This window comes from Nelumbo lutea, chromosome 1, assembly GCF_056320005.1.
Source record: "Nelumbo lutea isolate HS-2025 chromosome 1, American lotus-T2T, whole genome shotgun sequence".
Taxonomy (NCBI): domain Eukaryota; kingdom Viridiplantae; phylum Streptophyta; class Magnoliopsida; order Proteales; family Nelumbonaceae; genus Nelumbo; species Nelumbo lutea.
The window spans coordinates 204,790,343-204,902,338 of NC_142684.1; the positions used below are offsets into that span (position 1 = coordinate 204,790,343).

General features: G+C 39.0%; 4 protein-coding genes and 1 long non-coding RNA gene across 7 annotated transcripts; 4 read left to right on the forward strand and 1 right to left on the reverse strand.

The window, feature by feature from the left end:
* The first annotated feature begins 25,739 nt into the window (after positions 1–25,739).
* On the forward strand, positions 25,740–60,462 carry SBI1 (Leucine carboxyl methyltransferase). Of its 2 annotated transcripts, none has more exons than XM_088962451.1 (13): positions 25,740–25,965; positions 37,799–37,887; positions 37,995–38,137; positions 38,432–38,479; positions 38,782–38,863; positions 40,515–40,617; positions 49,845–49,965; positions 50,069–50,116; positions 51,831–51,914; positions 52,820–52,884; positions 58,958–59,009; positions 59,727–59,765; positions 59,860–60,462. In XM_088962451.1, exons 1-13 carry the CDS (start codon positions 25,886–25,888, stop codon positions 59,944–59,946), a joined length of 1,041 nt encoding a protein of 346 aa, XP_088818577.1. In that variant the 5' UTR covers positions 25,740–25,885; the 3' UTR covers positions 59,947–60,462. The 2 variants fall into 2 exon arrangements, with proteins under 2 accessions (XP_088818577.1, XP_088818578.1); XM_088962452.1 differs by having other exon boundaries at positions 25,743–25,965; positions 59,727–59,770.
* Positions 60,463–62,460: 1,998 nt separating this feature from the next.
* LOC148880528 (nitrate regulatory gene2 protein-like) lies at positions 62,461–67,886 on the forward strand. The gene is made up of 4 exons (XM_088962450.1): positions 62,461–63,724; positions 63,865–64,049; positions 64,673–64,893; positions 66,872–67,886. The coding sequence occupies exons 1-4, from the start codon at positions 62,665–62,667 to the stop codon at positions 67,674–67,676; spliced, it is 2,271 nt and encodes a 756-aa protein (XP_088818576.1). The 5' UTR covers positions 62,461–62,664; the 3' UTR covers positions 67,677–67,886.
* A 7,130-nt stretch (positions 67,887–75,016) lies between these two features.
* Positions 75,017–75,397, forward strand: LOC148880529 (oleosin L-like). The gene has a single exon (XM_088976579.1). It carries the CDS (start codon positions 75,017–75,019, stop codon positions 75,395–75,397), a length of 381 nt encoding a protein of 126 aa, XP_088832705.1.
* Positions 75,398–76,943: 1,546 nt separating this feature from the next.
* Positions 76,944–89,029, reverse strand: UCH3 (ubiquitin C-terminal hydrolase 3). Of its 2 annotated transcripts, none has more exons than XM_088962453.1 (10): positions 88,723–89,029; positions 88,480–88,611; positions 88,133–88,264; positions 87,930–87,971; positions 86,871–86,976; positions 78,737–78,795; positions 78,562–78,636; positions 78,281–78,338; positions 78,063–78,139; positions 76,944–77,191 (listed from the first exon to the last, which is right to left on the reverse strand). In XM_088962453.1, the coding sequence occupies exons 2-10, from the start codon at positions 88,552–88,554 to the stop codon at positions 77,093–77,095; spliced, it is 723 nt and encodes a 240-aa protein (XP_088818579.1). In that variant the 5' UTR covers positions 88,555–88,611; positions 88,723–89,029; the 3' UTR covers positions 76,944–77,092. The 2 variants fall into 2 exon arrangements, with proteins under 2 accessions (XP_088818579.1, XP_088818580.1); XM_088962454.1 differs by having other exon boundaries at positions 88,480–88,573; positions 88,723–88,864.
* Positions 89,030–89,889: 860 nt separating this feature from the next.
* Positions 89,890–91,830, forward strand: LOC148880531 (uncharacterized). The gene is made up of 2 exons (XR_016104586.1): positions 89,890–90,604; positions 90,792–91,830. It is a non-coding gene; the product is annotated as an uncharacterized LOC148880531 (long non-coding RNA).
* The last annotated feature ends 20,166 nt before the right edge of the window (positions 91,831–111,996 follow it).

The window sequence follows — 111,996 nt, forward strand, 5'->3', positions numbered from 1 at the left end:
TGGCCCTTTGTAAACCGACCCAATAATAGATATATACTAATATTTTATATTCTAAATATATTTTTTAACACATGGAAGTGGAAAAATTCTCATATTTCTTAGTCTAAAATATTTTATATCGTAAATTTATTTTTTTTAATAATGCCACTATAGTTTTTTAAGTTTAAATCTTTTGAACCAACCAATAGGGTTGTACACGGGTCGGGTTGGGTTGGTTTAGTGGGGTTTTCCCAACTGACCCGACCTGGTCAGGTTACTTGAGGTGGAAACCGAAACCGACCCACTGATAGGCAAACCGAAACCGACCCGACCTGGTTTAGTGGGGTTTTGCTCCTGTACTCAAACCTTATTTTTGAAACTTGTCTCACCTTTGGTCCAATGTCAACCTTAGTAACCCCTGTTATACTCAAAAAAAAAAACTTTTGTATTCAAAAAGACAAAAGACAAAATTGTTTTATAGAAGACAAAAGTTATCAATATTCAATAAAACAATAAAATAGAAAGTCAAACTATTTTATAGAAAGAATGCTGAAACATTTATATTTAAAGAAACCTTCTAAATTTTAATCTATGTAAAAGATGACACCTAATTCTAATTGTAATTGACTAATGAGTTGCCTATTTGGTGTAAAAGACTATAGAAACTAGGATAAATTCAATTTAGTTAAATAAGAACTAGAAGATAGAGTTGTTATAGTTATAGTAGAAGACTGGTTAAGTAGGAAGACTAGTTCGATTCGGTTTCGGGTCAGTTTCGATTTTTACACAAGAAAACCAAAATCGACCCAATATTTCGGTTTATAAATTTGCCCAACCCAAAACCAACCGGTGCTGATGAAAACCCGATCGATTCGGGTTTGGTCGGGTTGGGCCTTCTTATGAACAGCCCTACCAACCAATCAAACCAAAAATCAACCCAAATCGATACAACCCAAGTTGGTTGAATTTTCACTAATGGTCAATTGATTTTGGGTGACCAACCCTAACCTGTCCAAGCTGATTTGGTTAGTGAAACAACCAACAACTGAACTTAACTAGCCCATGAACATTCCTAATTTCAGCTAAATTAACAGTCTATTCTCCAATAAACAGCAATAATTTAATCTCTAGTAATTATTAAAAATTTATAGAAAAAATGCATAGTTATTTTAAACAAATTTATAGTGAAAATACAATAAATACTAAAAATATATTAAATTAGTCAATAAATAGTATAATCTCAAACAATAGTTCAATCTCTAATAAATATTAATCAATAAATAATAAAAAACACATAAATGCTAAAAATAAATTTATGACAAAAATACATTAAATTAAATTTGAAAAGTTAAATAGCAATAGTTTAATCTCCAAAAATTATTGACAATTTTTTTAAATGAAAAAACAAAAATAGATTTATACATAATTATTAAAAATATATTTATCAAAATGTAATAAATTATTACTAAAAATACATTAAATATTGGTATTTGGTAATAAGCGTTTTGAGAAATAATTACTAAATATAATAAATAATTACCAATAAATAACCCCAAACACAAATAAGTGGTTTGAGAAATAAAATAAATGTAAATAGTTTGGGAAAAAACCCCCCAAACACCAATAAGTACTTGTTCAAATAAGTACTTAAGAATTATTTCTCATGCCATATTTGATGATTAAGTGGTTGTTAAAAGAAGTACTTGTTGCACATTATTTATTTTAACAACCACTTAAGACTATTTGGAAACCCACTTTCCAAATCACTTATTATGTTTTTAATCACTTATTGGGGTGGGGAAGTTTGGTAAGCTATTATCCTCATAAGTGCTTATATTGACACAAATGACAAATTTAATCATCACTTCACTCATATATACAATGCTTTTCACATATTATGCTATACATTTTAACTGAGAGTCCACTTAGACCCACACGTGAATCACCATGTGGACCCAATTAATAATAATAATAATAATAGTAATAAATCATAACAAATAATAATAATAATAAAACACAATTCATATTCTTCACCTTTTTGAGCTGAGAAACCAGAGTGGCAGCAACAATTTTAGCTTTTCCCCTCGGTAATCTCTTATATGATTCTCTCATCCACACTTCGACTATCCTAATACTCCATACCCTGTGTTGTCGTCGATCTACCTCCAGTTCGGCAATCTCAGGAATTTGTTCATCCCCTATTTTTCGTCAAACAAAGCAAGCGGCGACAATCAATAAATCATATCTATACAATCAGTTCCCCCTTTATCCTCGTCATTCTCTCACCCCTGTCATTTTTCTCCTCTCCTTCCTATCGTTCCCTCCCCCCACATAGTTCTGTTATTTCCGACTTTGCGAAAGAAGGTAAACACCCAACGGTGGAACTATGCACCTTTGACCGTCTTTGGCATATACAATGCCATCTCTCTTCTCTTTTTCTTTTGGGGATTTCTTTGAGCATCCCATTGTTCTAGCACCAGCTAAAGCTTCCCCTATTTCTACAAACTCTCTCGAACTAGTCAAAGAAGTCTTCATCGTGTCTCTGCGCACGGAAGGTGGAAATCAGTTCAATCATCCACCATGACTCATCATAGTCTCTGACTCATATGCGTTGAATATCTCAAGCCCATCTAAATTTTCTGTTCACGACATCAGACAACAAGCCAAAACATCACTCAGCTATTTCCTCAACACCATTGAATGATAGTAGCCGCAGTAGTTCAAGATTCCACTATAAACCAGTCTTCAGAACTGGTATTTGGCCATTGACTTTTACTTCTAACCCATTGCAAATTGTGGAAATCTCCCCTGTTCTGGTTGTTGGCCTCTTGAAGTTCAAGATCACAGTAGGCTACAACTTCCTTTGTCATATATCGTTTTCAGGCCACATTGTCACCAGGTAATGCTCTCTCCCACCTCCAGTGTGATTGCTTTTGCTTCGAAATTTCACCAGCATCTAGAGCTAGGAATAGAATGAACGGGTTCACTAAGCTCATGTATTTCCCAATGGACCTGTAACTTGGTGCACCACTACCTAGTAAAGATGTTTGAATGAGAAGAGATTGAGGTATAACCCTCTTGTGAGGGTATTTTAGGTATTACAATAAAATATTAGGGACTGGTTCGTCCCTTTTTTAGTGGCAAAGTACTTATTCAAGAAGTGCTGAAAATAAAAACCAACTTAAAGTCACTTTTTTAAATAAATACTTAAAAAAAAAAAAACTTCTTCCCCACTTCTTTACCAAACACACTAAACCACTTAATGTGTGGTCCCAGCTCTTAAATGAAGTACTTCTTATAAGTGTTCTCAAACTACTAATTCGCTAAACCACCAATAAATGTAAATATAGTTTGAGAAATAGTTATTTAAATACTTATTTGAACAATAAATTATTGGTGTTTGGGGGTTCTTTCTCAAACTATTTACATTTATTTAAGTACTTATTTGAGATATACTATTTGGTGAGCCACTTAACCAATATGTACTTTTTGTGGAAATAATAATTTTAGCCCCAACTTAACAATTGCATATAAATGCCATTTTATAAATATTATATTAAATAATTTCAATGGAGATGACAACTCTACCCCTCATGACACACATGGGCCCACATGTCACACGTGTGGCACTACACGTGGACCCATATGTCACACATGTGGCACTATTAAATAATCTATATTATATAAGAATATAATAACAATAATAATAATAATAATTAATGTAGTACTTTCAAAAAGTAACTTTACAAAATTACATTCAACAAGTACTTTCACTTAATTACTTTCAGATGGTAACTTTACATAATTACTTTAAAAGGTACTTTTACAAAATTACTTTCAAAAAGTACTTTTATAAAATTATTTCAAATAATATTTTAGAGGTAATTTCAACAAAACACTTTTATAAAATTATTTCCAGAATTCCACATCTTCCCTACAAAATCCAACGCTTTTATCATACAAACCTGCTTCATAGTTTGTACTTTATAGCAACCACAATACCACAAGTATAAATATCTCTAGTAACACCCAAGTACTTCATCTCTTTAGTAGCTCACCACGTTAATACCAAAGTCAGTCATTGAACCCAAACTGAGCAACCTCAAAACCACGTTAATTAAAAACATCGTTGGCACAATACTATGTTCCCTCAATAGTGGAAATATTTGTTCTTGGAATCCTAATCCATGAATTCTTCACAAATTCGAAGAAAACCCAACAAATATCACTGGAATGCTTACCCAAAAACCTATTGAAATTTGACACTACAGGTTGATAAATCTTCAAAAAGGACAAGCATATGTACAATAGTAGCTATAATAAAAATGGGTTTTCAATGATTAGTAGAACCATAAAAACCAAGGCTCAGTTTGGAAAGAGTACAAATATAAATATGTAGAGTGCAAAACCTTATATTTTATATGTATTTGCGTTATGCATATTTGTATTTATACTCCGTCCAAATTGAACATAAGGCTCAGCTTGGAAGGAGTACAATTGCAAATATGTAGAGCGTAAAACCTTATGTTTTGTATTTGCATTTGTACTCTTTCCAAATTAGGAGTACAAATACGAATATATAGAGTGCAAATGCATACAAAACAATACAAAATACAAGGTTTTGCACTATATAAATTTGTATTTGTCTCCTTTCAAAATGAAGTGTTGTTTTTTGATCTAGATAAGAGAAAAGGGTTTTACGATATCAACATGATTGCTAAAAATTGTTTGTAAGTCCTAATCTTGAAAATGGTTTTTATGTGAGCACTATAGGGTGTTTTTCGGAAATAGTGGAAAATTTGTTTATTTTAGCTGTAGAAGAGAGATGATTTGCCTAAAACTGCTTTCTACTTGGATTTTGTCAAAGAACCTGAGAAATGAAAATGCCAAAAGTCAGCTACAAGTGTAATGAACCATCAACCTAAAACGATAAACAATGTCCTATTGGCTCTGATGTTGTGCATAACGAAAATGGCAAGCCGATGATAACTCATTGTAGTAGTTAGGTAGAGGTATTTACCTTCCCTAAGCTCTATCTTCTTCCGAGCGAAGAGATTGTTGTAGTGCAGTGGCTCTAAAGAGAGGGGCATATATAATGGAATTGTTAAAAAGTTTTGGGAATAATTTTGTCATGTGAAAAAAATAAGCACTTATTTTATAAGTACTTAAAATAATGAGCCTTAGACTAGCTTCTTTTTTAAGCCCTTATTTTTTAAATAAGCACTTATTCTAGGCATGTTTTTGCCTCTGCTTGAGAACACTTATAAGAAGTACTACTTTTAAGAGTTGGGACCACACAATAAGTGGTATTGTGTGTTTGGTAAAAAAAGTGGGGAAAAGGTACTTTTTTTAAAAAGTACATATTTAAAAAAGTGACTTCTCAGGTTGTTTTTTTTTCCAGCACTTATTGAAGAAGTACTTCTCCAAAAAAATGGGATGAACAAGTCCTTAATATCTTCTTGTAATACCTAAAATACCCTCACGCAAGGGTTATACCTCCATCTCCTATCATTCGAACATCTCTACCAAGTAGCGGCACACCCAGTTACATGTCCACCGGGAAGTACATGAGCTGAGTCAACCCGTTTCTTCTCCTCCTAGCTCTAGATGCCGGTTAAATTTTGAAGCAAAAGCAATCACACAGAGCTAAGCACATAGGAGATGGGAGAGAGCATTACCTGATGAGAATGTGGACTGAAAATGACCTATGACAAAGAAAGTTGCAGTCTAATGGGATCTCAAACTTCTAGCGGCTAACAACCGGAACAGGGGAGATTTCCACAATTTGCAATGGTTTAGAAGTAAAAGTCAGTTGGCCAAATACTAATTCCGATAGCTAGCTTACAGTGGAATCTCGAACTGTTGTGGCTGTTATCGTTCAATGGTGCCGAGAAAATAGCTAAGTGATGTTCTGGCCGGTTGTTTGATGCTGTGAGCAAAAAAATTAGATGGGCTCGAGATGTTCAACGCATATGAATCAAAGACTGTGATGAGTCGTGGTGAAGGATTGAACTAATTTCCACCTTCCGTGCACGAAAACATGGTGAAGACTTCTTCGAATGGTTTGAGAGAGTTTGTAGAAATAGGGGAAGCTTCAGCCGGTGCTAGAACAAAGGTGTAGAGTCCCACCATTGGGCAATTACCTTATCTTGCAAAGCTGGAAACAACAGAGCTATGTGGGGGAGGGGACGGTAGGAAGGAGAAGAGAAAAATGCCAGGGTGAGAACGATGAGGATAAAGGGGGGAACCGATTTTGGAGATCTGATTTGTCCTCGCCGCTTGCTCCATTTGATGGAAAGAGGGGATGAACGGGTTCCTGAGATTGCCAAACTAGAGCTAGATTGACGAAAACACAAGGTATGGAGTATTAGGATAGCCAGTGTGGATAAGAGAATCAGAGAAGAGATTACTGGGAGGAGAAGCTAAAACTATTGTCGCCGCTCTGGTTTCTCAGCTCAAAAGGTGAAGAAGATGATTTGTGTGGGTCTACGTGGACTCTTAGTTAAAATGTATAGTATAACATGTGAAAAACATTGCATATATGTATGAGTGAAGTGAGGGCTAAAATTGTCATTTATGTCAATATAAACACTTATGGGGAAAGTAGCTTACCAAACAGTGTTTGGATCTCCTGCCCATGAGAACTCTACTCATGTTTATCGCATCCACACGTGGAGAACATCTCATCCTCTACATAGTATAATGAAGGGGGAGATGTTCCCAATTCACGGGAGGAAGTGTATTGTGGGTAGGAGATCCGGAGTCTACCAAACATCCCCACCCCAATTAATGCTTAGAAACATAATAAGTGATTTCGAATGTGGGTTACCAACACAACCTGAATTGGTTGTTAAAATAAGTACTCAACAAGTACTTCTTTTAACAACCACTTAATCATCAAATAGGGCCTTTGTTTTTTTATGCAAAACATGATTAAATGCTTACTTTCCAGTTATTTTGTGGTCCTACCACCTATTTTAAGTACTTATTTGAACAATGACTTAAAATAAGTGATACCAAATAGGGGCTACCCTTTCCAAGCAAATAGTGAATGCTCGAATTTTGTAAGAACAATTACCGGAGAAGACGCCATTTCGATGTTTCTTATAGTTGAAGGAAATAACACCTTCACCTTTTTACATATGTGATGCCTTGTTATGTCTACTTAGTACCAAAACATATAACCCTAAAATGGTTCAATTTCTCTTCAAAGAGGAATCAAAGGCCATTTTCAAAATGGTCATCTTGCTAACCCACAATTTTGTTGACACTATTGCCTAGGGGTGAGCAAGAAAAAACTGAATAGAATCAATGAGACTGAACCAACCAGTTATATATATATATATAGATATAGAGAGAGAGAGAGATTTTATATTATCTATATATATTTTTTACATGTATCTTATATAAGTAGTTATGTTTTGTTATTTATAATATATAATATATTATTTATTATTTATAGTAGAAAATTTTATATGTATCTCTAATTGTTATTATATATTTACATATTTATTTATAATATATTTTACAAAAAAAAGTAAAAAATCGATGAATTGAATTGATGGTTAATCGATTATCGATTTTCCAAAAATCAAGACTAATGGTTCGGTTTGGAATTTAGACCTATGCACCCCTATTATTCATCAGTGCTATTTGAATATTTGGAACTGTCTCTAGGTGAAGTAGGCCACGGATAACCCTTGGAAGAGATGATGTAGAGAACCCCGTGAGTATAACAACAATCTATGTCGTCAACCCCTTCAAAGTCTCATGAACAAATGGCTAATCCGTCATCCAAGCATGTGAAAAGAGATGGGCTCCGCATGTGGGTGCAAGACAAAGGTGGAATGAGCAACGATTACACCCTTGGTAGCCTAACAACAATGTGTACTATGCACCACTTAGGGTCACATTTTACTGGATACTTCCCCAATAAAACACCTCCACCGTGAACACTCCCATCAACCATAGGCGCCAAGGATGATCTTCTTACCAATGAGTAGGGGTGTAAATGGATCGAATTCGAATCAAATAAGGTAATATCTGAATTCAAATATGATTAGAAGATCCGATATTCGAATTTGATTTGGTATCCAACGAATATTGAAAATTAATATTTGATTCTATTTGTTTCAAATTCGACCAATTAATTATTTTAAATAATTAATAAAAAATTTATTTATATAAAATATATAAATTATTTATATGATTTTATTATTATATATATTATAAAATATTTAAATATTTTATATATTCTAAAAGTTAAATTATCGGTTTAACTTGGATATTTATCGAATCAAATTAGGTCATATCTAAATTCAAATCTAATTAGATATTTGAATTACCAGATTTTGATTCAATTATTGTTGAATCTCGATTTCAATATCGAATTTTCGAATGCCATCAACACCCCTACGAATGAGCCTAGCATTGGGGTAATAATGACAAAACAACCTAGTAGGCTAGTTAGTATATCTTTTGCTGGTTGTACCGAAAACTTGGGATCAAATCTTGCTTACATCAGGATTGTGGGTAATGGATTTGGGGATGAGCTACTACCCCTGTGGTGTAGCCTCGTGGAGCCAAACAAATAATCCTTTGCAATTGGTTTCATCAACACATTATGTACCTTAGGTTGTGTTTGGTTGTAATGCAAATGAATTGGAACTGATACAAAACCATGGTAATGCAAATTCTGACCTATTTTTGTCTCAAAGTTTAGATTATTTTGTTCGATTGCAATACAAATGAAGTAAATTAAGACATCGACAAAGTAAAATCCAAAGCAAAATTAAACAAGAATTTACATTTTTTACATTTGTACTAGTACAAATAAGTTAGCATTGTAACCAAACACAACCTTAGGGACCATGGCACCACTACATATCTTTATTCCATGGTTACTTGAGTTTTACCATCAAGTCCCATAGATGGATAAGTTCAACCATAAGGCTCTGTTTGGTTTTGTAAGACGGGGATGAGAAAAAGGGAATATTCTAAAAATATTCCATTTTCTCTCATTTGTTTCAAGGGAAATAGGGGGATGGAATGAGAAAAAAGTGGAATTCGAGATCCCAAAAATGTGCAATCAAGGTCACACCAAAACAGTGTGACTCCGATGGAAAAACTTGAGAAAACTCGAGTTTCTTCATCATCATCCTTTGCCTCACCGTTGCTAGTAATCACCGCCACCACCGTTGTTGGGTTTGCCCTTCTACCTTCTATTGCCACCACCTTCACTTTCTCCTTCCCTTATGGTAACCACCGCCACCACCGCTACTGGTAATCTCCTTTGCCCTTTTACATTCTGTCGCCACCACCATTGAAGATGTTTCTGCCATGGTAGAACCCAGATCAATGCAAAGACAAATCAAAAGTTTTCTACCATCCCATCCCACTCCATATAAAGCCAAATAATGGGAAGTTAAATTTGTATACTTTCCAATCCTATCCCATCCCACCCAAATCTTCCCACAAACTAAACGAGGCCTTATGTGATTTTGGTAAACATGACATGGAGAGATAGAGATAGCACAAGATGGGGTTTGTGTTAAGCAAATACAAACTTTTTTTTTCCTGATTGAAGAGTTAACAATGCTATAGTTCTACTATCAAACTTGAATTTGAATTGGCATGAATCTTTTAGGCTATGTTTGGTTTGAAGGAAAATGCAAAGAAAGGAAGGGACCTTATATACGTTTCCTTGTCTTTCCCTTCCTTTCCCTACATTTTCCTTCAAACCAAGCATTTCCTTTGGGTCCACTTGATTTCGTGGAATAGGTTTTTGGAATCGGAATCAAAATGATCCGTTCTAGTTCCAACTCTTTGTTTGGAAGGAATGGGATTCAATGACCATTCTAAGCTCTCCCTTGCGAATAGGATTCCCATTTCAAAGCCCATCAATAAGTAAAGAACTCATGACAAAAACCCAAACACTAATATTAATAAAATAATAAAACATTATTACAATATAATTAAACTAAGGGTGATCATTCTTGGCTTGGCCCAGAAACCCAATCTTGCTCAACCCACAAATTTTTGGGCCTAGGTTTTTGTGTGCAAGCCTAGCCCGGCTCGAGCTCGTATCAAGCCTGAAAAATTTTGGGCCAGGCTTGGGCCCAACACTTTAAGCCTAGTTTGCAATATAATATATATTATAGCAGTATATTTTATATGTTATAGATATATACATATATTTTATATTATACTAAATGTTTATTATTTTATATAAAATATAAAAATTTAAGTTTTAACATATAAATAAATATTAATTAATTGAGACATGTCAATACGTGTGTAAACACCTGAACCAATTAAAGTATGTAAATTGCCTTCCTAGGCAAGGCCTTTCGTTCTCATTGCCTAAGCAATGTGGGGCTTGAAAAAACACTCAATAGTAGTACTTGTTATTTGGTGTCTTTCAAAGTCTCACATTGTTTAATAATGGGAATGAAGGCATTGCCTTTATCTATAAAATGATAGATAAGCCAAGCCAAACTAACTTTAAGAATTAAATGAGGCCCATGCTTTTTTTTTTTTTATGTGTGTGTACGCCCATAGCTTAGCCAAGCCCACTTTACCTTGGGCTTGTGCCTTTTTTATGTATTATATTTAATTAAATTTTTATTATTGGATTTCATAGGCCCAAAAAGCCTATAAGCCAAGCCCGGGCCCATGTAGGGCCAGGCTTTGCAAACTAGGCCTACGGTGCAGGCCGAGCTCGGGCCTAGGTTAAAGCACTATATAATTAGTGTTAAACCCGACCCAGCTCCACTCATGAAATGACAATAAAACATCAATAATTAAACAATAAAATATTGTGTAAGTGATGTTGTCCACGTTATAAGGTGGACGAACAACAGATAAATTTCATGTTGAAACAGACAAGTTGAGTTGGAATCAATACGAAGGAGTGATATCACATGAGTTGCGCCGGACAAACAGGGCATAATGAAGTGATGTGTACTCGATGACTTGCGACGAAACAATGTCATAAACCCCGAAGGCAGTTCTATAGGGAAAGGCACTCCAAAGCTTAAGTCAATTAAGGCAGTGAGGAGGTCAGTTAGGCCAAGTTGGTCTTAGCTGGTGCTTGAGAGCAAGATAGCAATAGAGCTCTAGAGTGTTTATTTATATCATTTATTTATCAAATTAAATTAATTATTATTTAACTATTTACAATTATTCAACTATATAAAACAAAAATACAATGACAAAAGTCATCTCTCCCTCTTTCACTTTATTGTCTAATAACTGTGATTATTTATTTATTTTATTAAATTAAATATATTATTATCCCTATTTTTTATTTATTTTAAATATATATTTTTTCCAATAAACTGTTAATTAAAAATTTTACCTTTCCCAATTTCCTATATAATAATTTACCTTTGACAAACCACTTACCATCATGTTTTACAGGGCCCCTCCGCTAGTTTACAATAAATTACAAGCAAAATCCATGGTGCATCCACTACACCATGCAATAAGATGCGATGATTAAGCACACATGGTTAAACATCAAGATACACTTAATGAAAAGCGAAGCAATTAAAAGTAAGCAAACTAATATTAGTGATTGCATTTAGTTGAACTCCATATTATGCTTTTTAAATTGGACCATGAAGCCCAATAAAAAGATGGCCATCCAAAAATGCATGCATAATTTATTTTTGTCATAAGCCCGAGGCCAATTTTAATTAGGTTGAGTTAAGCTCTGGCTGATAAACTTGGGTCTCACCTCAAATTAGGACAGACCTAATTAGGGGTGTCAATTTTACTAGATTCGGTCCAATCTGATCCAGTCCAATATGAGTCCATTACAAATGGACCAAGTCCAATCCAATCCAATTAATATTTTGGACAAATTTTGATTGGTCCAATTCAATGTTTGTACTGTCCAATATGTTCAAAATTGTCTTAATTTAGATAGTTCTAATCTAAACTTTGCTCATTGACACCTATATTCTTATTGCCTATCAATTAACCAAATATTTGTTCAATCCAACCCAATAAATACATTGGACCATTAAGTTTAGATGGTCCAACTCAATGTCTTATTGGTCTGTAAATTTTGTCCAATTTGATTTTAGTTTGGTTGGTGTCTAACCCAAAATAGGTCCATTGACACTCGTAGACCCAAGCTCAAATTTTGCACATTTGGGTTTGGGACTGGGTGGGCTTTTACCGTTTCAAATCCATCAATGCACTTGATATGTTCAAACTTCAAATGTATTCGAATTTGGAGATACATGAGATATTTGAAAAGTTTTTTTTTTCTATTTGGAGATTTGCAACAAACAACTCCTAGTTACCATTGTGCTAGGTAAAGAAGCTCAATTTTCTTTTAAATATCGATGATAATTTTTCTTATAAATCTAGGAGCTTCCCCCATATGCCTGAATGGGGTGGGCTTTCCTTAATATTAAACAAGGGCGGGAAAATATTTTTGCCCTGAATCAGGAATGGGGTAGGGTCGAGGTTTACATATAATTCCTTGAACCCGATGATAAACCAGTCAAATATTTATAGATTTAATTTAATGTTAATTTTCTAAAATGCCTTTAAGTTTTCCCCAAATTATTTGAACCGTAAGATCTTGTAATTCCATTTTTGTAATGCCCCAAATTACCAATATTCAATTCTTAAAATACCCACAATTCACATAATCCTACTTACAAAATACAACTAAATTAGATACATTTTAGATGATTGCATTGGAACGGAGAAAATTTGAGGATTCCAACTTCCAGATGGGGAGTGAGTGACATGCCCTGAACCATCCCTACCAACGGGGGACACGATAGGGGAGCCCCACCCTGAACCTGCTTCGTTGCCATTCATACTTTTAATTTAGGGCCCATTTGGCAAGTCTTTTTTAAAAGATCTTCTTGTAGCTCTGATAGTCAATAGACGCATTGAGCTTTTAACATAAGATCTAGGCAGCTCGAAGACTGTTTGGCAAGTGCAAATATTCATTAATCTGTTGGAAGATACTATCAGCCCAAAGACCGTTTGGTAACTGTAGGTTATTGCACATTACTGATATGGGCTACTTGTGCATATTTGACACCTGACCCATCATGATTGGGTCATAGTGGCCCAAGACCATGGTGGACATGGGTCTTGTGGGACCCATCTACAATAACAATGTGTGGGGCTCATATATATTGTGTACTCTCTTGTACGACTTTAGCATTGGTGGGGTCCTCATGTCCTTAATGTGGGGTCCACAAACCATTTATGGGGCCCACTTCGATTAATTTAGCTGGTCTATCTAACAATATAATAGTTAACCCATCATGGTTGGGTCAAAGGGCAGTGGATTGGGGTATTATGGGTCCCAATTACCTTGAATTGATTTGGGTATATGTGTGGGCCCCACATAATACTTAGTATTATCTTGCATTGATTATAAACACCATATATTGCTTTAGCATTAGTGGGGTCCTCATGTCCTTAATGTGGGGTTCACAAACCATTTGTGGGGCCCAAAAAATCAAATTTAATTTTAACTGGGGTCCTCATGTCTTTAATGTGAGTCTACACACCATTTGTGGGGTCCACTCAAATTTAATTTTAATTGGTTCAGCTAAATATGTATAGCAAACATAAACATGTTAATAAGAGTTTGCTAAGGGTGTTCTTATAATTCATTTCCATACTAACAAAACGATAATTAATAGCATCAAGAAAATGATGAAACACATCACTCCACAACAGCATGCACATACTCTAAGAGCAACAACATGCTTCTTCTTATAGTTTGTATTGTCATGACCATTGTTGTGTTGTTCAATGATCTGCACTTGAGGTTCGTTCGGTGTATAATTATCTGCCCGCATGAAGTCATATTCATGCGGCTGAAATATAATAACAACAAAAACCAATTACACATTACTCATTTTTCATATTAAGTAGTATGACTCACAAATAATGATTTATTGGTTTCATACCTCACCACTGGGGCACTTACAAAACCATATTCCATAAATTGTTTTTTTTGTTTTTGCCATGAATAACCTCATACGTCCTTGTTCGCATACACACATTGGTTCCTTATGAATAGTGGCCATAACTACCATTCAACAAGTACAATTAACTCATAACATCTGAACATTAGGAAATGCAAACAACTAATAACCAACAGTACACATATAAGTTCAAATTATAACAAACAATGTGAAATATACATATAACAAGTACAATTAACTCATAACATCTAAACATTAGGAAATGCAAACAACTAATAACCAACAGTACACATATATGTTCAAACTATAACAAACAGTGTGAAATACACATACAAGTCCAAAGTAAAAATAAACAGTCTAAGTATCAAATCACAACCCACACAAGCTAAGTAGATTGTCTCCTATGTCTTGGTCAATTACGATTAACACGTAAATTGTAGTGATCAGCCATCTTGAACATAATTTCATTTCCAACTTGTTCCATCCGTCTAGTGGTTTATGACCCAATGTCAATAGGAGTGTGTGCTACAATATGAAACATCCCTCACTCTCCTTCAATGGTAACATCCTCTTATAGGAACCCATTCCGATATATATCCTCTATTTGTGACATTCAGATGAAATTGTGTAGCAAATAACAAGCAAACACAATCATAATTTGCTTGTAAAGTGGGTAGGGAGGCATCAACTACAAAATTGGGAAACGTGCCTTCAGAACTCCAAAACACCACTATATGACATTCCTAAGTGAATAATGCATATAATTAAAGTACTCTTCACCATTACCTTGACGACCACTTCTCCCTTGAAAGTCTCTCAGATGGTATCTCTCAGATTAGTATGGAGATAAAAATCTCGGCATATTTGTGTTACCCAAATCAACAACATAATACTTTCCTATACAAAAAATGCAACTAAATTTATCAGTGTATCGATGACTTTCATACAATCATATAATTATTTATGGTTGTTTTGCTGACCTTTTGGTGGTAGAGGAAACATGTTATCTAGGTTTTGGATTGTTTCAAAAAATACCATTGAATCGTGAGCAACACCCTCGCATCTTGCTACAAAAGTGAATAGTATGTCAAATGAACATGCACACATCACATTCTGGATGGTGATTGACTTGAGTCCCCTAAATGGCACATGTTCATTAGCGAGAACACATGCATGGACACGTATACCATTTATAGCACCAACACAGTTTTGCAAAAAAAAGAGGGAGAAATGCACCAATTTTGTATGTAATGGTTCAAAGAGAAATAAAACATCTAACAAATATAATAATTTACCTCAAACCATGGAAAATACGTTCAATTATTTTGAATATGGGGTGGCACAACTGTCATATCACCAGGTCGCACAATTTCTTTCCCAAACTCACAGATGGCCTTCAAAGCTGTGTTAAAGTGTTGTGAAACTGTTTCACTAGAATGCTAAAAATGGTATGTAGTATATTGGTTTGATTTGTTGTGTCCTATCACTTGCAATAGAATCCAAATTTGCTCATCAGCTGATACATACCGACTGTCTTTCACTAACCCTCTTTGTCTCATCGATGTTACTAATCTAAGAAACACTATTGGTGTGAGTCTGAACATATATAGGCATCTAATGCCACCACTATAGATGACATTCTTTAAATATTCTGACCCGGTCAGTATGTCATCATGGTATAGTGTCATAGAGATTGGCATCCATTTTTTCTCCATTTCTCACACAATGATGATATTTGTCAACATCCGTTGCTCTTCGTTCTCAACTGCAGCAAGTGCAACTGTTGAAAACACTACAATCCTAGTAGGGTTGTCAACAATTTTGATCTGGCATATGAATAATGAACGAGTATAAGATGCATATCAAAATTGGATCACGATGTCAGATGACAAATACTTATGGTGGTGACCCATAAGCATACATTGACACTTACACTATGACAATCATCCACCTACTATTCATTAATCACCCACCTGCCTCAAACCCAACTCATACATACATCATACAAATAATAGCAGATAAATTTGCATTCATCATACGTATATCCCCAAATCCATCAATTCACCATGTACCTATATACCATTAACAGCAAATGGAAGTAACTAAAACCTGTATTCACTAGCATCTACATCCATCCAACATGTAATTATAACCATAAAATGTAGCAAGAATATATAAACTTGTCCTCACAAATCACAATAAGTATCTATCAAACCATTCACTCACCATTAAAAAAATAAAAAAGCAATCCATCAAGTCATATGTGTTTCAAGGTTAATCATCTCACAAAGAAAAAAAAGCCCAAAAAGGCAAAATACTAGACAACTTTTTAATCAAAGTTAGACAACCACCATGTTCAGCGACCTATGCGACCCATCAGCCAATTCTTCCTAATAGTTGGGGGTAGGTTCAAATAAAACTCTCTTGCTATTGGGTCATGGAAAACGCCGTATATCCTATCATAGTCAGAAAGGTAAAGTCTTTCAATGGTGTTCACCTATTCCAGCACAGAAGACATGGATGCTGGACTATTTGTCCTTGTTTGCAACCCATCTATTGCCTCAACCAGCCTATTAAACATCTTTTCAGTTAATGTAGATTGATCAACCATTGCATCACAAAATTCGGTTGGTCTCTTCCTATGTGGAGTTTTGGTGCTTGTAGTTGAGACCTTGTCAGTATCACTATTCATTGGTTCATCAACTCCTACTGATGGATGTTGGGTCTCATCAACAGGTGGGCTAGTTGAGATGTTTCCTTCATCTAAGGGTGGGGACTCTATGCCTTATACCAATGATGCTGAAAACCTTATAGTGGGTATTGTTCCCCAAAATCTGACCTCTAGGTTGTTATATTCTGGGCAACCCACTGTACGAAACTTTTTATCTTTGGGATTAGCCTATAAAAAAAAGACATTGGGACACCAATCAATTTGTATGTAATGTATTGAATTCAAATAAACAATCATATATATTATAGCAAATACCGTCAAATAGTTGTCCCATGTCTGTTGTGAGGCTACAACCATTTTCTTCTCTTTACCCCAACCAAATCCGGTTTGCCCATATCTCAGCTTTGTAAACTCCTTATATCTACTCTTTAAGTCTTGTATTTTGTTACTAAATGATTTCGTATTGAACTTCAGGGCAAATTTTACGAAAAAAACTTTGTCTCACCTCTTTCCAAATTCCCCCACTCTAGACTTATTGTACAAGTAAATCTATGAAAAAAGTTTATTGTGTACGTGTCTAGTTTGCATTTGTGATGGGGTATTCTCAAAAGATGTGTTAGATACACTAGTCACCATCTAATCATCATGAAACTTTAATTTACTGACACAATATTGTCGAAATTTTATAGAATAATCATATTTTTTCTAATCAATTAAAAAAATAGAAAAAGGTTTGATGGTTGTATGAATCACCTGAAGTAGCTATTCCCTTTGAATGTTCGTAAGTGAACAGAATCCTGCAATCAATAACAAGGGTATGATAGCTTCAACAAATTGCCGGTACAACCTACATCATACAATATGTACAACCAATGCACTGAATAACAAAACAAAGAAACTTGTGTGAATGCTCACTTCCAAGTAATAACAAAGCAGTAAACTTTGTACCATCTTAAGAGCAGCTTTGGTTCGTTTGATATGCCTCAAGTGGATTCCACTCATTTGTGCTTTCTTAAAAGCTATTTGTTTATACAACCATAGTGTACCAAAAATCCATTTTGTTAAATGTAAAGCATCTAAAAACACAAACAATATCATATTCAAATATAAGTTTTTCTTTTCTAAATTTAATGATGAAAAGTTCATAAACAAAACCTATGACACCAACAATCAAAAGGAATGAAAAACAACCATTGATGATCCAGGTTAGCATAAAATGGGGTAACCCAAATTGAACCTGTCATAATTAATCTCCTTTGTTCTTATAAAGGTTTGAAATGCTATTGATCTTGAAGGTCCAGCATTACCAAGAGAAAGTTCCCTCATATCATGAAACTTGTCAAAGTATGAATTTTCCATGCTACCATCTAGCATTAACAATAATTTCTAGAAAGTTGTAACAAAAGGGTTGGATGTGGGTGGAATGTCAATGAAAGAATCAAAGATATCATTGAACTCTGTTGTGCTATCAATATCAACCATATTAGCTAAACCATAAGGGTAGTTTAAGAAACTTACCTTTTTTTCTATTTTACATACGTTCTTCAACTCATCCAATTTATTTTCATTATGTTTTCCTCCTCCCCAAAGAAGTTTCCTCTAAATTCTAACCAATTGATCTCAAAGCCATTTAAGAAATAAAAAGCATGACATTGCATATGTGGAAATGGCAGTGAACACTGCCTTAATCATAACTTCCTTTCTTATAGTAAACAAAATAGCCTCCTTCCAACCTATTTCAATTCACTCATATAGACTTTTATTTTTTTTAAGGAACTCTCATAGACGTATTTTCTTGGCCCTTAGATCATATGAACAATACACCCACATACCCAAATAGCCTCGATCTTCCTAGCCACGAATGCTCTAGTTACATAGTAGTTAGATGAATAGACAATTCCTATGTAATTGTTTTATTGTTGGACTATGAGCTAGATTAATGATTTTTGCTCATATTTATGGCTTTGATGATTATCTAAATCTTCCAATTAAGGGTGATTTCTTTTAATTGCCTTGTATGTTGAATTATATGTATATTGTAGAAAAACAAAAGTGATGAATGAAAAGATGAGAGATCTATCATATGGATGGCCGAACCCTGTAGGAAGGTAGGATGAATTTTCAAAAAATTCTCTCTCTCTCTCCCATCTGGGAATCACATTCCCTATTTTAGAAAATCTGCATTTTCAATGATCAATCTTGAACCCTAAACCGAACCATATCTGAAACCAAGAGTAGGTGAGGGATATACTTGATACGAATAAATAGTATATCCCAATGAAGGTGTTCACGCCCAAAGAAAATCTCAAAAGACTGTTCTCACTAAAGATGACACAGTGTAGGGTGGAGCAGAATCAACAATGTTATTCAAAAAAACCAAATCGTTCACCAAGAATTCACTGGAGGGTAGGTGAGCACGACTCCCAATCAGTTTTTTCACCAAAAAAGGATATCAAGAACGCTTCTTGATCACTCCTACAACAGTGGAGATCAAATTGGCAATGGATGGAAACTGGAGGAGAACGCAAGGAGAAAATGGCACAATCACACTGTTGTTGTCTTCTCTCTGTATGATCTGAGATCTGATCTCTGGATTTGGTTCGCCTCCATCCCCCTTTTATAGCTTTAAAGAGAGCTCATAATCTCATTAGGAGTTTCCTAACCCAAATCTGTATTTGGATAAGGAGTTATCTTTAAGAGATAAGGATAAACCCTTATCTTATCTGCGGATTAGATCAGCTCTCTCCTGATCACATTAAGAGGTTTCCATATCCAAATTCAGATCTGAACTCTCTGAGTGGACCTATATGCTGATCCAATCCTAGATCTGCCCCTCTCTTTAATTAGTCTAACTAAACCAGTTCGAAAATGGGCTTTAGGCCCAATAAGTCTAACTGTTCACTAACTTTCCAAACTACTGCCTAGTTGGGCTTCTTTGTATACCGTGGGACCCAAACATTGATGTACACATCAGCCACATAGGTTTAGCCCAGCCTCTGTTACAAAGCCTCACCGAATTCATTGAAAAGACAGTAAAACCCCTGAAGCCAATCACATGGGCTTCTAATGGGCCCAATACTTACACTGAGTGGTCCCTGGGCCAAGCCACTTTATAAAAACTCAAGGACTATGGGCAGATGCAAGATTAGCCGATCATGCATTACCCTCAATGGTCTTACACTTAACCTCTCAGCCCATAATTATCAAACACTACCCGACAATAGAGGACCTCTCCCTCGGCTGCAATGAACAGTGTTGCACTCTCTACTCACATTGATCCCGAAAATTAAAACCTTTTGCAAACATTTTGAAACCATAATATGTATATGTATATGTATATCCGTATATAAATATATTATGCTAAAATAATTTTCAATGATTGAAATTGGTTGCCGGCATACTTGGTTTTCATTAGAGAGAGTGCATCCCCGATCATTACATTTGTCCGACAAAGGACCTGATCCTGTCACTATGATCACCCACTCATATGAATTCTCGGACTCTCCCAACATACCTAGGTTTTGACCCCCACTAAGGATCTCACTGATTGGCATTATCAATGACAAAACAATCAAACACCTAGTGCAGTATCATAATCGAGTCTAGGGGTCAGGTGTAATTTTTCAGTTTTGCCCACTAATCACCAAGGTCCAGGGCAATACTAGAAATCTGGTCCGGTTCGAGGTTTCAAGTAAACCTACACTGCATGTACCTTGGGTCTCACATTGGCAATTGATATGGGCCACCCCAACACTTGGTGACACATAAGTGTCAGCCTAAGCAGGATAAATCTCCCCAGACTTATCCAACGACTATGAACATTCTAAACTAACACGAGTCTTATAAGTGTCCAGTTGAAGGGTATTACATAGAAATACACTACTATAACATGAATCAAATATGTATTTTATTTATTTACAATAAATGTCATAAGTTACATCATTCTAATTGGAGCTAAGGGCATACATTGTCTAACAATGAGGGTGGATTTGGCCCTCCAATGATATTGTGACACATGGCACCTCGGAACAACTAAGTGACACCTGGAACCACTAAAGCAACAACTTGCCTTAGCCAAGTTGATGGTGTCCCACTTGGCGGCTTGACCCAGGCGTGACCTGGCGGCCTGGCACGGGCGCCGACCTGGTGGCCTACGAGACATGCTCGCCAACGAATTTGGCATGCATATCTTGACACTCCCACGATCCTTGGAATTTGGCCCATGTGTCGAACGATCCGGAGGGTGGTCAACATGAATGGCGGTTACCTCCAGGAATCTCGGACCACTTAGATGACATCGCGGAAATCTCAAGTGCGATGCGTGAAGCCCACGCCAAACAATTCCTATATAAAGGCACCAATCCCAATGGCATGGGGGGGGGGCAAGTAAACATATTCTAGCTCTCATACTTTGTGATTTTTACCTCGCAGTCTACTATGAGAGTACTGACTTAAGCATCGGAGCGACCTCGCTGGGTTAGCCACCCTATGTCCTTTGACATGGATTCCTTGCAGGTCTCTAAAGAACTACGAAGCTCAACAATCAATCCAGCTCGCCACCAGGCTGCTCGGCCCTCTGGTCAACTCAAAGACTATGCAGGAAGTTGATGGCCAACAGAATAATCGGCTCTACCAACTTTATTTCAACTCGGATAAAGCCTCATCTGTCCTCTTCGCGAGGTACCCTCTACAAAGATGAGCTCTTCATGGCTTCTAGGGGAGTAGGCGGCCAACAGGTTGCATAGACGCCCTTACCAGTCAAGCCTTCCAAGGCTCCCGTGCGAGCTGGTGACCTAAAGTCAGTAGTGTTGCCTCCGTAGGTCGAGCTCCTAGTAGCTTCTTGTAGGAGTGGGTAACCGATGTCATTAACGAGGCTGATGCAAACGCAGCCTTAGCTCTAAGGTGCTGAGCTGATAAAAGACCTCGGCACCAGATAAGATCCAATCGCCTCTTCGGCCTGGGCAAAATCAAAGATCAATGAGAGTGGACTACGAGTCGCTCCCAGAGCCTAAGGGCTAAAGTGCCGAACTGGCAAAGACTTCGACACCACATAAGACCCAGTTGCATATTCAGCATGGGCAAAATCAAGGGTAAGGAGAGTGGACTGCGAGTCGCTCCCAGAGCCTAAGGAATTGAATCGATGCTTATGAGCTCATCGAATTAGTCATTTCAGGCCAAAAGGAGCAATCTACTCCCTTCGCCGAGTTACTTTCAGCTCGGGAGTGGGGGCAAATGATGAGGGCGGATTCGGCCCTCCAATGATATTGTGGCACATGGCACCTCATAATTAATAGGTGACACCTAGAACCACTTAGGCAACAACTTACCTTAGCCAAGTTGATGGTGTCCCACCTGGCGGCCTGGCCTAAGCACAAGCTGGCGGCCTGACGGCCTGCGAGACATGCTCGCCAACGAATTTGGCATGCATATCTTGACACTCCCACGATCCTTGGAAGTTGGCCCATGTGTCGAACGATCCGGAGGGCGATCAACATGAATGACGGTTACCTCCAGGAATCTCGGACCACTTAGACGACCTCGCGGAAATCTCAGGTGCAATGCGTGAAGCCCAAGCCAAACAATTCCTATATAAAGGCACCAATCCCAATGGCATGGGGGGGCAAGTAAGCATATTCTAGCTCTCATACTTTGTGATTTTTAGCTCGCAGTCTACTATGAGAGTACTGACTTAAGCATCAGAGCGACTTTGCCGGGTTAGCCACCCCGGGACCTTTGACATGGATTCCTTGCAGGTCTCTAAAGAACTATGAAGCTCAACAATCAATCCAGCTCGGCCCTTTGGTCAACTCGACAACTAATAGGCAGCTCGACACTCTGGTCAGCTTGTCACCTAACTTGCCTAGCTCGGCCCAGTCAGTTCGACACCTAACATGCCCGGCTCATCCCAATTAACTCAGCACCTAATCTGCCCCCAGCTCGGCCTGGTCAGCTCGACATCCAGGTCCTCATCCAGCGAAAGTTCACTTCGACCTCTGAGTCATCGTTCACTTGGAAGCAAACCAAATGACGAGGTACTTAACACAAAAAATTGATTCATCATCTGTACTGGGGCAACATGACTTCTGGTACTGAAGTATACTGTAAACTATACATACCTAATTGCATAATATGAAATTATGTGTGGATCAGATTTTTCTATAGTTATAAGGAAAGCTTCTATAGTTCTATTAGCTACCTGCTACTACCCCACATTATTAATTATTTGTTGTGCCTTGTCATCAGAAATTTGATAAACGCAAGGTGAGCACAACCAATTGATCTGAAATTTTGGTAAATAGAAAAGAGCTCCATGTTTCATCAATTCAAACAATTGGGATACCAATTGCAGCCTTAAAGAAATACTGTTGTTATCCCATCTAACCCATGTACACAAAATTGCATTCATACAGATTATGGGATCAAATCACCAATGTAAATATTTTAATTGAATTAGGTTGTTAATTGTATTCATGACTAAAGAAAATTATTTACATCTCTCTTGATAAAAATAAAAGATTATTTATAGGCCTTTACACCCATAACTTGGGATTTTCACCACTTTTTTTTTGAAAAGTTTCTTTTGATTAAATTTGTTCCAAGCCTATCTTCAATCATCAATTATATAAGCTTGTTTGACACTCAACTTCAAGCTCCCTTTTGTTGCAGTACAATGAATAATTGCCTTGTTCTTTTTACACCAATAATATACAATTATTGAAAATTAAATGGATTTTTGAAATCTTACTTGGATTTCTCCCTACATAGTGATTGTACTCCCTACATAGTGATTGTACTAAGCTTATCTCCAAACTACAATAGTACAAGTTATTTGACATTCAATTTCAATTTTCAACCTCCACCTTATTATAGTGGCATAAATATTTGTTATATAGCAAACGTAATATAATGGATAATTTTCAATATAAATTTAAAGCTTAACTAACTAAAATTATCACCCCATAAGTAGCAAACAAAAACAATAACCTGTTTTGAGACAATTTGTGTTGTTAGATATATGTGTATTGGGTCTTGTTTACTATATACTTAAACTCTACGGATCATCATGTATCTAGCTTTTAGTTTGAGGACATATTTTGTCTCTTTTTTTTCTTTCTTTTTTCTTTTTTCTATTGGTGAGCACTTTTCCTTATATTTTAACTAGAAAGAGAATTCTAAAACAAAATCATCCATACAACCTCATAGTGGTCTTCTTACAATTAGCATTATTATTGTATAATAGACTTTATCTAGGTGGGACACTGCCAATCGTAGAGGTCTTTTAGAGGGAAACAATAGAAAGACAGGTAAGGGAAAAAATAGTGGAAATCAGGTCTGCCCATAATTCTTATTACATGGGTATCTATAGCATTACAAGAGAATCTTATGTTCTTAAACCTAACAATAATCGATGTTTCAAAACAAAAAAAACCTAATATGACATGCGCAAACCTAATGATGAGGGTGGATTTGGCTCTCCAATGATATTGTGACACATGGCACCTCAAAACAAATAGGTGATACCCAGAACCACTTAGGCAACAACTTGCCTTAGCCAAGTTGATGGTGTCCCACTTGGCGGCTTGGCACAGGTGCCGACTTGGTGACTTGTGAGACATGCTTGCCGATAAATTTGGCATGCATATCCTAACACTCCCACGATCATTGGAAGTTGGCCCATATGCCGAACGATTTGGAGAGTGGTCAATGTGCATGGCGGTTACCTTAGGGAATCTTGGACAACTTAGACGACCTCGCGGAAATCTTGGATGCGGTGCGTGAAGCCCATGCCAAACAATGCCTATATAAAGGCACCAACCCCAATGGCATGGGGGGGCAAGTAGGCATATTCTAGCTCTCATACTTTGTGATTTTTAGCTCGCTGTCTACTATGAGAGTACTTACTTAAGCATCGAAGCGACCTCGCCGAGTTAGCCACCTCGGGTCCTCTGACATTGATTCCTTGCAGGTCTCTAAAGAACGACGAAGCTCAACAATCAATTCAGCTCGCCACCAAGCAGCTCGGCCATCTGGTCAGCTCGACACCTAATAGGCAGCTCAGCCCTCTGGTCAGCTCGACACCTAATAGGCAGCTCGACCCTTTGGTCAACTCATCACCTAATAGGCAGATCGACCATTTGGTCAGCTTGGCACCTAATAGGCAGCTCAACACTCTGGTAAACTCATCACCTAACTTGCCTAGCTCGGCCTGGTCAGCTCGTCACTTAAATTGCCTAGCTCGGCCCAGTTAACTCGGCATCTAGGTCCTCACCCAGCAAAATTCTCCACTTCGGCCTCTAAGTCATCGGCCACTTGGAAGCGGACCAAATGACAAGGTACTTAACACAAAAAATTGATACATCACCGAAAATTGATTCATCACCTAACATTACAAGTTTAAAACCTAACAATTTTTAACTACATAAAAAAAGGAGTAAACACATAGAGGTTTAAAGACAATCGATGTTCCAAAAAAACCCTAACAGTACATATTGAGATGGGGGTTGTACCTGAGCAAACCACCACCGAATAACAAGCTACCACTGCCACAAGATTCACGAGCACCAAATGCTTTGTAATCTCCTACAAAAAGGGGAAAAATTAATGGAACCAGGGAAGAGAGATGAAGAGGAGGATGGTGACGGCGGAAGAAGGAAGAAGAAGAAGAAGATCGAAGAAGGAGGAGGAGGAAGAGGAGGATGAAGGGAATGGAGGAATCGAACCTGTGAGAAGTATGAGCAATGCAGTCTTGAGTGTGTGAATGAGAGGGGTTTAGCGTTGGGAGTTACTATTCATTTGTGTATGCGTGTGAGAAAACAATCCTAGTTTCCTAAAATCAGCCCAAATTGGGCTTCTTTGGGCTTTTCGACACAATGTCTTTTGGTGGCGAGATATGCAAACCAAATGGGAATAGACCGATTTTCGGTCTTATGGGCTTCTAAACAGACGTAAGCAGAAAGACTTGCCAAACGCGGCCTAATAAATACACACAAAAAAGAAAACAATTCCAACAGTCCACTACAGCCGCACATGTGGCAACATACGTGTGCTCATCTTATCATCTAGCGGTTGGAAGAAGTTTAAGATGCGAATATCCATCCAACGGTGAATATTGAATTTTTGAGGCTCGACGTAAACGCTGCGTGGTACTGTGTCATATTTCCGCGAAACTTGAACATCGAAGGTTGTATTTGTACAGAGGTCTCTGTAATCGAGGACCCTCTCTTTCCCTCTCTTCCGCGAACTCGAAAATTTTGCCAAAAAAATGTCGAAAGCGGCGGGAGATTCACGTAGCAACACAGCAGCCGTTCAGGCCACCAACGATGATGCCGCGGCAAGCAAGCTGTGCGTAAAAATTCATCATTTTTTTTTTCACGTTTATCAGTGATTTATGTATTTCGCTCTGTTGTTTCTATGTGGTTTCAGGTATAATTGAAGTTTGCCTTTGCCAGTTTGATTCTCTATATCGTTGATCGTAGATTTCCAATCAATAGCGGCTACTTTTTTATGTTTAGCCGATTTGAATATATCAATTAGTTTGGGATATAGGAGAATTGTTCCTGCAAGGAATCTTGCTCGATTAATCTCCCTGTTTTACTGTATACTGAAACCCTTCTTTGTTCGATGCTTGGGAATAGAACATTCCACATTTTTTCCTCTTTTGGATCAGTAATGATGATTATTCGAATAAGGTTTTTGCTGTTTTCCATATGGAGCAATACAAATAACAGATAGTTTAAGTGAAGGGTTACACGATTAAGAACTTCATACATTTTCTTGTGGGTGTTCATCAATGCAGTTATACAAATAGAAGGAAAAAAAAAGGAAATCGAACATTAAACTTTTAGGACCAATTGTATTAATCACATCCATGTATTAATCACTAGCTACATTAGGAAAAAACATGAACATGATAATTTCAATATTGTAAGAGCTGAATTCATTTCTGTCCATTGTTAACACTTATAAGTAGAAATGTTCCGTTTTAGATGAGGATGTTGTCAGTTAAATGCTATTAAAAACTAAGATAAAGTGATTTGGTTTCACATGGCATCCAAAGTTACAAACACCCTTTTGGTGGTTTCTGTTAATTAGATAAACTTAGATTTGATTCATGATAAGATTGATTCTGCAGTAATTTGATGTTGTGGTTGTCTGCAAATTTCACTATCCTTGAATTTTTGTTAGGTTCTATTCCTAGGTGTGAGTTGCATATTTAACGGTAGCAGCATTAACAATAGCAAGTACATAATTTCAGTTTCTCCAAAGTTTCTATGAGAAATATTAGCTCCATGCACATGATAACATGCTCCCATCTCATGTGGCCTTGATTGCGTTGGGAGTTGATTGAGGTTTGGGTTTTTACTGAAGTTTGTCTTGGCACATTTTGGGGACTCTCTTATAAAAAAGTGGTATATGAATGTTATAAGTAAATAAGAATGCTGTTCTCTGTAAGTACATATAAACATACATACATATGCCAGTTTTCAAAGAGGTATAGAGTCTAGACTAAAGACATACTTTTTCCCATCTTCTCTAATTCAGCTCCTTGGCATGTGTCATTTTGCAAATCTCGCATCTATAATTCTATATTCCTTGAATATTGAGAAAACAATTCTTAACATTCTCAGATAAAAATCTTTATTTTTTGTTATTTTGTTGTATATTGTTTTATATAAGGCTCGTTTGGAAAGGGCACAGATACAAATATGTACAGTGTAAATACATACAAAATAATGCAAAATACATGGTTTGCACCCTACATATTTGTATGTGTACTCTTTCCAAACTGAGCCTAAATAACAAAGAAGAATGTCGAATGACACAGTATACCACTGGACATAGTCGAATCTTTGCTTTTATATGTTTAGGTAATTCATTGGATTTAACCTTGCAATTGTTGAGCCCCATGCTTATAATCACCTGTTATTTTCTTTATGGAGTTTGCTATTTGTAGAAGGTCCACAGTCAGTAGTTTCCTATTTCATTTAGGTTATGTTTGGTTTGAAGGAAAAGGTAGGGAAGGGAAGGGAAACGTAGGGAAACCCATATAATGTTTGTAAAGGTTTCCCTACCTTTCCCTACCTTTCCCTACTTTTTCCTTCAAACCAAACACAACATTAGGAAATTATTAGTTTTAAGCCAACTACTATTTTTCTGAGTTTCTATTCTTACTTTCTTATGGGTTTTTAGGATTCTAATTAGGAGTCAGCTGCATCTTTAGTAATTGCCAAATTTCTACTTCAGCCAAAACTCTGAGGAATGAGGACTGAGGAGTTCTATAAAGTCATTTATTTCTGTTCAGAGCAGCAGAATTGAATGAGTTAGTTTTTGTTCTTCTCCATAGATGCTCTTTTTCTTCTTTAGGAACTAGTGGTGGGGAGCATGTGATTTCTTTTTTTTTTTTCAGTTATTTTCTAGTACCCTACTATTAGAAGAAAATCAACAATTATTCATTGGATTTTCTCCTAGATTCAAAGCATATTTTGCTGGATTTTGAAGGTAATCTCCGAAAGGTACTACCATCTTTGATTTCTCCGAACCAAGGGGCGTTTGTGTCAGGAAGACAAATTATTGATCAGATCCTTATTGCCAATGAATGTGTGGATTACAGAAAAAGACAAGGAGAAAAGGGTTTGATTTGCAAACTGGACTTGGAGAAGGCCTATGATTTGGTGGGCTGGGGTTTTTTACTGGAAGTATTGAGAATTAGAGGATTTGGAGAAAGGTGGTGCACGTGGGTTAAGGGTTATATCTCTTCACGCCACTACTCCATTCTAGTTAATGGGGTAGCCAAGGATTTCTTCCCAGCAAAGAAAGGTTTAAGACAAGGGGACCCTCTTTCTCCTTTCCTTTTCACCCTGATAGTTGATGTGTTGAGTATTTAGATTACTAGAGCTAGTGCTAGAAATTTGCTTAGAGGGTGGAGAGTGGGGAGGGAGGGAATAGTTGTAGCCCACCTTCAATTTGCTGATGACTTGATTCTTTTTTGTGAAGGAGATCCGGAGGAGTTGGAAAATTAAAGGTCTTGGTAGAGAATTTTGAAAAGGTCTCCAACTTGAGAGTAAATTGGAATAAAAGTTGTGTAGCTGGAATTAATAGGCAAGAAGTAGAGGTGGCATCTTTGGCTAGATCTTTAGGTTGTGAGGTCAGTGATTGGCCTCTTAAGTATTTAGGCTTACCATTGGGAGGAAACCCGAGGCCAGATAGTTTTTGGTATCCGGTTTTGGAAAGATTCTCAAAAAGGCTAGTGGGTTAGAAAAGGAACTACATCTCTTTAGGGGGTAGAATCACTCTAATTAAGTCAACACTAGCAAATTTGCTAGTGTATTTTTTGTCAACCTTCAAATTGCTTGTTAAGATTGCAAACCAGGTTGAAAAAATAATGAGAGATTTTTTGTGGGAACCTGGAGATACTAAAAAGGATCATAGGGTAAAATGGGAAGTGGTGTCTAGAAAGAAAGACAAAGGGGGCCTAGGAATTGGAAATATTAGAATAAGAAACACAACTTTGTTAGGCAAATGTTTATGGAGGTTTCCTAAGGAGTAAGAAAGTTTATGGCATAAGGTGATAAGAAGTATTCATGGAATGACAGTAAATGGATGGGATGCTGGACTTGACCCAAGGGCTTCGCGCTTTTCCCCGTGGAAAGATATTGTTGGTATCTTGCCTGTCTTCTCTCCTTTCATCAGGTATGATGCTTGCGTGGGTAATAAGATTCTTTTTTGGGAGGACTTGTGGATTGGGGAATCTCCCCTTAAGGATAGATTCCTGAACCTATATTTCCTTTCTTTGAAAAAAATCTCAATTTATCTCTTCTTTTCGTGTTTCTGGGGATTCTTGGGATCTAGGACTAAGGAGAGGTTTGAGGGACTCAGAAGTGGATTTGACAAATGATATTTTTTCTCTTTTAAGTTCAGTTTTTCTAACCACTCTTCTCCTGACAGTAGAATTTGGACTGAAACTTCTATAGATAGTTTTTCTTGTTCTTCGTTTTTCAATGTTTTGGTCCTTTTATTTTAACCCGGCTTCCTCCTTTCTTGTTAAAGAAGTATGGAGCGCTCCGGTACTCCCAAAAGTAAGGGCTTTTTGTTGGGAAGTGGTTCTCCAAAAAATCAATACCTTGGAAGTAGGGGTGGATTCGAGCCGAATAGTACCAGGCTTGAGACTATTCTACAAGGCTCGAGCTCGATTTTGAGAAAAAATATTTTATAAAAATAAGAAATTATATATAAGAATATTTTTTATTTGATATTTAAAAAAGTAAGAATTATAATAATTAATAATTATAATATTTTTATTATATATATTATTTTCAGTAATTTTATTATATATATGTTCGAGCCGGCTTGTGAGCCTCACGAGCCGAGCTCTAGTAGGCTTGAGCTCGGCTCATTTAATAATCAAGCCAGTGAATTAGGCTCGAGCTCGAGCAGCTCGTGAAAAGCTTGGCTCATTGCCACCCCTACTTGGAAGTGCTTCAAAGAAAGAGACCAAATTGGTGCTTGTCACCTCATGTCTATAGCCTTTGCTTGAGGAATGGTGAGACGGTGAATCACCTATTAATTTCTTGTCCTTTTAGTGCTCTAATTTGGGATTGGTTCTCCTCTCTCTTTGATTGTAGGTGGACTCCTCCCACAAGCGTAGTGGATTTTATTTGACCCTAGCTTTTTCCGACAACCAAAGAAGAAAGGAAGGGTGATGTGGAGAACAATGAGGGCAGCTATCTTGTGGGTAGTGTGGGAAGAGAGAAATAATAGGATTTTCCAAGGGAAAGAAAAATCAGCTCCTGAAGTTATTGAAGGGATCACCATCAAGGCAGTACATTGGCTGAAAACTCTTGACTTGTTCAAGGATGTCTCTATAGATGATTTGACTAGAGGCTGGAGTATTTTAGCAATGTCTTCTACTTCATCACCTACCATACAAGCAATTTGGTCCCCTCCTTTGTAGTGAAATGTCAAACTGAACTTTGATGGAAGCTCTCTTGGGAGCCCTGGACCTTCTGGAATAGGGGGTATGTTTAGAGATGCGGAAAGAAAAATCCTAGCTATGTATTCTGGTCCAATAGGTTTGGGGGACTCGCTTAGAGCTGAAGTATTGGCTCTCCTCCAGGGGCTCAGATGGGCCAAGCAATTGGGTTTTCAACAGTGGAAGTTGGGGGGGAGGGATTCAAAATTAGTAGTAAATTGGCTGCAATCAAATAGTTTGGGAACATGGTTCCTTAGACAACATGTAAGGGAATTATTGAGCCTCAGAAGGGAGCTGGGTGCACAAGTGCATTGGTCTAGGAAGTTAGCAAATGCTTTAGCTGACTACCTAGCAAAACAAGGGTTGAATCAGGAGGTTTTGTTTTGCGCAGTGTTGTAAGTTATTTGTTATTCAGGGGTCACCTTTTACTTTAGAAGGTGACAGTTGTTCTTCTGGTTTTATCTAATGAAAGTTACCGTTTCCTAAAACAAAAGGCTACCTTTCAGTTTTGCCTTCTATCTTCAAGTCCCTATGTTAGTGAGTCAAAGAAGATGGTAACTGTGCACATTGTGAGTTGTGAGGGTGGTGATTAATCAATTTTCTTTTGGTTTCTATAGTCAGTGATTGAAGAAGAATGCTATTTGTGACCTTTTGAAGCGTGCAGCTTTATTTGGACAGGTTAGTGAGTGATCTTTATATGCTGAAATAGTACATTCGGTGTTATTTATGGCCATTCAATGTTTATGAGGGTAAACTACCAGATTTTGGTTTTGATTATAGTGGTTCATTGAGTGAAATGTGGTTAATGGAAAATTGGAAATGGATTCTCAGTTGGTTGTTATTCTATCTTCTGATTTTCTTGAACACATTTAAATGACTTCTATTAAGTTTACGTGTAAAGCCTATTGAAGTTTTCCTTATAGTCAAAGGAAAATTTACTTGATTGGTAGGGACATTTACTTGATGTAATGGTATTTGAGTTTTGTGCCAAAAAAAGTTGCCATAGGATGGTTGAGACCAACTGGTGAGATACTGCTCACCTTGGAAGCTCTTTCGAGGGTGGCTTAACCTTCTGAAACAGAAAGTGGAGAGGAAGAAGAGAAGGGAAGGTAGGAAAAGAGGGATTCAGTGAGAGAGAAATAGGGGATATTCATTCCTGCCTTTCATTGTAAGAGTATGGCCTTATATAGCTGGCCTATAGGTGTAATCATAGAGGGAATATCCTCTGATTGGTAGGATAACTAACTCTGGGAAATATCATGGAGGGAATATCTTCTGTCGGCAGAATCACCCTCTCTGTGTGTAACTGATTCTGAGGCTCTGTCGCCTGTCCTTTTTGCCTCCTTGAGTACTGTTGATGGGTAGTGGACTGCTCCACTCCCTTTGTTGGGTCCAGGGAAGGTATTTGGGTCCCAACAATTCCTCCCTCCTTAGCATTGACCTTGCCTTCAAGGTCTAGGTTCGGGAACCTCTCATTCAGCCTTAGATAAGGTTCCCAGGTGGCGTTTTCTGGGGGCAGCCCGATCCATTCTACCTTGGCTTCTGGTACAACCTGCCCACCTCGTCGGACCCATCGGAAATCCACAATTTTGATGGGCTCTGTGTAAATGTCCCCTTCTTCAGTGAATTGGGGTAAGCTAGACGAGATAGGAGTATGACTTCCCACAACCTTCTTGAGAAGAGAGATGTGAAACACCGGATGAAGCTTCGAGGTAGCAGGGAGGTCCAATCTGTAAGCAACAAGGCCCACTCTTTCCAGCACCTTGTAGGGCCCATAATACCTGGGAGCTAGCTTGTGCCAAGCCCGTCTTACTACTGAGACCTGGCGGTAAGGTTGGAGCTTAAGGTAGACAAAATCACCCACCTGAAACTCTAATGGGCGATAGTGAGAGTCATAGCTGATCTTTATTCGTTGCTGGGCCTTTGACAAATTGGCCTTGAGCAGTCTAAGAATCTCGTCTCTTTCCAGTAGGTGAGTCTCTACTTCTACCGCCTTAGACGACCCATATTCATAGGGTAATATGGGAGGGGGTTCTCTGCTGTATAGGGCCTTGAAGGGTGTCATCCCTGCAGCTGACTGATAATTTGAGTTGTACCAATATTCTGCCCACGGAAGCCAATGGGCTCATTGTCTAGGCTTCTCCCCTATGAAGCATCTAAGGTAGGCTTCTAAGCATCGATTAATGATTTCAGTTTGTCCATCAGTTTGCGGGTGATAGCTAGTGGATGGGTGCAGTCGGGTTCCTTGCAATCTGAAGTACTCCTTCCAAAATGAACTTAGGAAGGCAGGGTCACGGTCCAAGACAATGGATCTTGGTGTTCCATGCAGTTTTGCCACGTCTCGTATGAAAATGTCAGCCATCATTGCTGCAGTGTAAGGGTGAGGCAAAGCAGAGAAATGGCTATACTTGGTGAGGCGGTCAACCACTACCATGATAACCTCTTTTCTTGCAGAACGAGGAAGTCCCGTGATGAAATCCATGGAGAGGTCTTCCCACACTTGCTTTGGAATCTTGGGTGGATGTAGAAGGCCCGTAGGTGACTATGAGGAGTATTTCTGCTGTTGGCAAGTTGGGCATTCTGATACATAGTACAACACATCCTTGGGCATTCCTACCCAATGGTAGTGGCTGGTGAGTCTTTTTAGGGTCCGTAGCACCCCTAAATGTCCTCCCAACGCGGAATCATGAAACAACCGTAGCAGTTCAGTTTTGTGGGTGGAATTTGGTGCAACCACAAACCTACCCTTGAAGAAAAGATCAGGTCCCACAATTTGGTAACCCGGAACCTGAGAAGGGTCACATTTTTACTTTTCCCTGATGTCTTGCAGCTGTGGATCAGATCTGGCTTCTTGCCGTATAGCTTCAAATAAGGGAAAACTGGGCTGAGAACAGGTTAGTTGGGCTAGTTCTTCTACCCGTGATAAGGCATCAGCTACTTTGTTGGCAGGCCTAGGTTTATACTCGATGTGGTAGTCGAATCCCATTAGTTTACTAAGCCATTTTTGTTGCTCCGGGGTGTGCACCCTTTGTTCTGCTATGTACTTCAAACTTCGTTGGTCTGTCCTTATGATAAATTGGCATCCCAATAGGTATGTACGCCATTTCTGTACCATCATTTCCTTGACATAGGTGGACTGATTTTGGTGAGCTGCTGAGAGAGCCTTGCTGAAATAAGCAATGGGTTGCCTCTTCTGCATCAGAATGGCCCCCACTCCGACACCCGATGCATCACACTCTATCTCAAAGGGCTGGGAGAAATCCGGAAGAGTGAGGACTGGAGGGCTAGAAACTGTTGCCTTCAAGTCTTCAAAGGCCCGTTGGGCATCATCGGCCCAACCAAAAGAATCCTTCTTTAACAGGCGTGTTAGAGGGGCGGCCATAAGCCCATACCCCTTAATGAAGCGCCTATAATAACCGATAAGCCTAAGAAAACCCCTAAGAGCCTTTACAGTAGTGGGCTTGGGCCATTTTTGGATGGCATCTATCTTTTATGGGTTTGCCATGACCCGCCCTGTAGCAACCACATGGCCTAAGTACCGAATCTGTCTTTGTTCAAAGGAGCACTTTGTCAAATTGGCATGCAACTGGTGCTCTCTCAGAATTGTGAGGGTAAGATTCAGATGTTTCTAATGGGTGCCCCAATCCTTGCTGTAAACCAAGATGTCATCGAAAAATACCAGAATAAATTGCCTTTGGAAAGGCCTGCAGATGTCATTCATGAGGGCTCGAAAGGTGTAGGGGGCGTTGGCAAGACCAAACGGCATAACCAGAAACTCATAATGGCCATCGTGGGTCCTAAAGGCTGTCTTGTGGATATCAGTCTGGTGAACCCGGATCTGATGATACCCGGACCGCAGGTCTAGTTTGGAGAACACTTGTGCTTCCCCTAACTCGTCCAACAGTTCATCAATGAGGGGTATTGGGAACTTGTCCTTCATTGTAATCTGATTCAGGGCCCGGTAATCTACGCAAAACCGCCAACTACCATCCTTCTTCACTAGGAGTACGGGGGATGAAAACGGGCTGGTGCTGGTTTGTATATGCCCCTTGTCCATTAGCTCTTTTATTGCCTTCTCAATTTCCAGCTTTTGGAAATAAGGGTATCTATATGGCCTCACATTGGCTGGTTTGGAATCTGGTAAGAGGGGTATCTGATGGTCATGGGCCCGGGGTGGAGGTAACTGGTTCGGTTCCTTGATAATGTCACCAAACTGATTGAGGATCGATCTTAGGGTCTGATGTTGGGCTTTAGTGGGTTGGTCACAATCCTGATTGTTTAAAATTGGAACCATGGGCCGAATGCCTAAGTGCATAAGCAAGGGCTGTGCAGTATCCTTGGAGGCCCGTATTATAGAGGCTAAAGTATCACCTCGGGGACTAGGGGGCTGCACCCCTTGCAAATGGCAGGTCTGTCCATTTTGGCAAAAATCCATTGTCATTGTGGCCCAATCACACAATGCAGGACCTAGGCAACGTAACCAATGGATTCCCAAAATAATATCAGCCTCTGAGAATTCCAATGGGTGGAGATCTACCACGAAATTATGGCCCTGTACGATGATGCTTTCCTTCTTACATACACCATCACATAACATTTGATTCCCATTAGCCACATGGATTGAAAAGAGAGGAGTGGGGTGTATAGTCATACCTAGTTGCTTTGCCAAACGGCAAGTGATGAAATTCAAAGTAGAGCCACTGTCAATCAAAACCATCACAGATCGACCAACCAATCTTCCTTCTATTCGCATGGACTGAAGAGGGTTGTGGCCCATGAGAGCGTGTAGGGAGATCTCGTCTCCAACAGGTTTTGGTTCGCCTGATATCAGCTCACAGTCTTCGATGTGCTCTGGTTCTGTCCCCTTTGGTTCTCCCTCTATTTGAAGGAGAAATACTCGTTGGACCCAACACTTTTGGCCCGACCCAAACTTATCATCACAGTTGTAACAGAGGCCCTTCTCGCGTCGGGCCTGCATCTCAGCCCACGAGAGGCGCTTGAGTGGGTCTAGGCAAGATGGGCTTCTGAGAATCCCCAACTTGTTTCTGGGGTTGCTGTTCGGCCCGCTGGAGAGCCCTCACATTCGGATAGGATGGCTTGCTGGTCTTGCGCATGCTATCAATCTTCTCTTCTTGCAAGTGAGCCATACCCACTGCCGCCATGACTGTCGCTGGTCGAAGAGCTCTCACTTCTAGGCGGATGTCTTCTCTGAGACCTCCCACAAAACACCCAACCAAGGCCTTCTCCGGCCATCCATGTACTCTGGTCGCCATTCTTTCGAACTCGAGCTGATAGTCTGCTACTGTCTCAGTTTGTTTTAGTCGAGTGAGGAGTTCGTCGTAATCCACGAACGCCGTCGACCCAAAATGGATGCACAGAGCTTCTGTGAACTCCGCCCAAGTTACCTGAGGATGGGTTTGTCGATACCACTGGAGCCAGAGAATAGCATCTCCTTCTAGGTGAATGGAGGCGATGGCGACGCGCTGGTGTGCAGGGGTTTCATGATACTCGAAGAATCTCTCTGCTTTGAAGATCCAAAGAATGGGATCTCCACCGGAATAGTTTGGAAAATTGATTTTAGTAACCTTTTTGGCGGGGTAACCCCCAGTTCCCTAGCTACCGGAAACAGAGGCGTCGGCCCCTGTTGGCTGACTGGTCTTGCCAGATTGTTGTTGGGAGGCAAGGTTAGAGATGACCACCTTGAGCTCCCTGAGTTCGTTCAGTACTTGGTGGAACCCAATCTCAAGTTGGTCGACTCTATCTTCCATGGTAGAGGATCTTGTCTGCGGCATAGCTGGTCTGCAACCTTGCTCTGATACCAACTTGGTGAGATACCGCTCACCTTGGAAGCCCCTTCAAGGGTGGCTTAACCTCCTGAAACAGAAAGTGGAGAGGAAGAAGAGAAGGGAAGGTAGGAAAAGAGGGATTCAGTGAGAGAGAAACAGGGGATATTCATTCCTGCCTTTCATTGTAAGAGTATGGCCTTATATAGCTGGCCTACAGGTGTAATCATAGAGGGAATATCCTCTGATTGGCAGGATAACTAACTCTGGGAAATATCATGGAGGGAATATCTTCTGTCGGCATAATCACCCTCTCTGTGTGTAACTAATTCTGAGGCTCTGTCGCCTGTCCTTTCTGCCTCCTTGAGTACTGCTGATGGGTAGTGGCCTGCTCCACTCCCTTTGTTGGGTTCGGGGAAGGTATTTGGGTCCCAACACCAACATTGGGTAATGGTCTTTTATAGGAAACAAGAATTTGGTAGTTCTATTATTCTAAGTGGGAACAAGAGGATGCCCAGCTTAAAACATGGCTATGGAATTCTATGGAACTAAAGATAACTTAGACTGATTTTCTTGGATACATCTAGCAGATATAGCAGTAGGTGGAAAAAATGTATTTAGGGATTAATTATATTGCTTGTATTTATCAGTTGTTTCAGTCCTTTTTTCACTCTATAGTGGGAGGATAAGACACTTGAGGACTATTATTCTGAAATGACGGGGTTGTCTGAAGAGTTTAATATCTATCAACCAATTACATATGATGTTATTATGTCATAGTTATGCAACATCCGAGGAATGATTTTTATGTGGTGAAGTTTTCATGATGACACACACACACACACAGTACCTTAGTTATCTAAGTCTGCTACACAGCCAGCCAGATGGTGAGATATTGACCATTACCAAGGAGGAATGATATCGACTTGTATCTGCTTCATAGGCATCTACTTCGATTGTTACTCTGCGCCCTTTTATCTCATTTCTTTTCTTTATCAACCACTACTGGACAAGGTTGCGTCCAAGTTCCATTTTAGGTTTGAGGGATGTCTACCCCCGGCTTGCATCACTGCAGTTAGTGGTGTGATGTTGCTAAAATTTTGCAATGTTACATCAGTTCCTAAGAGATGGTCTCTGATGTTGCTAAAATTTTGCAGTGTTACATCAGTTCCTAAGAGATATCACTCAGAACTTGTGAACTGTAATATCCAATACTAACATTACAAGAGGAAGTTTTGTAAGAACATGCAAATTTGTTTGTCAATTTCTTACAGAGGAATTAGAAATATAACTATTTTTGGTTCTAATATTACTTATGGAATTATAGCATTAGGAAGTAGCTATCTTTGTTTTTAACCTTATTAGGTTACTTCCTACTTCTAGGAACACTAATATACTAATGGTATCTCTTCTTACTGTATAGATCATGTGTTAAAAAGGGATATATGAAAGATGACTACATTCATTTGTTTGTCAGAAGGCCTGTTCGGAGGTCTCCAATAATCAACCGTGGTATGGGTTAATTTCCATCAGAAACTAGAATATCATATTAAGTTGTTTCAATTTCTATTTTTAGACTGAAGCTCCTTTTCTGTCATTCTGCAAATGATGTCCTGAAGGTTATTATTCTCGGTGGGCTGCTCTTCGGAAGCTTCTCACTCAGTTTCTCACTTGTGAAATCAATAATGGTGGTGAAGCTTTTATGAAAAAGCAGATATTATCTCTTGGAGCAGGCTTTGATACAACCTATTTTCAGTTGCAGGTTATTGAATTCCTTAGTGAAAAATTTGTATGTGAACTATATTGATATTGAATTGTTGCCACATTCCCTAATGCGTCTATCTGTGTTCTGCTATACTTATGAAGATTTTTTATGCTAAGATGGGGAAGCTGTAGTGGTTACTTATGCATTAGTTCTATGCCTTAATTACTTCCAGAAGTTGACCTGGTTATTTTAATCTGTGCTTGATATAGTCCTTTATGTTCTATATTATGTGCATTAAAGCAAGTATACATATTCATTGGTTTGACTATAAATATTCAATTTTTTTTACAGGATGAAGGGAATGCGCCATATTTATATGTGGAACTGGATTTTAAGGAGGTGCAAGATTTGAAACATTTGTAGTTATCTCATGGGTTTAGTGGGCAATAACTAGCTCATAATTTTTGGCATGGGGGATGACAGTAGCTAAGTTAGGTGAAGATCGTCTATCATGTTGAAGAAACTTATATCATGCTATGCTTAGCCACTCTATGTGCCAACTTTCTAGTTTGCCTGCAATAGAGTTTTAGTATCATATTAGGAAGCTGAAGCAATGCATTTTATTTACTCTATGGTTGATTTATATTTTTGCTGTTGGTTCATAATATGCAACAAAAAGTCCTTGGCTTTTTATTTATTAGGTGACTAGTAAGAAGGCGGCTCTTATAGACACTTGCAGCCAATTGAGGGATAAAATTGGACCAACAGCAACCATTTCACGAGGTAGGTGCCATTTAATAGGATTGATATTAAAACCCAAAGTTCTTTTTATCCAAGGCTGGAAGTTGTGAAATCTTACTCTAGGCATTCATGTCTCTGGATCTCATTACCATTTCTGAAATTTCTGACACATTGAGTTTTTAGTATCATATTTAAAAGTGAATATCTTCTATATTGTATGCACTAATGCAAGCACATTTCTGCCACTTGATGTGTTGACCTTCAAGTCTTCAACAACTCATGAGATCCCCAACCAAGTCATCTTTCTAGTTTGCCTGCACATTTTTCTATGGGGATCTATAGAGAGTGTTTAGGTGATTGTCAATTACTTTGAGCATTGAAGCAAGGAGATGGGTCTCTACCCTTGGTTGAGGTATAATGACATCCAACCAAACTAATGACAAGATAATTGGAGGAGGGATGGAGTGATAGGGGGAAGGGGGTTTCAGAAAATCCTTGAGGTTTAGTTACCCCCAGGTGGTGTTTGGATGAAATTGAACTTTGATGGCAGTAGCTTGGGCAATCCTGGATCTTCAAGAATTGAAGGGGTGATAAGGGGTGACTTGGATTGGGATGGAACCATTTGTGCGTGGTTTTTGATTCCAATGGAAGAAGGTGATTCAGTTAGGGCTGAACTTTTGGCAGCAGTTTTTTGGGTTCAAAAAGCTAAAGAAATCTGAATCATTGAAGGGGATTTGAAGATAGCAGTAGGGTGGCTGAAAAAAAGGTAAAGGGGTGGTTTGGCAGTTCAGACTGCAGAAGTGAAATTAGATGCTGCAAGTGGCTATCAAAAGATTTGAATATTCCAATAAGATGAGTAAGAAGATCTGCTACTTGTTTGGCAGGTGGTCTGGCAAAACAAGGAGTTTATAAGCAGAAAATGTATTGGGCACAATTGTAATAGAGCTGTGGGATGTCTCTGTGTAATGTATGGTTTATTTAAGTTGTATTCACAACCTCTTGTTGTAACCTTTTTTTTTTTATAATTTTAATCAATCGATGAGGTTTTTTTTTTCTCTTTTTATGTTATTGATCGAGTGGGGGGGTGATGTTATGACTAGGTTTAAGGTAGTATTGAGCAATGTTTCAGCAAGGTGGCAAGGATGCTAGCATGGTCATGGGAAGGGGTGGTGAGGTACAGATAGGCAAATATATCTATTTGGAACTGGAGTTCACAAGGGTGGTGTGGTGAGGAGTTGTGTAAATGCATTGTGCTGGACTGTGAAACTGTTCAATAGTGGGCTGTAGCTGAGTGGGACATTGAGGACCCTTACATCACTTCTGTAATATTTTCTTTTAATAGAATTATTTTGTTGTTGATTGATTTAATTCAAAGAAAACTTGACCAAGGTTTCTGCTGCAATTAGTTTATTTATGAGTACTAGTGGGTAGTTGAATGAAATTTCTGTGAAATGCATATTTGAATCTTCATTTTAGTTTTCTAAATATAGTATGAGGTATGCACAAACCTTTTACTTGCTGATATTCCTGCAGAAAACTATTATGTTGATCACTACTAGCCTTCTTCTATTAAGAACTATGGAACTGTTCACAAGTCAATGTCAATATTTTCCACTATCCTTTTATGTTATTTAACCAGTTAATTATTGACTTCTTCTCTTTTACACTAATTACAGACGGCCTGATTGTGCAGAGAAAGGGGAGGTACTAAGCGATCATTACAAACTACTTCCTGTTGATTTGCGTGACATTCCAAATCTAGATAGTATTATGGCTCAGGCTCAGTTGGATCCAAGGTGTGTGCATGTGGAGTTCCATTCGTCTAGATGCACTTCAATTTCTATTACAATACTTAGGAGTTATTCTGGAATTGTTTATCAATGCCTTCACTATTTCTAGTTGATTTTATATATATTTCAAATCTTTCATGACATCTTGGATGCAGTTTTATTCTTTTTAGTTTTAATTTTCAAATTGTTAAGAAACTTACAAAATTTGATTTATAATATAGTTATAAGAGTAGAACTCTGGAAGCAGATCAAATTAAAAGAAAAGGTTCAAAACAGTATGCTGTCTACACACTTGAACAGAACTAATTGGTGGGGGTGAGCTCTCCGATACACAGAGTCTGACAAACTCCTTTCTAGCAAGAGCATTGACTAGTCCATTTGCATGAAGGTCCTGGAACATATGAAGACACTTCTTAACTTGGAAGGACTGACCTGTGCCTATCTATAGTAGGGATGGGTGCTGATGAAGCATTGGATTTGGCCGCAGGTGTAGGTGACCTGGAAATGTTACCATAAACTTTGTGGAAGCTCAGAAGATCATGGTGCAAAAGACTGGAGGTGTGGAGAAAATATTAGAGCTGTTGGATTCCTACTTGGTGGCTCAGTTTCTAGATGTAATTGGATCAAACGGTGAGTTGCAGAATGGGCAGATAGAAAATGGCATAAGTTCTGTCCTGTGAGAGTGAGGATGGTGGGATGGGGCGTATTCCTGTTTATGTTTCATATCAAGAAGTATGCTTTATAAATTTTGAATGGGAGTCGGTGTAGTTTTGAAGACTAGAGTTGTAACTAGATTGCTGGTTTCCATTGGCTGGAGGCTTAATAAATGATTGTAACTCAAAGTTGTGGATTGTTGTTTCTGGGAATGTGGTTGCAAGTCCATTGCCGGGGTGACCAGGGTTCAAATCTTGGAGCCTCTCTGTGTATATGCAGGGGTAAAGTTGCTTACATCTGTCCCTCCCCAGACCCTGCTTTGGCGGGAGACTTGTGTACTGGGCTGTCCTTTTTAAGTTTATTGATAAGAAAAAAATTGTCACGGGTCGAAGTTTGTTTGGCAAGAATTCTAGTTACAGCAGACGACCTGGGTCAGATTCCAATTTCCAATAGATGCTGACCGGATGTTTGCTATCATGCTTTGTGAACTACAGATTATGATTGAAAAAAAATATCTAATCACATTTGCCTTCAATCATTTGATTGTGTTTGATAAGGAGAGGAAAGAGGAAGACGATGATGTGGTTGCATAGTTTTCAAGGTGCCAAGGCGAGGCTGGGCATCAGGGGGGCGCCTAGTCGCCTAGGCGATGGATTTTTTTTTATAGAAAACATAGATCCTAGGGTAGTTCCCTAGGTACCATAGCCATATTAGCCATATTTCCTTAATAATTATTCATATTTTTCATAAGAAAAGTATAGAGTTCATGTTAAAGTATAGAAAATCAACATATTCATGAGAAGAAAAAAAAGAAGGAAAAGAAAATTCAAAAAATATAGGGGCTGAACCCTTATTTTTGTTATAGGAAAAGAAGAAAAGAAAATAGTAGTAGTGAGTAGGAGTCGTAGTAGCAGTAGCGGTAGCAGTAGTAGTAGTAGTAGCGGTAGCGGTAGCGGTAGCAGTAGTAGTAATAGTAGCGGTAGCAGTAGTAGTAGTAGTACTACTACTACTTGGCGATTAGTACAAAACTGCTTGGCGATTAGGTGAGGCGAGCCTCAAAGGGTGTTAGAGGTGAGAATCTGAGATTTGGTTTTCTGGGTAGAAATTTGGTTTTAGGTGGGTTTTGAATCATTACTATGGGGAAATCGGAGACTTTTTTAATAAAGACAAGTATAAGTGGGTAAGTGGTGGGTTGAATAAAATGAGCAATTTGAGTGAGGAAGATTTTGTCAGCATTGATAATTTTGTGCTAACCAAAGTGAATTTTAAGGAGGAAGACAGTGAATTTTAAGGAGGCATGTGAGGAGGTTGGTCTCTATTCTAATTGATGGGATGTGGGGTTGGCCAGGAGTCATTGAAGGTGGGAACTTGACGGGGTCGAGCTTGTTTGAGGAGGCAACCCTATGGTTATATTGTCTCTGGATTGAAAAGAAATAGTTTTTGATTGTCGCAAGTTGCAACAATAGTTTGTTTCATATTTGCAAGGCAGTTGAAGTTTTGGAGGTCATGAAAATGTTTTAAAATGCGGAGGTGTGACATGAGGTGTTCGACTACCTGGAGGCTTGAGGTGTAGTTTAGAATGGAAGAGGTGTTAGCCTCCTGAACACAAGGAGGTGTAAGCCTCCTTAAGAGGGGGATGAGGAGGAATAAGAGGAAGGAGGATCTCACTTTTCTTTATTTTTAAAAATAATCTTTATATTAAGAAGAACGAAGATGCATAACACTAGCTTATAGGGGGGTGTCTTGTCAAAGATGGTGAGCTTAATGAAGGTTGGATGTTGGATTGGGTTTTGTACCTTTAAAGTCCATTGACAGCCCTAGTAGAAGATACTGAGCTTAATGAGAAGGTTGACATGTGTCACATGCTATGGTTAGAGAAACATGAGATACCTATTGAAAGGTTGGGGGTGGATTTGGGTGATACTATGAATGTGAACCAAGGCCTTTATCAGGATTTTGTCATTGTTCTTAGAGGATTCTTTGTCAAAGGGCAAGAGGATTATTATGATGATAAGAGTTAAGAGTAATAGGAATTTTCAATTATTCCTCATTACCAAATTATTCTCTTGACTAAAAAGCGGTCTATAGGGAGCTGGTTCGTTAAAAAGGGTCTGCAAGAAGGGTTTTTTTGGGGGGGTTGGTAGTTAAGGGCAACAGTTGTATCTCTGGTCACTCTAGATGGTTGTTTGATATAGCTGATGAATTTCTTTTCTGATTTGACATCTAATAGGAGATCGGGTGAAACTGTAGGAGATATAAATCTGCAATGGTGCTGCCCCAGATTAATGAAAGAGATGTTAGAAAGATGGAAACTCTTGGGCATGTCCAGAAAAGGAAAATTTTGTTGGTCAACAGTTCCAGCAACAAATTTTTGGGCCATCTGGTATGAAAGGAATAGCAGAACTGTTGAACAGAAGCCTAATTCAGAATTGGGGGTAGTCAATGTGGCAATAGAGGAACTAAAGAGTTGACTGTCTGTACACAAGGATGATGTGCTTTCTGCTTCTTTTTTGAGGGTGGGACTTTTTGGGGGTCCTAATTGTCAGAGTCAAGTCGAAAAGAGAGATGGAAGAGAGAAAAAAACAAACAGTTTGGTGGGTGTGTCACCTTATGACTGTTGACACCCTAAAAGAGATATTTATATTAAAGAAAGTAAAAGGACAAGTCTGCCCTTAGTGTACAAAAGAAAGAGTATAGAAAATAGATGTACAACAAAAGAAGTAAATGTACAAAAATAGCCTAGTGGCTAGATCTTCTCACTGTCTCTACACTCTCCCTCAAACTGATGCCTAGGAATAAGCATGAGTTTGTCCACGAGAAATAGATGCTGAGCTTGAGTCATTGCTTTTGTCAATAGGTCTGCCAGTTGGAGCCTGGAGGAGACAAGAGGAAGAGATATAGCACCCTCAAGAAGGAGATTGTAGATGAAGTGGCAATCAACTTCTATGTGTTTGGTGCACTCATGGAAGATAGGGTTGGAGGCAATTTTGATTGCATTGACATTGTTTGCATGGAGAGGAACAGATGGTGATGGTTCATTAAGTATTTCAAGTAGAATTGCTTGGAGCCATATGATTTCACTACACAAGGAAGACGTAGCTTTGTACTCAACTTCAATGGAAGATTTTGATACAATAGGTTGTTTCTTGCACTTCCACGAGATAAGGTAGTTGCCTAAGAATACACACCAGCTGGTAGTGGACCGTCGGGTGTCAGGGCATCCAGCCTAATCAGCATCCGCATAAGCCGTAAGGTTACTGGAAATGAAGAGGAGAAAAAAATCTCATCTAATAAAGTGCCCCGTACATATCTAATGATCCGATGAACTATAGATAAATGAGGTTGTCTTGGAGAAGACACGAACTGGCTCACCAGTTGAACTGCATATGTAATATCCGGTCGAGTCATGGTGAGATAGATTAAACTCCCCACTAGTTGACGATAAATAGTAGGATCTTCTAGAAGAGAACCATCACCTTTGCTGAGTTTCAAATTTAGTTCTAGTGGGATATCCACAATCTTGGACTCATTGAGATTTTCTGGTTTAACTAGATGAACCGCATACTTTTGTTGGTTAACAAAATAGCCTCGAGAGTTTCGACTCACTTCAAGCCCCAAGAAATATATCAGAGGCCCCAAGTCCTTCATCTTAAAGGATTTACTGAGTAACTGTTGCAACTCAGTAATTCCTTCTACAACATCCCCTATAATGAGTATTTCATCGACATAAAGAAGTAAGATCGTCACTCCCAGCTTCCGCCTTAAAATGAATAAAGAATAATCTGAAGAACTTTGGATAAAGCTTGCATCAATGATACCAGATCTGAATTTTTCAAACCAGGCTATAGGAGCTTGTTTGAAGCCATAGAGTGACTTCTTCAGACGACAAACAATTTGTGGGTCTGTACAATGTCCAGGAGGGGGCTTCATATAGATTGTCTCCTTTAACTCCCCATGGAGGAAAGCATTCTTTACAACCATTTGATGGATTGTCCACTGTTTGGCTGCAAATATAGCTATCAGAAGTCGTACAATGGTCATTTTTTCTACAAGAGCAAAGGTCTTCTCATAGTCTATCCCATATTCCTATTTATAGCCTTGTGCAACCAACATAGCCTTGTATCTATCAAGGCTCCCATCAGATTTCAGTTTCACGGAGTAGACCCATCGACTCCCTATGAGAGATGTCTTAGGTGGAGTTTTGACCAAGTCCCAGGTGTCGTTCTCAAAAAGGGCTTGGATCTCAGAATCCATGACATCTTTCCAGTTTGGTTCTACTACAGCTTGTTGGTAAGATCTGTGAATGTCGGTGGAAGATAAAACAATAGAGGAGGAACTTTTGTTCAGTGAAAAATCATAACGGTCAGGTGGGCGAGAAATTCTAGAAGAACGATGTAAAGTGGGTACAATGGGTTCAAGTGGAGGACTAGGTGCACTTATTGGGGCAGTTGGGGTGACTGGATCGGCAGCTGGTGGTGGAGCGGAGGGGGGATTTGAGATTGAAGAAGACCGTTGCTTCTTGAAGTAGGTCTGAAGTTGCTGTGGAGGTGATATTGGTATGCTTGAGGTACCTGTAGAGTCAAAACTGTGCAACAAGGAAGTGGAAGGAGCTGGAAATTTTACAATTTGTTAAAAAAAGACGCTCTCCATAGTTGTCAAGGTGACTAAGCAAATTTTCATGGGCGCCTCGCCAAACGCTCTGGATTTTGTGTACTAGGCGCCCGCTCAAAGACTTAAGCGGGCGCCTAGGTGACTAGGCGAGTGCCTACATACATCTAATAATTTTTTTAATTTGTTTTTTGATATTTCATTTGATGTGTTATTCTTTTAAAATAAAATCGGTTACATATTATCATTATTTTATTATTAAGACAACAATACAAAGCCTTTTTCTTCTTCTTCGTTTGCATACATAAGGGTTTTTTCGGTTCGATTGGAGAGGGAGGAGAACTGAAGACTTCATGCCCTACAATCATATATATTAATGATATATCATATATATAATCACTGAATCAAGTTTCAGTTCAGACATGTAGTTCAGCCATAAAAAAATATTTGAAGAAGGGAATTCAATTCAGCCATACAACCACTAAATCAAGTTTCAGACATGTATTTCATCCATATAAAAAAAATTCAGCCATATAATCATATATATTAATGATATAAAAAAGCATTTGAATGAGAAGAAGAAGAATTAAAGAAGGGATTTGAGAAGAAGAATTGAAGAAGAGAAGAAGAGTAGGTTCGGCAGCTTCGACTGTTAAAAACTGAGATGATTCAAGTGTGAACAATGCCTGAAATACTGATTGTGTGAAGGGAGGATAAGAGTAGGGCGGAGCCCCTGATTTTTTCAAAAAAAAGCAAAAAAAAAAAAGACTCATGGGGCGAACTGACGACTGAGAGAGTGAAGAAGAAGAAGAACTTATCAACTTACCTGCTCGAACTAAGGTGCGATGGAGCTGGGCTGGAGCTCGAGCTTGTAGTGTTCGGTTCTCCTCCCTCTCCAGTCGAACCAAAACCCTTGTGATAGAAAAGAAGTTAGAGATTACTAGATTAGTTTTAGTTGTATACGTCTCTTAATACTAAAATGATACAATGTAACAGATTTATTTTAAAAGAATATAACAACTAATAAAATATCAAAACAATAAATAAAAAAATAGTTTTTTAATGCATGTAGGTGCCTGCCTAGGCGTCGCCTTGATAACTATGATATGATCCATCTACAATAGTTTGATAGGCCTTGCTGATTTGATTCACCACTTTTCTGAGGTTGAGTAGGGAATTCAGTGATAATATGGCCAAATTGCTTGCAATAAGTGCATATATTCTTTTTCTTGCAATGGGAGACAACATGCCCAAACTCCTTATATTCATAGCATTGTACTTTAGAGAAGTCCTTCTTCCCTTTCGGTTTTGTTGCGAAGAAGACAACATCAATGTTGGAATCTTTTCTCCCATCAAGAGTGGTCTGTGTAGCAACTCTGGTTTTAGCTCTTAGAATTTCCTCAAGAATAGTATCTAAGTCAGGAAGTGTTCCTCGGCTCAGGATATTAGATTTGACAATTCAAACTCAAGCATGAGATGCATTAGAAAATTCATAATCTTCGTTCTATCAAAGTGTTCCTTCATATATTTCATGCAACAGTCCGATGGATCTTTTCCCATGTGTACTAACTCATACTCTGTTCAAAGGTTAATAAACCTTGCATAGTATTCCTGGACTTTCCTTTCTCTTTGATAATATGTGAAGATGCCAACCTCTATCTGGTACTGTCTAGAGGGGTTCGCTTGCTGATAAGCTTTCTCAAGGTACTCGTACATCTCATTGGCAGTCATATACCCTCTCATAGGGATTGCAATGTCGGTTTCGACTGATCATAGGATTCGTGATGCAATTTTTGCATTGTCGATCTTCCACTGATTAAGACCCATAATATCTGAATAATCAGGTTTAGCTACAGAACCATCCAGATATCCCCAAAGACCCTTGGCTTCGACATGGAGTCGAAAGTTAAACTTCCATAAAGTATAGTTTGTGCCATTGAATTTAATAGGGAAAACCTCCATCCTTTCTGATGCCATTGAAGGATAAAAGACAGCAATGCAAAAATTGCATCACGGATCTTATGATCAGTCGAAACCGACATTGCAATCTTTATGAGAGGGTATAGGACTGCCTATGAGTACCTTTCAGGAAATCAATAGAATTCGAACAATAGGGTAGAAAAGAGAGTACCTTTCAGCTGAGGTCCAAAAAAGGTAATTGTAGTATTCTGACGAACTGAAAAGTGGATTGAAACTCTTCAAAATCAAAACTGATGCAAACCAAATCAAAAGGATTCAGTAGATCTGCTCTGGGCGGCACCAGATCTAAGATTTCAAGCTGATTCGATGTCTCTACAAGGAGATCCAAGAAGAAGGAGAAATCTGATGGCACAACAGTCCATAGAAATGATCTCTAAAGTTAAGATCTGAAGCTTCTCTAGGGAGAAGATTCAAAGACATTCAAGAGCCTCCCAAATACTGTTACTTGAGACAACAACAGAGATGATTGAAGAGATACTATATGCAGATCAGATCGTGACCTGCTCTGATACCATGTCAAAGTCAAGTAAAAAAGACGGATAGAAAAGAACAAACAGTTTGGTGGGTGTGTCACCTTATAACTGTTGACACCTTAAGAGAGATTTATATTAAAGAAAGTAAAAGGACAAACCTACCCTTAGTGTACAAAAGAAAGAGTACAGAAAATAGATGTACAACAAAAGAAGTAAAAGTACAAAAATAGCCCTGCGGCTAGATCTTCTCACTGTCTCTACACTAATTGGCTCATACATGTACAATACAGCATCTCATTGTACAAAGGACCATACTTATATTTTAATGCAATACATTATACTTTACCTTTCTCAAAAATCAAAAGAACAATCACAGCAAGGACCAAACTTCAGGCCAGGTAGTTAGGTGGTAAAGCAATAGTATATGGTTGTGGGGAATCCATTGGGACTGGTGGAAGTGATAGAAGAACTAGAGGAAAAAAACTGCTAACCAGTTCCTATGTTGAAAGAACTAGAAGTAATAGAAAAAGAAAAGTTGATTTTCTTGCTAATTTTTATCACAACCAAATGGACATCATCCACAACAAATCCCAAGCATGCTCTCTGGTTTCTAATATCTGTTGTTACTTGGAAAAATTGCTTGATGTTACTTTCTGGAGCAGTACCTATAGTTGTATCCATGCCGGTGTTTTAAAAGTGCAAGGTGCAGAAAAAGCACAAGGGGTAACTTGTGCTTGAGGAGTAAGGCGAGGCACACACTTTTTTGAAGCAAGGCGCAAAAATAAAAAAAAGCTAAAAAAATAAAAAGGTCAGCAAATTAAAAAAAGCAAAAAATTTCAAAAAAATATTAAACATAATTAAAAAATATAAACTTAAATTTTAAAATAAATGTTTTTGAAAACCTATTATCTAAAATTAAAATACATAAACATAACATGTAAAAGCGTATTCAAATAAAAATTCAAAAATAAAATCAAACATATAAAGCGTTTTCAAGCATGTAAATCCCACAATCTCTTTTTTTCCTCAATTGCATTATTTCAAGTAGCTAATTGATGTAAAACATATTGCATTACTTATTATATGAGCCGCATTTGTACCATGCCCCTCAAGGTGCATTTTAAGACCCTAACATGGACTTGTTTGGGCTTGCCTTGAGGGATGTGATCAAGGGTCTGGGGGCTCCACCCCCGGCCCAGCCACTAAGTTCAAAAAAACAAAACTGCATAAAATTGTGAAAAGGCGCACCAGGTGTGTGCCTTTTGGAAGGGCTGCGCCTAGGACCTAGGTGAGGTGCATACCCTAAAATGTGCCTCACCTTTGCGCTTGAGGTGCACCTTTTAAATCACTGATCCATGCAGGGGAACAAGCGGTGATGTTTCATGACTCATTTATGTTTTCTGTTTGTTTCTTTTTGAGTGTTGGGAGATGTCTACCTATCAGTTCATGGCTGACTAGGGCAGTCATAATTCATGTTTGAGAAATGACTAAGCTGCTTCATCTTGATATTGTTGTCAGCTTGCCAACATTTATAATTGCAGAGTGTGTTCTAATATACTTGGATCCAGATTCAATCCATGCTATAGTTGGTTGGGCTTCAAAAACCTTTTCTACTGCAATATTTTTCTTATACGAGCAGGTTCAATCTTTTTCTTTGGTTTTCTCATGAATGTTTCCTTAAGTTTTGTCATTTAATGTTTTCCATAGGCCATAGTATAAAATCTTCTTCTTTTGCTCAACAGATCCTTCCAGATGATCCCTTTGGACAGCAGATGATCAGAAATTTGGAGGTAATAGGGATTTTTTTCTTGATTACCTAAACAATGCAGTAGCTTCCTTCCTACCTTATTTTCAGGGTCATTAACTTTTGTCAAAGAATAAGCTGTTCTTGTAAACTAGAGTTTTTTATTCATCATCTTTTATTTTCCTCTGGGTGTGAAGTTAGGGATAAGGCTTACAGCCAGGTGTTAAATAGACATTTTGGCCTGGCTAAGCGAGTAGATAACTAGACACCTAGGTGACAATAAATATATATAGCTACCTTTTCTCAATGTGTGTGCATTTGAGATGGAAGGTTGAAGATCTTTTCAACTTGAACCATAATATTATAGACATAATGTAGATCTGCTAGGAAAAAAAATCTTGGTTTGATACCTCCCAAGTACTAACCATCAAATGAACGAGTTATTTTTCAAAGAGTACAATCCTTGTTTTTTAATCATTTTTTTTTTTCGATCAGAAACGGTAACTTTTATTAGACAGATTAAGAGAATACACTGTCACCACCCAGTTTGAAAATAACAATCTTGTAGTTGGTTAATTCATCCAATTGGATTGGTTTTTTGGTGTAAAAAACTTCAATATATAGATCACAATTGGATTGATTTTTAGTTACTTATTTACCCCCATTAGTTATGCCACTAACCTGGTTTGTTGCCTAGGTGATATGCTTTAAAAGCACTTAGTTGGTTACCTAGTTGATACATACACTCATGGATCATGATATTAAATTCCTTATTCATATGTTTTGGACTATTCACATTCTAATTTCTATAGGTTCACAAAAGCACATGACACTACTAGTCTTGTTTGGCTCAAGCATTGCTAAATGAGATAACAGTGGTGTGTGGGCTGGCCTAAGGGAGTGATGGGTTGGGATTTGTCATTGTCATCATCCTAGAGTATAAAACGACTGAACAAATGTTAAAGAAATGATTGTGGTGGGAGCTAGAGGCTATATGGAGAAGTTTAGCATCTGGAAAGCATGGATTGCTTATCAAGTTCCAAAACAATATGTAATTTGTGTACAGAAGAGGTTAATATTGACATATGATTTTTGCATTTCTAGTTGCAAGTTTAAAGTCCAGATTTAGGAGAATTTTTATTTCTGGGAGGATCATTGCTTTGAGGCAGATAAACTCAAGCAGGTGTGCCCATGGTGTTATAGATGGGCCCTTCAATGGTCAAGATGTGCTTTCAAGTGAGAGAAGTGAGTTGGAGTTCTTTGTTTTGTTGTCTGTTGCTTCCAGAGAAATCAAGGAACCTTTGATGCTTAATAAGAACTTCAATGAGACTCTTGTGGATCCATTTTGTGAATATCAGCAATTGTAAATGGAAGTACCTAGAGGTATGTTCACAATTAGATCCAATAGGAAACTGATTCTGCACCATGCTTTGTTTCATGAAGGTGATGGAAGATTATGGAGTTCATTATCCCTTTTTTGGTCCCTGCTTTTGCTTCCTCTTATTTCCCTACTTAATCCATGAGAATGTTTTTTTTTTTTTTTTTGTAAATACAATGTGATATTTATTTATTTTAGAACTATATACCGGAAAGAATTTGCAAGTCTATCCACTGACATCTTATATGAACACATTTTTAGGGTCATACTATTGACACATTATATTTCTGAAGTTTTTGTTTATTTGTGAGTATTAAGTTGTGATCTGTTTCCTGTCAATGTTCAAATTTCTTAATATGTTTTATTCCAAATTGTTGTGCAGAGTCGAGGCTGCGCATTGTTGGGAATTCATGCCACACCAACTTTACTAGCCAAGGAAAAACTCTTTCTTGACCAGGGGTGGCAGGTATATCTTCTAGTAAATTAATTCCCTCACTTTGTATCAATGATTATCATTTAATTAGAAAGTAGTATCTATCTATACTCCAAAAAAGATTTTAAAGCACCCCTTGGAACAGTGAATGAGATGAATGAGAAATAACTGCACCAGGATGAGAAAATGGAGATATGTTCCCTCTTTATGTGGTACAGACTCGCATTAGGATACCAGGAGTCAGTTGGTTACTTGGTTTTGATGATCGGAATGGGTACAATTTTGGCACCTGGAATCTCCTAGATAGATCTAAGAATGCTGGATTCTATCCCCGGATGGGATTCTATATAACAAATTATTAGAATAGGTTTACTAACAATTTTATAAGCTGGTTTTAATGATTGGAACGGGGTCACATTTGGTGCCTGGAATGATAGGGCCTACGTAAAGCTGGCTTCTGCCCCACTGCCCCTTTGTTTATCCTAATGTATGAATTATGATAGAGGATTCTAAGATACGTTTTGTTTAACCTTTGCAATTAGTATAATGCTTATATGAGATCTCCATGGCTGATTTTTTTTTTTTGGGCAGCACTGTATTAGCCAACTGCTATGTGGAGTGCAGCACTCCTCTTTGGGGAGCTTGTTCTGTACTTCTTATTAATTAGTGAATGAAAGTTACTCTTTCCAATAAAAAATCTCAATGGTTGAATGTGCATTGGGCCTTTTATGACTTTTGAGTTTGAAGCTCAAGTTCTCCCTTTCTGTTTGTTTGTTCTTTTCTTTTTCCTTTTAGGGGAAGGGAGTGGTTCTCTTTACATTCGATTCTCTCTCTCTCTCTCTCTATCTCCCCCAGAATATTCTCTCTTTTTCATTGCATCTACTCCTATCAGCATAAAAGTTTTTGCTAATAATCTTTCTCTGGCTTTTGTGATTCAGAGGGCTGTTGCTTGGGACATGCTGAATGTTTACTCTAATTTTATTGAAGCTCAAGAAAGGCGAAGGTAAGATATCCTCTTATATACCGAGGATATCATGGTCATTGCATCTCATTTTGTAGAAAAGGTTTATGCATATGTGGAGGAAAATAATCTCCTAGTGAAAAATGTAGAAAGTAAGTGTTGTTACTGAAACAGGAATTCTAGACTGCATTTTTTTCTCTGTAAAATTCATTGAGACTGAAATATTGGCTAATTCTTTACAGCAAAAATTTTGTTTTCCACCCTTTCAAATTATTTTTATTATGTAAATGGCATGGAAAGCATAGTTTTCAACATAAAAGCAGTGATCATAAAGCTCAAATATTTCAGCCTGTTTTTTTTTTTTTTTTTGATCTGTAACGGTTAAGGTTTTATTGATTATGTATGAAGAATGGCATACAAATAGCAATACGCTAAGCAACCTTGATTTGCCCCTAATCCTGTCATTTCTTGTTACAAAGTTTCACCTTGGGGAATCAGCCCCAGCACAACTGAGTTCTGTTTACTTCTTGTCTTGCTAACCCATCTGCCATGCCATTGGCAGATCTTCGAATCCAGTTATTGTTTGTTCTCAATTCCAATGATTCTTCACTTCCCTTATTTTGTATCTATATTTCCAAATTTCAAGAACTCATGTAGTTCTTTGTTTTTTTTTTTTTTGAAGAATCAAGATGACACACCAACTTCAAGTACATACTTCAATTACATGTCCAAACATTAAACTGAGAATTCAACTACATTACAAGGCTGTAACTCAAGCAACTCCCAAAAATTTTCCATTAAATCAGCTTTGGAGACTTGATCAAAATCTGGGAGCCCAAGGACCCACTCTGATATCAGATTGGACACTAAAGCTACCAGGTATTCTATATTGTTGGCCCTATTCTCGAATACTCTTCTGTTTTTCTCCCTCCAAATAGACCAACATACTGCAAGAGGGATGCAGCTCCAAACAATACTTGCTTTATTACTTCCTCTGAAATTTGGCCACAGCAAAAATTTCTGCTGGAACTGAATGCTGGAAGCCTCACGGCTCAAATAAAGAGGAAAAGAACTTCCATATGAAGCTTGCTATGCTGCATGAGAAGAACAAGTGGAACACAGTTTCTTCCTCTTCCGTTCATAAATAGCACTTGCTTGCCATATGAAATCCCCTAAATTTCAGATGATCAGTAGTGAGAATGCTGTCATGTGCCGCCAACCATGCAAAGGCCTCTACCCTTGGGGGTCCAAACTCCTTTTATCTGGACCGATCCTCCCACTTCTTTGATTAATGCTTTGTAAAATGACTTGACTGTGAATCTGCCCTCCTTACATTCCTTCCACCAAAGACCATCTTGAAATGTTAGTTCCTTCTAACTTTTTCAACAATAGTACACATTCTTCCACTTCTTGGTCTAGCAATGTTCTGAACTTTGGATTCCAAATCAGTTGCTCCCCTCTCGACTCATAAAATTGAGCTATTGAGACTTGGTGTTCTGTTAGTTTGTATAATCTTGGGCACACCTCACTTAACTTCCCTATCTCCAGCCACTCGTTTTCCAAAACCTCACCCTCGAGCCTTCCCCTACTCTAAATTTGATGAAACTCCTGAATTCTTGGTTAAAGCTCATAATTCCTTTCTAGACACTCTTCCCATAGGATCTCCTCAGTTCCTTTGATTCTCATCCAAATCTTATCACACCATACTTCCCGACAACCACCCTTCTCGACAAAGTCTCCCTCTCTCTCCCTTGCCCAAACCTCCACAACCACTTCTCTATAAGTGCTTTGTTGATCAGCTTTCCTTTGGTTTGCATACCTTGTCCCACTTGACTAAGTGGAATTTTTTAACTCCCCCTACTCCTTCCCATAGGAAGTCTCTTTGAGCTTTTTCGATTTTCATGGCCACTTTTGTTGGAATCCTTAGCAAAGAAAGATAATATGACGGAAGACTAGCCAAAACACTCTTAATGAGAGTTATTCTTCCTCCCAATGACAAGTAAGCCCACAATTGTATGAGAGTAGGGTGCAAGTCGGGCGGGTTAAGCCGGGTTTATGGTCAACCCAGGCCCGACCCTAAAATTTGGGCTTAAGGTTCGAGCCAGAGGTCAAGCCCGATTTTCCCAGCCTCGAGGGGCGTGGCACAAAGGCGGCTCGTAGAATCAGGAATATAATATGTTTTACATTACATTAACTACGTGAAGTAATGCAATTGAGTGAAAAAAGAGATTAGAGGTTTTAAATGCTTGAAAATGTTTTATATGTTTGATTTTATTTTTAAATTCTCATTTGAATATGCTTTACATAATTACATCTTATGTTTATGCATTTTAATTTTAGATAATAGGTTTTTTAAAACATTATTTTAAAATTTAAGTTTATATTTTTTATTAATATTATGCTTAGTATTTTTTGATAATTTTTTGAAATTTTGGCATTTTTTGAAATTTCTGTCATTTTTTTTGATTTTTAGCATTTTTTTATAATATTGCGCCTTGCGCTTTTAAAACGCTGATTTCAGCCTGAAAATTTTCCCTCCATTTATGTTGAAACAGAGCCCTAAGGAATTTTCTATCAAGATCACTGGTCATACCTCTATAGTCACCATTTTGTCATTATTTTGTATCCTTTCTAATTCTTTGTGGGGTATATCAGAACAAGACCTCCATATAAAAGTTATTAGACCCAATCCAGCTTTCGATCTGTTTCAAACTTTAGGGATCACTAATCATGATATATATATGTAGAGAACAGTGATGTGGGCCCCACAGCTGTGGTCCCACTTTGTTCGCAGGGTAGAATGTAGCTAGTCACAACAGCTGTGGTTATTTTTCTGTTTTGTTATTTCTAGTTTCAGTTTTATATTGTTTGTTATTTGTTAGCAGTTATGATGTAAACACCAAGGGCAGATATGTCCTTTTGGTATAAAGGCCAGGTGTGACTTGCTGCAAGAGACAAGAGAACTCGAATGGTAGTCATCTTGGCTACCGGTGCAAATGTCTGCAAGTAATCTATGCCATAAGTCTGTGTAAACCCTCTTGCAACTAACCGAGCTTTGTACCTCTCAATAGATCCATCTGCATTATGCTTCACCGTAAATACCCATCTGCATCCAACTGGTTTCTTTCCTTTTGGCAAATCAACTACCTCCCAGGTGTTATTCTTCAACAGAGTATCCATCTCAACTTGCATTGCATCTTTCCATTCAGGGACGGATAGGGCTTCTTGCACTGTTCTTGGAATAGGGACATTGGAAATGGAGCTAAGGTAGGACCTGTAGGTAGGAGATAGACGATCATAGGATAAAAAGTGGGAGATACAGTGGGTTGTGGATGTGGTACAATGTCGTTTCCCTTTACGGACTGCAATTGGAAGGTCAAGATCATCTGTAGGGGAAGTCTCTGTGGGCTCTGGGACTGAAGTATCTGGACCTGGAGCTGCAGATGAGATTGGAGCTGGTCTGGACTGCTGATGATCAGGATCAACCTGCCTGTACCGCCTGTGATAAACCCTCAAGTCCTGATCCCGCTGACCACCCTCACCATTGCAGTTTTCCCTCAACTCCTGATCCCTCTGACCACCCTCACCATTGCGGTTCTCATCACCCAATGGAATAGGTAAAGGAACTGCCCCACTCTCACTGCTCTCCCCCTGAAGACAAGAACTCAAACCCCCACTCTCACTACTCTCCCCCTGAGGGGCAACCCGAGGATAATAGGGTGTCCCCTCAAAGAAAGTGACATCCATGGAGGTTGTCAAGACTGCTATTCAGTCTTGATCACTAAGAGATTTCAGGTTCGATGAGAAGAGAATGTGAAGAAGATGTAGAGGAAAGAGTGGTGGAAGAGCAATAGAACACAGAATTTTAGGAGAATGAACAAAATTTCTATATGCTGCCGCCACCACTTTTAAGTTAATATATATAGGTTATTCTAGTTACATGAAAGGACATATCTGCCCTTGGTGTTTACATCCTAACTACTAACAAATAACAAACAATATAAAACTGAAACTAGAAATAACAGAACAGAAAAATAACGACAGCTGCTGTGACTAGCTACATTCTACCCTACGAACAGAGTGGGACCACAGCTGTGGGGCCCACATCAATGTTTTCTACTTTCAGTCTTGATCACTAAGAGATTTCAGGTTCGATGAGAAGAGAATGTGAAGAAGATGTAGAGGAAAGAGTGATGGAAGAGCAATAGAACACGGAATTTTAGGAGAACAGAAAAATAACCACAGCTGCTGTGACTAGCTACATTCTACCCTACGAACAGAGTGGGACCACAGCTGTGGGGCCCACATCACTGTTCTCTACAATATATTTTATAGCCTTGTGATTGTGTATGACTCCAAATAAAAGCTTTATACATCCAATCTAGCTGCTCGTATGCATGTACACGTCCAACTATCCATACAACTAACTATTGGGAATTGCAGTTTAAACATGCATTTTGCTGAAAGTGTTTTGCTTACTCCTGTATAGGGATTTCATTTGTTGTGCCAGCTCATGTATTTGATATTATCCAAGAAATATAGTATATGACCATCAGTTATGTGGTACAAAAACCTACTTTTGGGAAAGCCAGGAAGACAGACCCAAAGGTAAAGTTTCGATGCCCAGGGTTGATCTATGTTTGGTTTTGAACATTTGTTTTCCCATCAATAAAACTTGTCTGGAACAATGGGCACGTGTCTGATGATAACAAAATTAAAATTTTACCTGTGTGCATCATCATAGGTCAACACTATCTCCTGGTCCTCGTTGATTTCCATTTTTCATTTAATCACTTTATAAAGTTGTCTCATGAGGTAAAACTCCTTGATTTCTTGCTTTAGTATTCCGTTTGCTTCTCTTTTTCTTGTGAGAATAATCCTTTTTTTTTTTCTTGGATAAACCTGTCTGGATATAGCATGTTCTTTCACATGACAAGATTCTGAAAACAACAAAGGAAACATATTATAACTCCTTGATATGTATGCATTACTCCAACATTTTTTTCTTCATTAGCCCCAGTTATTACCAGTATCTTCTTGGTATTCAAGACGAGTCCTGGTGCTAGTAATTATAGTGGAGTCGTACTTGTACAATTACCCAGAATGTGTAGATCACGGATCACCTGTAACCTGTTTAGTAGGACTCTGTGAGTGCCCATCATTTTCTGGTGGAAGCTCAAACCATGACATTCCCAAATCTGTGTCCTCACAAATAGCATTTCTCCCACTTCAGTCACCACCTCATCAAGATGGGACTGGGTTAAGATGGTAGTCTTCACATTCTGTCTGTTAGGTAAGTTTACATGCATTTTCACCAACTCATTACTCTGTCTATCTGACTTTCAGTGAACTACCAGCAGGTTCTCAATCACTCAGAGTCTCATCTTTGAGGTTCCAAGTTTGAATACCTGTGTCTAGATGTCCTCTTTTATGCTTAGCTCCTTGCAAAGCACATGGCCCTACAACTCTTGACATACTGTATCTAATTAAAATCCAACGGCTAAGTCAGATAAAATTTCGTTTGGATGGCCAAGGAAAACCGAATTTCTGATTACAATCTCTGCTTCTATCTTTCTTCTTATTTGGTCATGTCTTGGGAAAACTTGGTTACATGGCAGGAAGGCATCTGCTGAATTTTGTTCCTTGGGCTCATTTTGGAAGGAGTACAAAAATACATGGTTTACAGTACTATATGCTAGGTTTTGCATTTTACATATATTTGTATTTGTACTCCTTCCAAACCGAGCCTTATGGTTTCTGTTTGTCATCCCTCTGTCCAACTCCTGGTGGTTCCCCACCCTCCATTATTGTCTGACTTGTCTTCCACTATGGAATTGCCTTGGCAATCTTGTGAGAATCCTTGAAAGTTTCCTTCCATGCTTGTCTTTGAGAAGTTGATTAACGTTATTGTTGGACGTTGGTAAACTACTGCCTGCTTTTGATGTCCCAAAGTTGCTAGTTTCACATTTAAAAATCCTAATTCCTGTGTAATTTTTTATGGGTTTGCTTTTTTCTTTGTTCTTTGGATGTCATTCAATTGGAAAAGCAAAACGTTTAAGAAACCTTCAGTTGAAGATTCTCATCTGCTTTTTTCTTTTCTTTTTTCATGGATCAGGATAGAGCGGCTTGAATTGTTTGATGAATTTGAAGAGTGGCACATGATGCAGGCAAGCCCACAAATATTTTTTTTTTAATAAAAAAAAAAAGACAGGAGAAAAAGTGTGGTACCGTGATGCTGCTAAGCAGTCATACCTATTTTACAGTTCTTTCCATTCATAAACAACAGAAGAAATGGTAGTCCGCGGAAAAAAAACGATTGCTTCCTTCTATCAAGGAGTTGTAGTAAACAACGACTTTTATGCCAACTCCCAGTTTTCTTCGCGCTACAGACAATTGCTTGTGTGTGTAGGGGCGAAGTTTCGCAAGAGTTGCATAAAACAGGTTGTTTAATAGCACAGCAGCATTCCTCCTCAAGTCCTTACCGAAGTAAATATCATAGAAATATATGCCCATGAACTCCAAACTATGTAAGGAGATAACTGATCGAACGGTTCTGATTAAGGTTGCGTACTAGTGGGTGTGCGATCTTCACCATGATGGCTCTGTCTAACATGGGCCCCACACTGTGGGTCATGGATCTCTCACACAACTACAACTGGAGGTTGTCAGTTGGTTGGAGATGGTCATTCATTCCACATTTCCACTGCCGATGAGGTCTGGTAGTTAGACTTGGGTTTGGTGCCACGCCTCCGGTTAAAATGTTGTACAACTCTGGAAGGAAAACCCATTGAGTCCATGTTAAGCTTGTACGTCTGCAGAATTGCTTCAGCCTTCAGTTCTGAATCTGATAAGAACCTCTTTTTGTCCAAAATTGTTTGCCTCAGGAACACTACTGCGTGGTTTATGCAATCAACGACGCCATGGTTAGGTCCCACTCTCTCTCTCTGTCTGCCCGTGCCCGTGCCCGTCCGTCTGTGCTGTGTTTTGCAACTCTGATTTTCTTTTCTCTATGTGCAGGGGTTGTTTGGGGGTTTCGGGTTCCGTAGGACTGATGGCCGTGTAAGTAGCAACACTCCATCGCCTACCGCTCCTCCATCTCTATGAAAGCAAACGGAAGCTTTTATATAGGTTATGGTTGTGTGCTTCTTATGCCAATTTTTTGGTTGATGAAATGAAATCTGGGTATGAGAGCCACGTGCCAGCTCATGGGAAGGACAAGTAAGAAAGTACACTGGACAAGTAGTTTGGGTAGCTAGGTTCCAAAAGGAGGGTTTGGATGTATCCCGAGTCTCTATCTCTATCTATATTCTATAGTATATGAATGTGAGTTGTATTCTTTTCGTTGCTGCCGAGCCGATTATTCTTGCTAGCTGGTTAGCAAAACAGAGTGTGGGACCCACCCCCCGACTGACGTATGTTTTTTCGGTTTTTCCTTCTTTGTTTTGTCATTCGTCATCATTCGTTCGTGGGCGAAGAGGGGGGTATTAGACCATGTCTGGATTTCTTCCTTTTCTTTTTTCCTTTTTATGCCTTTACTTTCATGCATGGAATTAACAAAAATGCTATTTTGACTGTCTGATGTTGATGATCGAAACGGACGGTTATGCCCTTCTGGCTGAACTGCGCTCTGCACCTGTACGGTATAGCATACCATTTTTTTTAACTGCAACATACACAATTGGCTGTCTGGTTGTCTGCCATCTTCTCTTCTCGCTGCAGCCACAGCCACAGCCAATGCCACCCCATCTTTCATGTCCCTCTTGTTGGTTGGCGCTGGATCAGAGATGATGTCTCCTACAAGTGACTTTAATAAATAATAATCCTATTCTTCGGACTTCAGTTGCTGCCATGGCGGCAGTTGATCGAAGAGGTGGGGGAGAAACTCATCTTTATTATTTACGTTGTGAAGTCGCATTCTTCTTCTGGCGTAGAACCACGCCAGGCCCCTAAAATTTGATAAAACGAAATCTTTCTTTGAGTAATCTCTTTTATATATTGAGGTTTGATTATGATGATGATGATGATGATGATGGTGGTGATGATGTTGAACGAACTTGATGGAATACGCTGCGGCTAAAAAAACTTTTGCTTGCCTCTCAATTGCCATTGCCGTTGTGGCAAGAGAGTCTCAATCACAATCATTCAATGATTCAATCAATCGGTACGGGATGCACTATTCATTTCAACCTGCAACGTCTTTCAAACACTCCGCCATGTAATAATGATGGGCGTTTTCTTCTTCATCTTCTCCGATGTGAAAAAAGAAAAAGGCAAAAGAAGAGAAGCATGGTCATGGACCGGTAAAAACCCAAGGCTGAACTGCTGGACAATCAATCAAATCAATTCCAAAGGTAAATCCTAAAATGTTGAAGCATCATCTATGATGATGATGATAAGAGAAGAGAGGCTTGTTAACTTGTTAATGTGGATGATCAACGGCAACGGTTTCGGACTTTCGGGTGGCTGTGGAAAAAAAAAGGTGGACTATCTGTCTAATCCTGGACGAAGAAACCCGCCTTGCATCCGAAACAAATAAAACTAAGAATAAAGAAAAAGAGGGGGCGGTGCATGTGCATGTGCCACTGCCATGTGGTGGTGGTGGTAGTGATTGGCCCAGTGGCCCCCCTTCTCCACGGATGGATGAGAAAAAGATGAATCACTCACCCCTCTCCCCTCCCTGTTCCTCCAACACAACTTTCACCGTTTTCCAATCCAATTCCTACTGTTTTGTCTTTCTTTCTTTCACTTTCTTCCTTTCTATTTTGCTTTTACTAAAAGTTGACACTTATTATCCACCTAAGAATAATATTTCAATTATTATTTTTCACACCACAAAAGCTATTTTATATATCAAAAGAGTCCCTTTGCCAAACATATCTGGACTCCCGAGGACTTTAGCATAACCCGATTGGCATATTCTCCCCCTTAGTGTACTGCAAAGCTAGCTGCGGGAAGAACCCGGGTTATACTTCTTTGACCGGTATTGGGTCTAAAGAAAATTCCGGTTCAATTCCATGGAAATCTGGAAAGCGAAAACACGAAAGGTTACCACTTACCACTAATAAATAGATTAAGAAAAAAAAAGGGGGAAGAAAAGCAGAAAACATAGACAAAAGACAGCTTTCAACCTGCATTTTATTTATTTACTCAAAGAATGACTTTTGTTTTAAGCATATCCTCTTCGACTTCGGAGTTGAGGTTCTACCACCACGTGGGGTCTGTGGATACTGTTGCAAATCTGAATCGTCGATCTGTTTGATGATAAGTCTGTGTATTGGGTATTTTTGTATACTCCTCTGGTACGGTGGCTTTGATTGGTCATCTCAGTATCCATGTGTAAGTATGCTTAAATATGTATATAATTAAGGAAACAAACACATCCCAACTTCCAACGCCCACAGTACCGTACTAATTCTCTCTTCCTAATTGTTCATGTTCTGTTAATCTCACCCAATCACGTTGGTGGGGTCTTCTTATTTGCACGGCCGAGATCGGAAGGGGGTCAGTCCACGGTCCACCCAAACAAAAGGAAAATCTAAAATTATGGAAGTAAAAAAGTAAAAAGTAAAAATAAAAAAGCAACCTTTAGTGTTTGTAGTAGAATTGTTTTTGACCGATGAAGAGGTGAAGAGGGGAGAGAGAAAGAAAAGTGAAGTATCGATGAGGAGAGTGGGATATGAAGAGAGAGAATATAGGGTGTTTGGATTGGTTTGAGTCTTCTGATGCTCTCATCTCATTTCTCCCTGAAAGAACTGCAATAGTCGGAACGGGCGCAAGCAGTGAAAAAAAGGCGCCACCAACGTCCGAGAACCGCCCACCGCTATGGGGTGCACGGCGTCTAAGCTAGACAACGAGGACACTGTAAGGAGATGCAAGGAGCGGCGCCGCCTCATGAAGGAGGCTGTCTACGCCCGCCACCACCTCGCTTCCGCTCATTCCGACTATCTACGCTCTCTTCGCCTCACTGGCTCTGCCCTCGCCGACTTTGCCGCTGGAGAACCCCTCTCTGTATCCGAACAAACCCCCTCTATTCTCCTTCGCCATCCTTCAATCTCTTCTTACCGCCCACCGCCACCGCCACCTCCGCCATTACGAGCACCGCCACCTCAGTCTCCCCAGCCACCACCGCCACCCCCGCCTTTCTCTCCTTCTTCATCTCCCACTATTGCAAGCTCAAAGCTCCCTCACATCCTCTCTGAATCAAGCCCCTCCTCTACTCCCCGTCAAAAGCCCGCCGCAAAATATAATTACCCGTTTAATTTCCCGGCGAACTCCACCTACTGCAGCACTCCCTCTCAAGCCTCATCCGTCTGGAACTGGGAGAATTTTTACCCTCCCTCCCCTCCGGGTTCGGACTTCTTCCGGCGCCCCAAAGACGAGGACCAACATTCTGACCAAAACCACGATAACCAATCCGACCATGACCACAACCACCATCACCTCGACCACGCCGAAAACGACGACGACGACGAAAGAACCGACAGAGAGGAAGTACATTGCAGCGAATGGGGCGATCACTACAGTTCCTCCAGCTCCGACACGAAATCCGAAAACGACAACGAAGGAGACCGAGACACGAGATCTGAGATCGGTTCAAGATCGAATTTTGGATCTTCGGTTCACAAAGAAGCCACGGCGAAGTCGAATTACGCTCCAATGGGGAAATCAGAGAAATCCGATGATGCTGGATCTTCGGTTAGTTGGAATGCCGGCACTGGCGAGATCCAAGATATGAGACTTGTTGTTAAGCATCGGAATCTAGCAGAGATCGTAGCAGCGATCAAGGAGTACTTCGAGAAGGCTGCTACAGCTGGCGAACAAGTCTCGGAACTGCTAGAAACTGGTCGTGCTCAGCTTGACCGGAGTTTCAAGCAATTGAAGAGTAAGTTAGGGGTTTCGGATCAAATTGATCGAAATTTGCTTCTTAGGGTTTCAAATTTTATCTTGATTTCAAGAGTTTAATATAAATTACAGATGTTCTTGACTTATTTTTGGTTGATGTTTTTTTTTTTTTTTTCGCAGAAACTGTGTACCACTCGAGTAGTTTATTGAGTAACCTAAGCTCTACCTGGACTTCGAAGCCACCGTTGGCGATTAAGTACCGGCTGGACGCCGGTTCGCTCGATGAACCGGGCGGTCCAAAGAGCCACTGCTCGACGATGGAGCGGCTCTTGGCCTGGGAGAAGAAACTTTACGAAGAAGTGAAGGTACTCTCTCTCTCTCTCTCTCATGAGTTTTCTTTCTTCTTTCTCGCCTGCCTTCATCTTCCACTTTCAGTTCCAGTCTTCCACTACTTCCAATTCGGACCAAAATCCCCTTCACATTTGACGAAAATGACGATCATAACCACCAAGGCAGCAACATTATTTGCGTAAAAATGACGTCAAATAGGTTTGCTCCGTGTGGTATTTGGACCAAAATGCCCCTAGTAAACGGCTAGAATTTCTACATCGGCCTTTTCTAACTGTATAACTGCCTGGGTCTGGGTGATTGTACTGTGCTTTGCTCTTCCTTGTGATCTTGTTCTAAGTACTGGTGTTTGTGACTTTGTTCCACGGCCAAGTGATTGAAATACCCTTGTCCGCACACCAGTTGCAGGCTGCACCTTCTTGAATGCTTATTGATTTGTGAGAGGTTGTCTTTGTACTGTTGGTTTCTCTTTGAAGGGGTAAAAGGGGTTCTGATTAAGATGGGACACCTGATTTCAGTTGGATTTCCCTCTTCTGGGTTTTAGCCTTCTAGACTACCCAAAGATAAATACATCCTTGAATCATTTGACTTTGCTGAGTGCAGTTTGTTTATGTAACCTGGGTGGTGACTGTGTTAATAGGCTAGAGAAGGAGTGAAGCTCGAGCATGACAAGAAATTGTCATTGCTACAGAGTCAGGAGTACAGGGGGCAGGAAGCAAAGCTGGACAAGACCAAGGCATCAATAAACAGGCTTCAGTCACTTTTCATTGTCACCTCGCAAGCTGTGTCCACCACCTCTTCTGAAATTATTCAGCTCAGAGACAAAGAGCTTGCCCCGCAACTTGTCGAGCTCTGTCATGGGTACGACTCAAATCTCTTTGGTTTCTCTTCTATTGTCCGCATTGGATGCTTTTGTGGGTAGAGTACAAGCTGAACAATGTATTAAGTCAGCTCTGTGATTTGCATCTTGGCACATGTTTATTAATTTGGATTGACCACATGGATAAGTTGTATGAATGCCGGAGTTCTGCCATTTAGATAATTCTAGTAAGCCGGTAGGGCCGCAAACAGTATCTGTTTGTCTGAATTAGAATTTGGATCCAATCTGATAAGGTGATCTGAATTTGATCTGTTTATAATTGGATTGACAATGGATCTTCCCCAATCCTGTCTGATATGATCTGATAAAATTAATATGGTATCTATTAGTAAATCCAATAGATTTGGATGTTGCATATTCAACAAAAAGCCATAGGTTAAGGCTGCGTTTAGCATTTTTTAATTTAAGGACTTATGTTCTTTTTTGGTTAAGATAAGGAGAAAAGACTGATTCGAGGTCAGCACACTATTAACGTCTTTATTTGGACTGAAAAAGGAATGAAGTGCCATTGAGAATAAGGAGTTCAAAACTCTTCTATTTCAACTTATTAGATCTCTGTGTTTATAGCTTTTCATTTTCAAAAATAACCTCGTTTTTTGCTAAATGACATATTGTACCCCTTAAGAATCAACAACAAGCCTAAAAATTCTAGACAAAAAAGATATGTTGTTAGTTGTGCCTCTTCTTCATCATTGCAAGGGAGAGGAGATTGATCAATATTACCAAATGCTTGATGCTCCTTGTTCCTTCTGATCATCTTTTTTTTTTTTAATTTACAAATGGCATTCAATATTTGAATCTGACCTGGGTCCAATCTAAACCTTATGGATAAGATTCGATTCAAATCCAAATTTTAACAAACAAATTTGGATCTAGATATATTTGTTTCAATCCAATTCATTAAGGCAGTAGTGGTGAACTGGTTTCAGGTAGTTAATGAAAGCAGTAATGCTATGGCAGAATACACTGATCAGGTAATTAGATTCTTGGGAATTCTTTGGGGTTATTTGATAATGGCTGAAGTAGCTTAACTAACTAACTTTTTGCTTTGTCTTTTGGTGGATGAAATAATTAACAATAAAATATTTTAAGGTATGGTAATCAACCCAACTTCAGTTTCTGCCACCAAGGAGCTCACGAACTCCATAAAAAACTTAATCACTAAAAGGCAAAACAATAATTCAGCCCATTCAGCTGTTGTCAAATGGCTCCTTAGAGATGCTCCAGAAATTCAATGCTTACAATCAGTGGCTGCAACATGGAAGTGCACAGTTAGCATTACAGAGATTGAATATCCTTGATCTTTCATAATTTATCCCTTTTCCATATATTACTTGTTGCACATTGCAAATGAGATTGGAGTGATAGACTGTTTGGACATGCCACTGGATTTAGTCTGCTCTCGCCCCCTCCCCCCCCCAAAAAAAAAAAAAAAAAAAACTTGTATGTGGACCTGAATTTCTAACCCACATTAATTGGTATGCATGTTTGGATGTATACTTAGCACATGATTTTATATTCACATGTAAAGAACATGTGAATATAAAAGGGCCATATTGGCCCTTGACCCAAAAAAACTTGTATGTTGCTTGCAGGCTTGCAGCAGACTACTAAAACTTTCCTGTTTAGATATGTAGAATAATACAGATAAGCATTTTTGGATGGAGCATAGAACTGAACAAGATTTATTTTAGGATCTTAGCCTTTCGAATGGAAGTGGAATTTGGAAAATAATTGATGGTAGGATGTGTTAATATATGGATCTTAGATACATGTAACTAGCCTATCTTAGGCCTTTCTTATGTGCTTTTCTACATATAACCGATATAAGACATTGGTTGTAGACTCTACATAGATGGTTTTGCGTTGTGTACCATGTCTGGGCCACCTCTGGACATGCATTACATCTGGATCTATTATATATGCTATTTAATTATTTTTCTATTGTATGTATTGCAGGCTCATGTACATGTGGAGATACATGAACCAATTCCATGAGATCCAGTACCACATTGTCCAACAAGTAAGGGGCCTTGTGAACCAAGCCACCAAAGGGGAATCAACCTCTGAACTCCACCGGCAAGCAACTCGCCACCTTGAGTCAACTGTGTCTGCCTGGCACTCCAACTTCTGCCGTCTGGTAAAATATCAACGAGACTATATCCGATCTCTCCATGGTTGGCTTAAGCTCTCTTACATTCTTGTTGGTGATGACAACATCAGTGGTAGCAAAGATGCATCCCTTGCTATCCAGGCCAACTCTGATCTCTTTACCTTCTGCGATGAATGGAAATTGGCCCTTGACCGGCTTCCTGACACTGTAGCATCTGAAGCCATCAAGAGCTTTGTTAATGTAGTACATGCAATTGTTGTGAAGCAAACCGAGGAGATCAAGATCAAAAAGCGGACAGAGACAGCCTCAAAGGATCTTGAGAAAAAGTCTCTAGCACTCCGCAATATTGAGAAAAAGTTCTATCTTTCCTACTCAATGGTTGGCATTGCACCTCCAGAAGGTGGATCTGATGGGCATGTTTTGGATGCAAGAGATCCCCTTGCCGAAAAGAAGTTGGAGCTTGCATCCTGCCGAAGGCGGGTGGAGGATGAGATGATGAAACATGCAAAGGCAATTGAGGTGACAAGGGCGATGACACTAAATAACATACAAACAGGGTTGCCAGGGGTTTTCCAGGCAATGACTGGATTCTCAGGGTTATTTACCGAGGCTCTTGAGGTGGTATGTACACGCTCCTATAATATTAAATAAGTAAATAATGCAGTGTCCTTTTATTGAGGTAAATTAGATGAGCAAAGGCTGGATTTTTCCAGGCATTCTGTTATTTTTTTTTACTTGTGTAGATAAAGGAATTTTATCTTCTTTGAAGGAGAGGGGGTCTTTGTTGTACAGGAAATTGCTTGAGTTGTTAAGAGAGGTTGACTTTTTGAGCCGATTAATAAATATATGGCCTTTCCCCTATTTTTTCTTCCTAATCTTTATGATTCTTCATTTCACAAATAATGAAATAATAATAGAACTGAAGAAGGTTGAATTGTTGAAGTCTTTCTTTAAAGTGGTTTTGCTTTCTCTTCTTCTTCCAAGACCAATGGCTAATCCAACTTAATTCCAATGAAGTGGATATTGAGGAAATGCAGACTTGAAGGCAATAAAAAAAAAAAAAAAAAACAACTGGGTCAGGTTGGCGTGGGGCTACATTGTCTGATCTTTCTAGTTACTATGAAGTATGAACTTAGGGCATAGGGTTGCAGCTAGTCTGGAAGTTCAGCATGATTGGAAGTTGGAATGGACTGAAGCCAACTCATTCTACTGTGTCAGCCAAACCCGACACTAATAACAGGTTGTAATGGGTCAACCCATATTTATTATTAGTTCACTGCAGAGTGCAGACAATAAAAAAAAAAAAAGGCAACCATTTCTGTATTTTCAATTGAGGAACTGCTGGCTCGTGAAGCAGAGGAAGGGCCTGGGGGGGGGGCCAGAAACACGTAACTGTCTCCTCTTCTGCATAAAATATAAATGTGGTCCAATTTGTAATTTTATGTCTTACCAAACGCTTCCAACAACTCCATTTTCACATGCTGATTCATTTCCTTAATCATGTATCTTTCGAAGCAAATCAAGCAATTATCAATGATATGAATTGAAATCGGCTATTCAGATACAAAGTCTTCTGCTTCAGTCCGACACATTTAAAACAGGGATTCGCTTGAGGTCGGCCTCTTGAAATCATGATTCAGAAGACGTACGCTTCACAGCAACGATTACACAATTAAGATGTTTCCCATTTCTTTACTCAAGGACTCAAGGACCAGTAAGTGCATCTGCTTGGTTGTTCTTGCTCAGAGCCTGACAAATATGATTTCTCGACAACTTTTTGTAGACAGGAATGTTCACAAATAATGTCTTCATCTCGTTTTATAAAATCACATCCTAGTTGGATTGTAATTAATTCACTAATCATTTCATCTTCTTTTCAGAAAGCTTTGTTTTCGACTTTTCTCTGTAAAATTTTTTCTAGCAGTAGCCTTGGATTCATGTCTTTCTCTTTCTCTGTTTATTAATCAGTTTATCCTGTTGCACTTGTAATAGAAAATTGGCCGTAGACACAGGTGGGATCCGATGGAACAATTCAGAGAAGCGAATATAATCTTTTGAGTGCGTGCCCCATGCCAATACAAGGCTTGTTACAGTTGGTCCATGTATTGAGGTAATTTGGTTTACTCTGGAGCAATAATTTTGGACACCTAACTCCGTAGCCTTCACGGTTGAACAGTAAATGGTTGTATATGATATGGGTGTCCTTTCTTTAATGCTTTTAGCAATTCATGGTAGAGATAAAGCTAAGCAAATGGAAGGTGATCCAATATTATTATTTCCTGATGATGATGTGGGTGCCGGTGGTGAACTTACGACAAGGATTTAAAGACTAGGGCACCTCCTTACCTGAAATGAAAAGCCAAGAGAAGCCAAAGGTGAGACTGTGAGCGTGGAGGCAGACTTGTGAGTATAAATGGGGACCATGACCATTCACCCATGGATCATGGATGATTGATGAGAAAGTAATGTGGAATGCATTGATCGGCCCCATTTTGCATGGAAGTGTAGTTGGTCTGTTTGTAGGGTAGGTGGGATACCCTGACTCTGGAAATTTGGCTCTATCCTTGTTGCAAGCTTGCAACAGTAGATTGTTTACCTATCTTTTCTTTGGAAAGTTGGGCCATTTTGTGATTGATTATACTTGACTTGGCTTCATGAGTCAATGGCTTTATGTTTTCCATCTTTAAAAAGTGCAATTTGATGGGTGCAGGTGCAGTGTGCCTACTTCATTGAGATTCCTGCTTTTGTATACTTGCAAGCATAGAAAAATGGCAGTTCTCTCAGATGAACCAAAAAAAAAAAAAGAAAAAGAAAAAAGGAGAAATGGCAGTTGGTATCTCTCTCTCTCTCTTTTTCTCCCTTCTTGGATGGTCAAATAGGGGGCTTCCTTGTACAACTTATCCTGTTTCTGTCAGATGGAGGGATGATGTGGCATATCCAAACTGTCCACTGCTAGATAAGGAGCCCCTCGAATCTATAGGCATAAAACAACTCAAGATCTCCTGCCCACGTCTACCCACAAAACACTACCCCGTGCATTGGGAATATCTCTCCATGCATAATACTATGTAGGAGGATGAGATGTTCTCCATGTGTGGCTGCAATGTTATATGTGTAGACATAGACAGTTTTTATGGGCAGGAGATCCGGACTCGTGTAAAACCTTCTATTCCATGTATTGGGGTTTTGATCAAGATCAAGGCTTTCCAAATGGACAAACCCAAAGCCTTGGTTTGTACTACTTTGGAGTTTGGATATATACTTGGATTCTAGGAGATAATATGCTCTTCATACATTTATTATATTTGTCATAAAATGTTGATAAATATAATAATTGATTAAGGGGCCATTTGTTGGGGATGGCATCTACTTGTTATTTCTTAGGCCCCCCATTCGCTTTTTGTTCTTTTGTTTCCCAGATAAATAAGATAATGACCATTTTAGCCATAAAAAATCATTATTAAAGGGAACAATTTTGTTCCATCCAAATGTTGACAATTTTTTTCCAGGTGGGAAAAGTTATTTAAGAGATGGGTATCACTTATCTAATAAAATTTCCATGGACTCTACATAAATCTGCAAAAGAATATGCATAACTTGTCAATGGGAACCCGAATCTCATTGTTCAACTTTCACCCTTATCAAAATCTAAAAAACGAACGGGCCTTTAGTCTGATCAACTGTAGGAATGCACCAGCTGTATGAAATTGGTAAGCAATTTTATGATACATGTGCAAATGAAAATTGGCGCTTCCCTATTGGAGTTCCAGCTAATATATAACGAGCAGATCGGCAGCGCATTCTTGAGCCGACAAGAGAATGCAGATTCAAATCTGAAGGCCTATTTGGAAGGTTTGGAGCTTTGATTGAGCTTTTTTGAAGAGGCCACTAGAATAAGCTTTGCCCGAAAGACTACTATTTTTTTTACCTACGAAGCCACAGCTTATTTGGGCTTTCTTGATGTTTCACCTTAACATTGTTTATAGGCTGCCCAGGTTGGACCCATCTCATAAAGTCAAAAGCTGCAGCCTGAAAGCCTGTTTGGGAGGTTGAAGTGCAGCAGGCTTCTGGCCTTTTTGAGGTGGGCCTTACATGGACAGCCTATATATAAGTTAGTTCTGTTTGGTGAAAAATCTCAAGAGCTTAAATTGGCTGTCAGTCATTTGAAGGGCTGTCCAAATCAGCCTATTTGAATAACTTATCCAGTGCATGCCATATTTTGCATGAAAAGGTGAAGGTTAGGCTCTTATCCAATCCACTGTTAGCCCTCCTAAAACCCCGGGTAATCAGGACCATAATTTAGCAATGGCCCTTAATTAATAAATGATAAAACTACACCTTGAATATTATGTTTGGTGGATTCATAAATGCATTAGGTAGCCCCTTGTACTTAAAAAAGACACAACATCCAATGACGCAAAATTAATTAACAGTTTTATTAATCCAAAAGCTAAGTTTGGAAGGAGTATAAATACAAATACAAATATATTGAGTGCAAAATCTTGTATTTTGTATTATTTTTAAATATGTTTGCATTCTATATATTTGTATTTGTACCATGGTTTTCAAAACTGGATTGGACTGGATGGTCGAATTGAGAAAATCGGGAACGGGTTAGGTGATTGGTACTGTTATTTTCCCAAAAATTATTGATTTAATCAGCAAACTGCTGAAATCGTTCGAACTATTCAACAGTTTAATCAGTTTTTATTTTTTTTTGTCAAAATGAACTGTCTATTCGGTTTGAACGGTCAGACCATTCGACCCAGGAAACTAATCGACTGTTTAACCACATAAATCTATGATTACAGATACTGCCGTTTTCATTTGCACTTATCCACTTGATAAGAAAAGAAAAACCAAATTGCAACAATACAAGGACAAACTCTTAAAATAGCAATATCTAGATCAAGTTGGTCAAACTTAGGTACAAGCAAAATCTCATGGTGGTTGAGCTCCCGGTCAAGGTTCAAAGTATAGAGCGAGTCCTAATTTGGAGCATTAAATATATTGGTGGGTTCAAAAATCAGTCCGTATTGGTACTCTGAACATTGTTCCCAGAGTCCCAATGCCCGTTTGAGAGGCTGAAGTGCAGCTGCTTCTAGCTTTCCAAAGGTGGGCCCCACACAGAGCCTATAATTTATTTTTGGCAAAAAAAAAACCCTGTTTTGGCATCTTTAAATAGTTTATTAGAAGCACTTTAAAGCAAGGTTCAAAGTATCTTTACATATCTGCCTGTATCGGCCGATACGTATCATTCCGAGACTCTTCTGATACGCCCCTACAGTGGGTGTATCGGGGGTCTGACCGGTTCAGTGGATGGAGGGGTCCTAGACCAGCTCCCCTGAACCAGTTTTGAAAAAAAAAAAGATAAAAAATAAGTATCAAAATGCCTGATACACCCCTATCGGCATATCAGGCATATCGATATTTTGAGCCTTGCTTTAAAGTAGCAAAACTAATTTAACTGAATCTTCAGCTCAGGCATATCAGGCTCACAGTGCATTTCAGTTGTGCACTGGGAACATCTTCCCATAAATTTAAGTATGGAGATATTTTAGATGCACGGCTAAACATTCTGTGAGGTCGGTGTGAGGCACATTCTGTGAGGTGCAGATTCGAACTCTGTTTTCTATCTAGATGCCTTATTTTGTGAGGATTTAAAGCATCTTCAGCTTAGTTTAGGACAAAAACTCAAAAGACAGATCCACCGAATGTTAACGGGGAAAGGTTAAGTGGAGCTTGATCCGGACAGCTGATGAACAGAAAACAAAGAAAGAGCATAGAGGCAGACCGATTTTAAGACAATATATAAGGTTTGATGAATGATGCTAATCCCTAGTTCTCTTCTGCATTAAACATTCATTAGTTGTCTATTTATATTTAGGGTGCAAAGTGGGCAGGATGGGTAGGGATGCAAATAGATCGGATTTAAATTAGGATATATTCGAATTCAATCCAATATTATTTATCGCAGATTCGATCCAATTTAAGCAATTCAATCTAACCAAGGATCTAAATTTGAATCCGATTGCGAAGTCAGATCTATAGATCTGATCTAATTTAATTTGTTTTCTTTAAAAATTAATAAATTATTATAAAAAAAATCCGAGACCCTAAAAGCTAAAATCCAAGCCCAACCCCCCGGGCTCAGGTTGGGCCTGTCCAAATTGCACCCCTAAGTAATATTGAAATTAGGTAGCCCATAACCACCCCTAAGTAATATCAAAGTTTGGCTTCAAAATATTTTGCTGCACAATATCAATGCATATCATAATTCTTTTATTTATTTTTTCCCCTGGCAGAAGAATACAAATTAATGGTAAATCCCCAGGGTACAGATGATAGGATAAGGCTAAGGCAATAATGGTGTTGGGGAGAGCGGCTTCTAATGGTGTTCCTTGTGCCAACATGCATGTTTCATTTCAGAAATTATTTATAGATCCAACATATCATCTAATTTGTACATTTATGTTTGTATTGTTTCCCTACTTGCAAAATTGAGCTCCACTGAGTTTGGATTTACTGACTCACTCAAACATTGCTGGCAACATTCATCCAGCTGTATATTAGTAATATCTTTTATATTGTATATTGTCCATATTCTGTTGTATGGTTCTAGATAAATGTGGTCAGTAGATCTGGATTTAACTCCGCTAACCCCATAAGGAATCTCGCACATGGCAACTTGTTCTGGGTCCAAAAGAATCCCATATTCCTTTCTCCTCCCTTTTTTTCTTCTCATAGCTTCAATTTCAGGGTAAAAATGGGGGAAAGAAAACCTTTCTACTCTTTCAGATGTTAGAATGTATTAGTCCTTTATGGGTATTGTAGAAAGATCAAAAGTAGGAATTTGCCCATCAATTTTCTACTAAAATTAAAAAAAAAAGGAGCTTTTCTACCGTTTTCATGGGTATCTTCAAAAGATTAAAAGTTTGGATGATTAATATAATTGAGACCCACCATTTTTTTTGGTCACATATTCATATAGAGGGTTCCTATGGCTTTTCTACACATGTGACCCCTTGTATCAGCTGCGTGTTCAAACCCACATTCCATGGTCAAAAAAAGGATCATCCAAATGGAGGTTGGTGTTTTTAATTGATTCATATGTTGCAATTGTTTGAATCAAGATTTTAAAATCGATTCAGAATTGAAACCATTCTAGCTACCGGTTTTTGGAGTAATAGTTTAACGATTTAATTTGAATGTATTTGGCCTATTTCAATTTAAAAAAATAAAAATAACCAAAAATTATTAAACGGATCGACATTTAACAGTCTGAATATATTATTAATCAATTTAATAATTTTTAGCTAAAAACCAGATTTATAAGCCTAAATGATTCTCAAGCCGAACAATCCAACCATCTGGATCAATAATAGTTCAATGACACTGATTTGAATTTTACATTTCAAGAAGTGATGCAAAATTTGCATCAATTCCCTTTCACATGAAAGGGAGATCATACATCATCTTGCTTCTTACATCATTTATAGACAAATAACTTTTCTCCTACATCCTCCATCTTACTTTCTATGCTTAATAAATCCAATGCTAACTATTGGTTCTAAGGCTCTAAGCAGGTAATTAATACATTAACAAAAGCTGCCCCAACACGGTCCCAACAAGATCTCTGTCATCTCATCGTGAGACTGACTAGGACCTACCATTGGAAGGTGTTGGCACAGATTTTTGTCGTGAGCTGTTCAGACCCCACAGTAGTAGTATGGAAAGAAACGACGAGTTAGTTAATTAAATTAAAAAATAAAAATAATAAAAAAACGTGTCCTACTCCTGTTTCATGCAAATTGAGAACTCAAAACACGTACAACTTCTGTTCATGCACTTCAGGCTACGCGTCACCTCTCTTATAAGTTATATACACAGCCACAGCCTTTCTAGCTAGGCTCCATCTCCCATCTCCCCCCAACAACATAAAACCAATTATCGGATCTGCGTCGATCCATCTCCTCGTTCCGACAACCGACATGGCTGATAACAGCTCACAACAGCAACCAAACTGTCAAAAAGTGGTGAAGGGCATCGCTGCTATCTCCATCGGTGGGTGTGTTCTGCTTCTCGCGGGCCTCACACTAGCAGCAACCGTGATAGGGCTGACGCTAGCGACGCCGCTGCTGGTGATATTCAGCCCCATATTGTTACCGGCAGCGATGGCTGCGTCCCTGTTGATAACCGGGTTCCTGACGTCTGGTGGGCTGGGTGTAGCCGGGGTGTCAGTGTTATCGTGGCTGTACCAATACGTGACGGGAAAGCACCCACCCGGTTCGGACCAGCTGCATCAAGCAGAAATGAAGCTGCAGAGTGCGGTGAAAGACATGAAGGAAAAGGTGGGTAAGTTCAACCAGTAGCAGCTACGGGAAGGCCAAACTTTTTAATTAAAGCAGCTAGCTGCTGCAGCCTGCAACTTACATATGTTTTGAGTAGTAGACAACTCTTCTCTCTTTATAATATTAGTTTGTATACAAATTTCGCCATCTACGTAACTGTTGGGCTAGCTCCTGTTCTTCTGTGTCTCTTCTACTTCTGTTTCTTTGTTATTGTTGTTGTTGTTGATGATGATGACTGTTCTTCTTGCTATTGTCAGTTGCTTCTATTATTGTTTCTTTCTTTTCATTTTTGTGGTTTCTGTTGTCAATTATTTATGTGCAGAGACTGCTCTAAGCTCTTTCGTGGGTAGACAAACAAGGGTCCTAGACTCAATCTGTCGGATCCAAACAACAGAACAGATTTGGACCAGTCTGGATCTACATTTTGAGTCCATAATTAGTGTGTAGTGTTTCTTGTGTTTATCTGTAGACATTTTATATAATCCCCTATATCGAAGATCTGTTGCGGGCCTAGTACTTAGCAGTTAGCACACACACGTTGAGACGAATAGACCATATGGTTTTGGTGTGTGGTCGGGTTTAACTTACTTGATCCGCCGGGATCAATTGCTATTGAACTGAAATACAGCTCTTAAAGCAAAATATGAAGAAAAAACTAAAATCTGAAATCAAAGGACTAGCTTCCTATTGGGGGTGTTATCCCAATATGAATTTTTTTGTTGTTGTGAGTTCCAAAAACATGTTTTCATCCAATGATTGATAGTTAATTTGGTTTAATTCAAAAACATTTGTTTTTTCGAAACAAAACAATTTTCGAGCTTTTCATGACTTAAAAATCGAGTTTGATATAGTTTTGTGTTAGTTCGAGCCTAATATATACGCTCATTTATTATATAAAAACTAATTTTTTATAGGGAGTTTGATTTATAGTCGAACTTGAGTCGATCTAAGTTTGAACACGAGTTTTTGAGTACAGTCGAATTCGAACTTATCTCGGTTTAGCTTATCTCGAATTGAGTTTGAGCTCGAGCTTAGGCTTGAGTCTCATATTTTTTTAGTTCTTGTTATAGGCCTCATTCTTTTCGGATAAAAAAATTGAGAATGTTGTAAGAAATAATCATATTTTATTTTGCTCATTTTCATTTTTGTTCTTGTTCGGATAAGAATGAGACAATGAAAATTGAACCTCAAATTTGACGTGTTGATAAATCTCTATTCGAGACACATGATGTCGAAAATTTTGTAACCAATCAAACAAATAGTATCATAAATACATGACATTCGAAACATTTGTAACCAATCAAACGGTATCATAAATACGGAATTTATGGATTGTATCATGTCTGTTCGGTATCGTTAGATTTTATATATCTAATGAAATATGAACATAGCAAGTGTTTTATTAATCAAAGCGTTTTATTTTGCGTATTGCATATATTTTAGTAATTGACCTTGTATCAAGAATTATTTGTATTTTCATTTGAGATTGACACCACCGCATAGAGGAACCCTGAGGGCTGAGTCTCTCTCTCTGTGGCTCAAATAGAAATGGTGCTAAGAAAGAACATAAGCGCAAGTATTTCTTTTCCATGCATTTGGTCCATAATGCTAATCAGATTCGTTAATATAATTGCAAGAGAAAGGAAAAACGGGATTATATGGAAATGAAATGTGCAGGCATGGATGCGTCAGGCTTCAAGATTTCAACTTCCATGTCTATGATGATTCCGCAACTTTCCTCGAAAATGCAATGACGTTGAAATTTATTGACTCGGGAGTCTTCTCAATCATTGCTTTTATGACTTTGGCCGCATCCTGTCATCAAATAGGGAAAAAAAAGTCATAAAAAATCATTCTCCAAAGCGAAAAGAGAAAGAAATATAAAAGAAGGGAACATGGAGGTTTCTGCCTACTAAGCATGCGAGTCTTGAAACTGACGTTTCGGACGGACAATTCTTGCAACTTTTGCACCTCGTGTAACCAGGATATTTATAGATTCAATCCCAACTCATTCAATTCAGATGGGATATTCCATATTATAATTTCTTTAACAGAATCTCTTTGGTCATCTATAAAAGCCCATTTAGGTTATGCAAAAAAATTACCTACTTGTGTTGTGTGGTATAACTATGAAATGTCAGCCATGTTTGTGCTTGTTATTCATGTCCTTTGCTCTTAAAGCAACAAAGAGAAGTATGTTTGTCATGGTTAAGATGCAGGTAACTAAATAAGGTAGATGGATAAATACAAATTTTCAGAATGCATAAGATAAATGCAGATTCATATTACTTCCAAACTGAGCTTCAAGTACAAACTACAAAGCAACGCCCCAGATATGAATATATAGTGGTATTCCTGTCTTTTGTGAAAACCATCAATAATAGGATGTTCCAAGCTACCATCATTTCTTCCGTGTCCTATTAAATGATAATGCCATCCGGCTACAAGTATCGATATGACTCTGTGCATCGGCAGAGGCATATATCAGTGTACTTAAATACACGTGGAATTTTTTTTAAGTGTGTTTTTTTTCAAAATTTGGTTTTTGAGAAGATATTTAAACATTTTTTTATCCAAAAAGAGTGGGTCCCGAAACACATGTAAGCACGATACGATATGCCCAATACGCGGTGTATCTAATCGAAATTTTGAACCTTGAATGCCACTGAAATTCAGAATAGGTTACCTGCAATAAGCTGCTGGGTGAAGATGGACCATGTGATATGGGTTGCGACCTTCTTCCATCAAGCTCATACAGTTCTCCTACAAGTAAGCATTTCATCAATCACGAGCATACCATACAGGTTAAATGTCTGCTTTGCAGAGGCAGAACTATTCGACTACGACTATCAAAGCTCTTTACTTTCCACAACTTGAAAGCATAACTTGAAGAAAATTACATACCATCAACACATGAGAAGCAAATGAAATGAGTATCCACATTTGTGTTGATGTCTGGAGCCTGTTGAAATACAATAACGTAAAAATTAGAGTAGAACATGTAGGCCACACGTGGGAACCTCACTTGTATGCCATGGGTGGTTCCCATTTTCCCTGGGTCAGACAACAGCCTTCAATAACGTTCACATCCTCTCCAGATGTGAGTTCGTAATTAAACAATTTCAATATGAGAGTTGTATTAAGATGAGATAATTTGTCTACTCATCCACTAAAATAGTACTTGCCTCTGTATCGCCAGCAGTCGCTGCTACTGAGTGTGCAACTTCCATTTCCCTGTCATTCTCAAGGAAAGCAGCACGCTTCACAGAACAAGATACTGATAATTAGAAATAAAGGCATGCATGATTCTTTTAAGCAAGAAGAGTGAAACTTAGTACAGAGTTAAAGCAGAAACTTAACCTCCAATGGATCCATGTTAGCAGTTGATTTGAAGAACCTATCCAAGAATGACCCCTCAACTGAAATATTACATAAATCACAGGAAAAGAAAGGGTTGTTATAAGCATTATGAAAGAGAATGATTTAAAAATCTTCTTGACAGAACAAAAAAAACCATGCCCTAAGTATGCCTCCAGACAAATGTTTTCATTTTTCACAAAATTGTATCATGAAAACTTTGGCCTAAGAGAGTATAAGCTAAAAAAAGAAGTATCAACTTTAAAGCCTTGTTGAAGAATGTTTGAAGTCCAAAAGTTGCATCTCATCTTCATTTATCAAAAAAAAAGTTGCATCTCATCTTCAGATTAACAATCATAGTCCTAACAATATTTACCAGATCAATCCAAACTCAGCATCATGAGAGCATTTATGGAACCGAAGGGACTCCATACATCAAACACTTTTTTTTTTCTTTCTTCCTTTGTTTTTATTTATTTATTTTCTTTTCAGGTGGTACCTGAGATTTTCATTAAATCTTAGAATGCGACATGACTACTGAAGGGACTCCATTCTTTTCAGAACGGGACATGACTAAACATTAAATTTATGAAGGTATATGTTATGGACGCATTCCTCAGGAAGAAGTATCATCGTTGCCGGCAGCAGCAGGAACCTGACCCACCGCCAGCAGCAGCAATGATTCAATGATTCTCATCCTACCCAGTTCGGCAACAGCAGTCTCATCCAGATTAGATTAGATCATCTTGCTTGTTCTTATCTTATTCTATTGTTCTAATCTTATCTTATTAGTTGATTATCAGATTAGGATTAACTTATCTTATCCTTAGCAAGATAGAACTGGAAGTCTCTCTATTCAACAAGGAGACTCGCTAGGATTAGGACTCTTGTAATCTCCTATTTAAGGAGACACCATTAATGAATGAGGATATCGAATATTTAGTTAAGAAGTGAGTTAGGAGAGTTGGTGATCTCTTGAACAAATCACCAAGGCGCCAAGATAGGTTCATCAAGAGCAGGAAGGAGCAAGGGAAAGCAAGAGGGTTTCCCCGTGGACCGACCCGTGACGAGATCCTATTCTCGGGCCCTCAACAACTTGGTATCAGAGCAAGGCATCATGGGAGATCTGGAGTAGCTGCCATCCAAGGTCCACGACCTCGAGCACCAACTCGTGGAGACCAGTTCAGAAGTACGGGAGATCAAAGATGAAGTAAGGGAGCTGCGGCATCTGATGGAGTTATTCCTTTCTAGCAAGGAAAGGAACACTGAAGGGGGGACAGCCACTAGCCCGACCAGATCTGCCGAAGTCTTCCGGCGAACAGCAGTTCGTTAGCCAAGGAGCCGCAATCATCCCCAAGTACAACAGGTTAGAATTTCCGTCGTACAACGGCAACGGAGACCCCATGGGCTGGCTGTACTAGTGCGAGCAGTTTTTTCGGAATCAACGGACAGACAACCGGGATAAGGTAAGTCTAGCCGCCTTTCACTTAACAAAGGAAGCACAACTTTGGTTCTATTGGTTAGAACAAGAAGAACCTGGGCTCAGTTAGCCCCAGTTTAAGTCCTATTGCCACCTTAGGTTCGGACCCCCATTGATCAGCAACCCCCTAGGCGAGCTGATCAACCTTAAACAGACCGGCACGGTGGTAGAATACCAGCGCCAGTTCCAAACCCTCCTTGCGAGGGCATCCTTAGTGCGACCAGACTAGCAGGTGGACATGTTCACGACAGGGTTAGCAGAACCCCTGCGAGTGGATGTCGAAATGCAAAATCCCCCAAATTTGGTTACAACCATGAACTTAGCTCGTGCGTTTGAGCGCAAGCTACAGCTCAGCCGCGGGACCTACAATATGGGTCGTCCACCGAACTCATGGGCACCCCCAAAATCAGCGACAACGACCCCCTCTTCTGCAACCAGCCGGGAACTGAGATCTCACAAAACCACCACCTCTAGTTCGGTGACAAGTGCAGGAAGAAACATGGCCTTTCCACCCATTAAGCGTTTGACCAGGGCAGAAATGGCAGAACGCCGAGCGAGAGGCCAATGTTTCAACTGCGATGACCTCTACTCGGTAGGACATAGGTGCAAGAGGCTTTTTTGCCTCCTAGTCGATGAGCAAGAGGAGGATGAAGAAGAACCCGTCGTATTCGAGCCGGAGATCTCTCTCCATGCGATCACCGGTATTAAAATCTCTCAGACCATGTAGTTACAGGCACAAATAGTAGGTAATCCGGTGCGCATTCTCGTCGATTCAGGGAGCACACACAACTTCACAAGTGAACATGGCGCCCTTCAGTTAAAACTACCAATGGAACTCCGGCCAAGACTACAGGTAGCCATCGCAAACGGTGAAAGAGTTCACAGTCCGGGAATTTGTAAGAACGTCTAGATACAAGTCAATTCTGAACTATTTTCTGCTGATTTATTTGTACTCTCCTGGGATGGGTTCGATATTGTTCTTGGGGTCAAATGGTTAATTACCCTAGGCTCGATTTTATGGGACTTCAACGCACTCACAATGACATTCCACTTAAATGGGAAGCAAGTTTCGTGGCACGGTTGCAGGGTTAAAGAGAAGACACCACAGGTCCATGCACTTCAGACAGAATCGGCGGCCATGGAAAGACTCCTTGCCGAGTTCTCAGATATATTCCAGGAACCCAAGGGACTCCCTCCTCCCCGAGCATGCGACCATTGAATTCCTTTGGTGGCGGGAACAAGGGATCATACGCTGAGCAACTCCCCTTTCTCTTCGCCGGTTCTGTTGGTGGCGAAACAGGATGGGACTTGGAGGTTCTGTGTTGACTACAGAGAGCTCAACGGCTGGACAATCAAGCATAAGTTCCCTATTCCCGTTGTGGACGAACTACTGGACGAGCTACATGGTTCTCAGTACTTCTCTAAGTTGGACCTCAGGTCCGGGTATTTCCAAGTTCGCATGGCTCCCAGTGACGTGAAGAAGACTGCCTTTCGGACCCACCATGGCCACTTCAAATTTTTAGTCATGTCATTCGGTCTCTCCAACGCCCCATCCACATTCCAGTCATTAATGAATGAGGCATTTCAGCCCCATCTGCGCAAATTTGTTTTAGTATTCTTTGACGACATCCTCGTTTATAGCAAATCATGGGTAGAGCATGTGCACCATCTGAGGACCGTTTTCGAGCTCCTGCGCCAACACAAACTCTTCCTCAAATGGTCCAAGTGCTCCTTCGGGGAGCGACAAGTTCTTTATCTCGACCACGTTATTCACAGGCAAGGTGTGGCGGTTGATAGTTCCAAAATTCAGGCTATCAAGGAATGGCCCACGCCTCAATCAGCCAGGGCCTTACACGGGTTCCTCGGATTAACGGGTTACTACCGCAAATTTGTATAGAATTATGGACTGTTGGCTGCCCCGTTAACCAACCTGTTAAAGAAAAATTCCTTCCGGTGGGATGACGCAGCCGATGCAGCTTTTCTGATACTAAGAAATGCCCTGTCTTCCACCCTAGTCCTGCAATTACCAAATTTCGCTCTCAAATTTACAGTCGAGTGCGATGCCTTTGGAATGGGTATCGGGGCCGTGTTACAGTAGCAAGGGCACCTGATTGCTTTCTGCAACCACAGACTGGCCAACTGACATCTGAAGCTTCCAGCCTATGAGTGTGAACTAATCGGCCTAGCCCGAGCCATCCAGCACTAGAGGCCGTATTTGTGGGGGTGGTCATTCGTCATCAAAACTGATCATTACAGCCTCAAATACATGTTGGAGCAACGTCTCACCACTTCCCCTCAACAACATTGGGTTAACAAATTGCTCGGGTTCGATTTCTGGGTGGAATACAAGGCGGAACCTCAAATCGTGCAGCTGATGCCTTGTCTAGGCGAGATGAAGACACGATGGCTCTATGTGGAATTTCCCAACCCTGGATCTCTCTGTTAGACGCACTTCAGTTGCCCTCGCCTTCTTTACGCATGTCTTTCGATTACATGGGTTACCAGAATCCATCGTCAACGACAGGGACCCGGTTTTCACTAGTGCCTTCTGGAAGGAGTTATTTCGGCTACACGACACCACCCTGGCCTTCTCCTCAGCTTATCATCCACCGTCCAACGGTCAGACGAAGGTGGTAAACTGCACGATCGAGATGTATATCCGTTGCTTCGTAGGGGATCAACCGCGATGGTGGGTGGATTGGCTTCCTTGGGCCGAGTACTGTTACAACACGGCCTACCATTCTTCCCTCGACATGACTCCCTTTCGCGTCGTTTATGGCCGGGATCCTCCTCACTTGCTGTCCTATGAGCCCGGTTCTACTCGTTTGGAAGAAATTGATCACTCCTTACAAGAACGCGATGCCCTCTTAGCTGACGTCCGCCTTCGCTTACAGCAGGCCCAGCTCCGCATGAAGCTCACCTATGACAAGCACCATTGGGAACTGTCGTTCGAACCAGGACAATTTGTTTGGTTAAAACTCCAGCCCTACCGACAACGCTCCTTGCACCACAGGGCTGCCCTGAAACTGGCCCCTAAGTTCTATGGGCCCTTCAAGGTTCTACAACGGATTGGCAGTGTGGCCTACCAGCTAGAATTGCCAAGGAACAGCCAGATTCATGATGTTTTCCACCTCTCCTTGCTGAAACTATTTACGGGTGGAATGAGGTAGCTTACCATCGGCCAAAGCCACCTGGATCCCATTGGCAGAGTTCTAAGCCACGTATTCGGAGTTCGAGCTTGAGGACAAGCTCTTAGTCTAGAGGGGAGTAATGTTATGGACGCATTCCTCGGGAAGAAGTATCATCGTCGCTGGCAGCAGCAGGAACCTGACCCACCGCCAGCAGCAGCAGTGATTCAATGATTCTCATCCTACCCAATTCGGCAACAACAGTCTCATCCAGATTAGATTAAATCGTCTTGCTTGTTCTTATCTTATTCTATTGTTCTTATCATATCTTATTAGTTGATTATTAGATTAGGATTAACTTATCTTATCCTTAGCAAGATAGAACTGGAAGTCTCCCTATTCAGCAAGGAGACTCCCTAGGATTAGGACTCTTGTAATCTCCTATTTAAGGAGACACCATTATTGAATGAGGATATCGAATATTCAATTAAGAAGTGAGTTAGGAGAGTTGATGATCTCTTGAACAAATCACCAAGGCGCCAAGATAGGTTCATCAAGAGCAGGAAGGAACAAGGGAAAACAGGAGGGTTTCCCCGTGGACCGACCCGTGACGAGATCCTATTCTTGGGCCCTCAATAGTATAGAATTGATGCAAAGACGAAAAAATTGTAGTGATGTTGCCAAGACTTTGGCAACTAAGTTCAGCTCTTTTGGTCTTTTGGGATCCATCAGTAATATACATACAGACAAGATGAAAAGTTTCTAATCAGATTGGACCATGTGCAAGGTTCCATGGTCCTTGGCCACGACCGATGGTCCATTGAATTATATCAGTCAAATCTTCTTTTAAATAGATGTCGCTTTCTAGTTTGAAAGAGGCTTTTTACATCCTTAACGCTCCACATAATTTAAGTGAATGATGGCCTTCTAATACAGATGGTCATGTGACCAAGTGCTGGCTTCCAATACTGAAGCCCTAAAAGTTCTGAAATCTTGTTAAAGTGGACCTGGTGAAATTGTTTGATGATTTCTTTTTGTCTTCCATTACCAATAAAGACAATAATGTCAGCTTCCTATGTTCTGATATCTAGGAGTTGAAGAGGATTCCAACCTATTGGCTTCACAGGAAGAACTAAAAAAGATTATTGCAGAGCTACTTTACTATGACTCAAGGAGATAGTTGGATATGTATTTTTTTTTTTTTGCTTATCAAAGTGTACTCATTGAGGAGAATTCCAATCCTGTTAACCAATCTTCACATAAAACAAGGAAGCAATTAGAGAGGAATGTAGGATTCTCCAATTAAGTAGAAGCAAATTAGACAGAAGGGTGCAAGTCAGATACCCAATTTGAGGAGTTTACACTATATCAGGCCCAGGCCTTCAGGCTGGGCCCATTCAAATTTTAACAAATTTCCAACCTGAGCCTTCCTAAGTTGCACCCTAATAAAGTTTGACCTCTTGGCAGGGAATCACAAGAATTATTTAAAAAAAAAGAGAGAAAAAGACTTCAACACATCCAACTCTGACTAAAACTACACAACTCAACTACATGTGAAACTTGTTCTATCACAGCTTATCCCCACTTCTTCTGCACTTTGATTCGCTACTGATAATACTGTTGTAAGGCTTAAGTGTTCCTTGTAACTGATGTTAGTGGAACAGTTTCAGCTACTAGTCCTTTCTTTCTTTTTTCCTTATTGTTCTTATCCTAGGATATGCCGCCAGGGGCATACTTGTAATTTTGTCTTTTTTATAAAGATTAATATAAATAGAAGACTGGCAGCTGCCAGTACTGAGTTTGCTTTTCTTTTATCATCCGTACCTCTCTCTCTCTCTCTCTCTCTCTCAATCACCACAAGCAACAACATGGTATCAGTGCGGAATTTCTGGGCTGGAGAAGACCTACGATCCTAGCATCAGCCTTTCTAAAGAGGATTGGACGTGGCTACTTTTGTATCAAAAAAAAAAAAAAACCTAGAGACGGCTGGTCTCAGTTCTCTCTGGCGGCTGCACTTACAGAAACCCTAGCGGCAGCTTATGTTTTCAATCTTCTCTGGCGGCTGTGCTTGAAAAAACCCTAGTGGCCCCAAGCAACAGTTACAAGGAACACTTAAGCCTTACAACAAATGCTAACAAGAAAGGACACGTGAATCCACTTTCCTAACCAACATATGCAACTAAACTGCATGACACAGCATAAAGATACATGCACTTACACAACTGTATTAGAAACAAACTTGATAGAATTATTGTGGCTAACAAACGCAACAGGGTAAAATCTAGAAGAAGGATACAAGGAGTCATGCACAAATTGGACCTTGTGAAGGCCTATGACAATGCTGCTTGGAAGGGTTTACTCAAGATCCTTGATTTGTAAAACTTTGGCAGGAGATGGTTTCATTGGATTGGGGGTTGCATGGTTTGGTTATGGTTTCCAGTAACAAGTACTCACACTAATACAGTCATAATAAACAGCACTCTAGCTGCTTACTGTTTCTATTGGTATGAGGAATCCTGGTTTTGAGTTGAGCTAAGGAGACAGCTATTTTAAAGTCAAGTATTTTCCGAAAATCATCATCATCCAAACCTTAGAGACATCTTATTCTATGATGATTCACACAACAGCTCCATACATCTGCTCACAACTAGTAGATTGCTGAGCCATTTACCCTCTTGGTTGGCATTGTCAACAACTAGAGCAAGTAAGAGAATCTACAGTGAACAAACTTAAAAAACTGAAGATTTTGACCAAATTGTACATGTTTTTGCCTTGCTATGTATATGGCTGGCTTTGCTAAATTATCTAGAGTAAATACTTAGCTATAAGGATATCTCTTGCTGAAATATTTTATCCCATTTTCTGACCATTATTTACTTTTTCTTTATGATAAACAAACAGACTACCTCCAAAAAGGAAGGTGAGGGAACAAGTAACCACCCTAATTCCTATCCTAGGGAAAAGCCAATAAGCCTCAGATATACAAAAACAACCCATAAAATTACCACCCTCACAACCTAAACAATAATACTGAAAGACCTACCAATCAATTTAGCTCCCTCCATAAAAATAAAACTCAAGTTAATGAGCAATGGATCTGAAAAAGATACCTAGTAATGCATAGGTGAAAACAGTGAAAGAATCCATGGAGAAAGAAATCAAATTTCTCCCAGTTCCTCATTGAGTGGCAACTTTGTTCTCTAAGTTTGGTCAATTTGAGTCTTTTGATAGGTGTTTTTTAGTTTGTTGTGTCTTAGGAATATGGTTAGTCATTTTAAAGGATCAAATTAGTTTAAAAAGCATTACTAGAGAGGTTTTACAATTTTGAAATGTTGAAGATGAAACCATGTCATTTTCTTGATTTCTTCAGCCTATTATTTAGGGGGTCAAAATTTATTCATTTTGCATGATTTTGGTGTCACTAAATAGGTAATGAATTATCAATTACCCAGGGAAAGAGATTCAGACAAAAATGGGATCGTACTATATAAACATTAAAGCATGGGCATAATCAACAAAAGAAACTTACATAGCTTGATCTCTTTAGATACATTCCCTATTGCATGAAGAAGTCCAATTGTTCCACAAGCGTTTCCAACAGTTTGTTTCAAGAAATAAACTTTGTCACTTGTTTCCTGCAGAAAGTGGATTGTGGAATACCAATTAATGTTCATTAAAATGCTAGTGATGAGAAGATATGAATGAACGATAAGCAAATGCAAGATAACGGGCTTTTTGAAACAAAGGTGATGCCAAGCTCTAGTTAATAAAAGTAAGAATTTGGATGCCACAGAATTCACATTCACCAAGAAAACCTTCTTGAGATTTGACTTCCAGCTTCTCATTGGCAGCCACTGACTAGGGATTGCTCCCCCCCCTTCCCTTTCAGGGTCAGGCAAAGCTCAACTTTCATGGATGTTCTTTAGGAGCCAAAGATTCACCAGTAATAGTTGCTCTTTCAGCCCTTAAGAGGCTCCCACAGCCATAGAAGCAGAAACCTACACTCTGCTTCAACCTTTAAAGATCGGTCACTCTCTAGGTCTAGAAAACTTTGAAATTAAGAAGACCCCACAGTGGTGATAGGCTGGATCCTGGATGGATTCTTATTTAGAAGGTCCTTGGTCGCTTTGCTATTTCATTTGAGAGGCAAGATGGTAAGGCTACATTTAGCATGATTTCAAAGAAAGTTTGGATGCATAGAATTGCTGGAACTAAATCTAATCTTTATTGTTATTGTAGCTGTTGTTTTTTTTTTCGCTGGGCTCAAACTCATAAGAATTGATTTTTTGGATCTAACAAACTCTATCTTTAGGTGGTGTGACATCTCCACCAACATTGGCTTTTTTTAGAATCTTGATGAAAACTAATTATATTGCATCCTGTTATGCGATAACCAGCTTAGACACAGAAAGAAATTCCACAAACTAATCTCAATGCAAGGTGCTAAGATGTAAAATGCATATTAGGTAGGAACCACAAGGTAAAAAGCAGAAAGAACCCTCGTATGGATCATCATAGACAAGAATACCACACGACTAAAAGGTAGAACTCATCAACTTAAAAGAAGAAAAGCAGAAAGAACTCTCACCTGCTTTGCACTCTCTTTCTCCAATGCTCTCTCTGCCTCGCTCTGGAAACAAGTGGCGTCTCATTCAGTAACGCAAACAGAGCATTTTGATAAGACATACTCAATGTTATGAATAGATATTGAAGACAAGTGCCTGAAAAACTGAAAAGCAGAATAAAGAAAAAAGATCCACAAATTCAACCGACAGGACAACAGATTCTGACCTCGGCAGTAATAGGGAAAAGGAAAAGCAGAGCAAGTACAGGTTTAGGAACCATTTCCAAGAGTTCTTCGTCCAAACCATACACATCATAGAACTCAGCTTCATCCGGGGGAAGACCAAGGCCCCGAAGGAACTGCATCATATCCAAACATTCGATTCAATTGAAAGTAACTCTTTCCGTCTATAACAAACACAACAGGTAGAAGTTTTGCGGGGGCACTGAGAATCAAGAATTTGAGTTCTAAAGCATCCAAAGGGCTCTCAGATCCTAACCTAATGAGAACAAGAAAATGTAACCAATGCTTAATAACAGAAACATAAATCGACAGAAAGGGCTAGGATTGAGACCTGATTCATGATATCAGGGTTGGCTTCGAGAGGAAGCCATCTTTTAGCAGAAGGGCTTTCGTCTGGTGCATCCATAGCGCTCTCTCACCGGACACCGCTCAGAAAGAAATGCACAAAGAATGAATGATGAGACTGAAGGAACACAATAGCGGGAACGAAAACGATCAATCAGAGTTCAGAATGAGTAGGGTTTATATATGCTTGGAAACAGAAAGAAAGCTGACGAGTTAGCGTTTTTATTACGATGGTTCAGAGTTGCGTGGCGGTGGCCTCGAGTCAACACATTTCAAAGGCTCGGCGTGGCCATGCGCTGCGCTGGTAAACCGAAAACCTTCCGATTAGTGAGAAATTGCGATTTGCGGACACCACCCACCAGCAGATTCTTTCTTGTTTCGGCCGAAAAATTACAACCACCTCCATCCCTCTCTCCCTCCTTTTTCATTTCTGAAATTCTAACATATTCAGTGCGTTAGTCCGACACGAATCCGGATTTGCTCCTCATCCAACCTCACGTCACTTTAGCCGTGCATTGGGAATATCTCTCATGAACGATCACGAAAGGTATTTCCGATGTGCGGTTGTAAGTGATGTGAGGACTGAGGCCTGCAGAGCAGAGCAAATCCGAATTGGTCCCACACTCCTTTCCGTACTTCCCACTTCTCGATTCCATTCCCACGTTCCTCAACCTCAACCAACCATCTGATAAACTTTTTTAACATGAAAAGATTATTATTTTTTATATATTTATTCGTACCTAAATTTCTTACACTATCCTTATGTTTAGCTAATTCATTAAGTGTACACTGTTTGAAAATTGAATGATGTTATTCCTATTATTTTTTATAATTGATTAACTCTATCCTTATCGTTTTCGTCTTAATGTTTCGTTAAATTTGCATATAGATGACATATATTAATTTTCAAAAACTTAATTTTACCCTTATCAACAGCAAATAAGGAATTATTTTTAACATATAACGTTAACTTTTGGGGTTTAATATCAATAAAAGTAATATATTTAAAAAAAATTCAAAAATAGGTTAACTTTTTTTTAAAATAATACAAATATAAGGCAAAAACGATGTTCGTCATCTTCTTCTTGCCATTTATTCATAGAGTCGTCATCCGCCCACCTCTGCCTCCGCTTCCAATAACGGAGGCAGAAGTGGGCAGAGGTGGTGGCATTGGACAAAGAAACCATCGGCGCTGCCGTTGCCACCTCTGCCTCCGACAATGTTGCCAGAGGTAGAAGCGGGTGGTAACGGATGGTGATGGCAGGTGGTGGCTGACGGCGGCTGGCAGCCACTCTAGTGAACAAACGACAAGATGATGAATAGTATTTTTGCCTTTTTTGAATATTTTATTTTAAATATAATACTTTTATTGATATTAAACCCCAAAAAATGCCCTTATTGCTACCGAGATCTGAGTAAGTTCCTTAAACGTACGGTTCTGGTCATCAACTGCTGCATATTGAATTATCTGCTGCTGATATTCCAATTCCCCGAATTAATATATTCGAACCTCCACCTGATCCAAGCAGGCAAGCTGCAAGCAGCACCCAAGAACTTCATTCATGCCGAGATAAGAATTCCAAAAATTCTCCTCGGACGTTGCACACTCTCAGTCGACACCAGAGAAATCGGAAACTAGAGAAAGAAGCTGAACTTTTCTTGAGAACGTGGGGGGTGGTCATGTTAGCGTTCCCGCCAAAGCAAGTTCTCCCTCCCCCGAGCTACCCCCATCCTCTACGTCCTCGAACGTCACCAACACAGCTGCCCCTCCTTACACATCATTTCTTCTCGATTTCTTCTCATCCCCTTTTCATCAAACACGTTTCCCACCTCCTGAGAGGTAGCTTATGCTTGTGTTCTGGTTTGGAATTCTTGGCTACTTCTTCTTCTTCTTCCGCGGCGGAAGATGAATCCGACGTCGAATTGGGACGCCTATTGGCTCTATTGCGGAGAAGATGCGACGAAGGGTAAGCGAACACCCGGAACTCCACCGCCTGATTGAGGTTGTAATGGACTTGGGTCGGAAACCTTTGGCTCGGTTCCCCTCCGGCGACTTCGTCTTCTTTGGTCATCCCATTACCTTCCAGGGCCTCGAGCATGCTACCTCCCAGGTGAGGTGACCGAATTTTTCTTTCTTTCTTTTCTTTTCTTTTCCTTTTTTTTTTTTTTTTTTTTTTTTTTTTTTTTTTTTTTATGAAAAGCAGGTAACCGAATCGATACCATGCTATAAGTACAATCATATAGAATTATCTCACTGTCGAAAGGAATTACATTTTTCTTCCTTTCGACGGCAAATAGGGAACCTAGATCTGATTTGGCCAGGCGAAGCTTGGTTTAAAGAAGGTCGTTAGTGACGGAAAGAGGGAGACAAAGAGGAGGAGGGTCTCTGCAACAAAACCTGCATCAGACCCTGCAACCCATGGCGTGGTGGCATTGATGGACTGCTGCCAGAGGTAAGCTGGGATTTCAGAAACTTCTCGATCTGTACTAGAGGCCAATGCAAGATTGGAGCTGCAAAGATGGATTGTTGCCGGAGGTAAGCTAGGATTTGGTCGGAATTCCTACAGAGTTGAAGACTACAGCAGCGGATCTAGTAGCAACAACCATGAAAGTTCTAGCGAATGTCCCGATGGCAACAACAACTGTTACTGGGTTTATCACTGGGAACATCTTCTTCCCCTTCCAAACCTTGTCAAAGCTTCCATGGGCTCATTTTCCCTCTTCTAGGAAAGTAGCGACACCACTCTTAGCACCAGCGACTGTGCTCACCTTGAACGTTGAAAATTTCCCCGCAGCCCTTAGTATTCTTGACTGCACACCCCCTGTGTTTCGACCAGGCGACCCCCGTCTTTGAGGCCCGCCCCTATTCCTTCCTCTTCATCCTCCGCCACCATCCATCGAAGCTTTCTAGCTGGTCTAGCAAACAGTGAATCTGACCCTTATGACTTTTGCAGTCAGGGCCTTGGGAATCTCGTGTGCTGCCTCAAGGTCCCCCCATCTCAGGTTTTCTTCTACAATTCCGGTGAAACCCCACTGTTTCGACAGTTCCGATGACTTTTGGAGTCAGATTTTCTTCCACAACTCCACTGTTTCGGCACTTACAGCGGTTCTAATGGGAGTTCAAATCAACCCCCCACTAGATTTCCCCCACAACGTCGCATAGCACATCCCCGCCGTGTATTCCGATGATGATCATTTCTAGTATCATCATCCCATGTCCGGTGGAGGTAAAATAGTCTTTTTTACATCTCAATTGACAGGCATTAATGCTGAAAAATGCTGAAAAGGATTAATCAATTATCAAAAATAATAAGGGTAGCAACAGTCAATTTTCAAATAGTAGGGTTACATTTAGTTAATTAGTTAAATCATAAGGGTAGTTTAAGAAATTTACCCATATTTATATTGCTCCCAATGTTTTTATAACCGATCCGGAACCGGAATCATTTTGGCCACTAGTTGTTAGGTCAATGGTTTGCCCATCTAGTTCGAATCAATAACCCATTTTAATTTAAAAATAAAAATAAAAAAATAATTAAAACAAAAGGTAAAAAATCGTTGTTCGGGTTGAATGGATTTAACAGTTTAACCACCCAAATCGATAGATCATTCATCAAATCAACAGTTTTTTTTGCCAAGGAACAGGTTAAGGGTGAAATGGAACTAGACAGTTTTTAAACCAAATGGTCCGATCGTCCAAGTCAAAGATGGTTCAGAAACTACGATTGGTCCTTTTATTAATTAAACCAGGAATTAGGATACCACTTGATGTGGGACCCAATATAATATGACTATATATTAAAATTCTTTAGGTTGTGTTTGATTGAGGTGTAAATGTGAATTGACATAAAATTCAACCGTTAGTTCACATTTACACCCATTTGTTTTTGGTGTAAAAGTGGACTGGTGTAAAGCTCTACACCAGGTCCACTTTTGTAGTTGTTTGTTTCCCATGTAAAAGTTACATCGAAATCGATGTAATCTTGTTTTTTAGCTGACTTTTATATCGTTAATCGATGTAAATGTTACATTGATAAAATCAATGTAATTGGGTTTTTCCATTGGTTAACTTTTACACGATGGATTTTTTCCATGCATTCAAATATAACCTTAAAATTAAGTTAGATTCGAGATTTTTTATAAATTTATTTTCCATTTATGATACTAATGTAACTATACATGATATGCATATATGCAAGTAAGTATTAATACATTTTTATATTATATTTAATCTTATAAATTTATGTTAATTTTATAAAGATTGATTGATATATTAATTGAATTGAAATCTCTCCAAGTTTTTTTTTTCTTAATTTTTTTTTGATATTTTGGGACAAAGTTACAATCCACACGGGTAAAGCGGCCCCACACATCATGGAAACAAATGAAGAACAAACAAGAGGTTGTGTTTAGTTGCAATACAAATTTATTTACACTGATGCAAAAACTATGATAGTGCAAATGATTTGGATGCAAATTTTGATTTATTTTAATTTCAAAGTTTACCTTATTTTCTTTGGTTGCAGTACAAATGAAGTAAAATAAGATTTGAAGCAGAATAAAGTAAAATCGAAAACAAAATTAAACCAAAAATTACATTCTTTTTATTTACACTTCTTTGCATTTATACTCGTGCAAATAAAATTGCACTGCAACCAATGATGACATTGTGCCTAAAATTGGCCAACCAATTTGCTGCATAGTTAACTTCTCTTAACGCATTCATACAACATATATGTTACTATTAACTCAAACTTCTTGCTTTATAGCATTCCTCAATAATGGGAATAATATTCCATGATGGATCCAAAGCGCCTTGAAAACCATTGGTAACAATCTTAGGGCTTGTTCATTTTCTCTAAACTCTTATCTCTTAAGAGTAACCTTTTAACTTTAAGAGAAAAAATGGTTATTCTTTTCCTCATATCTCTTATCTCTTAAAGTGTAATCATGCAACTTTTTGCATTCAGAGTTCAGAGGAAAGAAAAGTTCATTAATACCAATATACCTCTTAATGTAATTATTGTATTTTTAGATGTTAGACTTCAGAGCAAACGAACAGGCCCTAGAATTTCATTCGATGTAAATCCTTCTTCCAAACTTTACTTACTTTACTTTGCTGCCACCAAATGAGCTTCATACGCTGTCCCTTTGTCTGATTTTCAATTATGCTTAGGTTTTTTTTTTTTTTAATATGAAAATGCTTAGGGGCTGTTTGATATATAAGAGCTGAAGACGGTGAATCTCCTTTCATACCTCAAGACAATACTATATTGGTAATGCTTGAAGATGCTGAATGGAAAAGTTGGCTGATTTGTCTTTTAGGCTGTGTTTGGTTGTAGTGCAACTTTATTTGCACTAGTACAAGTGCATAGTAGTGTAAATGTAAAAATTGCAAATTCTTGTTTAATTTTGTTTTGGATTTTACTTTATCCTGCTTCATGTCTTAATTTACTTCATTTGTACTGCAATCAAACAAAATAAGCTAAAATTTGAAACAAAAAATATGTCCGAATTTACACCCAAATCATTTGCACTGCCATGGTTTTGCATCAATGCAAATTTATTTATATTACAACCAAATACAACCTTAATGAATAAGATTAAAAGGAGGTTGGAGGCTATTTAATAGGTCGAAGGTCCTCTAGGGCAGCATTTATGCTATTGAATGTATATATGCTTTGTATATGGCAATTTCAGATAATAATAATAACTTTATTGTCGTTATCAAGTTAGAACCCCATGTTATATGAAAAATTAAGGCCCCGTTTGGTTTGTAAGAATAGGGTCTGGAATCGGAATCATAATACCCCAATTTGATTAGGTGGAATTGGAATCCCATTCCCACTCCTGCTGGAATGGCATTCCCCCATTTGAGGGAGTGGCCATTCTCCGCCCCTCCCTTGGGGATGAAATTTCATCCATTCTGATTTCAATTCCCATTTTCATTCCCGTATAGGCTATGAAAATAGACCATTCCAATTCCAATTCCAAAGGATTTTGATTTTGATTCTGATTCCAACCAAACGTACCATAATTAAAGAATGGTATATTAAAGGTAGTGAGGTATAAGTAAGGCACCCAAAGAAAATTGGGAGAATGGCGGTTCAGCCCAGGGTCAGAATTTTTAGGCCCAAAGTACAATTGAGGTGGGTGCCAACTCGTAATTGATGCCAATTCATAGGCGGGCATTGGTGTATAGAGTGGGGGTTTTTGACATTTTGAATGTTTATAGTTTTGCAATGGAAATCAGAAATTTGCATTGGGCCTGTCCCGTACTTCTCCATAGAAAATTTAGGGATAAGTATGCTGTACTCCCCCTCAGAAATTTGAAATGGTAGCCCCACCTTATAAACTGCATCCTGTCTGTGAATTTGACATCGATCTACGATCAGGATTCAGTTCACCTCTATAATGAAACTAAGATTTCTAGGGGTGGACTGAACAATTAAAACCCCAAGAATTTATACAACGTTGGCCTTGACTATTCAAATTTTGGCAAATCCTCGAGCCTCTCAAGTTTGCACCCTACATGGTGTGGTGGTGGAATTTTCACCGTTCATCCTAAATACGCATTTCAAAACCTGTTTACTTGTATTTTATATCAATGTTTTCAACCTTCAGTTGAACCAGATGGTCAGACCAATTGACCACCCAATCAAATTTTTGCGTTTGTTTCACCCTAGACCTTTTTTTTTTCCCAAAAAATTGTGTTTTGTTCAACAAGGACCAGTTGAATTCCTGCTCCGCCCGTTTGATCTGGGCAATAGCTTTGTTTTCAAGTCACAACCATATAATTATAAGCTGTATACATGTTAACAAGTTATACAAGTGGTGATATTGGGGTTCAAATCTTGGTGTACGTAGTACATAGATGAGATGTCCAGTTTAGTTGGGGGTGTTCTTTTTTTTTTTCTCTTGTTACCTGTTATTAATTACTCTTTTTCAACTTTATTGAATTATTGTATTTAATAAAAGGGCATTTTGGTCAATATCACACAGATTCTCGTAAATGGATAGAGTAAATGGGAACTGTTTTTTCCAACATTCCAGATTCTTGGGAGACACTTCATAAATTTTCCTCTTATTGTTCATTTGACATAAATGAACAACTAATATACACAATAAATACCATTTATATCCTAGAAAAGCTTTATTAAGAAAGAAAGATGTTATTTAAAGTTTTATATATATATATATATATATGTGGATTTATAATCTTAGAATTAAAAAATATATATATGGACGTTTCTGATTTAATTAGTAACTTTTCTACAAACATGTCAACACTCCAACCCTTTTTATTTTCATCTTTCTAAGTCAAAACTTACTGATCATGTGTTAGATTCTAATTCATGTGTTCATGCAACATGAAGGGTGTCTTTGGTTTGAATGAAAATAAGAGAGAAACATAAAGATGAGGGATCTGTCTCTCTTATTTTCTATTAAACCAAAGACAGTCTAATTTTCTAAAAGAAATTATCAATTTCCATGCATTTGTTGACAGTTATTGCTTGAAAATGGGTCCCTTTGAGGTATCTGAAAAGAAAGGAGAGTTATCATTTGTTTTTAATTTGAAGCATGGGTGATCTATGTTTGCTTGGGTTTTTAGCACCATCATGTTTTTTCTTGAGTGACCATAGAATTTCAAAGATGCCTAACTTGTTTTAAGCTTATTTTGATGTAAAACAGATTTTAGGGTCTGTTTGGTTTATAGCCAGAATCGGAATGGTCCATTCCCATAGTCTGTTTGGTTCAAACAGGAATGAAATGAGAAGTGGAATAAGAAAGAATGAGATTTCATTCCCAAAGGAGAGGCGGGGAATGACCATTCCCTCATATGGGGGAATGCCATTCTAGCAGGAATGGGAATGAGATTCTGATTCCACTCAACCAAACAGTTGGAATCGGAATAGCCCATTCCGATTCTGATTCTAGACCTTTATTCCCACGAACCAAACGGGGCCTAAAAGATAATGTGGAATCATTTATTATTTTTGTTTTTCATATTTTAACATTTTTACTTGAGCTGGTTTAATAGTTGAACTGAATAGTTGGACTGTTCAATCCATGACCCAATAGCCAAAATAAATGACTTTATGTATCCAGTTCAAGCTTGACACACAGACATCAACCCAAACCAACATGGTTGAATCATGAAGATTGATGAATAGGTTGATCCTACAAATATAATTTGTAGATAATATCAAATGAAGATAGTTTCCAAACAATTGAATCATGAATACTGATGAATAGGCTGATTCTACAAATATATAGAGATAAGATTAAATGAAGGAAACAATTGAGTCTTTAAGATTGATTCAAAAACATTCAAACAGTTACATCTTCTTCATTTCTTTATCAAATGATATCTGCACCAAATAGTCAAACTCTCTTTTTTTCTTCTTCTCTATTCCCTTCCCCATCCAATATGCATTTAGATTTCTCCCCATCCAGCATATGCTGAGAATACCCTCTCGTACCATGTTGCAGCTACACATTCCTTCCAATAGATCTACCTTCTCTTTCACCCCCACTGCTGCGAGTTGCAATTATGTTAAATGGTTGTCTGCCAATGAAATCCCCCTATGAATTGGCACCTGTAAAAGAATACAAAGTCACCAGCCTTAAGAGCTTTTATCCTTACAAATTGATTCCACATTCCACTTTCCTGTAAATACAAAGCTTTTCCTCTGAGTCTAGCATTTGGAGCTGGAGGGAAGTACTTCACTGCATATCTTGCTCTTTGGAATCACAAGCCTATACAAGTTACCAACATCACTTGGGAGTGAGCTTCTTATGGAAGAGCTCTTCGCATAAGAAGCTTTGTACACTTGCTAGGCCTTCAATCTTCATCACATGTACCCTTGATAATTCAAAATTTTGCTTGCCTTGGCCTCCTTCATGTAACTATCAAGAAAGAAAACTACAAAGAAACTAACAATAAGAAAGGGAGAAAAGGAAGAAAATGAGAGGACAAGAAACCAATGCAGAAATAAAGATGATAAGCAACAACCAACTTTGGGGCTTATATAGAACTGCTTAGGTATTCATCTTGCTCAAAACATAATTCTTATCCTTGTCGTATTAACGTCTAGATTCACTCGCTGTGAAAATTATGGTCACTACGAGGTTATGTTATAGTATGTTTGACATCATAAACTTCATAGTAAATTAAGCTTATATGTAGGGGTGTCAACGGTATTCAAAAATCCGATTTCGAATTTGAGATTTTACATAATCAAATCTAATTCAGATAATTCAAGTCTCTAATCGGTCGAATTTGGATATCCTATTCATACTGAATAGTTAATCGGATTTGAATTTGGATATGACCTTATTCGATTCGATAAATATCCAAATTAGACTGATTATTTAATTCTTATATATAATATATAAAATATTTAAATGTCTTATATAATTTATATATAATAATTAAATAATATAAATAATTTATATACTTTATATAAATAAAATATTTATTTTATCTATTTATTAATTACCTAAAATAATTAATTAGCCAAATTCTAATTGAATGAAATATTTGAATATTTAATCAGATTCAAATTCGAATATTAATTTTTAATATCCATCGAATATCGAATCAGATTCGGATATCGAATTTCCTAATCAAATTCGAATTCGGATATTGCTTGATCTGATTTGAATTCTATTCGTTTTACACCCCTACTTATATGGAAGTTGAGTTTCTAATGTTATAATTTCTATCCCTCCAAAGTTATGATGCTTACTTTCTTTTCTTTCTACTTAAAATGTGATTGTCTTTGAAGCTTAAACTACAATAATTAACTTTTGGGAGTTGAGATCAAGCAAATAACAAAAATCTTTTCATGGACTTCATTTTATATACATCTTTCTTTTTTTGATACATCTTAGGGCTTGTTCGATTTTTGGATTTTGAGAGGGGAAAAGTTGGTCAATGGGATTTTGGTTCCCATTGACTAAGATACTTATGTTCATTCTTCAGGTTTATGTGGGGTCCATGGAAAATTTATTTTCCCTAGGTATCACTTACCTGGGTAAGTGATACCCATTTCCTAGGTGGGTAAGTAACTTTCCCACATGGGGGAAAGTTGTCAACACTTGGATGGGACAAATTTGTCCCTTTTAATAATGCCTTTTTATGGTTAAAATGGCCATTGTCTTATTTACATGGAAAATAAAAGAACATGGGTACATGTACTTACTCGGGTAAGGAAACACTTACCCGGGTAAGTGCATTTATGCAGGTAACTAACTTCCAGAAAAGCGAACAGAGCCTTACATACATTGTAAGATAATTGAAGGACAACCTAAACTATGCCTTCTAATTAGTTCATAAAGGGATATATTGCTTATTGTCAAGTGATTTATCTTACTTGTTTTGTTTACTTAATCTCATACAATTACAGAGCCACGTATATATTATATTGTTCATAAAGACTAAAATATTTCAACGCATCCACTATGAAGAAGATGTTTGATTAACTAACATTACAAATAGAGATGGTTGACAAAATAAGTAATACCATTTTGTTAGTGTGATTTTGGTAATAATCCTTTAGTGTATAGAAGAATAAGATGGTTTCTCCCATCTGGAAATCGTATTTCCTATTTTAGAAAACTTCATTTTCAAGGATCAATCTTGAACCAAAAACCAGACCAGATCTGAAACCAAAAGGGAGGAGATGGATATACCTGATACGAAGTAGCAGTAACTCCCAATGAAGGTGTTCACGCTCAAGTAGAAGACAAACCCGCTTCCATTGAAAATGACATAGTGTGTGATAAAGCAGGATCAACAGAACGACTCTTCAGTAAGAACTAGGATTCTTCAGCAAGAATCGAACAGGGGCTGGTGAGCACGACTTCAGATTGTTTCTTCAACCAAGAAACAATATCAAGAACCTTTCTTGATCAATTCCACAAGAGGAGATCGAACTAGGTAGGGATGGCAAGAATAGGGGAGAATTTTGTAGGTTGTTGTGTCTTAAAAACTGAGGAATTTGCCCCATATTTATAGTCTTCTTTGCAAACAGTTTTGAAACCATAATATATATATATATATATATATATATATATATATATATATTTGTATATCTCTATATAAATATATTTTGCAAAAACAAATTTCAACGGTTGAAATCAACTGCCAACAGTTTATGTTTCCATAAGAGAGAGTGCATTCCCTGATCATTCACTTTGTTCGACAAAGGGGCTGATCTTGTCACTATAATCACCCACTCAGGTGAATTCTCAGACTATCCCAACATACCCGGGTTTTGACCCCCTAAGGATCTCATTGATTGGCATGTCAAAGATAGACCAATCCGTCATGTAGCGTAGTATCACAATCGAGTCTAGGGGTGAGGTGTAACATTCCAGTTTTGCCTATCTATCTCCAAGGTCAAGGTCTAGGGCAATACTAGAATTTTGGTTTGATTCAGGGTTTCAAGAAAACCCACACTGTATGTTTCACCCTAGCAGCTGAAACAAGCCACCCGAATTAACTTTGGTGGTACATCAGTGTCAGCCTTGGCAGGATAAGTCTCCTCAGATCTAACCAATGGTTGTGAAGATTCTAAACTAACATGAATCTTATGAGTGTCAAGTTTAAGGGTATTACATAGAAACACACCACATTGACATGAATCAATTATGTATTTTATTCATTTACAATAAATGTCAAAAGATACATAAATCTGATTGGAGCCAAGGGCATAATTGTCTAACAACTCTCACTTGTACTTAGGTCCAATCGGGTACAAGCTGGAGTCCCATACTTTCCACGTGTTTCTCAAACACTTTCTGTGTTAGTGGCTTAGTCAATAGGTCTGCTACATTTTCCGCTGATGCTACCTTCTGAATCAGGACATCCCCTCTTCCAACTATCACCCGTAGTACATGGTACTTCCTCTTGATGTGCTTTGACTTCGAGTGGGCTTGTGGCTCCTTAGCCTAAGCAATGGCTCCGGTGTTGTCACACAACAATGGAATTGATGATGTGTTGGATGGAACTACTCTTAATTCCTGAATGAACTTCTTCATCCAAACGGCTTTCTTTGGCAGCTTCACTTGTAGCAATGTACTCGGCATCGGTTGTGAAATCTGTAGTGGACCCCTGTTTGCTATTTTTCCAGCTAACAACACATGATCCTATCGTGAAGATATAACCAGATGTAGACTTTCTATCATCTAGATCCGATTGGAAATCAGCATCAGTATACCCCTGGATCTGTAGTAAACTACCGTCGAATACCAGACAAAATTCTTTTGTCCTTTGAAGGTATTTTAATATGTTTTTCACAGCAGTCCAATGCTCTTGCCCTGGGTTAGATTGGTATCTGCTTACCACACTCACTACTTGAGAAATGTCAAGACGAGTGCATAGCATGACATACATGATGCTCCCTATGGCTGAGGCATAGGGAATCTCTTTCATGCCCTCAATTTCTTCGGGAGTCTTGGGAGTCATACCCTTGGAGAGAGTGACTCCGTGTCTGAAAGAAACATTTTCTTTCTTTGAGTTCTCTATACTGTATCTTTTGACAATCTTGTCAATGTAAGCAGATTGGGATAATCTTATTATCCTCTTCGATCTATCTTTATAGAGTCGAAGACCCCAATATGTAGGAGGCTTATCTAAGATCTTTCATGGAGAATTGTTGTGAAAGCCACACTTTCACCATAGTTAACAATTCTACATCATTCCCAATGAGTAGAATGTCATCTACATACACTAGACTCATCCGGATTTTGCTCAAAGCCAAACTATTTGACAGTAGAATCAAACCGAATGTTCCAACTCCTAGAATCTTGCTTAAGTCCATATATGGATCGGTTGAGTTTACATACCATGTGTTCCTAACTTGCAACTATGAAACCTTGCGGTTGCTGTATATAGATATCTTCAGTAAAATCTCCATTAAGGAATGCAATTTTGACATCCATTTGACAAATTTCATAGTCATGGTATGCTGCTACAGCTAGCAGGATCCTAATGGATTTAAGCATAGCCATAGGAGAAAATGTTTCCTCATAATCGATTCCCTCTTTCTGAGTGTACCCTTTCGCCACAAGAAGAGCCTTGTAGGTCTCAACTTTACCATCGGGGCCCTTCTTCCTCTTATAGATCCATTTGCAACTAATTGCCTATACCCCAGAGGGTGGATCTACTAGAGTCCAGACTCCATTGGTCTCCATTGAGTCCAACATAGCTTCCGAATAAGTCATGGGATCCTCCTCACTAGTCGTAACTTCCACCAAGTAACTTTCTTGGCCATAGCTGTAATGAACCGGAGGCCTAAAAACCTGGGTAGATCTTCTAGGTTGGATATTTTCTAGAGCTGGTGGGACATCTCCGACTACCCCTGGGCTTTCCTCATTAAGAACAACTTCTTGATGCACATTATCCAGGATGTAATCTTCCTCTAGGAAGTTGGCATTTTGACTACAAAACATCTTTTGCTCTATTGGATCATAGAACAAGTAACCTACAGAGCCTTTGGGATAGCCTACAAATAGGCAACGACTGGTCTTGGATTCCAATTTGTTAGCACTAGTTCTTTTAACATGCATTGGACAATCCCAAATCTTCAAGTGTATCACATGGATTTTTATCGGTCCATAGCTCATATGGAGTCTTAGGAACGGATTTGCTTAGAACCCGGTTCAGCACGTAATTTGCAGTTTCTAATGCAAAACCCCAAAATGATGTGGGTAACTCTGAGTGGACGAGAAGTGATCGAACCATATCCAATGGAGTCCGATTTCTCCTTTCTGACACACCATTTAATTGTGGTGTAGCAGGAGGAGCTAGTTTTGATACTATCGCATTGTCCTTTATGTAGTCTCTGAATTCGTCAGAGAGATACTCGCCACCTTGATCTGATTGAAGAGTCTTAAATTCTCCCACTAACTGTTTCTCGACTTCTTGTTTGAATTCTTTGAACTTTTCAATAGATTTAGACTTATGTCTCATTAGGTACACGTAACCATAGCGTGAGTAATCATCAGTAAATGTTATAAAATAAACACGCTGGTTTCATGTCCTAACATTCAAGTGACCACATACATCAGCATGTATTAGGTCAAGTGTGCTTGTAGATCTTTCAGGCTTACTGTTTAATGGCCGCTTCGTCATCTTACCCTGAAGACAATCAATGTTCACAGGTTGGAAGATCTTCTCCAGTTAGAAAATCCAAAGGGCCATCCCTTACCAACCTTGTGATACAATCTATATTAATGTGGCCAAGTCGGTAATGCCACAAGCATGTGGGATTAACTGTATCACGGGTCTTCTTCTTGGGGATTATTTTCGATGTAGTTTCGGTAATGTTTGTTTCTAGAGAAGGATGGAGAACATAGAGACCGTTCTCAAGTTCTCTGTGTGTGAGGAATTTGTTATTTCGTTTAATAGTAATCACATTGCTAAATAAGATAAAATAACCATCTATACACAATTTTGAGACAGAAATCAAATTTCTTGTTAAACTAGGTATGAAAAGACAATCTTTAAGTACATTTTTTTTTCTTTGGAAATTAGTTCTACAGTTCCTATGGCTTTAGTTGCAACAGTTGCAGAAGTCCCCAAGTAAAATGTCACTTTTTCATCACTCAGTCTTCTGTTTATCTTGAACCCCTACAGTGAGTTACACACATGAGTTGAAGCCCCGAAGTCAATACACCAGGAAGTAGAAGTGACCAACAAATTGGTCTCTATGATGAAAGAATCGAACATACCTTGTTTCTTAGTCTCCAGGTATTGAGGATAATTCTTCTTCTAGTGGCCAGTCTGTTTGCAGAAGTGATAGACATCCGATGCCTTGTCTTTCTTCTACTTTTTAGTTTTTCTACCCTTCTTCCGAGCCTTCCTTTTAGCCTTTCGCTTTTTCTTGCTCGATTTGCCACCTTCAACAAGCATGGATATCGACTTATCCTGCTAAATCAGTTCTTCAGCCCTTTGCAACATATTGCTAATTTCCTGAAGTCTAACGCTTAGCTTATTCATATTGTAATTCATGATAAACTAATTGAAGGACAAAGGTAAGGAATTGAGGATAACATCAACTTTGGTGTTATGATCTAGCCCTGACCCGAGAGCCTCTAGTTCATTGATATAACCCATCATCTTTAGACAATGGTCATGAACCTCTTGGTTCTTAGTCATTTGTGCGGTCATATACAATTTTAAGACCTTTTATCGAGTAAAACAATTATTCTCTTCATACAGTCTTTAGACTATCCAATATATCCTTGGACACTTCGATCTTATCGAATTGTCACTGTATCGAATTGTCTAAAGAGCCTATAATATAACACCAGGCAAGAGAGTTTTTCTCTTCCCATTCTTGATACTCTCTTCTTCAGGCCTCAGAAGCCCTATCACTCGGACGATCCAGAGCAGGGTTCTTAGCAATTTTGTCCAATTTCTCAAACGTTAGAACCAACATAAGGTTTAGGAACTAGTCAACATAATTAAGACTCTTGAGTTTGTTATCATCCAACAACCTAATTGATTCATGTCATCACATAGAAAGGAATTTTAATCTATATTCCCTTTCCATTTTGGGCGCCTCTGAGATTCCCTCCAATCTTAGTGACAAAGATAGTTTTGTCTCTAGAAATGTGAGAAACCACATGGTGTTTATGGAGCCAATTGTTTCAGCTACAATACCCCACCACCTTCTGTGAATGATCTCATCAACTCATCTTATGACCTTTCCCTTTGGCTCTTCTCAAACAAGGTTCATAGCCACCTTCATGAATGCAAAGGTACCATGAGAGATTCTTCCATTTTAGGATGGGCCCCTCCCACATCGGTCTATGACACCCCTATCATCTCATGAAGCAATCTAGCCAACTGCATTAGCAGATGGATAGCCCAATTTTATGGTGCATTTCCACTCACTAATACAACTAACCTTCATACTAATGAAGGAAGGCCTTTAGAGAATTCATCATATGAAATTCCCTATCACATGCACTTATATTTAATGGAGGGAACAAAAACCCCATAGATTTGATTTAGGTCAAACCAAAGTGGCTCCCACTGATTTTAATAAAGTCAGATTCAAAGTGGGCCCGAAACGGCTGGGGTTCTGGGGTGTTACTCTTGGGGAGATAATGAAGTGGGCCCCACTGAGAAAGGGAGATCATCTAATGATCTTAAGGGCACCATGGCAATGATGTGCATTCACCCATGGTATTCAAAAGAGCCATTATCGAATTAACATGGGCCAAGCACTTATGGCCCATGTACGCAATACATCACATCACATACATCACATACGTGAAATCCATAATTGATCCAATCAATTAAATAATTGGAAAGCCCATAATTAAAATTTAAAAACCTTTTCATCCCATCTAAAGCCCATAATATTATCAAATAATAATATATAGGTATATGGGCTAAACTGCAAAGAGAAGTTTGGCCCATATAGCATTTATGCTGAATTGGGATAAAGCAGTTTAACAAATCAAAACTGGGTTTTACAGATTTAGGCCGAATTGCATCTTGCAATTAACCATCAACCCCTCGGCCCATGAAGGAAATTTTAGGGCTAAAAACAGCCCCCATCGAACCACATATTCGGTCCAACTAGTTTGGTCCAATATGGTTCAAATGGGTCTAGGGTTTGATGTTTAATTCAAGATCCAATTCAAGAAACAAGATCTGAAAATAAACAAACTGACACATGACAATCAAGAATCAATAAACAATAGTGAGAGGGCTGTTCGTAAGGCTTCAACCTTGCAAAACAAAAGTTAGTCCCTAGTTTGCAGTTTCCAAAATTGCAAATCGCAAATTGCCGTTTCCAAATCTACAAAATTTTCTGCTTTGCACTTCTAGCTTCGTCTTCAATGAAATAAAATAGAAAACCTAAATTTTCTATTAATATTACATCAGAATCGAATTCTTATACATTCTGTCTAAAATAAAAAAAAAATTACAGATCAAGAATGAATAGAAAAAAAACACAGATGCACCGATTTCTTGTGTCGTAGAAAGATTTCGATCTCCTCCATACGAACGACCCAAAATTCAAGAAATATAAATAGAACAATTCTAAATATATAACAGAATAATAAATATTTATTTTCAGATCATTCACCCAAAACTAGGAACCAATTTCCCAGAAAAAAATTGCTAACTATGCAAATTGGGAAGAACGCTTTCTGCCCATTTGCGTAGATCCAGATATGATCTAATTCAGTTCAAGACTTGAACTTGGCTCTGATATCACTGAAGGGATAGGAGATCCGTCATATGGATGGCTGAACCCTGTCGGAAGGTTGGGCGAAATTTCAAAAATTTCTTTTTCTCCCATTCAGGAACCGTATTCCCTATTTTATAAAATTGCATTTTCAAGGATCGATCTCGAACCCAAAACCAGACCATATCTGAAACCAAAAGGGAGGAGAGGGATATAAATGATACAAAGTAGCAGTAACTCCCAATGAAGGTGTTCACGCCCAAGGAGAACACAAAAACCCACTTCCACTGAAAATGACACAGTGTGTGATGAAGCAGGATCAATAGAACGACTCTTTAGCAAGAACTGAGATTCTTCAGCAAGAATCGAACAGAGACTGGTGAGCACGACTTCAGATTGTTTCTTCAACCTATAAACAATATCAATAATCTTTCTTAATTAATTCCACAAGAGGAAATCGAAGTAGGTAGGGATGGCAAGAATAGGAGAGAATTCTACAGGTTGCTGTGTTGTTAAAACTGAGGAATACACCCCCTATTTATAGTCTTCTTTGGATCAGCCTCCTAATCTAATTAGGAGAGACTTTCTTGATCCAAATCTGAAATTTGGATCTGGACTCTTAAATGGATAAGACTTATCTTATCCTTTCAGTTAATCCTAATCAGATTATAAATAAGATATTGCCTCTTTTTAATTAACTAATTTAAGTCCAATTTGAATTGGGCTTTAGGCCCATTAAGCTTATGTGCTCACTTACCCCTTAACCTACTACCCAGTTGGTTCTCTTTGTATGGCATGGGACCCAGACATTGATCTAGACATCAGCCACATGGGTTCAGTCCAGCCTTTGTTACAAGGCCTGGCCGAATTCACTATAGGAGACAGTGAACCCCTGAGTCCATCACCATGGGCTCTTAATGGACTCAACATTTACACTAAATGGTCCTTGGGTGCAGCCACCTTATGAAAACCCAAGGACTATGGGCAAATGCAAGATTAGCCCATCAAGTATTACCCTCAATGGTTTTACACTTAATCTCTTGGCCCATAATGATCAAACACTACCCGATAAGAGATGACCTCTCATTCGGTTGCAAGGAACAGTGTTGCACTCTCTATTCACATGGATCCCGAGATATAAAACCTTTTAAAAACATTTTTGTAACCATAATATATATATATATATATATATATATATATATATATATATATATATTATGTATGTATGTATATCTCTATATAAATATATTTTGCAAAAACAAATTTCAATGGTTGAAATCAAATGACAGTAGTTTAGGTTTCCATGAGAGATCACATTCCCCGATCATTCACTTTGTATGACAAAGGGGCTGATCCTGTCACTATGATCACCCACTCAGGTGAATTCTCAGACTATCCCAACATACCCAGGTTTTGACCCCTCTAAGGATCTCATTGATTGGCATATCAAAGACCGACCAATCCGACACCTAGTGCAGTATCATAATCGAGTCTAGGGGTGAGGTGTAACATTCCGGTTTTTGCCTATCTATCTCCAAGGTCTAGGGCAATACTGGAATTTTGGTCTGATTCAAGGTTTCAAGAAAATCCACACTGCATGCACGTCAGGTCTCACCCTGGCAACTGAAACAAGCCACCCCAACCAACTTTGGCGGTACATCAGTGTCAGCCTTGGCAGGATAAATCTCCTCAGATCTATCCAATGGTTGTGAAGATTCTAAACTAACACGAGTCTTATAAGTGTCAAGTTTAAGGGTATTACACAGAAACACACCACAATGACATGAATCAATTATATACTTTATTCATTTACAATAAATGTCAAAAGATACCTCAATCTGATTGGAGCTAAGGGCATACCTGTCTAACAATGACATGAATCAATTATGCTCTCACTGTTCACTAGCTCTCTAGTTCTCTTGCTTTTAGCTCTCTTAGAGCTCTTTGTTGTCTTAAGCATTGGAGTGCCCACCCCGGGTAAAGCAACCCAAACACTTTGATAATTACTTTCTTACAGCTCGACTGGGTGACCTATTCAGTGCCAGCAGGGTGCCCCAGATCGTGCATCACCAATTGGTGTCGTTTGTGGGAAACACTACACAAAAGCCTTATTCTCACACTCTCTCTTTAATCACAAGATCAATCGCATCATCAAACAACACCTTCGTCACAACACCAACAACAACGCATGAATTGCTAGAATAGTCATGGGGGGAAGGACTAGCATTCCATTCTCACTGAGGTCCTCTCTGTCACCATCGGGTAGTTCACTGTGCCCCTAACTATACCAGGCATCCCTTTCATTTAGAATCCTAACCACCCTTTGCCCCCCATGAACATGCCTTTTCCATCGGTCGAGCCCTCCATGGTTCTCGGTGGAATTGATGGCCTCCAGTTTCATGAACTGATGCAGTTTGTCCACGGGATAGACCTGTAGATGAGAATGTGGAAATGCTATTTTGCAGCATTAGTAGGGATGTAATAGTAGCAGAACTAGAACCAAGTACTGGACCCACCTTGCTGTCATGACGACCAGAACTAGGTTCTCGTCGTGGAATCGACTTGAGCTATGATATCTGAGGCCACTAGCTTCATTAAGGGGTCCCAAAGAAGGCGTCGGAGATGAGCATACCAAAATGTAGGAAAGAGCCACCTTGCTCTGAGTGACAACGAGGAGGTAGAAAAGAAGGAAGAAGACAAGAAAGTGGTGAGCTAGATCACCATCTCGTCAGCATAGTCGGTGATCCACACCTTGTTGCTAGCCACGGATATCCTCATGGCCCCATGACTTAAGGTCTTGAAGGCCCCTAGTTTGGAATCATATGATAGAACAACTGACCTAATCGACCACTTCGATAGTTTCCAGGCCGTAATGCAGTTATACAGGGCCATCGACGTGAGCCTCTACATGGCCTTCTCTGTTAGACAATTTCGTATGCCCTTAGCTTTTATCTGTTTTGATGTACTTTTGATATTTAATATAAATAAATAAAGTACATGTTTGATTCATGTTGTGTGGTATGCTTCTGTGTAAGACCCTAAAACTGGACACTTAATGAGACTTGTGTTGGTTTTAAATGTTCACAGCCATTGGATAAGTCTAGGGAGATTTATCCTGCCAAGGTTGACACTGGTGTGCTGCCAACTGTTGGGGTGGCTTGTCTCAGCCGCCAGGGTGAGACCCAAGGCACACGCAGTGTAGGATTACTTGAACCCTTGAACCATACCAAATTTCCAGTATTGCCCTGGACCTTGGAGATTGATGGGCAAAACTGGAAAGTTACACCTGACCCCTAGACCCGATTATGGTACTGCACTAGGTGTCGGATTGGGCTATCTTTGATATGCTAATCAGTGAGATACTTAGCAGGGGTCAAAACCTAGGTATGTTGGGACAATCTGAGAATTCATCTGAGTGGGTGATCATAGTGACGGAATCAGCCCCTTTGTCAGACAAAGGTAATGATCGGGGATGCACTCTCTCTCTGATGGAAACCAAACTGCCGACAATTGATTTCAATTGTTGGAATTTTGTTTTGCAAAATTTATATATATGATATATACTTATATATGCTTTCAAAATGTTTGCAAATGGTTTTAATTCCCGGGATCCATGTGAGTAGAGAGTGCAACACTATTTTTTGCAGTCGAGGGAGATGTCCTCTCTTGTCGGGCAGTGTTTGATCATTATGAGCTGAGAGGTTAAGTGTAAGGCCATTTCGGATAATACCTGATGGGCTAATCTTGCATCTGCCCACAGTCCATGGGTTTTTATAAATGGCTTGGCCTAGGGACCACTTAGTGTAAGTGTTGGGCCCATGGGGTCCATGTGATGGGCTCAGAGGGTTCACTGGGCTTTCCAGTGAATTCGACTAGGCCTTGTATTAGAGGCTGGGCTGAACCCTTGTGGCTGGTGTCTAGATCAATGCTTGGGTCCCATGCCATACAAAGAAGCCCAGCTGGGCAGCAGTTTGAAAAACTATTGAGCACTTACTACATATTGGGCCTAAAGCCCATTTCGATCTAGGCTGATTTGATCAGTCACTTAAGGGAGTAGATCTAAGATTAGGTTAAGCCCAAAAGCTAATCTAATATGCAGATAAGATTAAGAGGAGTCCTAATCCAAATACATATTTAGATAAGGGCAACTCCTAATATGATTAGGAGGTTTTCTTAATCATCAAGAAAGAGGAGGAAAACCCTAATTCAAATTACTGGAATTCGAACCCTAGGTGTTTTTTAGTAGACAACCCTGCATTCTTGAGATAGGATCTCAGATAACCCTAGAGAAGAAAATAGTAGTTTGCAACCTTCTTCTCTAGCATTCTCCTCCAGCAGCCTCCGCCACCCTTTCTACCAGTTCGAGTTCTCAGTTAGAGAAAATCAAGAAAGGTTCTTGATTATTCATGTGGTGCTCACAATCCTTCATCGAGTTCTTTAGAAGAACTTGGTTCGTGGGACGAACACTGTTGGTTCAGCTCCATCATCACTATGTCATCTTCAGTGGAAGCTGATCTTGGTATCTTCTTTGGGCGTGAACACCAACTTTGGGAGATACTGTTTCTCTGGATTAGGTATAATCACTCCCTTCTCTTCTGTTTCAAATCTGGTCTGGTTTGGTTCAAGTAGGATCATTGAATTTTGATTCTAAAATCAGGGAATGCGATTCCCAGTTGGAAGGAAGGTAGGAAATTTTTGAAATTCGCCCACCCATTCCACATCAGTTTTGGCGTTCATACGATGGATCCCACCATTCCTTTCATTCTCGACCACCTTCTGGGGCATAATTCGGATGTGGTACTTGGGATTGTCCATGGGCTCAATTAAGAGTTGGATTCAATTTGTCGACCTCTTTACCACCCACTTCGCGATGAGCAAGCGGTGCCTGAAGTTGGTGGCTTATTTACTAAACGACATCCAGTGACCCGATGAGAAGCTCTGAGACTACATCAAGTGGTTTAACCTGGAGCAACTTCAGATACCTAATCTCGACCTAACCATACATCTCATTGTAGCAGTCAACAACGTCCGACATCCTAACTTGTCCTAGGTGGTTGAGTTGAACCCTCCGGCCTTTATGGAGGTGTTCCTTAACCAGGTTGCCAAATTTACAAAGGTTGAAGAAGTACTCGGGTCTCAGTTAGAGATGGGCGGTAAATGAAAGAGATCAGAAGACAAGTTGGAAGCATAAAGTAGAGGCAGAAGAGTTAGTCGCCAAGGCATAGCAGGTCCCCTTGCAACTGGTGTAGCAAGTCGTCATGAAGAAGGAACAGGTCCCCTTATAAAGGCAATAGATCCTCAAGCCTGCATTTTTGCACCCCTCTCATCCAGAACTGTAACTACATTGCACTGAATGCAAAGATGGGAGAAATCCTGATGCAAATAAAAATGACCAAGTAGGTCAGATGGCCACCCAAGATGAAAGAAAAACCCGCCAACAAGAACCCAAGCAAGTACCACTACTTCCACCGGGACATTGGCTATGATACAGAAAAATGCCATAATCTCAAGATGAGATAGAGGAGTTGATCTGCCAAGGTTACTTGAAGCAGTTCATCAAGTAGGAAGACCATCGCTGATCTACCACCGACCATCCCAGAGAAGTGCAGCAGTCGAGTAGGGACCAACCTCCCCGAGACCCACCACTAGCAGAGTGGCCCATTCATGGTGTGATTAACATGATCACGGGTGTGTCCATTGTGGCAGGATGTAGCACCTTAGTTGGAAAGAATTTAATCAGGGAGCTCATGCATGAGGATGAGAACTCACCTAAGCGCTCTCGCATGGAAGAAGTAATTTACTTCACCAAGGATGACACTCACGGGATCCAGTATCCGCATGATGATGCCCTTGTGATCAAGTTAGTGATAAATGACTTTGCGGTAAAGTGGATTTTGGTCAACTTTGACAGCTCAACGGATGTCATCTTCGTAGAGGCATTCGAGCAAATGGAGCTGGAGAGGAAGGACATACTACCGATTGACGTCCCCTTGGTCGGCTTTAGTAGAGAAGTGGCGTGGCCTCTTGGCCACATAACAGCGCTAGTGATAGCGGGCTCACCACCAAACTAGGTGCACTTCGACCACAACTTCCTAGTGGTCGCAACTCCCTTGCCCTACAATGCCATATTAGGCCAATTGATCCTACACAGCAATAGAACTGTGGTCTTGAGTTATCATCTGTCGATGAAGTTCCTGACAAACTTTGGAGTGGGAGTGATGCGAGGAGATCAAATCGAGTCACATAAGTTCTATGTGGCCACGGTGAAAAGGAAAGGAAAGTAG

Coding starts and splice junctions, on each gene's coding strand:
- SBI1 (XM_088962451.1), top strand. CDS start 25,886: ATGTCGAAAGCGGCGGGAGATTCACGTAGCAACACAGCAGCCGTTCAG. Junction 38,480..38,781: donor TGGAACTGGATTTTAAGGAG/GTGCAAGATTTG, acceptor TTTATTTATTAG/GTGACTAGTAAGAAGGCGGC. Junction 50,117..51,830: donor AGATGATCAGAAATTTGGAG/GTAATAGGGATT, acceptor ATTGTTGTGCAG/AGTCGAGGCTGCGCATTGTT.
- LOC148880528 (XM_088962450.1), top strand. CDS start 62,665: ATGGGGTGCACGGCGTCTAAGCTAGACAACGAGGACACTGTAAGGAGA. Junction 64,050..64,672: donor AACTTTACGAAGAAGTGAAG/GTACTCTCTCTC, acceptor CTGTGTTAATAG/GCTAGAGAAGGAGTGAAGCT. Junction 64,894..66,871: donor CTTGTCGAGCTCTGTCATGG/GTACGACTCAAA, acceptor TATGTATTGCAG/GCTCATGTACATGTGGAGAT.
- LOC148880529 (XM_088976579.1), top strand. CDS start 75,017: ATGGCTGATAACAGCTCACAACAGCAACCAAACTGTCAAAAAGTGGTG.
- UCH3 (XM_088962453.1), bottom strand. CDS start 88,554: ATGGATGCACCAGACGAAAGCCCTTCTGCTAAAAGATGGCTTCCTCTC. Junction 78,796..86,870: donor ATCTAAAGAGATCAAGCTAT/GTAAGTTTCTTT, acceptor GTAATATTTCAG/TTGAGGGGTCATTCTTGGAT. Junction 78,140..78,280: donor TTGCTTCTCATGTGTTGATG/GTATGTAATTTT, acceptor GCTTACTTGTAG/GAGAACTGTATGAGCTTGAT.